The following is a 121,896-nucleotide window of genomic DNA, read 5'->3' on the forward strand; positions in this document are numbered from 1 at the left end:
TTGAATTTAGAATTTTATTGTAAAGTATTAGTTGCAATTTATGTGTAGGGATATATTTTAAATAAGGTAAAGTTATTTTAGTTTAATTATTAGTGGTCATAAAATTTATTTTATTTATTTTTATCAATAGGTATGGTTCTCGAACCGAAGAGCTCGTCTACGGAAGCAATTAAATTCCCAACAACTAAGTGCCTTTAACACAATGTCCTTGCAATCTGCCTTCCCATCGGTTCATCAGCAATACGAACCACCGTCTTCCTTCAATGCTCAATGTGCTTCATGGCAGCAATCATATTCTTCTGCGTTAGGTTCTAGTTCCGTCCTTAATTCTGCATTAGCACCTTCCCTGCACCAATCAGCATTGGCTACTCCTGTATGCCAGTCAGCTCTTACAGCTTCATCCTTGCATCCACCCACTTCAAGCTCATTTGCATCCGGGAACTTGACCCCGTTATCACATTCATCTGAACTACCGACGCCTCTACAAGCATCGTCTGATGCTACTCCTCCTAGTACGAGCCCAACTGCAGCGAGTCCGACTGCAAATCACAGTAGTGGAATTACCTACCAACATCCAACATATGCAAATGGCACCGAGACGGTCTCCCATCCGTACGGATATGGTGACTATGCAAAACAGGAGCACATGGCAGCCCACAATCACTGGACATCGAGACAGCTCAGTGGTCATCATCAAAATAAATTAGCCGAAGTCAGCGCCTGGCCAGAAAATTATAGGTGAGCTTACATTAAACTTATTCAGATACGAGTAATGATGATGAATCTATAAATAAATATTAACTGCCTTTAATATCTCAATAAGCCCTGGCGGCGACCAATTGCCTTTATGAATTATTGATGTTTAGCTACTTATATTCAGTTTTGGATTCAAGAAATGAATACGCAATTATAATAACATGACTTATGAATTTATATTTTAAAATATAATGTTATTAAACGATACTACGCGCTTTACGTTTAATAACATAGAGCATGTGTATGATCAGCTCATTTGTATAGTAGTTACTTAGTTTTCTGACAATAGTCTTTAAGTAGTTAATCCTCCGTACGGTGGCTGCTCGCTGCAAGTATTATCCAGACGTAGATCTCGCGAATTGAGATTCATTTTATTTCTTTTACCTTCCTTTATCATTAGCCGAAGCGGCCGCTAATCAATTAAGAGTGTAAGAAGTCAGCCATTATACGCCGCGCGGGTAGTTATTACAGGCCTCTCTTCGTAATACGCCGATGCGATCGTGAAGGCAATAGGGCTGTGAATTTTATGTATATTTTTGATCGATTACTAATTGGTTTCGAAGTTACGTTCTACGTTGATTTATATTTTAGTGTAGAGAAAAATGTTACCTTCGACTTGTTGCTATTTTAGGTAAATGCTTTCCACGCGTGTGACTATGAATTTGACAAAAAAGAATGCGACAGTTTCATTGTGTCATTGTATGTCGATGAGTACGTCGTTTATCTGTGTTATCGAGACAAAGCAAGTCTATAAACTTCACATTGGACCACACACAATATATTTTGTAGTACAATGAGACACATTCTAGTAATATATGAGTTGACCACGTCTATGGTGATCTCTTCATCTCGTTCCTTAGGCAACCTCGATTGACGTAACGCTCACAAATAACGGAGTAACACGATTTGATAATTTCATTTGAAAATAATATGTTTTTGTTTCTTGAAGCATTTTTTAATGATATGTTTACATTTTTTCATTGTAATATGATTACACATTATCTAGATATATTATAATAATTAGGTTAGTTATCTCAGAAGTATTTCTAATTTTAATTAAATGTAAATTTCACATACAGGAAATCATAATACGATGGAGTTTCAGAAAACACATGACCTCTCATAACTTTGTTTAACAATCGTTCAATTTAGTTTTTTATCATCGCGAACAGCTACAAATCGAAGCAAAGGAAATTGGCACTTAAATAAAAGCAATAAGGATATTTGTTGAATGCATGAAAATATGCATAGAAGGTATTATCGTCGCCTTACATTGCGGAAAACAGATAAACATACGTTGCTTTGTAGCGAGCGCTTGGCAATTAATGGGAGGCCGAACGTGACATTAGTACGATGAACCCGTGCATTAAACCTAACTCAAACCTGGTATTAAAACTTATCTGCAGCTATTTGCATTCAACTTCCTAAACAGCGTGGTTCTGTACCCTTTATTGGACAATATAGCGGACGAACCGTTTGTTCGTTCAAAATGTACGCGTGATTGATGGATGCAGGTGAACGAAAATTGCTTTTCAATTGCTCCTCGATTGAAATACTAGGCTTTCGGTTATGCATACGGTACGGTATCTAAGTCAGAGAGAAACCGATATTGACCTTCGTTTGCTTAAAACCTCATCCGTTACCATTAAATAGTATAAAACAAAGTCGCTCAATACTGTCTGTCCCTATGTATGTTTAGATCTTTAAAATTACGCAACGGTTTTTGATGCGATTTTTTTTATAGATAGAGTGATTCGAGAGGAAGATTTTTGTACAAACAATATAGTAAAGAAACACTGATATATTCAGAGGTTTCTAATGTGATGTCGTAATTAAACTAATAATGTAGTACATTTAGCGTCAGTATTGCACCCGTGTAAAGCCGGGCCGGGACGCCCGGGCACGACGATATTAAGAAAAAATGTAAAGAATTTTAAATTAAATCTATTAAAGTTAAATTAGTTTTCTTTTTTTAAATTAATTTTAAACCGTTGCAGTAATAAATGTCTAATTCGTCAATTAGTTCTGTAAAACAAATTAGGGATTTCACCGGGTTGCGTGCGCTCGCGCCGTTCCACTTACTAGCTGCAGCTTTCCGAAATGATATCTTGTGTATGTTAATTACGATAACTGATTAAATTTCTCTTTCACCTGTTATTTAAACACCGTCATCTCGTAACCATAAAATTGTGTACACGGCTGTTTCAGTAGCGCTTTTAAAGGAAATTATGTGATTGACTGATAACATAAGTAATGTTTTAATTTTTAATCTGTTAAAAGTTAGTTTTCATTTGTTTTTTTTTTTTTAAAGAATCATAAAGTATTATAAATGCATTAATTAATTTATAAAACGAATGGTTTGCCGTTCTCTTTGACTTAATACTTTGTTTTTTTTTTTAGAATCATAAATTATTATAAATGCATTAATTATTATATAAGACGAATTTTTACTTACCTTGTGTATCTCTTAGTACATTTGTATTTCAAAGCTCATATTGGTGTTGCGAAGGTTTTAATCTTTAAGCCTATCCACCTACACGTTACAATAATCTATTATTGTTTATGCGTTACTACGAACATGAATAAGCCTTAATAACGTATTAGCCACTGAATTCAATTGAATATATAATTTTATTGTAAGCTTAGTCACGATTTATTTCCATAAAGCGTCATTTGTATGTGTTTTCTTTCATTTCATTCCGACCACCTAAATTACGCATTCCGGTAGACCGAAAACAGGTAACAATTACAACTGGCATTAGTGACTGCTCTATGATTATAAACTTTTAATATTATACCGATAGATTCAGTCCAACATCAATGTAGATCAATTACTCGTATTTCATACATCATTCACTCATTCGTTCCCACGCTTTAATATCTCGAAATAGAAGTCGATATTAGTTTTATTATCGTTTGCGATTACATTAATTTAGCAAATTGGGTAGTTAGCAAGAATGTTATTTAAATATATATTTTTTATTTAAAACTTAATTATATAATAATTGAAGTATTAAGAGTTTTGTTTGATATGATCCGCTGTGGGTTTTTAAAGTTTGATTAATAAGTATATGATGCAACCTCTTTGAAATGGACCGCCTTGGAAGAACTTCTGCAACACAACTTTTTTTTTAATTTTGTTTTAATATTAAATTTCCTTTGTTACAGTTCCTTCTTCGGTACAAACCACTCACATTATGCGTCCCACGCACATTCTCCTACCGAAGCAAAATCAGGATACCCTTACATTGGGCAACTTGGTGGAATGGACATGGGGAGGGTTCACTAAAGACATACAGACGTTAATTGTACGTCCGGTTATTTAACAAATAATATATCAATGATTATAAGGTGTTCGAAGTAAATGTAACATCAGTGCCTTTATTGTAAAAAAAAAACAAAATATTAAATATTTTCGAACCGTTTTTGACATCTACACAAAATGAACTCTTTTTGAAAAGATAGTAAAATATTATTGTATAGTATTAAAATATTATTTACATAGAACGTAAGTGAAGTAAATTGTTCCTAATAATTACTATACTTCTTACTGATTTAGATGTAATTTATCATTTATTTAGTATTATTATAGTGTTAAGTTGTATTATAATTTATATAAATGTATTTTAAGATAATGTGTTGTATATTTAAAAGAATAACTTTATTGAAGTAGATTTTACACTGTTTAACGAATGCCTTGATGCAATTGTGATTTAACATAAATATTTGTATTTATTTAATAGTTAAGTTATATTTAGAATAGTTTAATGTAATTTTATTAAGCACTTTTCAAAAATGTTTATCCAAAATAAATTTCAATATAATAAAAATAATACGTTTTATTTCATTGAAACTATTAAAAATCAAACAATGTATTTGGTGTCAGGTGCTAAAGATATAGAGTGATCATTGAATGTTTTTAGGGAAAATACTCATCTCCAACAAAAAAAAAAAATAAAAATAAAAAAAACCATAGACTTTTTTCAATTATTTTTACAATTGTCAGTAACTATTAAGAAGAACAAGGCAGAAAGAAGGTAGGTTATTTTTTTGCTAAAAATTATCACGAAAATTTAGGTCATATACTAGTACGGATAAAATTTTTGTTGAATATGAATACACATCGAAAAACATCCAAAATGGTTGGTTGAGTAAACACACATCGGAAATACTCATAATCATAAGTAATTCATACAAATCCATACTTTTAAAAAGCCACAAAAACGATTTCTGGTAACTTAAAAGTAAAACGCTATGTTTGCTATGTACTTTCAAATAACTGATCGATTACAATAACTTCGAAGTAAAAAGATAATTAGAATAGGACTCATTTAGTCAGATGTCTTAAGTCTCCATACATATTTTAAAAGGAATTATGATTAATCTGTCTATACCCATAACGAATGTGTTACTTGAAAATTCTTTAAAAAAATAAGATTCTGTATGCCATTTCATTTTTACCGCAATGGAAGACATGTAGGGTTTGAGTGAAATGCTTCTGAGGCAGATGGCTTCACACTTATCAGTTATCACGTGTACAAAGTTACACGTGCTTTTATTATTTATTCTTTATTTTTATTGGGAATGAAGCCATTTAACTGGCTATTTCAATACGCCGTAGTTGCGAACGTATTATCAGTAAAAAAACATTTTTAAAATTTATAAAAAATGTTGAGTGGAATATCGAGCTTTTTGAGTGAATATCAAGATTAAAGAGTAATGTAAAAAAGGGATTCCTGGAATTGTTATTTCCAGATAAATCTTTATGTTCTTTGAATGGCTCGAAATAAAATGAAATGAAGCAAATGAAAAATCTAGAATAAATATTCATTAAAAATTGTTTTCGTTTATATTTTTCGTAACTTTATTATCATTTTTATAAAAATAATACTAGCTTTTATTAAAGTTTATTAACATTGTAATAAAGAAGATATTGATTTGAAAAAAAAACATAATTAAACATGACATCATTTCTCTGTTTCGCTACTGGCTTAAAGATTGATCATAATCCAACATCAATAGTAATGGACATGTAATTTTTCGTTATTGTATCACAAACAGACGCCTTAACAAGAATAATAGTAATACCCTTCACATTTCGACAATAGCATTCAATGTCTCTGCACAGTATGGGGTGTAATTAGACAGTCAAAGCAGTCAAATACATGTCCATTGCCTGCTATATGCTATACAATGTGCTTATGAAGGACCGCATTCTGTTTTCGACGAAATCTAACGTTGAAACTGCAAATATATTCAAATAGATAGGTTTACAGCGATAAAAGTACCTATTATAACATCATGGAACTGGAGAGTTTGTGTTATGAAATCCTTTTGAGTTTGATTTTCCGTTCTTGGAAAAGAGTTCTCTTCGATCGCAGTAACAGTAGCTCGGCAACAGTGACCAACAGGATAGACAATTATGTAATTGGCAAATTAATGTTTTGGAAATAATGGACACAATTAGTATCTAATGTCTACAAAATATCTTAAATTGAAAGTTATTACAAATGTGATAAATATTCAAAGAAATGTCGATCGCTTTTATTAATTTGCTTTACTTTTTCTAGTCAATTGTGCAATTCGCTACAATTGTTTTTTAAATAAATTCTCAGTAATCAGTATTTACTGAGATTATAAACGTAAAAGGTAATCGGTCTTTCTTCACATTTAAAATGCACCAAATTTTATTTAAATTGGTTAGATAAAAATTGCTGCGGTGATATGTATTTTGAGTCTCAAAACAGGACATAGTCCACTTCTTTTCGATTCACCCAGGGGGTAAAGTTGGGGGCGTGTGTCTGTGTGTAATACGTAGTTTTATAAATTCCGCGCATGCAAAGTCACAGGTACAGCTAGTATTGTATATTATATATATACATACAATTTCCATTGCATTCTAGCAGCTGAAAGGATTTTTATATTTGATGTAGAAGGAAAATAAAAAGGAGGTATGAAATTAAGTAAATTATATTATATATATTATAAATATATGTCATAATTAATACTAATATTATCTATACAAATATTATAAATGCGATAGTAACTCTGTCTGTTACGCTTTTATGGTAAACCTAATTTGATGGATTTTGTAAATAAGCTTAAACCCCAAGGAAGGTCATAGCTTACTATTTTACACCGAGTAAAGCCGCGGGCGACGGCTAGTACATAACAATTAATTATATGCGAAGCGAGCTGGTAGCTCATAATTTGTGTGTAATAAATTCATATTTTTTCATACCAATTTTTACTCCCTAGCTATCGACGATATATAAAACCATGTGTGTCTATTCAGACTTTGAACATTGTAATAAAGATTTACATTTTCAATCTCTATCACCATAGATAGGCTATAAATGTAAAGACTATATACTATTTATAGAACAAGTCAGTTTTTTCGTTTATTGTATTAGAATCACGGAAGGTGTTGAATGAAAAACGTGATTGAATTCGTTTTTTTATTGTAAAAACTGGTGTTTGAGCACAAAAAGTAACCAGTAAGGCACACGCGTGGGAATCAGAGATCACCGTTCGATTCCGTTTCGCTGTAGGTAAAATAAAATAAAATAATCAAGAATTCAAATATATTGAGAAAAACTAAACGTTCACGTCTATTCGTGGAAGATTATTTTTCAAGGATTTACGTTATTTTACAAGAAATAGTATAGTTTGTTTAGCAAAAACCACGTTAGAGGTTTTAATATAATACGCGTGGTAGTAGCTGAGCTTATTGATGACATTATCAAAATAGATTATTTATTCAGAAACTTTAGTGAGGTGTATCAATGGGGAGTATTTTTACTTTTTTGTTTGAAGGGCGACTTAGCTGCTGTGGTAAGAAATAATTTACGTAACATCTAAGAAACCATATATATTCCATTGACAGTGCTAACAGACGTATAACAAAGTTTTAAATAAAAGTATATTTTTAAAGGGTTTTTAGTTCAATGAATAATTCTATTTTTTTTCTGTTATAGTTTGGCGGACTAGCATATGGGCCACCTGACGGTAAGTCGTCACCAACACCCATAGACAATAACGCTGTAAGAAATATTAACTATTCTTTACATCGTCAATGCGCCACCAACCTTGGGAACCAAGATGTTATGTCCATTGTGCCTGTAGTTACACTGGCTCACTCACCCTTCAAACCGGAACACAACAATACTGAGTACTGTTATTTGGCGGTAGAATAACTGATGTGTGGGTGGTACCTACCCAGACGGGCTAGCACAAAGCCCTACCACCATGTAACGTTAAACTATTGTTTCGGTACCTAAGTCAACTGAGATTATGAGTAATTACTTCAAGTGTAACAATGATTAAAATAAGGTGATCTGATTCTTGACGTGTACATCAATGATTCACGTGAAACAATTGTTATAAATTGCTCGCTTGCTCTAAGCCGTTATTAAGGTTATAAACTAAAGTACAGTCATAATAGTAGATTATGTGTACAGTGATGTCATTGTGCAGCTTCACGTTGAGACGCATCACGTTCAGATAACATCGACGTAGCAAGTTATATTAGGTTACCTTATTGGTTATTTTTTATATGTAATGGTTGCACGAAACCAATAGTAGTTTGTGTGAAAAGTCGTGCGTCCATTTTAATTGGTCATGACGAATCGAATTAGTTGGAAAATCAGGGCGGGGACTATTCGCGGAGGCGGATGTGAAGCTTAGACCCCTTTTTATACTTCTTGCTGTACTGTCGTCGCCCGACTAAGATGACATTTTGCTGACACGCGTAGGTATTACGTGTGTGGGTGACATTAGTATAATTAACTTGATGTGTGGCGCTCTTGGCTGTAACTTGTAACATTTGAGTGTTATAACCTATCATTACATAGTATAAAACAAAGTCGCTTACTGCTGTCTGTCCCTATGTAAGCTTAGATCTTTAAAATTACTAAACGGATTTTTATGCGGTTCTTTTTAATAGATAAAGGGATTCCGGAGGTAGGTTTTTGTATATAATAAATGGACAATATAGTACTAACACTGATAATTTTAGAAGTTTCTAATGTGATGCCGTAAATAAACAAATTCTGTAGTATTTTTAATATTAGTTTTGCACCCATGCGAAACCGGTGCGGGTCGTTTTTTGGTAAATAAATGTTATTGCACCTTTATAAAATGTGAGTACTCATTTTCAAACAATTTATTATTACTATATATAACTTTATTTTTTTAAGAGAATTATTTTTATGTTATTTTTGTTTATTGTAACTAGTTTTTGAAAATAGTTTTGAGTTCAAGTACTTGCACTAATTTAGCGCAACACTTTATATATATTAGACTTGAAGAACAGCCGGGCTATACCGAACTCCCTTATTATTTTCCGTGTGGGTGCAATAGCCACAACAAAGATTTGCCCTCGAAAGAAAGGATTGGCCTTTGAGAGAATAATTGAAAACTATATGGAAAGAAAATTTTATCGATCTAGTAAATTGACAAACTGCACTGCATATAAGACTTGGATACATGAAACAAACTGTGAAAGCGCTGTTAATGATAGTAGAGTATTCCATATATCTCTGTGATAAATTTCCACCACTTTCAGAAGCCAAGTAAGTGAGTAATATTTGCTGGTTCATGTTCGTAAACTCATGGAAGACGAAGACTTTGAAACTTAAATTAACTTTGTTTAGGACAACGTATCTTTCAAGAAATTTGCTAATAAAAATCTGGGTCAAAAGAAAAGTTTAGACTACATCAAATTAGTGGGTAACATGTGGGAATTTGAGCTACATCATGACTTTAGAAATCCATACCATATTCTTTATTATACGAATGTATCCTTATCAACCTAGGCATCAGTTTTTTATGGGCGTAATTGAGTTATTTTCTCTTAAAAGGTCCCAATATTCTGTTTTGAACGTGGCTAATGACTGAAATAATCGATGAAACTAATCTCTCGTTTAAATAAACAAAACTAAACGCTTATCATACGAGATACGCGTTTATGAATGAAAAACATTCATATAACAGTCAAATTATTCTATTTCCGTAACGGACAATGGCTCGCTAACGATTAGCGACCATCACTTAAATATCGTGTTCTCACACATCGCATCGTGAGAAAGAAAATCACAACAAATCAAATTACAACTAACTGTTCGGCAATTAATATTCGAAATATCAGCGACAGTTATAGCGGGTTGTATCGATCGCAGGTGGTATCGTGGGTTTCGGATGATATTTCGGGGCGTCGAAAATTAATGTTAATCGGTCATCGACTCTTAGTTTTTCCAAAAAATCGAATTGTTTGATCGATTTTCACAGCGCATAGTGCACGCACGTGTCTGTCTAATGCTATGCCGCTTGGTCACACTATCGATATCGATAGTTTCTGCCTTCAAAATCATGACACTTTGTTTACAAATAGTCTGTCGACAACAGTCATTTTTTGTATACTTTTTATACATGTCTTTAAAAAAAAACGTAGCCATTTTTACGATCACATTTTTATTCACCTAATAAAATGAACCACTTCCTTGACTAGTGTGAAGATCTAGAAAACATCTTATACACGCTAGTCTTATAAAGAACGATTTGTTTATTTCTTCTCTCGTACCTACTCAAACGTACTTTGTATAAGTATAGGTATTATTTGAAATTCTATGTAATTATATTTGCTAACCTATATCACCTTAATGCTTATACTGTATTAATGGCAAGTTAACTTTAGTTAACAATGGCAGACTAATTAAGGATAGCTCTAGAATCTATGTCCTGATTCACAAAAAAATTCGCCAAGAACTCTAATGAAAAATCTGAGATTTAAAATTTTTTTATACTTTTTTCTAAATACTTACTTACTTTTTTTCATAATAAATATATTTAGAATTAAATTATGTTATCCGAATCGAAGCATATATTTAAAGTCAATGTGCCCTATCCCTATATTGGCCAATAACGCCTAAAATATTGCTCGCATGAATTCAGCTAAAATCGTTTGCTCGTCAAACGTTGAAGTAAGTGTGTACGGATTAAATTGACACGAACGAACTGAAATATGCAATCTGGTTTAATCTTCGTGAACGGTCGACGGCTTTCCACGTGCATGCTCTAATGGATGTACAGAGTGAAATTGAAATTCACAAATATATGAAATGTTTGAGTGATATGCAAAATATATTCATCACTTAATACATTTGTATATATGTGGCTCTTGTTTTTATAAGTGATCTTATACTCTGTGATGAAGGAAAATATCGTGAGGAAATCTGCATAAGTAAGAAAAGGCGCTTCAGGAACTACAGACTGTTACTTCATTTTATTACTTATGGTTCCTATAAGGTTAATGAATGTTATTATAAATAAAATAATGTTTTCTAAACCTTTGAATAGTTGCAATTGTCATTGGTAGACATAAGATACTAACATTCTTTTTTTAAAAATAATGTAATAACGATTTTTAAACTAACTAATTATTAATTTTAAACTGACTGCATTTTATAATACTCTATAGATCACTTTCGAAACTAAACGTAATATACGCGTTAATTTATTCAATCAGAATTAGAAGAGACTTCTGGAAGCATTTACATTACTGTACTGGAAACACTTTCGAGTCTAAAATTACGCATTAATTATTCTCAAACCGGACGGGAAGTCTTTAACCATTACTCAGTTGTAGATTTTGACAATTAAGGAACCTTAAAAAATATATAAATACAATGCTAATCAAAAAACCGTCTACATCAAACAAAAATTCCAATGACTGACTCATTCAGCGTGTCGAAGTAACTGGTGATTACTGGATAGGTATAAAACATAACAATTACGGAAACAAATATTGACACAGTTCTCAGGACTTGGAAACTTTCATGTGGATGTTTCACGGAAGATTGTAATGTTCAAAATTGCTTCCGAAAGTCGGCGGCGTAACGAAAGAATTTGCTTGGCAAAAATTAACAATCGTCTAACGATATTTGACCAAAGCACTTGTTGGCATCACGTCAGCTATCATCGGTTCTCACGAGAAATGATTCGTCGGCATTCCGTCTGAATCCACAGTCCATAGATTCTTCAGAAAATGCGAAAGTCGTGCATGTCCGTTGACCAGTCGACCAAAAAATGTTAACTCAACACCCGATCGGCTTTAGGCTTTTTTCGATTCACTAAACAGCATATTTAAGTATAATTCCGTATGAGAAATGCTGAAAGAAATTCTTATCGAAATGACAATTGTAAGCATAATATAAAGAAATGTATTAAGTCCGTGTCAGTGAATCTTTATCGCATACAATTTTTTTAATGACGTATAAGTAGGTAGGTTGGCAAATAGGTGATCGGTAAATAGCCCCTTCTGCCTGTATCATCAATGCGCTACCAATCTTGGAAAATAAGGCATTGAAAATCCATTGAAAAAATGGAAATCAATTGGTACAAATGAACTATGAAGCTTTTGTCACAAGTATTATGACAAGATCAAGAATAGAAAAACGAAACATATCTAAAATCAAGTATATAATAGATAATTAAATTCAAATGTTAATGCTACTTAATATCATAATATAAATCAATCAATCGGATATTCGAATATATGCATATAAATATGTGTGTAATATTTGTTTGTGTGTGTGAGTCAGCTAATAAATATGGTCATCCAATAAAATGAATCTCTAGAACTTTAAATAGCTAATGTAAATTTCCACAATCTCGATTCGAACGAAGTCGTGGGCTAAGTAGCTCTTGGTAAATACGATTGCAAATTCAGCGTTGCGTGAATGATTATGTTTTTTTTTGTTATTAATATTATTCTTTTCATTTCATCGATAAGTTAATCTTTGCTTGAAATGTTGCCAAGTCAGTGTTAACTATAAGGATTGTTATTAGTTCTAGATAAATTATAAAGCATACTTTTCATGGGCTGTAGATATATATGCCGAATATAAATAATATTCCGTATAATAATTTCTAAGCATCGTGGATAATATTCATTTGAATGAATATTCGCTTTGAGTAGAATTTGTGGAGAGCTCAATAATATCCCGCAACTGTCCTATTTCTTCACAAATCCTCTTTGTTACAGAAAGTTGGAACTTATTCCATTATGTTACATTTGTAGACATATAACTAATGTATATGCTGTTTTAATGTTGATAGAAAATCAGACACTGTCTGTGGCTAACAGTAAACACCTTTAACTAAATCATAATAATTATTAAGAGATTTAATTTTGTACAGACCTTTATTTCGTGATAGCTAGATGCAAACTGAAAAGGGATTTGCTTGCAATTTTAACCAGTTCCCTAAAAATGTTATTTTCCTTTATATGTATAAATATGGTCATGTTTGGAAAAGTTGCGATACCTACGATGTTGTTTAGGAACTTTTAACTGTTTATTTGCCACAGTTAGTGCCAATAAAATTATAAGCAGATTCCTTCAAATAGTGACATCACAAAACATGAGAAGCTAGTTTATACTATAATAATCTATCTTATCCCAATATATTATTACGCGGGCAAAGAAAAACTACAAAATGCTAGGCGGCTGGTATGTATTGGCATAAAGGCATTACATGCATAAATTACGCTGAACCCTAAAACAGAATATAGAACAAAAACGTCTCATATCATTTACAATTTGAAGATAAATAGAACATTTAATTTAAAAATAACGGCCTTCATCATCGTTTGCAGTCGTCTTTCAATAGAACGAACATTCGTTCCGAGTTTTTGTCTCACATTGCCTATGAGGAATTGTAATTTTGTAGCAAATAAAAGAAACGAGGGTGTCGACACGCCGTTTTGTTTTCTAATCAACAATGGCACAGACTTTCCTTGCTCAGTTAGACCTCATGCCGTGACCCTTTAAAGCGGAGCGCAGCTTCCCTTGTTTTGAACAAATTATTAGTCTGGTTTCATATAGAAGGACGGACAATCGCTAGTGATTCCTGTAAGTATCGTCTACGAACTTCGATGGAAACAATGATTTATTTATAGAATGTGAGTCATCGGTAGCCATTAGTCGTGCGTATTGTCTTTAGATGTATCTTTAACGCTCGCTGCATGTACACTGCGTCCTCTCTGTTGGATAGCTTTGCTTGTTTACAAACATTTTATTAAAGTGTTATATTTAATGGCTTCTTTAGAAGTTAGGCTTCATTATGCGTTTTGACAATGATTTAGTCTTAACTGTTATTAAGGTGTCTAACTATTTTATTATGACAATTATAATGTAAACAAACATAAAGATTGATTATTATTGAGTATCAACTGGGACATGAATACACGTACTGAACTATCTCATCTTTAATGGTTTTTGAGCATACTAGCTTGAAAACTTATTGCAGAACTCGATAATGAAATGTCATAATCATCATCAAAGCAATATGAGCCATTGAATGTAATAATCATAACATTAAGAGGATACATGCATCTTATTATAGATGTAAATATTTCTCGAATGAGTAACGAAGTTAGTTTTTATGGGATAACACCGCCAGTTCATCAAAATTGGGTTAGTGGGTTTCGCTTTGCAAGCGCCAAAACGATACCTTTTCCTACTTTTTAAAACTTTAACAATGTAATAAATACATAACAATGTAATAGATGAATATTTAAAAATTGCTACGCTACTTCTGGAAAAGAAAATGTCTGTAAATAAGTGTAAATTGATATGTGCAAAACATTAATAAATTAACACATAATAAAGGATCATAATCTTGCTCTAAAAGCATCAAAGATCTAGAGCAAGATTTTTTAATCTAGGATTAAGGCCACATCCAATTCAATATATTAAAAACAACATTATATAAGAGATAAAATAGCTTGAAGTTATTATTTGTCAATATTCATTCGGGATTCATACATTTAATTGTGTATATCATTATTATATGATGATTACACGAATTATGGAAAAGAATATCAACTAAGACTTTTTGCAGGTTCTTCTCGGAATCAAATTACGGATCGGTCGGTGGTTTTATTATAAAATGTACCTATCTTGTAAATTGATTATTTAAAATGATATTATGTTTGAGCATATTTGAATAAAATTTATATCAATTTTATAGTCAAATGGTTTGATTGGCTTGTTGGGTGTTTAAATGGCTGATATATAAGGCCGGATGTCTTGGGTTCAAGACATTTGGCCCAATCTCAGTAGGAACCAATCTGGATGTTGGTTGTTTGTACAATTCCGAGGTATGGGGATGCACACATTTGGAAGTATGCGAAATAAAAATACTTAACTTTGTTAGTACTACGCCTGAATTCCTGTATTACATGTTCGACTCTTTAGCTAGATTTTTTTGACATTGAGAATTACCACCGACGCTAGAATCGGACATCATTCTCACAGACAGAAAATATAATCTTAGGTTTTCTTAATCAAAATCATAACTTTTTGAATTCTCATAATAATTCATATTATTTTTCTCATTCAATGAAGTCAAAGCTATATTTTATTTATAAATTGTATAATGTAAACAATTTTCACTCAACATTTTATATAACAAATATATGCAATTTGTTTTTGTTTAAAATATTGTGTTAAATAAATATCACATGAAAATATAATTTCATGCTCAAATAGGTTACATATTTTATTTATTTTCGTACTGTTATTAAAATCCTACGTTCATACTAATATTATAAATGGAAAATTAACTCTGTATGTCTGTCGCTTTTTTACTATCACACCATTGAACCGAATTTGATGAAATTTGGTGTGAAGCTAATTTACTTTTTTTCCTAACAGTTGACAATTAATACACTTCTTTTTTCGCTAGAAAAACGCATACACTTTTCTCCCACGTAAAAGTGATCTCTATTTTCTAGGAGGGGTTCCCGGAGTACTGAGAACCCTCCTAGTCCCTGCGGCGCATATTGACGCGGGAGGAGAAGAGAAGAGAGGAGCGTCGTATCCTCCTCCCAGGTCTTCTTCGGCGGATCGGGTCTGCAGCAGCGTCTATCTCTCTGACAACACCCTAAAAGTGGGCGAAGACGCGAGCGACAACTTGTATATTATAAACACGAAAGCAACTGTCAGACTTGCATTGCTGGTCAGAAGGCAACATAATATTAAATAACTTTTTTCTAATAGACCCATATGTAAAAACTAGATATCATTATTATACATAAATTCAATTAAATATGAGCATACTTTTAATGTTAGTGGAAATAAAAAAAAGTCTATTCCACAATACTAATTATGATTTATATATATTAGGTTAGGAGGCTACTTGGTATTATTACACATTTAAAATAATACACAAACTCTTGGATTTAATATATAAGTATGATATTCTAAAATAAAAATTATTTATTACATTACTTGAAAACATATTCTGCGAATTGGATTCGAAATTCGATATTGCATAATATACTTTTTCATTTTTTTTTAATAGAATAAACACGCGCGGTTCGACTACGGATAAGCGGATGTATTGTTCAACTTCATTTAAAATTCGAAACAAAAGAAGCGAGCCCATCGAAGGTCCTACAAAGAGAGTAACAGTACACAGATTTATTGTTTTACTGCTCAGCTCCCGTGGCAGGAGGCACTACGTAAAATAATGTGTAAAAACGTTTTAAAAGCGGTGGCAATTAAATAGATTTACAACTCCGTCGTTCCCGGAATGGCGACGATATTGTACCTATTTAGCGCTTTTCAATCTGCATTCAGCGTCCGGCTTTGTAAATATTTGTCACTTATTACAAATCATCTCCACCGATGTTTCTATTCGAAATTTATCTTTGTTTTATTATCAGTTTCGAAATGAAGCGTGTTATTTTGTTATTGTATAGTTTTTTCGAATTATTTACTCGTAAGTGTTCGATTATTTTACATGCAGGCTCCTCGGTAGCATCTACATTTCGAACCGGTAGTAGTTTTACTTTTTATATATATAGTTATATTATGTGTTTAAAGAAAAACTCTCCGAGGGATAATGTGCGGAGATCGAAGAGAAAATATTATTTATTTATACATATATAAAAAAAGGTTACATATTTATGATATGTACACGTTATTTTCGTTATTAAAAATGTTATTTATAAAAATAAAATCTTAAAACAATCTCATATACTATTATAGAAAGAAATAATGTACTCAGGCAAAATATAAAACTGTTTCTTACTTAAGAACTTAGACAGTTATAGTAAAGCAGGATATAAACATATAAAATACGTTGTGTAATTTAAATGTGTTATATATAATAAGTTAAATGTTAAAATAAGTTAAAAGTTAAATATAATATAGTATTTTTTCTTAAAAAAATATTCGAATGTACGTGATGTTATTTGATTTGTGATATTTTTCTTCATTCAGTAAAAGTAAAAATAAATGTAGAATCCCTTAATTTCATGTTTAGACGGCTAGCTCGAGGATATGACAAAAATAAACTTTCTGTTTAACCAAGCTTAAAATATAAAGTTATAAAAAAATACACTTTCTTGTCTTTTTAATAAGCATTGATTGTGTTGATGTTGATCAATTATGTACCTTTCTACAAATTCTACTGACATTTCATAAAATGAAATTCGCATTGAATACAAACCAACATAACTAATGAGAAATTGCCGAACATTTATTACTTGTCATTTACGCTTGTAATAAATAGTTGAAAAAGTATTTAAAACGTTATTTATGATAGGCTCATATTTTATTATTATTCATTAAGCGTCTACTTATCGCTTTTTATTATTAATTTGTATACGAATCAAATAAAATATTGAAACGATTTTATTGTTTTTACGTAAACATGTCTGCAATTTAATTTAATTAGTTAAGTAGAAACTTTATCCAAGGAGGTTTTTACCAGTACGTTCAGATTGTTAATTTTATTTCTAATGTCGATTCTATTGAGAAGAAACGACTAGAAATTTAGTAGTTACTGTATAACCGAGGTAAGTAATTATACTTGTATCAACTACTTATACTATTAATCTTTATATTTATTGATTTTGGTGCGATTTTTTCAACAAATAGATTGATTCAAGAGGAAGGTTTATATGTATAATACATGCACCAATAGTAGAGAAACACTGATTATCATTTAAGAGTTTGCTAAAGAGATATCTTAAATAAACACATTTTTTTATTGTCTAATGATAAAATATCATGAACATTGTATATGATGATATCGTGTAGTATATTTAGTACCAGCATTGCAATCGTGCAAAGTCGGGGCGGATCATGCATGTAACTGAAGTGGGGGGAGCGATCAAACTCCTGTGAAACTCACCGGTATCTAGAACGCTTGTTGCACTCTTGCATACCGGAATACTCAATAAAAACTGCGGTACCGACTTTCTTCAGGAGATACTACTATGTAGGTATATACTTAAATCAACGAAACAATACTTAATTATCCTTTATATCTATCATAAAATAATCTTGTAAATATAATATAACATTGTTTATTAATTATTTATTGGCAATAGTTTGCCTTTAATGTAAATAAGATACTTAGCTAATGTAAAAGTGTAAACCGGATTTTATTTTAGAACCGACTACATTGCCTCAGGAAGGTTGCATTAACTTTAGGAAAATGAGTTCCTGCTGTTTCAAACCTATAATTAATAATACTAAAATTTATATCTCGTGTTTCTGAAATGAGTATTAATTATTCTATTACAATAACCAATATGTTAATTTCAATAAGCTTATTATAATTATTATTAATATTAAGACTGTAATTATGAGACACGGTTGTAATATTCCGAAAAGGTTTTACTGTTGAGTAAAGGACAATGCAGAAGTTTTAAATTTATTTTATGACACAGCAACAATAACATCAGCCTGTAAATTTCCCATTGCTGGGCTAAGGCCTCCTCTCCCTTTGAGGAGAATGTTTGGAACATATTCCACCACGCTGTTCCAATGCGTTTTACTGGAATATATGATACAAGGCACAATTTTACAGATGCAGGTTTCCTGGCTTTATCATGAGGTGAAATTATTTTGAAACACAAATCCAGAAAATTCAAGTGCTGAGAATGTATAATTGAGTTTGAATCTGTATTCTTCGAATAAGATCCACTTATTCTTTGCATTAAAGCATTTCGGCTCTTCAACCCCCATAAAACCTAGAACAATAGTCATTAAAGTAACAATAAAACTTTGAGCGTACATGTTGAGCTCTTAGTATTTTATGAATTTGACGTTAGCGCGAATTCCGTGTTATTGAAGCAATTTTCGCTTTTACGGTTGATACATTCTAAAGCGAATTTGTATTTAATATTTATTTATTTAGTAATCAAAGTAATACATTAAAAAGTTATTCATAATAACATTTATATTTATAATAGGTATGATTAAAACATAAAAGTATAATCAATCAAATGAAAGAAAATCATAGTTTATTTTCTGTCTCAGTGCTTCCCACATAGCGTGTGTATTCCTCCCACATATTCTTATATATACAATGAGTATATATACACAATATAAATACAGATGTGTATTGCTTAAAACCGTTTATGTTAATAACGACTTAGACATATGTACTTACTATATTAATATATAGGAAATTATTAACTTTACTTCATACAATTTTAATAATTCTCACAACTTCGACGTTTTGTTTTTAACTTCTCAGAATTTTTAAAACAAATCGTCATGCCGTACCTAATTCTGTGGTTATAAACGCTTCGTTAATGTATGGGTAACCGCATTTTGGACCTCATGTTGGCTGTAGAACAAAAGGAAAAGGCCTACTGACCAGTAGCAATGTGCGACCCCCGCGACGCTTGCTTGTTGAATCTAAACCACAAACAACTCTATTGAAGTCCTCGTCTAAGTTTTATTGTCTCGCAACGAAAGTACGCTATAATAGAGTATATTGTTGTTAACCAATCTATAATGCTACCGGTGGGTGGTTATCCTTTCAGTATTCGCTTACCTGATGACAGTTTTGCGACTTGTAATTGATTGCTTCCTCATTTCAAAGTTGCAGAGAACAATTTGATTTTAGAACAGAAGTATTCATTTAAATCTTTTTTTTTGTTACACACCAGTACTCCGTGCGCTGCGGTTTCAGATTTTTAATTCAGAACTTGCATTAAGTCATAGTTTAAGGACATTGTTACGTCATCAGTTCAAGTTTTTAGTTACTGTTAAGGGTAAGAAAGGTGTTAATTCTGCTATAATAAATGGAATATATAACGTAAATATAATTATTCAAATCAGATTATTATTTCAATTTTAAAAAGTGATCGACATAGCGGGTATATGACTTAACAGGTCTAAATAGTCGTCACAATAAAACAGTAAGCATGAATCATGTGTAATATTTAGGACAGCAAGGGTTAAAGAAGGCACTTATTAGTCTGATTAGTTCTAGAAAAATAATCTTTAACTAGCCAGATATTAAACTAAATATTACAGTCATTTGGTAATTTTAAGTTTATTTAAAATCATTAGAAAAGTCAAATATTAAAAGAACTTTTAATCTTTTTGTTTTATGATACGTAACTTCTCCATTTTATTATCTATCGGGCAAATTCTTTCCCGTTTTGATTTTCGAACCACCCAAGATCTACCACACAAGTTCTGGGCGTTCCTACTTTGTCAGTCATTGAATGCAGCACAGATATATTTTGCGGGTATAAAAGGCAGGCCGACTAATTCGTCGCTAATGCATCAAATACTGGCAGAAAAGAAATAAAATGAAGATCGTTCGATTTATGAAAGAGCCGCCATATTGACGTTTATGTTGCTGTCTTTGTAGTGGCGTCAAAGCCATGAATGGAAGCGGGTGTAACGTAATAGGTGTGAAGTGTTGTACCATTGTTATCAGTTTACATGTCAGGTATTGGAGTGAAACCCGGAGGTCTGCAAATGATATAGGGACGTGTGATATTTTATACGAGAATGGCTTGCGAGTGCTTGTTCGGGCTTTTGTCTGTGTAAATAGGGATGAATGAAATATTTAAATACAACACTGATATGTTATATGTAATAAGGTCATTACTTACACATATCACTCATACACGCACATATATCTTAAATTTATTTATTACGAGACTTTTTTAATGTTTAGAAGTTGATTGAATGTAAAAAAAGTGTAGTTAAAAAATTTAATAGTTTGTCATATTCGAGAGTGTTAAATTTATTTTTATTCATGACCTAAATTTTCAATCATAGCGTTTCAACGAATATTATATACGCATAAAACTGAATATGAATAAGTAGCCAGATTATTCGATTGTGTCTATAATTATGTCTATGTTATTTTGCGATTACTCTCTTGTCTTGTAATCATTCAAACTTGTTACTTTAAACTAATCGCACCGGTTAACGTTTGCATAATAAGATTACCATGATAATCTCTTTTCTTTCGATAGTTATTCTTTTGTTTCTTTTTTCTTTATTTTTTAAAACCTTGTTTCTTAATTCGATAGTCCTTAAAAAAGGATTACCTATGATTATTCGAACAATCTGTAAACAACACAAGACACTAAATATTTACGTGTATTAAAATATAATTTGGAGTCACAAAATTAATATATTTATTTTGTAATCCGGTAGAATAAATATAAGTTTACTTTACATAAGTGAAATTATAAAATTATTATGTACATTTTGATTATACGAACGATCGGAAATTTTAAGTAATTAATAATAAATAACTTGGGATTAATTTTGCTTTTTGCAAGGAAAATTTTACCCCTTTATAAAGTTTGTCTAGAAATAATAACAAATTGCGTAAAACTTAGAACGAAAAACAGTTCTGGCAATTTTGGGTCACATTGAGTAGTTATAACAAAAGGTGCAATAGAATTATTAGTACGATAAGCATAGGTTATAATAAAATAACTTTATTATATCGATAACCTAGTAATAATATGGACAATATTTGTATGGGAATAACTTTGTTGGAAATCGGTATATTATATTTTTATATACATTTAAGTTACATCAAAATACATACTTGGTAGGTACTGTATAAGCCCGTCGGGGTATTGGGTAGGTACGAATGGTAGTTAAGTTGTGTTCCGGTCTAAAGGCTGAGTGAGGTTGGCTGTGCATTGGCTTGGCACTCAATTATATGCAAACCAATCTCGACTCAAATTATATAAATAGATTATCAACGTAATGAACCAATATTATTAGTATTTCACCAATAACATAAAGCGTATTAAATTCCTTAGTAGTATGTATGTATATGTACTTTAAATACAGAGCATTATCTAAATAACTCTTCTTAGGTGGTGTTTTGCTATATTCTCTGGAGACTATATGTTTTTCAAGTCTGTTTAACACAGATAAAAGTAAATGGCAAGGCTTAGAACAACGGAATATTCGGCTTTTAGCTCCGTACTGGAATGTTTCCGACGCATAACGTTTCTGTTCATTTATTTATTTTAACATTATCTTTATGATTAACCTTCTTTTAATTTTTTTTTTTATTTATCCCGTTCGTGGAACTTAATTAAGTGCTTAAATACTTAATAATCGTTACACTTTTCGAGTTTTTTTTTTTAACTATGTTTGGCAATTAAGAAATAAATCTGAGGTTATAATATTTTAATGGTGTTCGATTTTCGAATAATACGAAAATATTAAAAAAATTGACTATAAAATTTGTTATATTAAAAAAATAACATATTTATTGCCGTCAACATTAAAATCTAACTATCTCAGATATTACTTAATATAATATATAGGTATTACTAATTTTGTTATATAATACATGATCACAATAGCATTTACCACGAGCTGTTGATACTCGTGGTCCGCTTGAAATATAATGAAACTGTAATCGTGATGTTGTTCTAATGTGATGCAATTATTTTGTAAATTTTATAGAATTATATTTTAGTCATAAAGTGCAATTCAAAATAAAATCAATTGTTTGGCCGTTTATAAGTAATTTTTTTTTTAATTAAATCCTTTTATATACTTCACTAATAAAGGAACAGAAGAATTAGAAGAAATTTTGTTATAATATAGGAGACATAACGGTTGTGTTTTTGAATTAAAACGCTGGAAAAATCTTTTCGGTATCAGCTTCTTCTCTTTATATCTAGGAAACTAAATGTTATTATAGAATAATGAAGTTATTTCCCATAAATAATAACCGCGAACAGAAACGCAGCCTAGCGTAGCATAGCAACTTAAAAATGTAAAGGTCTTAAAATTCTGATAAGATAACATTTTTAATTGGACATTTTTTTCAGTGTTTTTATTTATTGTAAATGTTTTGTATAACATATATAACATTGCCTTATTAAGTATTTTATAATAACATAAAAGGGTCAGGTTCGAATCCTGAACTTGATTTTAAGTTGTCACTAACGCTTATATAAATTGGTGACCTAACAAGCAACTTTGAGTATAACCGACAATGTTGAGAATGAATGTTTCTTTTATAGTTGAAACTGGACTACAACAATACGAAGTATATTTGTTTGGCGGTAAGTGATGAGTGGTACCCAGGTTGCACAAAGCTGTACCACCAAGAATTATTCATTTTTAATATTCGATTAAATCGCTTCTGCTTATGCATCATAGTAACTTTCTATTTAACTCGTCCTCTATTTAACACGGAAGGGCACAATACCCTACAGTCATCATGTATGATATAGTATGTGTCTAAAGATATACGTATATGTTTCGTATTTACATATATATACATGTTGTAGAAACGGAACAGATGTTTGGAGTTAGGGAATTAATAGTATTACATTCTCGTGTCTTGGTCATATCTCTTCAGTCGTGTCGTGTTGCTATTCTGCTGGGCTATTAAAGCGAATTGCACCCGTATTGTAGACTATAATATATCCTACGAAGCTAGATATTGCAATGTATGTAAAAGTTGTTACGATTAGACATTGAAAATCGGTTAATTGCGAGTGAAACTTGATCACAGAGTAGCGCACAATTATGATTATGATTTTCGAAGTGCATTCACGGAGATTTTTTATGTACTACAGACTACATTCGGAAATAGATTAAAAAAAAATAACCCAAACTTAACTTAATGACTCGTTAGAAACTGCCGATTTTTAATCTGTATTGAATTAGGTATACATAATTTAATTCAAAGATTTCTTGCAGTATTGTTTGTTCATACCCTTGCCCAATAGACAGTTCAGTAGGAAGACAAGGGCGCATCGATCTCCCCGTGTAATGGTGTCAATGTCAAGAAGGGCGTCGTTAAGGAAAATGGTCGAGGAAGAATTAGATCCCATTAAAACGTTCTTACTGCGAAAATGTCACTTTATTAGAAAAAATATTACCAGTAGCAACGCTTTACTAGAATTTAAATTTGTGTAAGCTCAGGTTTTAACATTTGAATCATAAATGATTCTATATTTAAATATTTCGAATGCAATTTATTATGTACAAACTATAATTCCCTCTTTCAAATAAAGAACACAAAGCAATATTTCAAACTGGCCATAATTTTTGTAGTGGCAATAAAAAATAAAAATCAAAATGGCGTTCCCGCGTCATGTCAGGGGCAAACAAATAATCAGGGCAGTAATGGCAGCGTTCTATTTACTTTTGGCGATTTATATTAACGCGGGGTGAGAATTTATTTAGTGGGGATTGTAATGGCAACGCTATTCAGTTACGCCTCGTTGTAAGGGGTATAGCTTAGGGGCTGACTTTTATAGAATTGCCTGGGGAATATCGGAATAATGGTTTGAAATTTACAGTCTAATTTTCACATCTGTTCGCTTAAGTCACTGAAATTAATTACAGTTTTATTAGATAAGTAAATAATTTATAAATTAACATAAATTAATCACGTTATATAAGTATATTTATTTCATATACAGTCAGCCATACAAGCCAAGAAATATATAAACATTACAAGCAGAACATTACTTGTATTGTGGAAAAATATTGAAATGAAACATGGAAACAGATTACACCTGGTACCACAGAGAGATTGTACATGTTTGAAATAAATCGTTTTTCATATAAAAGTATCCTTTGTGGATTTAAATTTACCTAAGAATAATATTAAATAAAAATCTTCTAGTATTTTTGTATGCAAATATGCATATATTTATAAGACTTTTGTACGCAAATAGAATATCGTTGGAAAGAAAAGAAATTGACGAAGATTCATTAAAAAAATTAATTTTCAATATATGAACTGTATTTATTCTTGAATGCAATATATTTTGCCGAGTATAATTAATTACAAGTTGTAAAATTTCTCATTAAACTTTTCTTACATAGAAACACGAACTCGACGATTAATTTGATTTGCATAATTTAGCCGCTATATTGACGTTTATGTTGCTGTCTTTGTAGTGGCGTCAAAGCCATGAATGGAAGCGGGTGTAACGTAATAGGTGTGAAGTGTTGTACCATTGTTATCAGTTTACATGTCAGGTATTGGAGTGAAACCCGGAGGTCTGCAAATGATATAGGGACGTGTGATATTTTATACGAGAATGGCTTGCGAGTGCTTGTTCGGGCTTTTGTCTGTGTAAATAGGGATGAATGAAATATTTAAACACAACACTGATATGTTATATGTAATAAGGTCATTACTTACACATATCACTCATACACGCACATATATCTTAAATTTATTTATTACGAGACTTTTTTAATGTTTAGAAGTTGATTGAATGTAAAAAAAGTGTAGTTAAAAAATTTAATAGTTTGTCATATTCGAGAGTGTTAAATTTATTTTTATTCATAACCTAAATTTTCAATCATAGCGTTTCAACGAATATTATATACGCATAAAACTGAATATGAATAAGTAGCCAGATTATTCGATTGTGTCTATAATTATGTCTATGTTATTTTGCGATTACTCTCTTGTCTTGTAATCATTCAAACTTGTTACTTTAAACTAATCGCAACGTTAAACTAATCGCAACGTTTGCATAATAAGATTACCATGATAGTTTTTTTTTTTTTCGATAGTTATTCTTTTGTTTCTTTTTTCTTTATTTTTTAAAACCTTGTTTCTTAATTCGATAGTCCTTAAAAAAGGATTACCTATGATTATTCGAACAATCTGTAAACAACACAAGACACTAAATATTTACGTGTATTAAAATATAATTTGGAGTCACAAAATTAATATATTTATTTTGTAATCCGGTAGAATAAATATAAGTTTACTTTACATAAGTGAAATTATAAAATTATTATGTACATTTTGATTATACGAACGATCGGAAATTTTAAGTAATTAATAATAAATAACTTGGGATTAATTTTGCTTTTTGCAAGGAAAATTTTACCCCTTTATAAAGTTTGTGTAGAAATAATAACAAATTGCGTAAAACTTAGAACGAAAAACAGTTCTGGCAATTTTGGGTCACATTGAGTAGTTATAACAAAAGGTGCAATAGAATTATTAGTACGATAAGCATAGGTTATAATAAAATAACTTTATTATATCGATAACCTAGTAATAATATGAACAATATTTGTATGGGAATAACTTTGTTGGAAATTGGTATATTATATTTTTATATACATTTAAGTTACATCAAAATACATACTTGGTAGGTACTGTATAAGCCCGTCGGGGTATTGGGTAGGTACGAATGGTAGTTAAGTTGTGTTCCGGTCTAAAGGCTGAGTGAGGTTGGCTGTGCATTGGCTTGGCACTCAATTATATGCAAACCAATCTCGACTCAAATTACATAAATAGATTATCAACGTAATGAACCAATATTATTAGTATTTCACCAATAACATAAAGCGTATTAAATTCCTTAGTAGTATGTATGTATATGTACTTTAAATACAGAGCATTATCTAAATAACTTTTCTTAGGTGGTGTTTTGCTATATTCTCTGGAGACTATATGTTTTTCAAGTCTGTTTAACACAGATAAAAGTAAATGGCAAGGCTTAGAACAACGGAATATTCGGCTTTTAGCTCCGTACTGGAATGTTTCCGACGCATAACGTTTCTGCTCATTTATTTATTTTAACATTATCTTTATGATTAACCTTCTTTTAGTTTTTTTTTTATTTATCCCGTTCGTGGAACTTAATTAAGTGCTTAAATACTTAATAATCGTTACACTTTTCGAGGTTTTTTTTTTAACTATGTTTGGCAATTAAGAAATAAATCTGAGGTTATAATATTTTAATGGTGTTCGATTTTCGAATAATACGAAAATATTAAAAAAATTGACTATATAATTTGTTATATTAAAAAAATAACATATTTATTGCCGTCAACATTAAAATCTAACTATCTCACATATTACTTAATATAATATACAGGTATTACTAATTTTGTTATATAATACATGATCACAATAGCATTTACCACGAGCTGTTGATACTCGTGGTCCGCTTGAAATATAATGAAACTGTAATCGTGATGTTGTTCTAATGTTATGCAATTATTTTGTAAATTTTATAGAATTATATTTTAGTCATAAAGTGCAATTCAAAATAAAATCAATTGTTTGGCCGTTTATAAGTAATTATTTTTTTTTTGTAATTAAATCCTTTTATATACTTCACAGGAACAGAAGAATTAGAAGAAATTTTGTTATAATATAGGAGACATAACGGTTGTCTTTTTGAATTAAAACGCTGGAAAAATCTTTTCGGATATCAGCTTCTTCTCTTTATATCTAGGAAACTAAATGTTATTATAGAATAATGAAGTTATTTCCCATAAATAATAACCGCGAACAGAAACGCAGCCTAGCGTAGCATAGCAACTTAAAAATGTAAAGGTCTTAAAATTCTGATAAGATAACATTTTTAATTGGACATTTTTTTCAGTGTTTTTATTTATTGTAAATGTTTTGTATAACATATATAACATTGCCTTATTAAGTATTTTATAATAACATAAAAGGCTCAGGTTCGAATCCTGAACTTGATTTTAAGTTGTCACTAACGCCTATATAAATTGGTGACCTAACAAGCAACTTTGAGTATAACCGACAATGTTTAGAATGAATGTTTCTTTTATAGTTGAAACTGGACTACAACAATACGAAGTATATTTGTTTGGCGGTAAGTGTTGAGTGGTACCCAGGTTGCACAAAGCTGTGCCACCAAGAATTATTCATTTTTAATATTCGATTAAATCGCTTCTGCTTATGCATCATAGTAACTTTCTATTTAACTCGTCCTCTATTTAACACGGAAGGGCACAATACCCTACAGTCATCATGTATGATATAGTATGTGTCTAAAGATATACGTATATGTTTCGTATTTACATATATATACATGTTGTAGAAACGGAACAGATGTTTGGAGTTAGGGAATTAATAGTATTACATTCTCGTGTCTTGGTGATATCTCTTCAGTCGTGTCGTGTTGCTATTCTGCTGGGCTATTAAAGCGAATTGCACCCGTATTGTAGACTATAATATATCCTACAAAGCTATATATTGCAATGTATGTAAAAGTTGTTACGATTAGACATTGAAAATCGGTTAATTGCGAGTGAAACTTGATCACAGAGTAGCGCACAATTATGATTATGATTTTCGAAGTGCATTCACGGAGATTTTTTATGTACTACAGACTACATTCGGAAATAGATTAAAAAAAAAATAACCCAAACTTAACTTAAAGACTCGTTAGAAACTGCCGATTTTTAATCTGTATTGAATTAGGTATACATAATTTAATTCAAAGATTTCTTGCAGTATTGTTTGTTCATACCCTTGCCCAATAGACAGTTCAGTAGGAAGACAAGGGCGCATCGATCTCCCCGTGTAATGGTGCCAATGTCAAGAAGGGCGTCGTTAAGGAAAATGGTCGAGGAAGAATTAGATCCCATTAAAACGTTCTTACTGCGAAAATGTCACTTTATTAGAAAAAATATTACCAATAAAGCAACGCTTTACTAGAATTTAAATTTGTGTAAGCTCAGGTTTTAACATTTGAATCATAAATGATTCTATATTCAAATATTTCGAATGCAATTTATTATGTACAAACTATAATACCCTCTTTCAAATAAAGAACACAAAGCAATATTTCAAACTGGCCATAATTTTTGTAGTGGCAATAAAAAATAAAAATCAAAATGGCGTTCCCGCGTCATGTCAGGGGCAAACAAATAATCAGGGCAGTAATGGCAGTGTTCTATTTACTTTTGGCGATTTATATTAACGCGGGGTGAGAATTTATTTAGTGGGGATTGTAATGGCAACGCTATTCAGTTACGCCTCGTTGTAAGGGGTATAGCTTAGGGGCTGACTTTTATAGAATTGCCTGGGGAATATCGGAATAATGGTTTGAAATTTACAGTCTAATTTTCACATCTGTTTGCTTAAGTCACTGAAATTAATTACAGTTTTATTAGATAAGTAAATAATTTATAAATTAACATAAATTAATCACGTTATATAAGTATATTTATTTCATATACAGTCAGCCATACAAGCCAAGAAATATATAAATATTACAAGCAGAACATTACTTGTATTGTGGAAAAATATTGAAATGAAACATGGAAACAGATTACACCTGGTACCACAGAGAGATTGTACATGTTTGAAATAAATCGTTTTTCATATAAAAGTATCCTTTGTGGATTTAAATTTACCTAAGAATAATATTAAATAAAAATCTTCTAGTATTTTTGTATGCAAATATGCATATATTTATAAGACTTTTGTACGCAAATAGAATATCGTTGGAAAGAAAAGAAATTGACGAAGATTCTTTAAAAAATTAATTTTCAATATATGAACTGTATTTATTCTTGAATGCTATATATTTTGCCGAGTCTAATTAATTACAAGTTGTAAAATTTCTCATTAAACTTTTCTTACATAGAAACACGAACTCGACGATTAATTTGATTTGCATAATTTAGTATGCTTCTAAGGCCCGTACTCGACTTACAATTGAAACATGAAAGCAACCAGAACGGGTCACCCGTAAAATCGTTCATATAACGCTAAGATACGTGTAAAATTAAGTGTTAAAAATGAGTGTAGAAATGTTGATTAGATCCAGGTATTTAACGGCAGTGTACGATTGAGCGGTCACATCTTCTCCATACAGCGCTCGACACGCGTCTGATACGCCGTCATATCAAAATTCTATGGTTCGTTTGTTCCATTATGATAGGCGGTGAATTCGTGTCATATGCCTAATTATATCACACTAATTTCAACTGTGCTCAATCGATAGTCTCGCCTCTAATTCTGTAAATAACAAAATTCAGTCGAAGTAGTTTAGGTAATCAATCGATTTTTTTCTTAACTGTTTTGTTATGCGACCTCGCTCGGACAATGATGGATCTCGGAGCGCTGTCACTCATTATTTCGAGCGAAAAGGCTCTCCACTATGTTGAAAGACTACTAGTATTACACATGGGAATCACCAATCAAAGTTTGACGTTTCTGAGATGTCGGAGCGGTTGTAATCAGTCTTTCTACGTTTTAGAGCGCTCGATGCATTGTTGAGTCGTCAATCAAGTGCCGGCGAGGTTTATTTCTGATACCTGGTATTACGCTTCTTTTACTTTTTGTATTTAGATAATATTGAATTTAATTAAAATTCCTTAGATTGAGATCGAGTAGTTTGAGATTAATCAGAATAAGTCCACTATAAGGCTCGTAGGTAATATAAATGCGAGTTGATTATTTATTAGCACGCAATAAAATGTTAGTCTAGATTACAATTATTAATTAAAATGTAGCTCGAGTTAGTATCAAAAGTAAATCTCTGATTAATTAATATTTTAAGTTATAATTAAGATTAAAAAATTGGAGGTTTATTAATTATGATAAATATTCTTTCTTCCATTTCATATTTTTAATTAAAATGATTTAATTTTTAAATAAAAATACATACCTAATGAAGCTTTATATTCAATGTAAACTTCTAAGATTATTTTCAAATAAAAATGCTAAAATAAAATAATCGTGATTCGTGTATATGGTTATAAAAAGTGGTTTAAATATGTGTTTATTAGTTAGCTAACGTCTTCCTGTTATGTTATACTGTTAAATACTGCTATTAAGCATCATCAATTTCACGACAACAATAAAGAAGTGAACGTAAAAATTAATTATTCGCCATCCGCACGCTATTCTAATAATCATAAATAACGACTGCAATCGGATCAAACGCGGTAGGTCCGTCACCCACCAACAATGTGCGAAACATTAAAAATATCAACAAAGGAACTTTTGACGTTCATAGTACATACAGTGAAACAAAATTATTTTACCTCTTTAAAAAATAAACGAATGCCAATTTGAGCCTTATTACTTTGAAATAAAGTTGACTTTATTTATGTCGGAGCAAAGCTTCATTAGTTTATAGTTGCCGCTCGCGCCAGCTGGCGTAGCGTGGAAAATCGATTTTCACGTGGGCCCGACGGATGTCGCATCTGCGCGAGACTGTACTGCCGCTTGTCTGCATCCAAAATAATCGTCAGAGAACACATACAGTGTACGGTGTACCTAAGTGTAACATATGATCAAACATTAAAATGATATATTTCGAATTAGGTAAACATTTTTACAATATAGATTTAGACATATTTTATTAAATTAGTGAGGGTACCTAATAACTCCGCTTATCACTTATTCTACCGCTGCAATACTACTAGTATTGTTGTTATCTAATTTGATACCTGACTCAGCCAGTATAACCAATTTGATATTTACTTCTTTTCCAACCTTGCATAAATTACATAAAGAATTTTAAATATATCGTACAGAGCTATTCTATATGAGTAAGTTACCACGTTTCACTAGATGGCCCACTTGCCAAATGACTACCAAACAAAAAAAAGTGTTGATCTAATAATGACATTGACACATTAATTGTTACTAATCGAACCCATGTCAGACAACTAACCATAATATTAATAAAACAATATAATTTAAACCACACCAGACCACACAGAAGCCGGCAAAATTCAGAAAGCTATCACCGTTTCAAATCGTTTCAACGCAAACATATAATCGCTTGTGAGCCGTACTATTTGTTTTAAGCCAGCCGTAACCGGGATATTGTATAAAAACATCAAAGGGGGTGTAAGTAAAACCGAAGGAGTAATTATAATTTGTCTCGGTTAACCGGAAATAGTTTGTGTAGCTATTAATTGTGGACGTATTCTCGGCGACGCCCTCGCGGAGACGGTGTACGCGCCAGACATGATGGCATTTACAGCTGGTGCACAAAAGCTTTAAAAAAAAAACAAATCAATTGATCACAGACCTCGTTGAGGCTTAATTTAAATAAAAACACTAAGAAATTGTAATACTAAATAATTTAACCGAAATATCGTTGCAACCTATAAACGACAAGATTTCATGTGTATTTTGTATAAATATGTATGAATGTTATTAAAATTTTATGATAAACAAATTGTTATATAATTATAATAATGATATATAAAATCATATGAGCTTTAGTTTATATTTTTTATCGAATAACTATTCTTTAATAAGTAATTATTCTGTTTTGGCTTCTTGGAACTTTTATTGCAATGCAAAATAATCTTCTGTTTTGCAAATTAGATATGAAATAATTTCTTCAATAAATAATATCTTAAGGCGTGCCTACGTCCTCTCGGCTATTATTAGTTTCGTTGATCTGAAAATAGCTCACTACCTTATTGGATCATTAGCAATTATTCTGAAATCTTCCTGCCGACATTGGGTTCAGCAGTATTTCACTCATCTTCTGTGTATCTCTACTCTACTTTCACAAACACAGTGTCACGTGGTCATAGAGTTCATATTCCGCTTTCATGCAAAACATGAGTTTTGCACCACAAATAATAATATTAAGGTAGGTATATATTTCAAATTATTCTATAACAACAACTGCGAGTTTGGGATTCCATTTGGGTTGGATTGAACTTAGTTTTCGTAAATTAGATTTGTTGCTCCCAGCTTCCATTGAAAATTACCCAAATTGAAACAGCGCCAGATTTGCTGAGTGCGATTCTGTACGCGAATAACTAAACAACATAAAACAACATCAGCAATAGTCAAATGCAATTGCTGTTTTATATGTCCATTTAGAATCAATTTTATGTCCCTTTCACCGAGACTGTCGATCCATAAAACGTTGAAATAAAAATGAAACTATAGGAAACCGATTTTCGAATGGTTTTTCTCAAAGCTTTTATGTATGTACCTGCACTCGATCGTTCTACATGGGCACTTTGTTTGGGACATGACTATTTACTTGTCAACGTCAAAATAGTTCATGCAGAATCGAGATAGCCCAGTGGCTGTAACGTAGATTCTTAACCAAAGACTGCAGGTTGAAGCTCGAGCAAGTGCCTTTTCTAAGTGTATTTAATTTTCATATAAAATGTTTGCAAAACGTAACTTATGTTGGGTAGCTTATTTTACTAATTACTTGAAATTCAATTGGATGTACAATTGAAATAATTCAAAACATAATGCGCTATAATATATTTATTTTTGGACATTTTATTTTCATAGAAACTACATCCTAATTTATGTATATTAAATCTCATTAAAGTTAAAATTAAATTTCGTTTTAGGAACGATGTTTCGATCGTTTTAAAAAAATCTTGAACCGATTGGGTTTTTAAAATGTAAATATATTTTCTGAGTACTTTTATTCCGTTCAATGTTATTGCTACGCTTCATTGGGTCTTATATATGTAGTGTTTGTTACATATAATTTTACGGTGAATATTGTAGTTAATATGCATTATGCATGTACGTATATCGTATTTATTGTGATGGTACTTTTTCATGTCGAATAAAAAATTCAGTATTGTGTGTACCAGTCCGAATGGTGAGATAGCCAGTGTAACTACAGGCATGAAGGACATAGCATCTTAACATAAACGGATTTATCTAGGTATTGTAATTTTACTTACAGCCCAAATGTCAATAGTGAATGGTGATTTGTGGGTGCTAACTATGATAAATAAAAAAATTCTTCCAAATCTGGCCTGTTACAAAGTAAAACATATCTTAAAATTCTAATATTAAATAAATATTTATTAATTATATTTACAAAAATGTATATAGCTCGGATGTAATTAAAGGCTCAGTATAAAGTTTATATTGCTAGAATATTTTTTTTGTATAATATAACTTTACATGAGAAACGTGTCATAGAAGGGCGGCTGCACCCGTCGGGAACACCGTGACGCATCGCGATTTCCACGCATCCATCCCCGCGGACCGGCCTTTGTCACAAAGGAAATTAACTAGTTGCGCTGCAATGTGTGTACTGTGCGCACAAAGCGTGCCTTCATATGTTGTACGGAATACCAGCCATGTATTAAATTTTATATAGGCTTTATGAAAGTTTTTAATCAGATCAAACGAAAGAAAACTGTGTTTAAATATTTCAAAAATGACTTTAAAATATTTTCAACATATTTAATTACGTATATGTAATTTATCTTTAATTTTTTAAACGAAATGTCCCTCTTTAATAATATTAAATTAAAGTAATGATTAGCCACAAAAATCATTAAAAAAATAAATATATATGTATATACGTTTTGTGGTATGTTTCTGCTGACCTTACTTATAATCAACCGTCAGTATGCCAATGAAGGAAGAACTATTGTTACACTGTTGAATGAAAAGTTCTATTTGAGTAGATTTTTTGTGTGTTTTAAAGTAATTTTCAGCAGATGTTCCCATCCGATCGATCAGTCATTGGTCAAAATGAGGTTTTTATTTTTTTAAACCGTGAAATTATTGACTTCTTTTTAAAAATTTTTACTTAAACATAATACAAACGCTTTTTTATTATAACATCCGATTATAAGTAGCTTATAAAATTAGTCTATGAAAAGTATTAATTGCTAATTATAATGAACAACGGTACGATCTTAAAGGTAATTGTTCAAATGATAATCATTATTTGTACTTTAAATTAAAGTTTAAATCAACTTCAAACTGTAGTGGTGCTAATTAAGTTATTTAAAATAAGATTAAATTCGTGGGAAAAAATGTAAATGGATTTTTTCAATTTATTTTAACATTGTCAACAAAGTTTTTCCCAAATTATTGTTGCGCTCTACGGCGCAATCTGTTCTGCGATTCACGACGATCTCGATACAAAAACTTAATTTCGTATATCCTAGCTAAGTAGGGCACATCGATTGAGAAATTCAATTGCATTATCAAACTGAAGATACATTTTCATAACAATATTCCAACATTAAACTGAAACTAAACATTTTTAACTTTATTTCCACGATGTTTTACAAATTGTTTCCTAATTTTAGACTACATAATTTTGTTTGTTTTTGTTTTAGATTAATCAATATGGATTGACTTAGTACCTCATTCATTTTGAAAATGAGTTTAATAAATTAAGGGACAAAAGATGGGTCTCTTATAATCATCTGATGAGTTTGACGATATTTACTAAAATAAATATTATTATCGTTGCTACTTTGTGGGGTAAATACTGTTACATAATATATATTTTTTGTGAAGTTCTTATTCTCTATTTGTGATGAAAATCGAGTTGTTGAAGATTACAAGAAAAAAAGAAGATATACTTTACCTACTTTCCCTTAAATACAGCTATGAAGTTGCCATTGCCATTAATCTATACTAATATTATAAATGTAAAAGTAACTTGTTTGTCTATCTAAACCAACCAAGCGGCTTTGATGAAATTTGGTGTCAAACAAACTTGAACTCCAACGAAGGACATTGGTTAAAACGCGAGCGACGCCGCGGGCAATGACTCACGAATCAAAATCAAAATAAACTTTATTTTACAAACACTTTTGAATCGTCATTTAACAATTAAGCTACCACCGGTTCGGAAAGTAGATTCTACCTAGAAGAACCGGCAAGAATCTCAGTAGTTACTCTTTTTCAACATTTAAAGATCACAATCATATTAGTTAAATACAATTATATATGTATGTAATGTATCCTGCCTGGAAGTCAACAGGTATTATAGATATAAGTATATCATTTGATTTTTTTTCCGTCTTAATATAATTGATATTTATTTCATATAACCTTATCCACCATACTAGGTTGCTCTAACGAGCCTATCGATATAAATATTGAGATTTTAAATTGTAATTTTTAAGCGATTATTTATTTATTTTCAATTCCACTACTTTTCTTGTACTATAATAGCATAGACATATTATAAATATACCAGTATTGTACATTCAAAAGTGGTTTAATTAAAATTTCTAATTCTTTCAAAGTAGCGGCTTATCAATAAAGGTTTTTTTGACGCATATCCTTAATAAATCGTAATGTTTATGCCTTGGCCAGGTGGTCTGACAAGACGATGTACCTTTTCAAACTTGCCCAAAGTAAGTCGCGAATAGGTGAAACAAATTTCGAAGCGATTTCTCAACGCGTTATGAGGTACTGTTCGCGAAAGCAACTCTGAGATGGCAACAATACACCGATAAAACTTACAGTCGTATACCACTTTGTATGTGTTTGTGTTTTAAGAATACGTTTTGAATATTCTTTGCATGATTTACACTTTATAAATATTCCAGAAATTGTTGCTTAAAATTTTAGAATTTTAAAGAGTGTTGAGTGCTTTGTATTGAATACATGGAATAACGATATAAGTAATGAGATTATTAGCATAATACTAAAAGTGTTTAGGTGAAATTTTTAATGATAAGCAATAGTCCAGTGGTTAAACAGCGAATCTTAAGCCATTAGTGCGGGTTCAAACCGACTCAATCCACCATAGATTTTTATGAGCTTAATTTGTGTTTATAATTTAGCTTAACTTTATCTACCGACCCGTTATGGAATAGGGTGGGTAGTAGAATAAGCTTCAAACAGAAAAGGAGGCCTCCGGTCTCAGCAATGTGTTATATACAGGCTGTTTCCATTTCTCAATTTATTACTTTAATGTAAGTAATATCTTCGTTATTAATTTATTAATGTACTCAATACCAAGTAAATATATTATTTATCAAAAATAAAAATATTACTGTACTTTTAGTATAATTTAAAACAATTTTATATTTTAATTTTCGGAACCAATACTTTTTTACTATGGAACGCTAAAAGAACATCAGAGAGACCGACGTTTGTGTCATATCTTATAATCGGGAAGTAGGATAAGGGGCGATTGTCCTAAACTGTCTAATCGCTTAAATAAATCTTTCGTGAACCAAGATTTTGACGTTTTATTAATTTGACCTGCTATATATCAATTGAAATTAACTCTAGTATTTATTAATAGTGCGTTTCTGAATGTTATAAACATGTTTGCAATTTTAACGGTAAATTAAATAGGATTAATTTGAATATGGAATATTGCATTAATAATTAAACGTTGAAATTCATGTGGACGCAGACCCAGAGAAATACAAAGTTCGGTACTTATTAATATTAAAAATATTTGAAATGCTCTATTTTCTGTAGACAGTGTAAAATAAATAGTCTTTTGTATTAAAAATTACAATGAATTGTTTTTAATTACTTCATATAACTCGTTGAAAATCTTTTGATCTCGATTTTATAAAATCCTAAATAAATTAGACTTAAGCATGATTTTTTTCTCATCCATCGCCTATCCAGTATTTACTATCTGTATATTCGTATACAATGAGTTGTTATCTTTTTGTGTCAATATTCTTCAGACTATGATTGCTCCATTTAAATAATATACTGAGGAAATAAAAATGGAAAATATTTGAATATAAAATGTACACAACCAAAATACCTAAGTATAAAAAAGTCGTCATTTGTTTTCACAGTCTAATCACACATTTGACACGGAATCTACTAGAATAAATAATTCGTGAATAAAAGTTTCTAGCATAATTTATAAGTAAGAAGATCTAAAGTAAAAAAAATCATACTGTCAAAAGTGAATGTGACGAATGATCAAAAAGTCAAAGAGTTAGGTGACTTGCATATTCGCTATTCGTATAACAAGAGACACTAGGGTTAACACATTTAATGATTGTCGCCTATTACGAGTTGTTAGCGAACGTAGCAACGAACCGTCTGCTAATCGCATTTGCTGCGCTGCGTTTTCGTTACGATATCGATTTGTGTGAATAAATATGTTACATATGACAGATACGGGATAAATTGATGACATTACGTATAAGGGCACTTAATGTGTAACGTAATATTATATGAGGACTTACTAATAAGCAGATATCGGTATATTTTTGAGAGCGACAAAACTTAAACTAGTAAAGTAAAGTAACAGCGTGTAAATTTCCCACTGCTGAGATAAGGCCTCGTTTTCTATTAAGGAGAGGGTTTGGAACATATTACACCACGCTGTTCCAATGCGGGTTGGTGGAAAGCACATGTGGCAGAATTTCGATGAAATTAGACACATGCAGGTTTCCTCACGATGTTTTCCTTCACCGCCGAGCACGAGATGAATTATAAACACTAATTAAGCACATATATATAGCGGTGCTTGCCAGGGTTTGAACCCGCAATCATCGGTTAAGATGCACGCGTTCTAACCACTGGGCCATCTCAGTTCAAACTTAAACTGTTATATGAAAATGAAATATATAAATTATTGAAATATATACAACTAAAAACATGTATAAACTAGTCGTCATTTGTTTTCATACTTTACAACAGTTCACTGGATTCATGAATATTTATTTTTTTGAACCTTGAATATGTATTCCAAAAGTTTGCTTATAGTTGAGCTGTATAGTGCATTACTCAATTTGTGATGAATAATTTAATTATTTTTTCATTTTACTCAAAAAGATATGATAGGTAACAGCTGAGTCTACGTTCAAATAGGTATTTTATTTGCAAATCCACGTATATATGCATCACCAATAACATTGCATCAATTCGATTTAAAGTGCAGTGAATCTTTTTTATAATATTATTTCACTGTTAAGTAATATTTATTTATATATTTATGTTCATCTCTGCTTTGTATAAGCCTTACTTCTTTTTACCTCTGTCTCTTACCTCTATCTTAAGAGAGCCGGGAAGAGATTGCTGTTTTAGCGATAAGCCTGCCTCTTGTGCATCCTTGAATGTGACTTATGTATGTGATTATTGGTTGAATAATAAAGAGTGTTTTGATTTGGTTTGATTTGAATCTTTGCTCTGTGTTTGGGATAGGCTATAGAAGCTGTTGTAATAACTGCTAAATGTAACTTATGCGATAAAAACAAGAATTTTATGTGAGGGCCGTTATTGAAATATCAAGAGTATGAGTTATTTCAAAATTATGTTAAAATATATTTTTATACTAAGCTCAGGAATTTGAATACATAATAGCAGCAGCGGGTATTTATCTTATCATCTTTTTAATCTTTCATCTTTTATTTAAGAATATCACAAAAGCCTTCGGTATCAATTTTCCATTTTCTCCGATAGTCCTCGGTTTCTCCGTCAAAATGATTAATTGCTTTCGCTTAGTCGGATATTAATTTTGCCAATACGTTTTTTATTGATTGTCTTTCTAATGTTTTTAATTTTTTCTTAATTAAAGTATACTAGAAATAAAATTTACAAACGAATAATCAATAATAGCCCTAATCCTTCATTACCATCCATATAAAGAAACTAATTAATTAACCCCGAGCTGAACGCAGCTATATTTCACGAGCTGACAAATGCGTGCGTTCCATCACACCGGATAAAATATTATTAAAACAAACAAATGGACAAAAAAGATATCTTTTCGAATGAGCCGAAATCAATGTGCGAGCTCCGGTACATTGCTGGATACGATAGAAACTACAAGCGTCACAAATGCACCGAAGCTGTCAAAAGAAATTAAATTTTAATTTAATGGGAATAGAGTTTTCATTAGGTTGGGCTTGTTTAAGACAATAAGTACTTGGAGTCGATCAATTTCGTAGCAGTAATTTAATGTAACAGTTAATATGACAGCAGGCATGAGCATGCCAGCGGGTCGTCTGTATATTATATTTATGCACTCACACCTGGAGGTCTACCGCTCAAAGGTATTTTATTTTGAGTTGCTGCCCGATGTTATAGTTAGTATTTATGTTGATACCGATAAATACGGGCTATTAATTACTGATTGTGTTACACTTCTGTTAATTCCGCGTGATTAATTGTTAGTTTCTTCGAGTTTTGTTCGACTTGCTTAGTGAAAGTTTTGTTGTTATTGTTTTGACTGCTACTAATATACGCCATCTGTTCTTATTATTCGTGTATCGTTTAATATGTATGAAATTTAATTTGTAACTAATTTGATAATATTTGAATCATGTTGTTTGAAAGTTAATTAATTGAATATGTTCTATATAATATTCACTATGTATTGAATTATATTATATATGTATTTAGACATTTGTTAATCTGGTATACATCATGATCTTACTTTCTATTTTGCTTGACATTAAACGAGATTAAAATAAATATCAATATAAATATGTATACTTGAAACCTAACTCTAGATAGTAGGTTCAAATCTGCTTAGGAACTATCACTTGGTATCACATTTTTGTCAGAATTAGGGACATTAGAATTCAAGCAACAGATTTGGCGCGTTTTCGCGGACCAGTGGAGGAGAACGAAAGTCGACCTCTGACCACCAGTTCTCACTGGTCTACATTTTGCAGGCTTTCTCTGTAATTTTTTTTCACAGAAACTGAGGTTGGAACGTACCCATTACGAAAAACAATATAAATTATATTGAATAAAATTAAAATTGGTCCAAATCTAGCTATATAGACTATTTATGAATTACACATTATAACATAATATGTATCATAAAATATCAGAGTTGAAATGTAGCGCAAATAACTGAGAAAGTATAATAATAATAAATATATGACAACATCACATACATTACTGTGATCCCAATGTAAGTAGCTAAAGCACTTGTGTTATGGAAAAGCAGACGTAACGACGGAACCAGAAACACTCAGACCCAAGACAACATAGACTAATGATAATTTACATCGACTCAGCCGGGAATCGAACCCGGGACTTCAGAGTAGCGTACCCATGAAAATGTACACACCGCTCGACGAAATATATACAATGGTCTAATAGTATCTACATTTTGAACATCACTACAATTTAGTTGATATGTATATAGACATCCCGCGCTGAGTCTGTTTTTTTGTTTGAGGTCGAGAAACTCAGAAACTGTCGAACGGATTCTCATGAGGTTTTTAACACTAAAAGAAGTGGTTCATGGTTTGGACTTATTATATAATTCATTTAGGCTTTGGCTTATTTGCCTAAAATATGACTGGGAGCATCACTGGTGTGCGTCGTGTAAACCAATACAGTTAGACTATTATGAAAGTTGTGATATAACGATCTTATGATAGTTATAGTATATTTTATGTAGATCCTTATTATATTTGTAGAAGTTTCCTCGGGATGTTTTTATTCACCGTCGAACACGAGATTAATTAGAAACAAATTCAAATCACTGATGCTTGCTGAGGGTGAAACTATCATCAGTCAAGATGCACGCGGTCTAACTGCTGGGCCATCTCGGCTCTAATATTTGATTACATAGCAATGATTAAATGAAATTAGTTAAATACAACAACAACAACAGCCTGTAAATTCCCACTGGAGGCTAAAGGCCTCCTCTCCCTTAGAGGAGAAGGTTTGGAACATATTCCACCACGCTGTTCCAATGCGGGTTGGTGGAATACACATGTGGCAGAATTTCTATGAAATTTGTCACATGCAGGTTTCCTCACGATGCTTTCCTTCACCGCCGAGTACGAGATGAATTATAAAGACAAATTAAGCACATTTCTAATATGTTTTATATAATAGATGTCACTGTACCGAAATTAAATCGCGCTAACGTTTGGTATCGTTGTAAATATTAATGTTCGAAAAATGTTTGTGTATTCAGTACAAAATTAATATTGTATACGTGAAGAATAAAGTATCAGTGTAAAAAGCGAAGAGTTTTACTGCGTTGTTCCTGAAGTAAGCTTATGTACGACTGTGCGGGTTGTACAGAGGGACATAGACGTTTTCTGCCTAACACATGACAACCAACAGCCTAAAACTCCAGCGAATCCACGGGCGACTACTAGTATTTCATAATTCTGGATGGAGTAACGTTGCAAGATAAAGTATTCTATCTCAATGAGGAAAGGGGTATAAAAAATGATGTGGAAATAAAAAATTACATAAAATGGTACAGTGCTGATCTGTCATCTGACCTCAGCGAAACGCTTGCCCAATTGGTTATTCACAGACGAAATTAAACGCGGGATCAAATGTTAAAACCCATTGAAATCGTGACGATGAAATTTCTGTTTTCCCTTCTATTTCAACTGTAAACTTTCTTTCGGTGCTTTATGAGAATGGACCATATTGTTATATATAGACTAGCGCTTATATATAGACTAGCGCCCCAGCTTCTCACGGGTACTTTATATGTATCGTTTTATTATGACCAAATCACATAAAATCATTATACGAGTAAATTGCAGCCTATGGGCTATTCTGATATATGTAATCATATATTTCAGCTTTCCATACTTTCACATAAAACAGGATACCTTGGCTTTTAATATGTAATGTCTTATAAGTTATTTTTGTGTCATGTAAAAAGTTACTATTACCTACAAGAACACAAATTTTACAAAATAAAACCGACGGGGTATTCCACCTATATACATAAGTATGATCATTTAATAAAATTCAAATATGGAACTAATCTATAAAGTTCCCTTCTACTCATATTATATTAATTCTCTACAGAACCTTCTGTTTTTGACGTCATTTGCATAACAATTTTAATATTGCAAGCTTCGAATATGTGTATAAAAGTTGACTTACCCATATTACTATGTGTAATATGTAGGTCACGTACATGCATAACGTAGGTGTTTCATATTAATAAATACATTTTACCTTACACCCACATCGAGCACCTTTTATAAAGATACTCTTAAAATTCAAAGACGTTCATTTTGTATTTCAGTGAAATATTATCACTGTGAAGATGAAGTCATCTTAGTTTTGCGATATTAATTATTCAACGAAGCAGATTATGTTCTTTGCCTAAAATAGAATAATTGTGACGGTTAGATAAGATCTATTTATAACTTTATTTCCTCATTAGGCAATGAGGAAAAAAATATTTGAAATATTACATAACGATTTAGATCAAGGCTTTTTAGCATGAAATTATGCTAAAAAAATTATACAATTATAAGTGTCGTATCTATTTTTTTTTACCCAAAAAAGAGATGGATTTGGGTTTCGGAAAGGTACTTTTCGTAATTTTTGTTGTCTCGAGTTTCTGGGACTTTCGGGTCGAGACTCGAGACGAGACTTGAATGTCGAAATTGTTGTTGAAATTGATATCTGTTGAAAACGAAAGAGTGTTTCCTAGTCCAGAAGCATTATAACAAAAATCAGAAATTGATTTTCGGACAAAGCTGTTGACGCTCCGATTTAGCCTATTTTATTAAATAGTCAAAGAAGTATATTTGATCTGTGTCTGTTCTATTATTTATATTTAGATTATTTAATTATAAAACAACTCTGTGATTATGAGGATTAACAACAACAATGATTATAAGCTAGAATTACTTAATTATAGTAAATTTATTTCCTGTTTAATAAATTCCCAGTAATGCCCGAGACTATGATTGGGATTTTATAATATTTATATATTTTATAATAAAATTAAAAATAGTATTTACAAAAATCTTTAATTATATAGGCAAAAGCTCCTTACAACCTTTTGAAATCGATGTAATAGATATAATATGTAAATCGCTGTTGATTTTCGCATCCTTAGTGTTTGTGTTTGTAATTCATCTCGTGCTAGACGATGAGGGAAAACGTGAGGAGACATGCACGTGATGGATGAAAATCTGGCGCATGTGTATCTATCTACATTACATCTACATGTTGAACTAAGCTGTAACTCTTCTCCTCAAAATTACGAAGGATTTCCTCTTTAAGAACCAGTGAGAAGCAAATCTTTGAAAGCAGAGAAAGGAACCTTTGTAAACAAGAAAAAATAAAACAAATAAAAATAAGTGCAAATAAGAACAAGTCAAAATTTTATTATTAAGATATTATTATGAGAATATACAACCTTGTCGAATAAAGCAAGTGACTAAGTTCGATTTATTTTGAAAGTTTAATATGTTCTTATTTTAGGAATAGCCCGTGGCGTATTTCGTGGAACGTCAGCATTTCGTATACGAAGCTTCGAACAAAACGTACAAAAGTTAGCATTAAACGTGTCCGTTTGTGAGTAAACACGTGTAATTTGAGATGAAATGTGAACCGATTGATGTCTTTGTTCGACTTCGGAAACATTTTATGCTCGGCCAAGAGCCTGTTGACTAAACCTTGATGTTGCATTGTTCTGATAAGGAATTTATATTTCGAGTGACGTTAGCTTTAGAGGAGCAGAAATTTACTGTTTGTGTTGTTTTATTAAATTATTTCTAACACAATTTTACTCTACTCTTTATTATAAGATATTACTTAATATTTTTGTTTATTAAGTTATTTAGAACGTCTTATGTTATTTGCCCCAGTTTTGTCCCAATTTCATATCTACGATCTCTAAAGAGGGATCAAAATAGTGGCTATGTATGTGTGTTTGCAATGGTATGATAGTTTTGTTGTGTTTAATTAACGTTTGTACATATTTATTTGTTTCTGACTTGCTTATTGCCGAGTTCAGAAAATATTATCAACGCAACATAGATCAAGTGACGACATCTATCGGACCACACGACAATTCTTCCGCGCCTGTTTATTTACTAGTCTAAAAGAACTCATGCCCACTGACCTTAAAATATTTTTTTTTGCACGTAATACGTTTTGACTATATAATGTATAATTTTACTGACAATTAACAATACAAAATCCGAGATAGCCTACCGCTTGCAATCATGTCTGATCATTTCACTGAACGAGTGTTATAAATTTGTTTTCAAACTATATACGAATTTTATTTCATATACATAAGAGCAAGAAAATACTTAATTTTTAAAATGTATTATTAAACTAATGTATTATTCAAATGTTATATACTAAAAATCTCTTCCACTTTAAATTCTATGAACAATAAAATAAATATGTATTTTTAAAATAAGATAATAATTGACAATTTCTCATATTATAAGTATATATTTTTTTCTTTAAATAGGAGATGTTTGAAGTATGGATTTTTGCGTAATAAAATATGTAAGAGGAGCTTAGGATAAAAGCGAGCGTCCATAATCCAGTTTTGACATTGCAAACATGTATAAATTATTCCCGAGAATTCATTTTACGTACATTAAGTAATATTTAGGTATTTAAATAAATTTCGGTATGAATTATGGTAATATAAAATTTGAATCTATTATTACTAATCTTTTGAAACGTTTGACGACGGCGATAAGCGGATAAAATTATATTTGTATAAGTTTACAAGTTTTAATTAGAACATGGATTAAATAATAGTATTTGTAACTTAAACCTAATCTATTTTTATTCATATTGCTACTAGCTGTTATCCGCTTCATTGCTCGTGTAGAAAATATGAATATAATTACAATTAACTATAAAGGTAAACCTATGGTTTTTTTATTAACATAAGAATTAACAACATTAAATGCTTAAATGTATATATATACAAATATGAACTAAAACTAGTTACTGTATAAATCTTGACCGCGTGGAATGGTGGCAAGAATGCTAGCAGAATTTCCTCGTTGAATCGCTATTCCGATCCTCTGGGCAAAAAACGAACCAGCCCTCCTGTCACCAGTGGAGGCAATGAGGCGAGGTGTTATATTTTTGATGAAGCTTTTTGCACCACTACTTAAAATATTACAATTATGTAAAACCTCTTTGTTTACAACACAATTAAGTAGTCCAATTAAGTAGTCTATGACCATTCTCAGGCTCGAGACTGTTTGAGTACCAAATTTAATTTAAATCGGTCGAGAAGTTTTTACGTGAAATCGAGACAAACAGACATAGTTACTTTCGCATTTATAATACTAGTAGTAATTCTTAGATTATTTATAAGTATTTCTAGATAGAGTATATTGGTAGTAATTCTTTGATTATTTATATGTATTTCTAGACAGAGTATTGCAATTCAAAAGAAAACAAATGGGCATCGCTTGACAATTGCCAAACGTAATATTACTTGATTAGTGTGTGTGTGTGTGTGTGTAATTGTAGTAGTAATTGTTGTAGCAATAGTTGGCCACTACTTTAATTGATATGGTTTCAGCTTTGACAGTCTATCTAGGTACATATATAAAGGTTCTGTGAATTAAATAATACTACATTACTATATATTTATACGCATTACAAAATGTCTATGAAGTTACTTGTAGGTTTCACTTAGTTGAATCTACAATCTAATTCGCTTACTTTTTCTTTACTTGAAGTTGAAGTTTAATGTAATCTTATAAAATGCGAGTTAAAAGTTCTTGTAAAAGTATACTTGAGAATAGTAGAAGCACAGAAGTATTTAAGTAACCATTCTATTTATGAAATACTAATAGAAATCTGTTTTTGAATAAAATCTTACTCTCAAATTTTCAGAGATATAGCAATGAAGTGTTGAAAATTCAGTTTTTCTCTAAATATGACCTTATTTTACGATCATAGGCTTATAGGATCCAATCAATAACGTTCCCACAGGACTTAATAAGGTGCCAAAACAAGTCCTATGGACGCGTGAAGATCATCAATTCCTGGGCAATTAACTCAATTAATACCTAGACAAGCGTCAATAGGATCAATAGACGACCCGCCTTCGATCGGCTATAAAGAAATCAATCTGCCGATTAGGTATTTCAAATCAATAAAATCTGAAAAGGTGATTATTATCGGATTGTTATAACGACGTAGAAGGTCTGGAAGAGCCGTGATGGATTTTTGTTTAATATATTTTAAAACGTGATTTACTTTTGCCGCCTCTTGACTTTGCTTAGCTACAATGTTATTATTGGTGTACAAAGTATAAAGAAAAACGTTGTGTATATATCAAGTCATACAAAAAAATCTTTGAAGGTTTAATTTAATCAACAATTTGCTTTGTCGCCATTTAATTGGTACAGTGTGGTTTTTTGTCTTTAGTCGATCTTTTAAATTATATTTAATAGTGGTTACATACAAAATATTTATTATGATTATATTTTGAATGAATGGGGGTAAATTGCGGAAGCTCCGTGTGTTAAGTGGTGGTACTTGGTGGTTTTTCTCCATAGAACCTACAGTACGAACCGCTTAGCTTCACTTAATATAACTGTTAATTGAAGTGAAAGAAGATTGACTGAGTGACTACTTTCAGTTTGTACAAAAAAAAAATCATCAGACGTTTAAATGCAGATCTCACATTGATGTTTTATACATATAAAAATATCTACATTAGAGTCTTATGCTATACATCAGAGCCACATCTAGTTGATGATTATTATCATTGATGGTTTTTTTGGTTCTCATGGGAGTGTATCATGAGGCGGCTCGTGTGATAGAGCAGTGGGGGCGGCGCTTTTGATGCTGGCCACAGGTGTGATGCGAACGCGATGTGCACGATTACGGTTATACCGAACTATTAATCTGTAGTTAACTTTACTTAAACTTTATATGTAGCTAAATTAACTTCACTTAATTTACGTATGAGTCTTTGCATATTCATGTATCACAACCTATGATTATTTTAATATTAGTGTGTTTTGTATGTCGTTAAATTCAATTATTTGTAAGACTTAATGTATCTAAGAAAATAACATTGACTTTAAATAATTGAGATGAAAATGATCTCAAAGTACAAAAGAACACGTTGCGATTTATTTAAAATGTTATTTATTTTAGAAATTTTGTCTCCTTATTAAATACCTAGCACATTGGTAATTCAATTTTTTTATTACAGAAAATTAACCACTCTTGGAATAAAAATTATAAATTTTATCTAATTATTATAAGATAGTTTTAAATTATTTTTTATCTGTGTTACATGTGTATTGCGTTATTAAAATAAAATTAAAGTCTAGTTTCTCTTAAACTAATTCGGTGTAACTGACCTCCTTGAGTTCACGAGGTCAGTTAATTATAATACTGAGCGTTATCCTGTTGCTATACCCCTATAAACTTATCGTTAACATATTGACATATATCAACTTTGAAATTGATACAAATAATAATTAATTAACTAAATGATTTAAATAATGAAAAGTTAAAGTTCATAATTATTATTAATTTCCTTTATATTTTTTGTTTCAATAATTTACAATACCAATATTAGAATTAATTATAATATTATGTAATTATAAGTAGTAATGAATAAGACTGTAAGTCGAATTGTCTTATATATAACTGTTTTTTATATATAAGACAATTCGACGGGTTTTTTCTAATACAAAAAATTTCGACTAGCTATGTTTATAATTTTTTAGTCAAGTCATATATTTTTAGACATTACTAAACTTATTAGCAAAGACTATAAGTATAAAAGTAAATAAATATATTATAAATTAGACTTTGTTTTACACGACACACTGACTGTAATGATTTGTGGGTTCATGTATGTATGTATAAATGTGTGTAAGTATGTATATCTTTAGCATTCTAGAATCTACAATCGTGATCCCGTGCGACCTTGTATATAAATCAATTTATTCATGTTTTTAATTTAAATTATCTTATTTCGTTGATTTGAGATTCTGTTTATCATTCACAATTATATTTGTATTGAGATAATTTTAAAGTTTTAAATAAATATTCAATTTTTAGCTAGCTAGCTTTCACCTACGATTGTTGGGTGGAATTAGAAAAAAAATTTTAATAACTGTAGATTACTTACTTTTATATATACATACTTTTTATTGCAATTTGTTTCTCCAGGGTATATAATCCAAAACCATTTACTTATGAGACAGACAGATTCATTTTTATATTTATATAGCCATGAATATATAGCTTAGTTTTAGTTTTTGGGTTTGATATATAATTTTGTGTATAGAGTATTTAAATAGTACAAATTGTGACTCTGATTTCAATCAGAAAAGCGGCAATTATATAACCATTTGCTAGAAATAATTAATATAAATAAGTGCATTTATGAATTATTTTATTTGTAAATTATATAGCAATTTAGTATTTTCTTTACAAAATTCTATGATCAGAACTATCAACTAGATTTCTAAAAGTTTGATTAAAAGATGTATATGTTTTTGCAGTTGCATTTAATGTGAGTGGCTTAAACGAGTTTTAGAGTGGTCTTTTGGTAACATCGTTCTAGTTAAGAAAATATCTCTCTGCGAAACTCGTTAGAATTTGACAGCTGTGATTGGTTTACAGGCGAGAAATATTAACTATTCTATTCCTGTTTTTTGTGCGCTATAGAATACGCGATTATATTCTTTATAATAGTTAATTTGAGATGTAAACGACTCGGAATTGTTATGGTCATATAGCACGAAAGCGGGATATGAAGATTTGACGGTTTCCCGTTCATTTTACGAGTGTTCGTAATGTGCGGTCGACACGATTGAATTCTTTAAGTGAGTTTGATTGTGGACTACAAAAGTTCCGATCGATACAAAAATTTATATTATCTTTTTTTTTGTATTGTAAATCAATTTCGATGTAACTTTTTCACAGTAACGTCTTCTATTTGTATAAAAAATATAAATCGATGCCTTGGCACTTTAAAATATTAGTACATTTTAATGACTGCCTGACATATAAGACACAATATACGCCAATGTGAATAGGATAACATTTTGCAGGAGTTTCTTATGAATTATAGGCAGTAAGGAAGGCTTTGCTCAAAATTCATCACCTAAAGAGGTTCTATAAATTCGTCTTATCTCTTAGAAATATGATAGCTTCTGTTAATAAATAAAACATAACTTACATGTAAATAATTTTTTATGTTACTTATATAAAAATAGGTTTTAAGGCATTGTATATGTAAAAGGCAGTATATAGGTAGCATCGGTTTTAAAAGTTCTTTTTGTAACGCAATCAAATAGAGTACGAAAAAGGTTGATGTGTTTATCAGGTCATAAAAAGAGCACACGAGTGTTAAAATATTTTTGAAAATTTATCCCTTCATAGGATTGGTCATGAAAATATGAACTACGTCATTTTTTTAATTAAGAGAAATTAATCTATTAGGCAACGCAATCAGAAAACTCTATTACTCATGATACTCTTATACTTGACATTCTAGGTCTGAGGAAAGTTTGTCATAGCATATCCTACATTGCTCTTAGTGACATAAATTTATATAAGGAATCACTCCTCGACCGAATCAAAATTTTATGTAATTGAATGAAAAAAACTTAATCTATCTCAGTGCTCCCTACGGTTCGTCGGCTATGTAATATTTATAAGTCTATATTCGCTCTTGTATTACTTTCGGAATTGTAAAGCGTTTTAGTAGCCCAATGCATTCATTGGGCTCTTACGATTATTTTACATAGTGACTTCGTCCTTATATCCATACATTTATATGGATCTTAGATTGATAAACAAACATAAAATGAAAAATTCATGTTTTTTCTGGTTGGGAAAGTACATCTTTATTAACATAAGAATTAATAACATTAAATGCTTAAATACATACAAATATGTACTAAAAATTGTTACTGTACAAATCTTGACAGAGTGGAATGGTGGCAAGAATGCTAGAAGTATTTCCCCGTTGAATCGCAATTCCGATTCTCTGGGCAAAAAAACGAACCAGCCCTCTTTTCACCAGTGGAGGCAATGAGGTGAGGTGATATATAACGTGATCTATTATACATATAAACCTTTCTTTTGAATCAATCAATCTATCAGACAGCGTTATGCGACTTTGTTTTATACTATGTAATGGTAAACCCTACTCTTGAATCACTATAATTATTAATGAAAACCGCACTATGATCCCTTGCGTTGGTAGTTCAAAAGATCTAAGCGTCCAGATGGCGAAAAGCGACTTTGTTTTATAATATGTCGAGATCACATCATAATCCCTATTAAAAGCTGAATAATATTTGCAAGATGAAATAAATTTATATTTATATGATAAAAATAGAAATTTATAATATTAAAGTAAGCGATATCATTTTATAATAACTTAATCAGTAACCTTTCTGACACACCTTAATGATATTATTTTGTACGTTAGGTAAGTTAGCGATACCGTTTAATTTTCGTAATTTTATAGTCGTTCGAATTTTATCAAAGGTTACGATTTAATGTCTATTATTAAAGTCGGCTATAATGAAAGCAATGCAAGATAATATTGTGAATGCAATTGTTTTTGGATAAATTTCAGTTTGGAATACAAATGTCGACTAACCAATATGAAGAAGTCTATGCAAATAGACAATATTATAGTATTATATAATATTATTTCTTAATATTTTATCATTTTAATACGAACATTAATTAATCTATTTATTTTTGTTAATAGTAGCTGTAATCACTACCACTGAAAATTAATGTTATGTGTTACATAGCTTGCATAGTCCGTATATAGATAATAAAATCAATTTAATGATTATAATGAATTTATTGGCGCAAAAGATAACTTAAAAAAAAATTATGAGATTAATAATTATGCAATAAAATTAAACATTATTAATTTTAGTTTATTTATTAAATGTATTTAATTTTCTAGAATGCATAATATAATACTTTTATTGAGTTATAATACTCATTTTTTTATTATTTAAAATTAAGATTGAGTTATGTCGCTTTACAAGTACCTATTTTAATTTATAGTATGTGCTGTGAATAAAACACAAACATGTGTTTTTTATTTTGTTTATTTTCATTGTAATATCCTTTAAGTTAATTACTAAATTGGTCCAATCAATTTTCGTATCGGATCAAATTATACAAAGCATTGCTGTTTCGTGGTAGAAGTTAATTTGTCAGTGGGCGGTACTGTAGCCTGCAATCAGTCTTACGACTAGTAATAGATTGTTATTGAAGAAACTGTAGAGCCTATATGCATTTTATAATGTACTGCGCACTGAGACTGATACATACCTACTACTAGTTCGACGGATAAATGTATTTTTTTTAATATATAATTTTATTTTTTCTTAGAAGCAACTACTGTAGCTGTAACTAACTAGCTAAAAACTGCGGCTTTACCTGCGCAAAGTATATAAAACTCAAACCTTCAATACAAGTTTTACCCTCACATGTAGTTGTAAAAAAATGTTAGTGGATGTCTAGGAACTGTAGGGATTCTTCCTGCCAAATTTCAAGTCTTTAGGTTTTCGAGTTTCTGAGATTCAGTGAATAATCAATGCGTCGGATTTCGCTTTTTACAACTTTTTTTTGTATGTTATATTATTGTTATTTATTAAATGTTTTTTCTTTGTTATCAATTTTCTATTTATATACTCAATCCTTTAGTCCTTATGTACATGAGCTCCTCTTAAATAGTTGCACCGATTTCGATAACTTTTTTATTTGCATTTGAGTGGGACCACGAGTGGTTTACATTGGACGCGTTTGCAATGTTATCGGGAAGTAAATATTTTTTTATTTCGTACTCAGTCGAGTCTGACAAATAGTATATTTACAATACTTAAATACTACAGTAAATTTGTTTTGGCATACGACGTAAATGAAAATTTTAATTTATGATCCTAACGTTACGTAAACTTGAAGACATGACAACAAGATTAATATTTATTTGTTCTTATAGACAGTCTTGCTCTTCTCCAAAAGTTATCATAAAACATAGCTCAGCTCGTCTCTTTCGAAGGTTGCTTGGAGGAGATCGCTGTTTTAGTGATAAGGCCGCATCTTGCCCCTTATCCAACTGTATACGTTCCTTTAATTTGTTTATCTGCATAAATACGAATATAATTTTTTATATCAATTACGCAATTGTACATATATAACATATAATAAACATGCCGCTTAAGATAAAGTAAAATACACATTTTTCTTATTTCAGTAGCAAATCAAACATCGAAGAGAAATATGTATATGATAGTTAGCTAGGTATCTGTTATATCGTCGCTCTTTGTAATATTAAAAAATAAACACATTAATAAAAATTAACTCATAGCCGATAAACATCTATCGTGAATAATATAAAGCATTTATACACAAGGGCCATAATAGTTACTAGAGGCTAGGAATGCATGTAATTTATTGTGTTTAAACTGCCCATAAAGTACATAATCTGATAGATGAAACATTCGCTTAAAATGAATTAAAATTCCAGATGTTTTCTTAATAGTTTAGCCTCTATTTTCTTGAAAAATGAACTTTTTATTTTAGTTCTACGTCTCTTTCTACGTATTCCTACTTCTCTATTCAACTAAATTAAACCGATGTTAAGAATTAGTACAAAATAGGCAAAAGTAACAAAATCAAACTTGCGACTAAACTAGTGGTAAAGATACGATTTTATTAATAAAAGTATGTGATATGTAATGAACAGTAATTACTTGTAAGAGTACCGAAAAAGCTGTCATATATTTCTTAACAAAGGAATACTTAATCTAATTTGCTATTCTACAAAATATAAATCATAGACAATATAAACATTTTATTTACACAAAAATATTCTAATAATCCAATGTAAGAGTACTCAAGTTTATTCAAGTGAAAGCTACGTTCGAAAACAAAACAAATCTATTGTAAGAAACTGTTAATACCATAAAAGAAAGAGCGAAGCACCCTGTTGACATTCAATTTTCCTTTTTACCACCTCGAACACAAAGGAATATTAACGCAATGAGGAAACGAAGATACGACCACCAGTTGTGGTGCGAAATTGACAAAATATTTTGGAGATTGTCCATTTGTTGTCACTCGAGTTAATCTCATTTCTTAAGATGCCCTTAAGGAGGATTAACAGTACTTTCCCTTATTTTGACGTCTCTGTTCTCTGATAGACCACAAAAAGTAAGGGAGAGTGCGGTTGGTCGAAGTCGGTCTGTTTTGTATTATTTGATTATAGATTGATATTTGGATTTTGGTTATGGTTTTTTGTTTATAAAATTTGCTAAGGTATTAAATTTACTAAGTGTAATAAAATAAATTTAATAAAAAAATATAATTTATAATTTTATTTCATTTATCTAACACATTCGTAAGGCGATTCTTATCCAAGTAATGTGATAAGGATTACGTAAAAGGTAATTATTACCTTTAAAACCAAGTCGTAATAAAAAATATAAATAAGTGTCACATTTCAAACATTACTTACAATTTCGACGTTGAAATTATACACTAATTGTGTCAGTATAAAATTCATCAGGAAATCTAATCGAGTCAATCTAGAACATTGAACTGTATAAACAAGTGATCGATCAAAAAAAGCCACGCAAACGAGAATCTCGTTATTCCAGACATAACATGGAAAAGTGCAGGGTTCAATGCGAGCTCATGTCCAACGGGAATAATTAATACACGCTCATCGGTAAAGTGTCGGGCGAAACGGGCGTCGAAAACAAATACATGAATATTAAACGAGGCATAACTCTCCGTCAGTCTTATACACTGTCATTTGCATTGAAACAACATATTTAACTGTGCGTTTAATTGCATTTGTTATAAAACCTATTACATGTTCAAATATGTGATGAGCCATTGGCTGGAGCAGGTGAATTTGAATGGAAGATTGCGGGTTCAAATCCGGGCAATTACGACTTTTCGTTTGTAATTCACCTCGTGTTCTGCTTTGAGCGAGGACTTCGGGAGAATATTTGCATTCAATATTTTTTACATTCAAGCAGCAATCTTTTCCTTGAGGAATAATAAATATGATTTTCTGTTTATACAAACTGTTTACACAAATTTTGTTTAAGATAAAATTTAATGACCTCAAGAAGCCCAGTAGTTATTACTTACCTTGTTATGTATGCTTATTATATGTCTTACATATGTTTTAATTAAATTAGGTATAAAACTAGAACTGTGTATTTTTATTCAAAACTTAGTTCGGTAAATAAGCATGTATATACATAGGTTGTATGCCTATGTATATCATAAAAAATCTATTTAAACGATTTTAGTTAGATTTGTCTAAAACATTAAAAAACAGATGTAAAATTAATCAAAAGTATCCCGAGTAAATCTCAATTTCTTTGATAAATTTCATCCGAGTTTATTAGTGATTTTACAAGCAAGTAGCAACATAATATCGGGCCTCGGGCGTTCATTTTTTGCGGGAGCCGAATCAACCACCTTGGCTCCAACAAATGTGTGGGCAATCCGGTAATTTATTTTTTTAGGCCAATAAATTACTCATACGTCAAAAGTTTGGACGTGCGGTGGAACACAACGAGTGATATATTGGCGCTTGTCACAGCATCGTACCTTTTTCTACCGATTTTAATATGTTCTTCGATTAATTAATCGCTCGATGTGGTAGAAACGTTTATCCTAATGAGGCGTCCTATTTTGTGAATAGTTTGAGAAGGATCTGTACGTTTAAGTAGGCAGTTTTAATTATATATTTTATTGTAATCAGAAACTATATATAATTGTAATATTTTTTAACGTAAGAGAATAAAATAATAAGAATGTAACATTAATTTTATTGAAGGCAGTAAGGCGAAATTTTTTACTTTTGAAGCGCCTAATTTTAAGGCAATACTCTAAATTACTTATATTATAACTAATTCTTTTAAAAACATGAAATTGTAATTGTTTACCTGTAGATGTGAACTTATTAGAAATGTTAAAAAAGGTTTGGTATTACAATATCATGGTCAAAATGTTCGTTTCTAATTAGTTAAATTTTTTAAAAGGTTGGTTACATTTACACTATCTCCGGTTAGGAGCGACTAGACTAGCAACAAAAAGTACTATACACTGTTTACCTCATCTGTAATGACCCATCGACTTTCCTTATCGTATGAGAATGATTCTTTTGATGGCATGACCTGGGTGATAAAGAGGTTAGTATCGATTGGTTTTTGGTATAAATATGTTGGTTCAAAGAGAAATTTCACAAACGAACATGGCGCGGTTTGTGTTTGTCGTGCTCGCGCTCCTGGTAGCGCAGGCGGTTTCAGATGTTGTAGAATACAATGTCAGGCCGACGAAAATCGGTAAGTTCGAATTTGGTCGTTTTATAAAATGAAAGTTATAAAATTAAGACATCCGATATTGAACGAATTGTTTGTTTTATAGCCGACAAGACGTTCCTGCAACGGCAGATGGAACTGTCTTCCTTATTCTACCACGTAAATGAGCCAATCTACGATCCAGCATTAAAGACCGTAGTCGAGACTTTCGACATCGAGAAGAATGTTGAACAATTCAAAGTAAGTTTAAAAAGAAGGTTTTCTTTGTTCAAGATATTTAAATTTCATTTAAAAGTAAATGTTATGTTAAAAAATATATTTTTACTATTTTAGAATGTAACGGCTCTGAAGATGTTTTTGAAATTAAAAGAATACAACATGCTTCTGCCCAAATCTGTTCCCTTCAACATTTTAGAGCAGACTCAAAAGTTCGAGACAGTTACATTGTTCAACTTGTTGTATTCAGCTAAGGACTACAGTACCTTCTTTAAAACTGCCGTCTACTTAAGAGAGCGCATAAACGAGGGACTATTTGTGTATGTGCTGTCCGTAGCCATTATGCATTACCCTGAAACTCAAGGAATTCTCATCCCACCAATTTACGACATTTTCCCGTCGTACTTCCACAACGGAAAAATAATGAGCATCGCTCAAAGAATTAACACACATGGAAAGAATTACGTAAGCTACTACCCACAAACATACGTTTGGGACGAAAATGTTGTGATCAGGTGGAACTCTACAGTTTGGCCATACGTTGAAGGTGACCATATCCCTATGGCGTACTACTTGAACGACTACGCATTAAATGCTCTTTACTACAACAACTACATCACTTTCCCATACTGGTTAACTGGTACCGCTAAGCCTCTGATGAAATACAAACGTGGTGAATTCTTCTGGTACTCCCTCAAGACCCTCGTGACTCGTTACTACATGGAGAGGTTATCAAACGGCCTCGGTGAAATTCCTGAACTGGGCTTGGACGTTGTTCAAGGAGGATATTCTAGTGGATTAGTATACGAAGGTGTACCGCTCGCCTCTAGACCAAACCACTTCAATATGGATCAACCCAAATTTATTTCATATGTTGAAAGAATCACAGAACTAGAAAGCCGTATTCGTGACGCCATCGAAGTCGGTTACCTCATTAGCGTAAGTAATATTATTTATTATTACTTCTTTTTTTAAGTAATTTATTTTAATAAATATGAGTTAATAATTTTGTTTTTGTACTTGTAGGCCAGCGGTGAGAAGATTAACCTAAGAACACCAGAAGCCATCGACGTACTTGGAAAGGTTATAGAAGGAAACGTAGAATCTCCTAACCTAAACTATTATGGAAGTATCTTTAGCGCATGGAAACAATTACTTGGTAACTCCATCGAGTCTCACAAGATGTACTGGAACGGGTAAGCATTGTTAGATTTACTATTGAAATATTTTTCATCAGGCTATATGTTAATTTATTATTTTTATTTCCCAGACAAGTACCACTCACTGTGCCATCGACATTGGAAATTTACCAAACAGCCCTCCGCGACCCAGCGTTCTATATGATTTCGAAGCGCATTCTTAAACTGTTCACATTATGGCAATCATACCTTCCTCACTACAAACCAGAAGAACTATCTTATCCCGCAGTCACCATTCAAAAAGTAGAGGTTGACAAACTCGTTACGTACTTCGAGAACACCTACCTTAATGTGACAAATGCTATGCCCATGAACGAAAATGAAAGTAAGCCATTTGAAATAAAAAAACTATTTTCTTAAATATGTGTTGGAGCCCTTTATCTTAAGTCTTTATTTATTTTCAGTTAAGACCGGTGCAGATCACGTTAGTGTGTTGGTTCAGCGTCCACAACTAAATCACAAAGTATTCAAAGTTCGCGTAAACGTCAAGAGCGATGTCGCCAAGACTGTCACTGTCAAATTCTTCTTAGCACCCAAGTATGATAGCCAGGGCTTCGAAATTCCCCTCCACCTCAACACCGAGAACTTCTTCGATTTGGACACATTCACATATGAATGTAAGTTAAGTTTATGTTTATTGAAAACAATTATTGTTGTAAGAATAAATTTCCTAGTTATTATACCTAATTATTAAATGAAGATTGGAACTAAGATGAAATTCAAATGTTTAATTTTAGTGCCACAAGGAGAGTCGGTCATCAAACGTGATTCTACCGACAATATGTACATGGTTGACAAATGGATGTCCGGCTTTGAAGTATATAACAAGGCATTCAAGGCTTTGAATGGAGATGGACAATTTGTTATTGAAAACGAAAACTACTTCCATGGCTTCCCACGTCGTCTTCAGCTTCCTAAAGGTAAGTTTTTGTGATACTAACAAAAAGGTAAATTCATTAAACTGAATTTAAAAAAAAAATATATTGAAAATAAAAGTATTATAATAGAATTTTATTATTAATTCTGTTAAATATTTTCCAGGTCGCATTGGTGGTATGCCATTCCACTTCCTAGTCTACATTCAGGAGTACCACGAGCCAAAGGCACCAGTCGGCAAAGGAGTAAACCCTGAAGGTACCTTCGGTTACGGTACGGGCGCTAACCGCATGACTGCCTACCCTCTTGGCTTCCCATTAGACAGGCCGTTGTACGATTGGCAGATCAAGTCGCTCACCAATCTTTTCATTCAAGAAGTTCAAATCTTCCACAAGCCGGTACCTGAAATATTTGTACCCAACACTGTATATGCTTAAAGCCGTCCTATAGATTGAAAATTGTTATAAATACCAAAGGGATAAACTCATGTAGTTTATACACCAAACGTCTGTGTCATTTTGTATACTTATTTATTTATTTAATTAATATAATAGTATATTATTATTTATGTTATATGATAAATGTATCTATTGTATTTGATACCAAAGACTATACAGGACATCGTTTTCGTGCAGTAGACTTTTATTATATTGTTTTTATTTTTCAATAGCTTAACAGTTTAGTTTAATATACAAGACATCACTATCACATCAATCAGCTCCATAGATCTCACAGTTTTCAAAGGTCTTTAGTATGTATGTACTATAGGTATATTCATATGTATGTATTTATGTATATATAACTTATATAATATTTTAATTTTATAATTGTATGTATTTTTCTACAAAATAAATAACTTATTAATTAATTAATTTCTTTTTTTTATACTCCTACCTAGACACTCTTCAAAGTCGAATAATCACTAATTTCGCTAAAACTATAAATAAATAAGAAATACAATACTTAATATTAAATATTTACACGTGCCAACTATGCTTATTTTTTAATGTCAAACAAATATTGGCATATTCCTTTTAAAAGACAGAAAAAACAGAGAGATACAAACTCACCAATTAGAACCTACAGAACATTTAGATACCTTTAAAAACATCTATATTCGAAAAGCTATGCCTAATAGATAGTACAAGTTATGTCTGCGTTTTGCACCACGCGTTCATTGGACGTAGACATACGTTTATTTACACAGCAAGCAAACATAGCTCATACTCTCCTAAAACACTCTTCCTTTAAGTAAAACTTATGTGGCAGTTGCACTTATAGATAATAGGTTAGGGAAAAAGCTTCTTCGTATTTTATATGAAAATTCAAAAAGTTTTTTTTATAGTTTATTTACATTTGACTAAAGTATGTAGGTGCCATTTTGTTCCATAACTTTTTGCCATCTTGTTGGTAGTGACATGATCCCATTGCTATAAAAATTTTGGGGCTTCTGATCGAAAAACTGCGACAAGTGGTTTTGGCAGTCCTCTCGTGATGTTAACCTGACACTGCCTAAGGAATTCTGCAGAGATCGAAACAGATGAAAATCTGAAGGTGCAAGGTCAGGACTATACGGCGGATGCATTGATACCTCCCAGCCAAACTCTCGTAATTTTTGTTGAGTGGCTAAAGATGTGTGAGGTCTAGCGTTGTCATCGTGAAAAACCACACCCCTTCTGTTGATCAATTCTGGCCGCTTTCTCTCAATTACTTGCTTCAATCTCATCAATTGTTCGCAATACAGTTCTGAATCGATGGTCCTGCCGGGCGGTAACAGCTCATAATGAATGATGCCCTTCCAATCCCACCATAAGTTAATCCGTTGCGAGTTAATCCGAGTTTTGCCACAGTCTGTGAAGCTTCGCACGTTCTTGTCGTATGTGATCCACTTTTCATCACCAGTTATCAGCTTCTTCAAAAATGGTTCGGTTTCATTACGTCGTAATTAAGAATCACAAATGAGTACACGGTTCATTAGGTTTCTTTCAGTGAGTTAATGAGGCACCCATATATCGAGCTTTTTTGTGTACCCAGCTTTATTCAAATGAGTCAAAACCGTTTTGTGGTCAATTGCCAGTTCTTCAGCTACATCGTAACTACTAATATGCCGATCTTCCTCCACTTTTTCTAAAATGGCATCAATTTTGTCCGTAACAGGGCGACCAGAGCGAGATGCATCTTTGATATCAAAATTTCCGGCTTGAAAACGCTTAAACCAAACTTGCGCTACTCTCACAGATACTACATTAGGTCCATAAACATCACAATTTTTTTTTGCGGCTTGAGTTGCATTTTTACCTTTTTTATAGTAAAATTTTAAAATGTATCGAATTTCTTCTTTAGATTCACTCATTTTAACAACAACAAAAACAAATGAAAATCACACAAATTCCTAATTTGAATTTGGAAGTGCCTTCTTTAAAATTAAAACTTTTTAATGATACCAAAACCAGCCAGATGCAAATGGTATAGCAAAAGAGATTTTATTACAAGTTCATATATACTATATGCGAAAAGACTTTTTCCCCAACCTAATATTTCCATTTGAGTACCAAGTTGCATCAATTGTTTCACGTAGTGAGTATCCTACAGTATTCCTGATTATTTATTTGACGTTTATGTTGACAGTTTCTCTATTTAAGGTCATAGCGTAAATAGGTAGTAAAGGTCAATATTTACACAAATATCCACAAGGATGAACTCGACCATCGAACCAAAATATACTTCGGTAGAAGAACAAACAACATCTGATACTATTCCTATGTAAATGTTCATTTCGAAAAACAAATATTTAGTAAAGGAAGAGATAAAGATCTATATATATTATCATGTTATGTAGACTATTCTTGGAACGTACAGGATCAAGATAATCTTTTCAATATTCCTTTTAATTTTATTTCTGTACAGTGATAATACTGACCCTACTATATAAGAAACAAGGCCTATATAAAATATTTGAGAGTTATCCATTATTTAGCCCAATGCGTTTCCCTGAGCGTTCATTTGATTATATATAGTTATTGATGTGTGTGCTCAGCTCTAATAAAATATAACATTTTTTATAAATACTAAACAAGAACTTTTGTTAAATTTAAATGCTGCTAGCGTTCTTATCACCATCCCATTCATGATTTCTACTGTAAATATTTTTATTGATATTTGTATTTATACAAGAACTTAACATTAACAATTGTTACACCAAATGTTAATTTTAAATTGAGTCAAATTGCAAAGTACTGTTTTTTATATAGTACAATTTTATACTAGAATCTTCTTCAAAAAGCGCCGCTTCTTTGTTTTAAGTTTTTAATATGTTAAGTTATTTATATATTATTTTTATTATATTGAACAAGACAAAAAAATAATACTTAACTAATTTGACTTAATGTAAAATTTCAATAAATATGCATTTTTTGACGTGGTAGTCACGGCCTATTTTTATTTTACGTTTTATACTAATATGTAATACAAGATAATCCGATTAGTAGAGTTATCCCAGATCATGATGAGAATATCCCTTTACAATATTATTACACTTACGCCAATATTATCGGGATAGTACAAAAAACAATATCAAAAGGAATATGATTGAAAAATATATAGCTCCATAAAAAGGTTTTTCTATTTTAAAATAACTTTTATAACTTTACTAATATTAAGCGAAAGTAACTGACCCAGACCTTTTCACGATTAATTTTTCGCTGAACAGATATAGATGGCATTTGGTATGGAGATAGTTTGAGTCTGGGGAAAAGATATAAGTTAAATTTTTTATGTTCGCTTTTCGAGGGGGTAAAATGAGGGGTGATGGTTTGACGGTTTGTATTCTATTAGAAAAGGTCTTATATATTTCGCGCGGGTAAAGCCGTCAGCTAAACATTTTGCATGCTTGTTAACTGTTCATTTTTAATAGAATTCAAAATTTTATAAAACCTCACTTGATATAAAATGACAGATGAATGTATTTATTATAATTATAAAGTTGATTTTGTTTTATTTGTGTTATCATTTTTTTGTAACAACACTTATTTTGAATGTAAGTAAAAAGTTTATAATTTGACACCTTTTTCCGAGTATCATTATCGAACCCGGGATTAACTAAACGAAACAGTCAACGTAATTATAATCACAATTTGTATTGTATTATATCTTAAATGATTGGCAATGTTATAATATTTATAGAAATAGTTTATTAAGATACATTCAATGATACTCAGGTACCCTAAACCAAACGGGCACCTTAGTGCATTATTATCTCTATGGTGCTGACGTCTAAGTTAACCACTTACCAGCAGGTGGCTATTTGCAAGTCCGCTTCCTAAAATAAAAAAAAGAAGTCATGACCACCCAAGCGTTTAGGTATAATTTGCATAATTGCCAATTATGAACTGGTACACTATAACGAATCAATTATCATGATCTAAAGATTGGTCTAAGCACATGTTTTCATGTACAAATTTAAACAATATTAGTATTATATCAAAGCTTATAAGAAAAGAGTTAGGACTTCAAAATAAAGGTATGGTATTATAAGTAATATAATGGGTTGTTAGTGATTATTATATTTGAGGTACAAACATCCTGTTAAGTTGACGCAAGGCCGTCTCGGGTCTGAGGGTTTTCTTTTCGATTAGCTGTTAACTTTTTAGCAATGAAAAAGCAAATGCAACTCTATTATTTGAAATAAAAAAATGTGGCACTTTTGTTATCACTAAAATGATGTAATCATATCTATAAAGCCGAAACATAATTTCCATCTGTGTAAAAAAATGGATTGTGATTTTAAAAAAAAATTAGCAATATTCAGTACTCCGAATATCACGTGATTGAATTTACTCTTGTTTGTTTTGAGTATATCTGCGTAGTTATCTTTTTACATTAACTACTAGTTAATATATATAACACACGTTAATAGACATGCCCCATTGTCAGTAAAGTTATTTAATTCCCCTTTCTAAGTTATAAATCATACCTTCACTATGATGATTTTACGTTATTGAGCATTTATATTTTTATAAAATAACATCGCCAGCAAAGCAAACATACTTGACATGCTTTGAGGCTTATCCATAAAAATATTTCTATATACATGCTGCCATCTTTTAGCAGTTTTAGGTTTCAAAACAGTTTTACAGCGACATCTAGGTCACTTTGTAAGTACTTTTATAGAAAGTAAGTCCACGATCACTCGAACTTGGAGCTTCCAGTGATAGAAACGTGCAATTTAATGTCGCTGGTGCTTTTTCTTTAGTTGTTGATTTTTTCATGATTTTTCAAGGGATTTTAATTTATTTGTAACAAGATTCATAAACTTACATTTTTCACTTCATATAGTTCATAATTTTTAAACAACGTTAAGAAATTCTTGTCAATTTCTCTTAAAAACGCTTGTTTACATTTGTTGGTTATAATCATCCATTAGTTTATCTTTATCTCGTACTAGAGAAAAAAAACATAAGTATGCTTCATAATAATTTCAAATCAAGAAATAGTTGTTTTTTGTTTAATTTTTTATTTGACCACGATATGGTGCGCTAACGAGGAAATGACATACCTCGTTAGAAGATGCTTAAATCAGCTAATGATTGGTGTAATATAACTTGTTGCTTAGTTATGGTAAGATCGTTTGCTAATATAAGCAAAAAAATAAAAAAAATATATTGGGAATATAACATTGGATAAAGCCCGGATTGCCTCGGTTTTGAATAAACTATGTTAGAGATGTATTTTTCGTTAGCACTCTTCATTAAAAACACTCTCTCAAGCACGAATATGGTGAACGTGTTTCGTCTTGCACATAAATTTAGTAGGGTTTTTATTTTAATTGTTGAATTTAGTAAGCCTAACTGAACGAACTAGCAATAAGGATATAAGGATATCGCGTATAAATCATTGAAATAAACAAGGAAGTGTAGTGGACCAAAAATTGATCCCTGTGAGACTTCCAAATTTAATAGGGACCCAAGAGATGCCTATCTGCTTATTAGTTTCTTCTTTCTAGACGTAGCTTCTGTGTCAAGTAGTAAGCAAGTGTCAAGTAATCAATTTAAATATTGTATACCTACCTACCTAAGTCTAAAATGATTTGTGTGCCGAAAAAATAATGAGTCGATAAATTATATTGAATTAGAATGAAATGAGTCTTTAAAAGAATATTTTTTTATGATATGATTCGGTTATAAAACAGAACACAAAAAAGACGATATTATTTGTTTATCGCGGTTCATCACGCTCGGAGTATAGTTTTTTTTATGGAATAGGTTGGCGGACGAGTATATAAGCCACCTGATGGTAAGTGGTCACCATCAGCCATAGACCACGCCACTAACCTTGGGAACTAAGATGCTATGTCCCTTGTGCCTGTAGTTACACTGGCTAACCGGAAGACAACAATACTGCGTTGTTTTGCGGTAGAATATCTGATGAGTTGGAGCTACCTTCCCAGGCGTGCTTGAACAAAGCCCTACCACCAAGAAAATCAATTACAATGTTGCAATAGACATAAAATCAATTGAACTCACAACTTGGAAATATTATGTTTGACATAACAAATTTTATTGTACTGAATGAAAAATAAGTCTATATCATTCCCATATACTTGAACTATCTCTATAAAAAGCTTTGCACACTTTTGCTATTTTCAATATTAGTATAGATTTTGTTTTACTTTTATTTCGACACCTGAAGCATAAATTAAATAACTGCTTGATTAAAAATTAAAAATTTAATATAATGTTAAAAAAATATTGAAATTAAATTAAATTTTAAAATTATTATTTATATATATTATATTATTGATAAATATTATAAAAAAATTATAAAAAAATTATTTATTATTGTATTGTATTTTAATATTTGTAAAGTTAAAAAAATGTTTTACAAACACTATAAAGGCTAGTCCTGGAATAAAAAGTTTTATTATTATTGTTATAATACTCTTTTATACAGTTTAGTAAAAACACTTACATAGAAAAAATATAATTAAATAAGAATATTATGCGTAGAATGAAATAAGTTTGAAAATATACTGTCTTTAATTGAACTGTTGATCATTTTGCACATAATAAGGCTTGGCATTTGCTCTCTTTATCATTAATATTTTTTATTTTGAACTTGACTTTGACTTTGGCAAGCAATTACGGTTTTAATGGGGGTCGCTCGAAAACTAATGCATTATTTAGCAATATCAATATGATATATAGTAGTACTATTTATTCACCCAAATATGTATATGTCCATATATATGATTGTGCTTTGCTTAGTTGCTATAATTATAACTGTTTCCCACACAATCAACAGCTTTGGAAGATAAATCACAGAATGAGTACGCAAATAGAATTTTGTGTTTTGAGCATGCAACGTGCTCGAGATATGTATAGCATGTACATTTATACATATATTTGATAAATATAATTTGCCTTTACTAGAAAGAAAATATAAATTTGTTTAATATAAAGTAAATATAAAGTTGTTTTTTAATTAAATTATTGGCACTAAAAATTTGTATACATTTAATATTAATATTAAACAAATGAATGTTTGTAATACAAATAAATATAATTTGAATATTTGTTATATGTTTTATTTTATAAAGAAAATTAATATCTATCTACTTAATTTTTAAAATATTAACCTTCATTTTTTATGTTTGTCTTAAACGAAGTAGAAAAATATATTTATTCAGTTGCATCATTACGATGAATTAACAATTATATTGATTATACTCATAGATACAGTAGCAATTATTGTACGAGAAATAAAGATAAACTTATAACACCAAGTTCCAGACTCTACAAGACGTTTTACATTTGTCAATTAAAAGTCAAGTCGTGTTATTTTAAACATGATTACATAACTGATAAAAAATCGTAAAAGGATTTATCCATATTTTTGGTACCAATGCTTAAACTAAATTATACTAAAGAATTAAACAAATGTTGCGTGAATGCAACAGGCGGCCCTTTCGTCATCACAGCGTTGTAATCTAATTTCGGAAGGGATACAATAAAATTACTTTGATGAAGCACATAATGTACGAGGTTTGTTCAAAAGAAAAGGTGAATTTTGAAATTTCGCGGGCTGTATGTATTCAATCGTCGATTTTTTCTTTTTGTTATGTTAGTACATATATGGTTCACAAATGTAGATATTATCAGCCATTTTGAATTTGTAGTTTTCTTTTGACAACTGAAAAAGAAAAGGCGTTTTTGTATGTTCTTCGATTTTTTATTTCTGAACAAAATGGATCAAAGAATCTGTATTAAATTTTGCGTTAAAAATGGAATAAAGTGTTCCAACGCTTTTAAAATGTTGACTGTGGCATTCGGCGCGTCTACTTTATCTCAAAAAAGTGTTTATAAGTGGTATAACCGCTTTACAAACGACCGAGAAGATTTTGAAGACGATGAGCGTCCTGGAGTTGCAATCACGTCAACATGCGAAGAAAACATCGAAGCAGCAAAGAAAATAGTTTTGGAAAATCGTCGAGTCACTATAAGGGAAGTTGCAGAGGATGTTGGCATATCAATTGGCTCATGCCATACAATTTTTTCCGATATTTTGGGCATGAAACGTGTAGCAGCGAAGTTTGTACCGAAATTGCTAAATTTTTAGCAAAAGCAACGACTAATTAGTATCGCTCAGGAGTTGTTGAATGATGTTAACAACGATCCAGATTTGCTCAAAAGGGTCATAATTGGTGACGAAACCTGGGTGTATGGCTATGACGTCGAAACCATGGCTCAATCATCCGAATGGAAGCGACCAGATGAACCGAGACCGAAAAAAGCACGTCAAGCTCGATCAATAGTGAAGGTTTTGCTCACTGTTTTCTTCGATTACAATGGCGTCGTACATCATGAGTTCTTGCCAACAGGTCGTACGGTCAATAAAGAGTATTACAAGGAAGTAATGCAACGTTTACGTGAAGCAATACGGCTCAAACGATCGGAATTGTGGAAAAACAAATCATGGATTCTGTATCACGATAATGCACCAGCTCACACATCAATGCTTGTTCGTGAATTTTTGGCTAAAAACAACACCATAATCATGTCTCAGCCACCTTATTCACCAGATTTGGCTCCCTGCGACTTCTTTCTATTCCCTAATCTAAAGAAAACAATGAAAGGAAAGCGTTTTGCCACTATTAACGAGGTAAAGTCGAAATCGAAGTACGAGCTAATGGCCATACCGAAAATCGCATTTCAGAAGTGCTTCGAAGATTGGAAGAAGCGCTGGTATAAGTGCTGTATATCTGAGGGGGATTACTTTGAAGGGGACAAAATTAATATTGACGAATAAATGAATACTTTTAAAAAAAAATCAAAATTCACCTTTCCTTTTGAACAAACCTCGTATATAAAGTATAACCATCATTACATTACGAAACAAAAGTTCGCTTATCGCTGTCTGTCCCTTTCTATGCTTAGATCATTAAAATCACGCAACGGATTTTGATGCGGTTTTTTTTATTAGATAGAGGGATTTAAGAGAAATTTGCTTTATATATAATACATGGAGAAATTATTAAAAAAACACTGATAATACTAAAAGTTCCTACAGTGATGTCGTATGATAGCACCCGTGTGAAGCCAGTGCGGGTTTCTAGTAATTCATAATACACACATAACTATAATGATTAATAAAACATAAATAGATAACTAGGTCTAATATATGTAAACTTATTTAAATATAATACATACAAACACCAATATTGTATGGTAAAATTTTTTATGCTATTTATGGCTGACGAGCATATTATGGACCACCTGATGTTAAGTGGTCACCACCGCTCATAGACAATGACTTTCTATGAAACATTAACCATTCCTTTCATCGCTCATGTGCCACCAACCTTGGGAAATAAGGTGTTATGTCCATTGTGCCTGTAGTTACACTGGCTCACTCAACCTTTAAATCGGAACACAACAATACCAAGTACTGTTGTTTGGCGGTAGAATATCTGATTTGCACAAAGCCCTACCACTTAGTCATAAACTAAAATAAAAAAAGACAAAGGAACAATACCAGCAATGGCTGGTTGATTAAAGAGTCACATAAAAAAAAATTAATCATACTTTTAAAAATAGCTAATGATATATAATATATTATAAATGTAATTATTTTATGCATTTTAAATAAATATTTAAAATCTATTTTGATTCAAATTGTTGTTTTTTTATTGCTAAATTAAATGTAATGTCATTTGCATAAAGTGCAGAATTCATAAAATTTCTCCGATAAAAATAAAGATAAATGAATGTCACTTTCGATATAAAAATATCCTTGAACTTAGAATCGGATATGGATATGTAAATAAATATTTAATTATAATTCGAATTAAACGCAATGAAATGAAAAAACTTTAGAGTTCTCGTAATGAGATAACGCGGGTTATCAATAATATGCATTTTATAAAGATCCAATAGGTAAAAACGCATGACTTAATCATTCTGCACTAGCCGGGACTCCTGGCTTTTTTCGATATGTTTTCACGATATGTTTTTTTCTTAGATTATTCGTTTTATAAAAAAATGATGGAATCACTTTATAAGTAAACTGAATATTCCAATTGATATCGAATGCATTATAAACAACTCAAGGTAGATGCAGATTGCAGACTGTAGTAATACAATATTAAAGTTGGTAGTGGTGGCGGACTTAATCCAATTTATTTTACCTTTAAAAAACACAACGCAGTTTTGATATCGATTTCAGTGAGTCAGTATAGCCATGTAACTTCATGAGATACCAAGTTCAAGAATTCCCAGGTATATTAGGAATGATTATATTTCATACAGTACATATTTCAATCAGAATATATAGCATTACAAAAATTAATAATAAAACATTCAATTTTACATCTAAAAAATTATGCAAGCAGCAGATGAATGATCTGTAGCTGTTAATCATAATTATATAAGCGAAGTGTAAAACAAAATCAATAAATTGAAAAAAAACAACGATTTGTTTTTTTTTTTCTGGTAAAGAATCCAAATATTTCTATTAAAAGATTTTTGTTGGAATATTTTAACTTGACATTTTTAGTTGTTACTAAATTCATATATTTAATATTATATTTATTTACAAACAACCGTTTAAAAAATAATAGTTATATTAGTTGAGATAAGTTAAAAGTCAATTGATAAGATGGAAGCGCTCGGAAGATTACTGAAAAAATGTTCATAATATAAGCAATACTGTTTGTAATTAAAGTCAAAAATAAATAATTAAAATTATCTTTATCAAATACCTATGCTAAGTTTTTTTTGTTATGTAAACATATCGTTTGTAAATATACTAATCACTTTGTGACTGTTAGATGATGATAAGAGATGTCTGTATGTTTTTTTTTTACATTTGTTTTGACAGGCAGACGAAGAAATTGGCCATTTGATGGTAATGACCTTTGACAAGGACAATATCATACGCACCTTCAGTTGTTAATTTTACTGACCTGCTCCTCTTTTATACCAGAATATAATAATAGAGAATAATAGAGTTTAGTGGTAGAATAATTACCTATTTGTTGGTATCGGCCTATCCACATCATCAACAGTCTGTAAATTTCCCACTGCTGGGCCACCTCTCACTTTGAGGAGTAAGTTAAGGTTTTGGAACGTATTCCATTCCACGCTGTTCCAATGCGCATTGGTGAAATACACATGTGGCAGAATTTCTATGAAATTAGACAAATGCAGGTTTCGTCACGATGTTTTCCTTCAACGCCGAGATTCCATCGACACTGGCATGTAAATTCAGAGTGTAATGGTTACTTGTCATCATATTTATTTTATTAAATTGATGTAGGTACTCGTATGTAATATATTGGAGTATGATTAATGATTGTGGTAACGCCTTCGTGTATTTTTTAATGGCCAGAGACTTGACTGGTTGTGGATGACTTGAATCGCCGAGAATTAAGTCAGTTCATACAAATTTGGTAAATCAAGCCTTTTAAATAAATCAAAATATACGATGTATTTATAAAATAATAAAGCAGACAGGTAAATAAGAACATAAGTAAATCACAATATTTTAAAAGTTTTATTGTGAGACTTTTTCCGTTAATACGCTTATGATCATAAGCGTATTAAAAACATTTTCGAAACTTATAATTTTATACTTTTACTAAATAAAATTTAAAGGCAGGAATACCAACAAGAATTTGATAAAAAATGAGAAGTGATCTTGAGGCATAAACCAAGTTAAGTTCGGGCAGTCAGACTAACAAATGGTAATATAATGCGAACCAATAGATTTATAAAGTTGTATACTGAGATCTTCACTTTTGACCATTTGAATAAGATCAGAAGAAGGCAATTGGTAACATCAAAGTTTTCTTATGAGTTTCGACACCCTTTAATTTTATATGAACTTGATTAAAAAAAACAATCTACTATTTTCAGTCATTCTAAGATTAATAAAAAAAATGGAATATCAATTTGTTCAGAAAACTATTATTAAAAAAAAGTTTAATTTCTGAAAAAGTTCCACGTGTTAATACGGAACATTTTTTAACAAAATCTTTTACTACTAGTACAAACTTACGTTAATATTTAGGAAAAGGATTAGCGTTTTAAGACAGATTACAAGTAATTATTTATCATGACATATATGTAATTAATGAATTCGTAAATTAAGGCAAATCCTTTAAATGTGTATGGGTTAAAAAACTGATCGAGTTAATATTTTCTGTTAAGACTCGACGACAATGCTTGTACTGTTACTATTTATAACTATTATTCTTTATGTAAAAGGATAATGCTATCTGTGAATTAATGAGGCTTTGTTCTCAGAGTTCATTGCATTTTGAAAAATTTATTTAATTATGATAAAAAAAAAATTTCATGCAATTCGATGCAATTCGAGTCCCGAGATATTACAGTGGAGATGAAATGTAAATATCAAACGATTCATTTTCGATTCTAATTCGAATTACGTAAACTTAAGCGATTTTATAAATATTAAAATCTTGTACACCTCAGATTAAATTCTGTAACATAATTTGTATCCTTCTAATTTGATTTCATATGATTTGTAGTTATAGAATGTATATACTTTATCATACATATTATTTTTTGTTCAAAAATAATATATATATTTTTTAAATGTAAGTATGTAATTTGTCAAAATTGTGCATTCATTATTATTTAAAATAAATTGAATATCATGTTATTTTAAAATTTCGTTTTGCCAAACCTAGGATACAAAATGAACTATTTTTATTATGCATAATCCAAACACTCAGCGTTAGTTTTAAATATACAATTAAAACAGTATTACCGACAAAACTTTGCTAAGTAATGTGAAATAATCTTTAGCCAAAAACGGATTAGTAATATTGAAATATTACTAACTCGTTTTTGCTATTTAAGTACAATGATTTTTTTTTTTTAATAAAATCTTGAGTTGTGGTTTCTCGAATATTTGTCGAAGTGTATAGGTGAGTATGATATCATATTAAAGTGAAATATTATTTGTCCCCCAAAACGTATGAGGTCAAGAAGTGGCCTATACGATAAAGAGAAATCGTCTTATTGTTACTAAGGAATAGATACGCTCGTATAAGATAAGATGCATGAAATTAGTATAAAAACTGCAGCAAGCGAGTGATGAGGCACAGTTGTCTTCCGAACTGATCAAGATGAAGACTGTCGTGGTATTAGCATGCCTGGCCTTAGCGCTGGCCGAAGCCAGCATGATCCCTCCGAAGTTCGTCTACAAAACCAAGCCTGGTAAGTTTTCTTGTATATTATTTCAGTATTTCAAAAATCTCTAATTATAATGAAAATTTAATAAGAATGTACTAAATAACTAGATTAAAATTAAATAATATCTAAGTTATAACTATAACACAATTTCACAGTCGAGGCTGACTTTGTGACGAAGCAAGAGAAGATCCTCAAGCTGTTCGTTCATCCGGAACAAGTTGACGTAGAAGCTGACTACTACAAGATTGGAAAGGATTACGACATCGAAGCTCACGTTGAAGACTACACCGTAAGGACTTATTTCAATATCATACTATAATTATTCTTTATGTAATTAATATTTAGTATTTTTTTCTACATTATTGTCTGATTGTTGTTTTAGAACAAGAAAGCTGTCGAAGAGTTCTGGGGACTATGGAAGACTGGTTTCCTACCCAAGAACGTTCCTTTCTCAATCTTCTACGAAAGGCAAAGAGAGGAAGCTGTTGCTCTTTTCCACGTCTTCTACTACGCCAAGGACTTCGAGACCTTCTACAAGACCGCTGCCTTCGCTCGTGTTTACATAAACGAGGGACAGTTCCTCTATGCTTACTACATTGCTCTGATCCACCGCGCTGACACCAAGGGAGTAGTCGTCCCAGCACCTTACGAAGTTTACCCCGAACTGTTCACAAACTCAAATGTATGGTACAAGATCTTCCGTACCAAGATGCAGAATGGAGTTTTTACCCCAGACTTCGGAACTGAGCACGGTGTTGTACAAGAGGGAGACCGTTGGGTTGTCTACTCAAACTACTCCGACTTCCTTACTTACCCCAATGATGAATACAAAATTTCCTACTTCACTGAAGACATTGGCCTTAACGCTTACTACTACTACTTCCACTCCTACTTCCCATTCTGGATGGACGGTGATCTCTACCCCGGAATGAAGGAACGTCGTGGTGAAGTTTACTACTATTTCTACCAACAACTCTTGGCTCGTTACTACTTGGAGAGACTTTCCAATGGATTAGGAGAAATCCCAGACTTCTCTTGGTGGCACCCAATCAGAACTGGCTACAGCCCTTACATCAACTACTTCACGTCGTTCGTTCAGAGGCCATCGTTCTACAACATTCCCTATGAAAAGAACTATGAAGAACTCCAACTTCTTGACACTTACGAAAAAACTTTCATTCAGTATCTTGAACAAGGACACTTCAAGGCTGTAAGTTTTTATTGTTTTTATTCAAATTATTTAAAAATAAATCTAAACTTTTGGTATAAAAACTATTGCTTCATATATAAATAATATACTTAAATTTCAGTTCAACCAGGATGTTGACCTACGCAACAGCAAATCGGTTAACTTTGTTGGAAACTTCTGGCAAGCTAATGCTGACTGGCACGGCAAGGTTGCACGCAAAGACAACCACAACTCCTACGAAGTGACTGCTCGTCGTATTCTTGGTGCTGCTCCTGAACCCGTTGACAAGTAAATATCACAAATACTTATAAAAACATTAAACATTTGTTAACAACTTTTAAGAATTGTACGATAACTTGTTTTTTTTTTTTGTTTACAGGTACACTTTCGTCCCAACCGCTCTTGACTTCTACCAGACATCTCTTCGTGACCCCATCTTCTACCAGATGTACAGCAAGATTTTGAAATACTTCATTGAATACAAGAAGTTCCTTACACCATACACCCAAGATGTTCTACACTACGTCGGTGTTAAGATTAACGATGTTAAGGTTGACAAGCTCGTTACCTTCTTCGACTACTATGACTTCGATGTAACCAACAATGTATTCTTCACTAAAGAAGAACTTAAGACTAAGCAATTCCCGTACTACGTGGTCCGTCAACCCCGTATCAACCACAAGCCATTCACCGTTACCGTTGACGTTAAGTCTGACGTTGAAGGAGACGCCGTATTCAAAATCTTCATGGGACCTAAATACGACAGCAAGGGATACCCCATTAACATTGAAGACAACTGGCAGAACTTTGTTGAGTTGGACTGGTTTGTACACAAACTCACCAAGGGACAAAACAAGGTTGACCGTCTCTCTACTGACTTCTTCTACTACAAGGAAGACTCTGTACCCATGCGCGATATCTTCAAGCTACTCCCTGAAGGCAAAGTGCCAACTGACATGTCTACCGAATCTGGTGCATTCCCCAAGAGGTTGGTGCTCCCCAAGGGTACCAAGGGTGGTTTCCCGTACCAGTTCTTCGTGATTGTTTACCCATACACTCCCGCTGAAAAGAAATTCGATGCTATCAAGACATTCGAGTGGGACAGCAAGCCTTTCGGTTATCCATTCGACCGCCCCGCCCATGAAGTATACTTCAAGCAGCCTAACATGTTCTTCGAAGATGTTGTAGTATACCACGAGGGAGAGGAATACACCTACAAATACAACACCCCTTACTACACAGTCCACCACAACGAAGTGACCAAACACTAAGAGGAGAGAGAAATAAATCCAACTATCATGACATTTATGTAAGCGTTATACTGTAATACCTTACTTACAATTACAAATAAAAACACCTTATAAATAACATTTTCTTTTATTTAATTTTATTATCTAATTAACATATACATCTAATTCCACTAGTTTAAATGAGGAGAAAAGTATCCATTTGCGTGTTTTGAGTTTTCTTTATGGTAAACAGTAATATTATAAAATTTATAATTATTAAAATCAGCAAAGTTGCTAATTGAAGCTTGTCTATGGAAGGGGAATCCTAAGGGAATTGAGAGAGTATCAAGATCACTCTCATCATTGACTGGAGTAATCAAAATAAATAATGTGAAATTGAGACCTTGTTCTAAACCTTTGGGTATAATCATATTTTCTGGAAATTTAAACAAACAAAATTTATTTTTTCTTGACGATTTCAGCTCAATATTAAAGTAGTCATCAAATGAATACTTCAATGTTGTTTCTGGTGACCATTTTAAAATATTCAAACCTTCGTTAACTTCATATATGAAAGAATCTAGTTCAAAAAATTTAGCAAATTCGTCAAAACAAGTGATTTCGTTGCACTCTGGGCCTAAAAATAACTTAACTAAAGTTGTTTTATTATATTTAGAGTCAATTGTAAAAGATAAACTAAACGGGGTGTGTTTAAGCCTTTTTTGTCTAGCAGTAAAAGTCAAAGGAGTACTTCTTAAATCGCTATTATCGTTGCTGAAAATTTTACCGAGATTAAATTGATAAAATTCATAATATGTGGTGATTTTTGTGAAACTATTATCAATTATATTAAATTCGTCATTTTGATATTTGGAAAAATCATAAGGATCCAGTGTAGTTGAAAAATCATCAAAATATTTCAACAAACTTTGGATCATATACCAATATATCGGATCACGCAATGAAGTTTGAGGATGATGTAACACTGAGGGAGCGGGATTGTATCTAAAAGAAAAAGCAAAATTTTAATAAGAAATAATAAAAAAAATACAAATTAATGTTAAATCTACAATAATATAAATTAGAAAATTACCTGTCAGATGGAAACGCGTCACTTCCGTAACCAAACAAGGACCTTAAAGTTTTTGCTACTTGCACGCTTTCAAAGTTAGCTCTGATTAGCTTTGCAAGTAAGTCGACAAAATTGTCTTCAGTCAGATCAATTTTCGTCCCATTTTCCTAAAACATATAGATTATATTTCTATTAATATAATTATGATACATGTATCTATGGTGACAAAAGTATGTAAGTATCAGTTTACCATGAATATTACACTTCTCGTAATGCATTCTTTAATTGCAATATCAACTGATTTTATACGGGCATAGTCGTCACTCCATTCCCTACGAATACTAGATCTCGATGGAAAGGGAAGACCATTATCATAAGTTAGATATGGCATGTAATCATCGTAGCATTTAGTTGCATCTGAGATATTAAGGTATTTAAGATGTTCTTTTTCTAAATTATATCTTGCCATGAGCTGTTGATGGATGTAGTAATATTTTTCAGCATATTTTGGATCAGTGCCAGTTAGCTCTTCGCTATTCATCCAAAACGGGTAGAGAAAATGAACGCCATAATAATAGCTATTTAAACCTATGTCTTCTCTGAAATAATCCAAATTGTCCTTACATTCTTTATTCCATAAGTTCCAACTAGAATAATTTGTGTTTATGGATATAACATCGTTTGTTCTGTAAAATTGCTGCACTTGTGCTTCTTGGGGATTAAACTTTCCATTGTTAAGCTTAAGTTTAAAAGCTTTCTTAATCGTTTCACTGTTAACGAAATAATTAGGCTTTGTAATGAATGGAGGTTCATGACCTTTCAGTGCGTCGACTCTAAACAATGACGTCATTATCAAAGCATAGTCTAGTAAATCATTATTAATGTTTACGGAAGCCCATTCTCTTATACTATCGATTTTATCATCTTGAGCGAATTGCAAAAGGCGAAATAAAGCAATAGCGGCTTCTCTCATGTTGTCATCATATATACTGAATGTTAAGCCTTTCATAATGTGACCAGCTTCTACATGGTCATTTAAAATTTTATAATATTCATTGTCCTGAAAGAATAAATCATCCTTTTATACTATGTTAGACCGATTTATGCAAATTATTAACTTACCTTATTTACGAAGTCTCTTAAAAGATGTCTTGTTTGTTTTTGAATTTTGTGTGGAGAATAACCAGATGGTACAATGTATTTAACGTATGCGTCATCAGTTACCTCGAGTTCTGAAAAATAATGTAATGCTTATGTTAGTAAGTCCCTCTCTCCTTTTGAGGAGAATCTTTTGAATTGTTTTTTTATCACCCCGCTCAAATGGAAATCGTATGTGCATGTGCGTTAGATTTCTTTGTACTCATGTTATTTTCTTTGCCATCAAGCGTGAGACTATTTAATCGTTTGTTTTGTCTTAATATTAAAGTCACTGCAGTTCAAGAATGACTTGATGAAATTTGATTCTGAATTGGCTGCTTTAGCACATTACGTATATCGTATTATGATTACTAAAATTCTGTTTAAAGTCTATTAAATATCTCAATATCATTGAACTTCATAATTGCGATGGCAAACATAAGATTGAATTAAAGTGGTGGTAAACATTTATTATTTAATTTAATTGTTTAAAATTCTTCTTAATAACATAAATTATTTAAATTTGAATTGCATGATATAATAATATAGGATAAACTGTAAAAGATAAATTCGATCATTAAACAAAATATGGTTAAATCAAGCAACACGAAATATTCGCGTAAACGGGTTAGACTAGAATATGGTTCAAGACTCTTTAAAAATTAATTAATATTATTTACTCTTTAATTATATCCAAATATAAAAAATATTTTTAATTACGAAATTAAAAAACGTCACAATTTGTTTCGCATACGAATATTTGAATTATCATTAGATAATTCAAATATTCGTAATCTGTTTATCACCTTCCGATTCAGAAACTTCTTATACTAACAAATACACAAACAAACAAATTGCTGAATAATGACATAGATCATTTTACTATCTTTAGATAATTCTACTATCTTTATATCTGTGAGCGGATCAAATTGTTTCTTTATTTAAATAACTTAATAAGGCCGATTGATTTCTTACCTCCTTCATGAACAAAACTACGGAATTCATCGCTCGGTGCACAAGATGCAGTCCCCAATAAATATAACCATAACAGTATCATATTCATAGAATATTTTAGAAACATAGCTGATGCACTTCTAACACAGACTAAATAATGTAAATAGAATTAAAACATCTTATATGCACCTCCCTGCCGCTATTTCTGTGTCCTCAATTGAAATCCTGGGGTCGCTTAAACGGCAACAATTTTCAAGGTACAGTTATTAACAAATTTTACACTACAACATGTATGAACAAAAACACTGTTTTAGTGTTCTCACCTTTTATATTTATGTAAAGGTAACGTTTAATTATCTTTACCGAATGCATTCATTGTCAAACTGCTCTTTCTAATTTCAAGTATAGTCTGTATATAAACTATACATAAGCATAATAAGAATTGTATATACTCTATAGAGGTAAATCACATTAAAGTATAATACAAGAGCGAAAGTTTTAAAATTATTGGTAATAGTTTATGAATATTAAATGTAAACTGTTCTGAAAATATCAATGGTACTTGAATTTTACCGATTCCAATTGGGCAGGATTTTAATATATTTTTTTTGTAAAATGTATTTTCTACCCAACTGTACAAAAATGTATATTCTTCAGGATGCTAAATGCAATTGGACAATTTTCCAATTGGAACCATGGCACCAGTCTAATTTGGTACTGGAGAGGTAACTCGTTGTTAACAAGTGCTATTACACCTCTTATGACAAACAGAGTAATCTTCAATAGACTTGTTTTGATCTTAAGGAAATTATATAATATATAAAATCAAGATAGTTTCTATGGCCACAGGACATGATTTAACTAAACATTGCTCAGTGTTGTTAAAGTCATAAGTTCAATTGTGTTCAATTAAACCCCTGCCGTACTTAAACATTTTTTTATTATACGACTGGATGAGAAGGCGAAAAAGAAGAGAAGATGAGTTATGGAATTCGTTCATCCGTTCATTCATGTTCATTCGTTCGCCCGTGGTCCTGGTCTTAATTATTAGTTACTCTGCTACTAAAAAGAGGACAATTAAAAAAAAATTAAAAGTTTTTTTGGTTTAAACGTGAAATTAGTCAGTGTATTTACATACACAAGGGGATATCACTCAGATGCCGTTGATATATTTCCAATTGATGGAAGATGTTAGAAGTTTAATATTATTTACAGTGTCGGTATGTATGGTGGCGATGTCGAACGTTGAATGGTTCGGGTGTCATCTTCATAATTTGAAGTAAAAAGGTTTTATTGATTTTAGTGTTTTAATACTTACGCATATTATGTAACTGTTTATTTCAATAGATTTACCAAACGTTTGATATTAAACAATAAAAAAAATCTGTGTCATAATTATACCACGTTAGTTCATTGATTTTAAAATTTCAATATTTATGCAAATATGTAACAGTACATTCCAATAGACTTACCAAATGTGTATCAAGCGTTTTCAAATGAACGATTTAAAAAACCTAAGCGTCATAATTATACTACGTTAGTACAAATTACGCAATAAGGCAAATTTAAAATGATGTAATGTTCGTTCGTCCATTGAAGCTTTACAGACGCGTGTTTTTTCTCTTACCAATTAATTCTGTTTGGCGATTCATGTCCGTTAGTAAACAACGTTAACACATGCGAAGTCATAATTTCTGACAGCATCCATCATTGTATTTCTAAAAAATAAATAAACTCATCGACTAGAAGTGTATGACTTATTAAAAAAAAATAAACTACCTGACTTTAAAAAAACAATTGTCAATAAATAATACGTCAAAATCCGAAGCATTCAAACTTCGCGCCAAAAAGTAAACCCGACCGTCTGTGACAGTTGACGGCGTGTTTTTTTAATGCTGTACGCCACAAGGTAATGATCTATTAGGCGATAGGAATATAATATTCGCATAAACTTTTTCTTGTAATATTTTATTAATTGTATATATAAATATTTAAATAAACATAGATAACAAAAATTTTTCAGTATTTTTTTCATATTTAATAACCTATAGGGTTACCTTTTAAAATTTATTAAATATATAAGAGCAGTAAGTAATATTCCAAACAATCTACCAATTATGTTTTACTCAAATTTTTAATAATGATTTTGTGTAAACTTGTTTAATAAATAAAAAATATGAATAATCCTCCCAATATAATTTTATTGTATGATTTTTTTTATATAATTTATAAAAACTAAAAATGATTCAATTTAATTTTGATTGAATCTGCATGCTTCCATATTGCTAGCTTATTACTTTTAGGGACTTGACAGAATTATAAAAAAAACAACTAGAGCAGATGCTCCAATAATTAGTACCTTATATGTTTATAATTATGTTAAATTTGTTTTTTTTTTTAATTTCTTTTTATAAAGAATAAGGAAATTATTATAAGATAAATAAAATAACTTTTAATGCGTTATAAATATTAGCATATAATTGTCAATATGTATCAAATCCGTTACATTTAAATTATTATAAAAATAATTAATTGGAACGAATACTTATAAATTTATTTACCTATCTATAAGATAGATTTAACGAGCATAGTAAGGCTTTCCATGCATGCTATGCTAATACCGCATTGGTTTGTACTAATGAAGTCTTACATTTCAAAAGAGTACAATATAAAAAACTAAGTATAGTAAGTAATACTATGAATAGTATAAGACTTAGTCGCCGGTCATCATCTCCATGAATTCTGAAACAAATTGATATCAATTATAAAGATGAAATCAAATAAAAACAGAACAACATAATATTTGAAAATTTCAAATTGATTGGTAATCATTTGTCAAATAAAATAGTTATAGAACCATATTATATGATTCGTATTTGCTTCTTAACTTTACATGCATTTTTTTATCAAATGACCCTTAAAACTATCTCGCATTATAATATAAATCCACATGTTCATTATAAAAAAAAATTGAGAACAAAAAGAGGTGAAAAAAGGTTATATCTTAATATCTTTCAAGTAATAATCCGTTCAAAAAAAAGAAAATTAGAAAGTTCAAAATCAAAAGGGAAGTAGCGTGATCATCTCTCATTATTTCAGTTTCATTTTAGATACTTATATAATTTTAATGAATACTGACCATCGAAATCAACGGTTCCAGAGCCGTCAGTGTCAATTTCTGCAATAATGCCGTCCAGGTCAGCGTTACTGAGTTTGTCATCAAGAGCCGCGAGGATCTCCTTCAGGGTGGATGTAGTGATGTAACCGTTGCCTTCACGGTCATACAATCTGAAATTTAAATGAATAAGATTAAAGTTCATTGATCACTTCGAATAATAAGAAATTATCTGATATAAAGTTCCATGTACAGTATTACATGTTTTAAATTTACAACTGGATATTATTTTTCTTTCAAAAATACCTACTTCATACTTTACGCATAATTAATATTGTTTGTAAAATTAGATAATGTAATTACACTATAATTTCTTGTCACAAAATACCAACTCTAATAATATCAGATATAATTGTAAACAGATTACCGACTTAAAAGTTTGATATCATGAAAGGTGAAATACAGTATTCAAAATGGATTAATTTACTCTTATAGAAAACAAATTCTAATGTTGAGTCGGGCTAAGAAAAGGTTCGTCACCTTAAGATCAATTTTTGTGTGCACAGTATGAGCGATAATCTGCTTTACCGATTAAGAATGATATATTGCGCCGCAATCATTTGATGTTTATATTCAAAAGGCACTAAGAGTTAAAGACTTGATAAGGGATTAATTTGAAAACTGACGAAGGTTTTCTTACTCTTACTTCCGACTGTATGTTTGTTACTTATTTTATTTTAAATGTAAACGTTAAAAATGTAACAGTCTATAAATGTTCTAACACATGCAAGTTTTCTCACGATGTTTTCCGTCACAGCAGGACACAGGATTAATTGGTATTATTCGGGACTAATACTCGCACCAGTCCATTCAGACTTACGTGTTCTTACAACTGTGCTGGGTCACATCTCTTTAAAGTATTATTCAATAATACTTATATACAAATAGACTGTCAATATTCATAATATACCTGAAAGCTTCTTTCAGTTCCTGCTGCATGGCTTCAGCATCCTCTTCTTCTAAGAAGTGGGATGCAATATTGCAAAAACCATCGAAGTTGATTTTGCCAGTACCTGTGAATGAATATATTATGTTTGAAATTTATAAGAAGAAGACAGTTGAGAGTCAGAATATTGTTGTATAAAAATCCACTTAATTAAGAAAAGTGTAAGTGATGTTGAGTAAATGGCTATTCGTATTTTGCATTCTATATTAAATATGTCTACGTATGGGTAATATACATAATATGTACTCATACAATTATAAGGAACCAATCAGGAAATCGAATACCTTTCTTTCGAATCAACTCGTCATAGGTTAGTACGTCATATGTTTTCGTTTCTTTGATTTAATTTATTTTACTAATATCATGTGTAAAACAATCAGATAAATGATTGCATCTATGTGTTATATATAATATAGGCATTTTCCAATTACTAATATGTCTATGTAAAAATATCATAAAGCGAAATTCAAAAATAAAATTGCGTTAAAAAAGTAATAATTTAGTATCAAGGAAGTACACTATAAATTTTAATTCTAGCTGAATTGTTATCAAGATAACCTAATAACTGTTTTTTTTAAAGTTGGTAGTTAGCCAAGAAACAAATCTAAGCAAGGGAATTTGTCGTTCAAATAGTTTAAAATCGAAAACAAAATCTTTCGGATTAATCCAGAATATCAACATATTAATATTGCCAAAGAAAAAATTTAAATCTACTAATGAGCTTAATTAAGAAAAAATATTTCATAACATTTGATGATTCCATGTTGCGGAATTTTGTATTGCAACCACAAGCACATGCACTGTTATTGCATGCATGTAATAAATGGATAACAATAAGTGTTGGGACTTATTCTTTTAAATTATATTGACGTATAAATGGACGCAGTGCTGACACTAAAACATTTAATTTAAAACAATAAATCATCAAATGAAACATTTAAATGAGCACTTAACATTTGGCCTCTGTCATTTCCGACTACATAATTTAATAAAAAATAATAAATTATGTATCATTATTAATAATTGTCGAAATCATAACTCTAAAATTAAAAAATGTAAATCATTGCAATAGAATGTCTAAATATTTGCGTGAATTTCAAAGGTAATGAAATCTTGAGACAGTCGCAACTAAAATAGACTCATTATAACGACCGCGTGTAAAAATATTCCTGTATCTTTGAAGATGTCGTCGCGTTACGACGGCTTGTTCAGATTTAATGATTAATGCCTCTTGTTATTTTTACGAGGTTATTAAACTACGTAATGTTCCATGTCGCGATTTTAAAGTGTCAGGTAATTTTATGAGGGGCCGTTATGAGATATTATCATGTAAAAAATTTTTAATTCAGTTTTAAGGTTATTACTTTTTTGTTAAACCAGACTTAAGAATATTTAAATAGCTAAAGCATGAAGAGCTACATTTCAACTATAAATATTCCAAGATTATTTCTCATTTCTAAAACGCTTTAAGTTTTCTTAGAAAATATTGTTCATGCAAATATTTTTTAGAAATATTACCTTCAGGGTCATTTTCATCGATAAGAGCCTGTAATTCAGAGTCATCAAAGAGTTGACCCATTGTGTTAAGGATGGTCGAGATCTTTAGGACATCAATGTATCCCGACTTGGTGGTGTCGAACATTTGGAAGGCCTTGCGGAGCATGGCCATCTTTTGGTCATCGTCAGTGTCCTACAAATAGGAGATGAGCTTATTAAATATGTTTATAATAACATGATACAAGTGAATAATCATAGCAGCAATGATAATTGTGATAGTCAAGAAATAAAATAATTAACATGATCTCAATAAAAATATCATATATTGCAGAAGAACTGTTGACAACATCATTTAAACCAAAAATCACTTTTTATAAATAATAAGCACTTTTCCACTTTAACACCATTGAAAACGCAACACTAAGATTATAATCCTCACCATATTGATTTAGAAGTGTTAGCAGTTGCAACAAGAACCGAATTCGAGTGCGAGTGTTGTTACACTGAATTTTACATTCATGTGCCACCCTTATTTATAGACCATTCCTCCGGCGAAGGAATACAAAAATAAGTAAAAACCAGCTAATGTCTTCTCTCGTAGTGCGTCGATGACGTTTCTCGTTCGTCGTCAGTATTAATACGTAAGCCGATGAAAATATTGCAGGAAATGATAGCATTTGTTTTACTTTAATTACTGACACCTTGTTTAAATTTGTCTGCTCCAATTTTTGTATCAGTCGATTTTTTTTTTAAATTACTGCGTACTGTATCTTCTGATTCAAGATTCAAACGAAACTTTGTTCTACATCACAATAAAATATTCCTTGTGTATTTTAATTGTTTAAATTATTGGTATTCTACGCTGAAATTTGAATACGTTACTGAAATATTCCTGTGAACATATGTAGCTGTTTATAAGTGTAGATGTTTGCTCGACTTTCTCGTGAACGTAAATACTGATTGCAGGAACAAAATGTTTAATTCATTGCTCATCGAGTGTGATGAATGGCTACCGATATCCTTGATCGGACATGGAGATTGATCTCATACATCCAGATTAAAACGTTCCAGAAACCAAAAGGTATGCGCTTATTAAGCAATTTCCCGATTAAGAACAGGAAATTCCTTAGAAGCAGCCGTCGATTCACAACAATCCAATGAAAATATTACGCATGGCAACGTCACAGATGGCTGGAAGGACAGACTCAAGGCGCCAGATGTCTCAAACTATTTTAAACAGATTTCGGTTATATTTGGATTTATATATATTAATTATAATGACGTCAATTTATACACAACAGATATAAAATTATAAAGTGAACCCCATTCTTTATTTATTGGTCCCGATATATCATTTATTGTATTATTTAAAATATATTTCCGAAATATGTTTCGAATTTTTGTTCTTAAATTAATATAATGATTATAAAACAGTTGGAAAAGTTTGGACATTCGTTTTGTTATGAACCATTAATGTGCGACCACTGGCACGAGCAACGGGTTATACGCGGCGTTCGCTCAGATATAGAATGTCGGTGATCGACTATAATTTTTGTTTTCACATACGAGCGGTACAATAAGAACGTTTATGTGTGATTATCGCCCACGTGGACTTCCCTCTTCACAATGAAACAAAGAGATTAAAAAACTGTATTGACGTACGTATTTAAATGTAGATGAAAGCAGTTACATTTAGTATCAATTTACGATTAAATCTGCTTAAACTTTTTTTTTGTATCAGCAACGCAAATACATGAATCATTATTACGTATTTATTTAAATATTTTAATCTATCTAGTTTTTCAGTTTTATTTCGGATGTATAAATAGGCCACTTTATAGTAAGTGGTCATCATCGCTCGTTTATATTCGCATTGTAGGTAAAATAAACTAGTTCCTACATCGTCAATATGCTGATAACCTTGGAATCTAAGATGTTATGTCCGTTGCGATTTAATAACACGTGCTCATTGACCCTCGAAACCGGAATAACAATACAAAGTATTGATGATGACAGCTAGTCTTGCACAAAGCTGTAATAATCGAAGAAGAGTGGGTATTTCGGCCTTGTTGATGTAGTCTAGCTAGATTCTGCAATGTAGGCTAGCAAAGATTACAAACAGTCCAGCTATATCGGCTTTTGGTATTCTTTCTTTGTTGGTTCTTGTAATCCCTTTTATTCATATCGTGGTCCGTGGAAAACCTTTTCATAAGTATTCTTGAGTGCATAGTGCAAAGTGCAATACTACAAATAAGATTTTTTTTTTATACTATCACTCTCCTCTTTAGAAATATTAATTTCTCGGTACTTTTAGTAGTTTTTTAACTCAAATAAACAAATGAAGTTTTCATTTTGAGATTGTTTTATGTTTTGCCGCCTGCTTCAGAAACTTTGATGATATGGCTTTATTTATGTATTAACATAAAATTTTCAACAAATTCGAAACTATGTTCAGAATAGTTCGAATTATTATTCTACCTTCGTATCTTATATTGTGGGTGCAACTCTTTATTACAAATAGTTTTAAATTGTATAAAATTGATTCTATTTTAGATTCGTCGATGTTACCGCTGGTTTGTAAGCCACCTAAGTCAATTTACAAATAGAAGAGATATGCGGAATAACTTGGCTTCTCACATCCTCCAACTATTTCTGATTTATATTCGTGATGTTGAGATACACTTTATTTATATCGAACCAAACGTCAATATAACTGTTTGTGGGCGGCTATTAGTCGGACTATCGCTTTCAGTTCCATTCAGTGTTTCTATTTCCTTGGCATACTGACTTTGTTATAAATATAGAGACTTGGATATGACAAATAAAACGATCCATTAGCCGCGTACTGTAATTCCATCGCAATGACACGCATTGTTCTTCCGTTACTATGTATATAACTCATTCTCCTCCTTAACAGGAGATGTGGGACTTGTTCGGTGAAGGTGCATTTACCGACTGTTATTTTTCATTTGAAATATACGTGATATTGGGTATACAATCACTTGATTCTTGATGACGACTCGAATACAAATTCGAGTTTCAACATCAAGATGTAGAAAATGTGAATTTTCCTAAAAGTTCAAGATTTAATCTTATGGTTTTTTCCATGTACTACGAATTTATCTTTCTAAAAGGAATATCAGTGTCAATTACAGTAATTTCAATAATATGATTGTGTAGTAAATCTTATTCATATAATTAAATTAGTACATTGCTTAAGTAAACGAATTTCCTATAAATTTGTAAACGAAATTTTCGACCTTACCGTTGAAGATGAAATGAAAATTAATCTTAATCATGTAAAGAATGTTTTTCAAGGCAATAAATGACACTTAAAAAGAAACAAATTAAAAATCTATTTTAAAAATGACCATGCAAAATATGTCTAAAGTGCTAGCAGCATGTGAGTGACGGTTAAATCAATCGTTAATGAATTGTATACAAATGAGACAGATCAGCCGTTGCGGATCAAAGGAAAGTAATTAAGTACGTAGCTATTAAACTCTGCTCTAATACACAAATGTTTAGACAATTTAACACTTTCTGGTATAGTGGACGTCTATAGAACTCACAAGGCATTACTTTCATGTTAAGTTTACTATCCCTTAATGTGATTATAATGTTTGATTTAAAGGAATATATTAAATAACGATATAGCATTATGTAATTATTTATAAAAGCATTTTAATGATTTGTTTAAAAATGTTTTCTTGGTGCGGTCCTAAAATGTGCAGTGTTGGCAGCAACAATTTAGTAATTCGTCACAAAGTAATCCTTAATATCATAATTTAACGTCGTGGGATGTTTATGATAAACAGTGATTCAATGTTTTCCTACTTTATTCAAGGTAACCTACAAAGAGACACATTGCAGTTGATGTGATGTCTAAAATATACCAGGAGACGACTCTCAGCATTAAATCTACTATACGATGCATAACCGACATGTGAGTTATTTATTTCAAATTCTTACCCAAAAATAATTGGACCTTATCGTCAGAAGTAAGCATTGGACAGTTTGCTTCTGGTATATGATTCATCGATGTCAATGAAGTGGAAAATATAACTTCATTTTGGCACCGAACATACCATTTTCCTTGCTGCATTCATTTGTGGAATACGTATGCCAAATGTACCTGAATAATTCTTTAAATAGGTTCCATGATGGATGGTACCCGGTACAAGTTTCTTTGGTATTCAAAATAAGTATATGCTGTGATAATTAATTATGAATTATTATTGCATATTACTATAACATCATTACAGATTTAATCAGGACAAGTGTTGGACATGGCAATGGGACAAGACGCCTAATGAGTATTACGATGATAGTTATATCTTCAAATGAATATTTCATTAATAACGAGGTGTCTGTAGTTGATATTATCTTTGGTTGGTCTGATTGTATCATGGGATCTTTATTACTAATGACATTATCGTAAATCATGCATTCACATTAATAGTCTGGCGAGATGCAGACTTTAAATGTCTACCCGTTTATCATATGCCTGAAGAATGTAATATGTATCTGTGTTACATTTTTGAATATCAAATAGTAAACAATATATATATAGCATTATTTTTGCGTCAAAAGGAAGTATACATACATTTAGTTGGTGGTAACTGTTTTTGCAAGCACGTTTTTGTGGGTTAGATTAGGTTACAGCCCACTTACCAAATATGCTACTCCAAAAATTGTACACTTTTTGGAATTGTTGCTTTCCGGTCTGAAGGATGCAAAGCCGTCTGGTATCACCTACTCCTCATATATTAAACCGGTAAATTTAATTGGTTTAAAGAATGAGTTAGTCTAGCTAAAGTATACAATGGATATAGCCTCTTGGTCTTTAAGATTGGTGGCGTTGCAAGGAATCGTTAATATTTCTTCTATTAAATAGCCTATTTGACTGTCTGCCTAACAATTTGCATAACATATAAATGAGTAAAGTATTTTAATTATTTATGAATGAAAGTTATAAAAAGGGTATATTTTAATATGCTTGTAAACAATCAATATTATTTTGTTTGCAAAAATACTCTCTCACATATTTTCTTCGTAGTTAGAAAATTAAATGTGTTTGTTGTGAGGTCTTACTTTACCTTTCCTATATATTTGTTTATAATACTTATTTATATAACATTTTATACTTATTTCATATTACAAACGGTTTAAATTAATTCACAAAAGTTCTTATAAAAATATTAATATTCAATTTTGTAAAAAGCTAAAATACACAATTTTTTATTACTCTGATATTTAAATGAAATTTATTACACAAAGCTAAATAATCTCCTACTGCGTTATTTGCTGTTCGTTCATTTTTAAATAGTTTTATTCGTAATTAAATACAACAGTTGTGTTTGATTACCAAAGCGAGCAGGGTTATTTGAGAAGGAATGAATTTGTGAATACGTCGAAATATAAATAAACCTTCATTTTTATTACACGTGCAAATGAAAACTGTACTAATAATCTGTTTTAAAGCTTGTTATAACGGCTTTCATTTGCTTTTAGCTTTTGATTCAGACATATATTACAAAATTTTTATTTGATAATATAAATTTAATTTGATTTTGTTCTAGATATTTAAATATAAATTTATTTTAATTCAGATTAAAAAAAACCGGTTTTGAGGTTTATGGTAAGAGTTACAAAAAATGATTTTAATTGTAAATTAAAATATTATATTCTTATGTGACAATATAACAATAATAAATATCACTAGACAAACCATACTGTATTTATAATGAAATAATTATATAAATAAAATTTGTATCTTACAATGAAATAGTGGAATTTAGAAAATAATTAAACAAATCGGTCGCAATGCGTTAATATGGACTTTAGATACATTTCATGCATAAGGAAACCTTGTAATCAACTGTAAAATATTTCTGTTTGTATTCTAGCCGTTGTCACATTGGTGACCGATGGTTTTTAAATTTTCCGCGATGAAAATAGGGAAAGCGTAACGTCGTTGTAAAGTATTTGGATCTGGTCCAGAAATAATGATAGAAAATCGAGAAATAGTAATAAGTATTCAACTTCTTTTGTGTCCCAAATAATGTTAGCCAATTCATACTAACGTTCACAACATATAATTAAATTATTTTATTAAAACGTTTACCTGTGATATAAGCAGCAGAATATAAGAACGAATACAATGTGGACGATATTGTAAAGGTTAAATAAAATTTGTGCCAGATAAAATTAACGTAGCATTTTATTAATTTAATATCGGTAAAAATAAAATAACATAACAAACCATTGAATATTATAATCTAGTAAGGGAGTGTATAATTGATAAATCGTTTTTTCGGCATTTTAAGTAATGGACGCGGTTTTATATTATAATCAGTATCAGTAAATTTATCAAAATTGCTTGTATCTTTCAGATCTGAAGGAGTGAAATAAACATCTTCTGTATCATAAATATCAAAAGGTGAGATTTTATAATACATGTTATTTTTATCTATTTTATCTTCAGTTGATTTGTCGTGTCCAAATTCTGGGGTGATGTAAATATTGTTAATAACTTCTATATTATCAGGGCCTGTTTCATCACTTAATTTTGTTGATGTTTCATCTTCGGTAATCAAATCTTTCGTTTTCCTATCTTCAATAATTTCATCTTTCTTCAAATAATCATTTTTTTTACCATACTGATTCTTTTTTGATTTATAATCAAATGTTTTTTTAAATGCAGGTCGTGCTGACAAAGCCAGTGGTTTATTAGGACGATTAAATTCTACATCGCTCGATTGCCATATATTATCGTTATTACCAGAATTGTAAGCGTTAGTTGCTTTATTAAAACTACTTTCAGTTTTATGGGTTATGACTATGTCTTTAACCAAAGCATTTGGCAGGTTGAATAGTTGCTGGATTTCAACACTTAAATCAAGAGGATAACCAGGCGATAGAATCGCGTCCGAATTTAAATCTAAAGTATTTCTCGTTCCACCTAAAGTAGCCTTTACGTATGGTGCTACAAACACAAATAGATGCATAGGTAAACCTTCAGGGGTACCCTTTGGAAGGATTAAGCGAGAGGGAAATCTTGTTTGTAACCATACAGATTTTGAACGCAAAGTATCGAGTCCAAATTCAGCATCTAATACTTTTTTGTGCAATGTTTCTAGAGAAGTAAAATCATCGGACAAGATCATCATATCATTTGAAGTCCTCGTCACCACGTTACTTCCAATCTTGAGGTTGAATTCAAATCGATCTAATAGCATGAACATATTCTTCTTCTCAACGAGCTCACCGGGCATTACTTTGGGCCCCAAATACAATTTTATTAAAGCTTTCTGTGCTACTTGGGATGATACAGTGATTTTGAAGGTAAAAGGTTTGTGATTTAATCTAGGTTGATTGATCTTAACTTGGAATTTTACATCTTCACCTTCGCTTTTCAACGCATTAGTTACGTCAAATTCGAAATTGTCAAATGATGACATAATTTTCTTTACTTCTACGTTTTGTACAACGACTCCGGGGAAATAGAGCTGACTTCTAGTATAACTGGGTAAAACTTGCAGTGCCTTGTCAACTATGTCAACTATCTTTTTGTTCAATTTCCAAAATATAGGATCTCTAATAGTAGTCATGTAATGTTCTAACGCAGAAGGTACCCTGGAAAAATATTATAATCATTTTTAAATATTTATTTAATATATATATATTTTTTCTTAGATCACAGCCATCGGAAATGGTCAAAAATAAATGAACATTAAAACAATATCTTGGGGCAATTGTTGAGATGTATTGGTGCTAAATAATAGTTGGCTCACTACGAGTATAGTAGACACAGCTTATTGCTATACTACTGTGATATATTTAAATGTTGTATAGTTTAAATTTACGTTTGAAGAAAGATAAGCCGTTAACTTATAATAACGTTATCTTTAATTGTATTTTTGTATATATGTAAGGTCGAATTTATATAATTCTGTTATAGAAAGTAATGCGTCTTACCTTGAAACTGCTTTGTCAACGCCAAGGAATTGTAGAGCTAAGTTTTCGTAGCTCTTTTCACCAGTCACAAGGATCTCCATTAAATGGTTAATAATTTCAGATTTATTATATCCACCGTCCCTCTGCAAATATTTGTACTTAAATAAATTATAAACATTAATTTAAAAAATAATTAAATAACACATACTAAACAAATGTACATAAATGTTAAAGAAAAACTAAATTTACCATATGAACAACGACTGCTGGTAGACCGTTTTCAATATTTTTTAGCATCATTAGAATTTCACTATCGTAATTGCCTCTTTTTCTTTGACTAAACTCATTGCCATTGGAATATATGAGCATCGGATCATACGAATACTCATCAATGTAATCCCAATCAATTCCTTCAAGTTCAAATAAGCCGTTCGAATATCTTTCTAAATCATACCTAGCCATCATTTGTTTCATCGAATGATAAATATGTTCCCCGCAATTATTCCTTTGTAAATTACGCAAATCAGTAATCCACGGTAATATTTTCAATCTATTTAAATAGTAATAGGAGTTTAATCCTATATCTTCATGGAAATAGGCTAATTTATCGTCGCTGTCGTCATAGTAATTAGTTGTGTAATTAACGTCCAATATATATGCGTTACCTTCATTGCGAACCCATTCAGGTAGAGTAAACGTTTCTCCTCTGATTAATGACGATGCTTTTATAATAAAATCTTTTCGTATAAAATAATTGGGCAAAACTTCATATGGAGCTGGTATTGAGATTTTTTCTGTGTCACGTCTGTTTAATATCGCCAAGTATATCGCGTCGACAAATAAACCACAATTGACATTTTGACGAGCCCAGCATGCAGCTTTGTAAAAGGTATCAAAGTCTTTTGCATAGTATAACACATCGTAAACAATTTTGAGTTCATTCAAATGATCTGCATCATACTCTGTAAATATCTCTCCTTTTGCTAACATTCCTTTGTTCGCTTTTAGGTTTTGCAAGTTTTCAATAACATCTGGTTTCTAAAAAAATAATAGAATTAATTAACATACATTTGACAACCTTCATGATCGAGTAGTGTGTACACCGGTTTTCACGGGTAACGCCACTACGAGGTCCCGAGTTCGATTCCTGACGTTTCAAGTCGACGTAGAAAAAGGTCATTAGTTTTAATTGTAAAGTCGTTACTTCTGGTTTTCCATAACACAAATGCTTTAGCTATTTACTAGTATAGTATCATGAGATGTTATATTTATTTATTATTCTTAAATATGAACATGCTTATATTTTTTGTGTTGTTTTTACCATGTAAAATCCATGCGAAGGATCTAGTTTAAATTCTTCATTTAGCCGCACGACGATAGGATCTGTGCTTTCCTCGCAAACATTTTCGAATAATGGCATTAGTAGCTTCTGAATATGAACCCATCCCACTGAAGCTGAAATATAATAAGTACGTTAAATTATAATGTAAGTCGTAATAAATAAAATTATGAATAATAATTGGAAACAAAATATTCTTTAATTCAAATATGAGGTACTAAATATTTTAAACATTTATGCCTATATTTATTATTTAATTAATGAGTTTACATTTAATTTAATAATACAGCTTAATTTCAATAAAATGTTACAACATAATAAAACCTAATTTAATAGATTTGTAAAATTTGACCAACATTTATTTTAATAGCATTCGACTTCGGTTCGAAAGAAATATTACTAAAAATTATAAAAAGAGGTTTTCTAACATGCTACTTTAAATTAAACAATGATGGTACGTATTTTCGTGCTAATAGAAAATAAGCCATTGACATTGACATACGCACTCTGAGAAATATAAACAAGTCAATGTCAAGAATAGGGTTTTTAAGATACACAGAATTTCTGACTCAAATCAACATCAAAAGAGATTAATTGATCGGTGGATGACAAGCCACTGTGTAAAATTAAATATATATCCATAATTAATTAAATAATGAAACTCACTTGTTTTTATATTTGTCGTTTCCGTAGGCACTTGGATAACGTACCCTTCAGTCCACAAGAATAGGACCGAAGTCAGCAATAATGTTAATTTCTTCATTTTCTATGTGACACTGGACACATCAAACTATTTCGTTTTCATTTATACTCCGACTTTAAAGTTCGTAGACATTATTTGTTTCAATTATGTGTCGATAAGTAGTTGAATGTACTAATAATTTTTATGACACAACTATTACATTGGAATGACAAAAGTTTATTCGGTCAATAATCCTAATATTTTTATTGCGCAATGTTTAAACATTTTAATAAACAAATAATGCGCGTTGTAACTATTTTGTATTATGCTATAAGATAATTAATATTCATATTTTCAATTATTGCAACGAATCAATATCATAAGTGATGGGTGAGGTATGTTTACGTTGGTTGATTAAATTATTACATTAACGGTATATAATCATTATTGTATAATATTCAATTCGCCGAATCGATACGGCTAAGGCTACAGGGTTGATAGTGGCGGATTTACCAATCTGCCGCTGGTAGGTTAGAAGGCTATTCAATTTTTGACGCCCCTACTTTTTTTGTAACATTAATGATTTGTGTTCTTTCGTCCTCATTACGTCGGTTTTTTCCCATTATTAGTATGATTATAAACTAGGTGATATTTCTGTCAGTTACTAGATTATTTTTCCAACCCGATATGTAGTGACGAGTATACGGATTACGGACATTTTGTGTATACACATAAGTATCAGTTTTTATTTTTATTTTTGTAAGATAATAACAAATTTGGGCTAAATTTGCCGCCCCCCTAAACCTGCCGCCCCAGGCTACAGCCTGCTTAGCCTTTTGGTATATCCGCCACTGGCGTTGATCTGAACATAAGGTTGCGGTTTCAAATCAATGTTAAATGTCGATGTACCGAATGTATTGAATTTTTATGTGTTTCATTTTTCAGTAAAACATGTGTAGGATAAAATTTAGCAACCGTCTTTGGTAGCGAGTAGCCGGAGAAAGACCACAGTGGCGTGCACTGGGAGTGGCCTATGTATAGCAGTGGACAAAAATAGGCTGATGATGATGATGATGATGATGAACCGTCTTTGGTGCGGAGTGATGGAATAAGTTTCAAGTTTGTTTTTGACGAGAGGAATACTATGCCTAGGACTTAAACATTTACGGCTACTATTCAATTGATACATATAGATCAAATTAATGTCCTGAATATTAATTACATTTCATTAATATAATTTTAGAAGCAGAAAAACAAAGTCAATACGTCGATACAAGCTGTTTGAAACTTATTCCTAAGTTCCTTTAGTTACACTAGGTCCCTTATCTTTCAAACCAGAACGTAATTAAATAAATATAGCTTTTGGGTGGTTGATATGTGACATGTGATAAGCAAATTACAAAAAAAAGGCAATTAAATAATTATTTAGTTTCGTAAGTAATAGAAATTCATTTCTTTTGCTTTTACGATTTTGAACACTTTTATTTTGCGCAATATGTATCATACAGAATATCCTTTTAAATAATACAATTTGTATGTGTAATATATAATACAGTTAACCTATTTTAGATTCAATTGATACGTTGTACAGAAGAATATTTTCGTGAAAGTTTTGTAAGTATTATTATCAACGTACAAGAATAGGTAGTGCGTGGTACTTAAGTTCTATCGGAAAATATTTACAGATACTAAAAAGGCTTATAATCATAGCGAAGACATAATTCTAACCGAATCAAATAATAAAATTGTACGAGAACAATACCAAAAGGTTCAAGTTTTATAGAATACAATCTCTACATAATATATTTTAAGTGCCATCTAGTGGTGTACTTACGCACTATAATCCATATTTGGTATTATGTATAGCAATCGTGTGGCTAGTTAGTGCGTACAATGTATCGGTAGATGGCAGTATCAATTAGATTATTTTGTACAACTTTTCTCTTTTTTTTTGTTTTTTGATGCAAAGCGGACACAGCAGTTTGATTCTAAAAAAAATCATTTTATATATCTCTCTTGAAATGTTGACAACTTATAGTGATCCTCCATTTTGATACGTGTATCGTATAAATTTTATAATTTAAATAAAACTAATTATAACGGATGAATCGCGTATATTAATTATTTTTAAACATCCCGACGTTTCGAGCACTTTGCAGTGTTCGTGGTCACGGGTAGACCGTCTACCCGTGACCACGAATACGCGATTCATCCGTTATAATTAGTTTTATTTAAATGTGTAATAATCGCGAAAATTTAAGACAACATTAAATTTTATAATTATTACAGACGGTTTCATAAATCTGATATTACACCGAGTGTCAAATCTCTTCTGTGGTGAGATTTGATTTTCTTCTTGCAGAATAGTGCTACAGTGTAGTTTACAAATATCATGTAGAACGTTATTTATTTAGTAAAAATAGATATAGAAAGCAATATATACCAAAATCATGCAAGTAACGAAAGAAGAAAAATTAACTTAATATGTTTCTGTTCTTTTTACTAAATCCTCCTAAGTTCCAAATTAATCACTGAGTGATTAACCGGACAACTTAGAATGACAGATAGCTCCTTCTCGAAAATTATAATGGAGATTTGATAAAGTGTTATGTGCGAATATATCATATTCATATATTTACTTTTTTTTCAGATCCAAAGGTCGTCTGCTGGAGACGGCCCCTAGGGCGTTAAGCCCATTTTATAAATTACATTTATTCTTTAAAGTTTACATAGATATATAAAATATAGATAATTTATTAAAATGGATATACTGAATATGTCCATGTTTGATAGTTTTACTACAAGGCATTCTAGAGTTCTGTCACCTGTGAGCTCCATCATTGCTACGTTATGGTATTGTTATCGGTTCTTGACCAGTTTACAGTTTCAATTTAATATGACGTTCTGAACAGGATAAAAACCGGTTCATAGATTCTTTGATTTCATCCAAGGGTAAAAAAGCTAGTGTTATATTTTTGTTTTAAAATTTTATGTTATGTTTTTGTTTATAAGACATTTAGGGTTATTTATGTTAATTTGGAACAATCTAATCATTACCATAAAGGTAAACCATAAAATCATAAAGGGTTTATTATATGATCCGATTACTTTGTCCATCAAAGTTCGTGACATGGCATATTTATGCAGTACATTTTAATTGAATTACTTCTTAATTAATTAAATACCGTCTTCAAATTATCTGTTATGAAAAAATAATTCGTTACAAATTTGGGAAGAATATCAGAGAGCAACAAACAATTTTGGACGTTGTAAGTTAATATTATCCAAATTTGCCTAAGATAGCATATTTTGATTGATGTTTCGTAATAACATAGTTTGTCATATTTCTTAATAATTTTATACTCATAAAAAACTAGTTGTGCCCGCGACCTTGTACGCGTTTAAATTTAACAAAACACAATTATTGCAGCCTAAGTTACTCCCTATTACATTAGTTATTGTAAAAATGTTATTTTGGTATATGTACCGTGTATACATAAATATATACATATGCATTGAATATAAAAAGGGCTATTTTAATATTACAAACAGACACTCCAATTTTATTTTATGTAAGTATAGATAATTAATTATATATTCTCTTGAATAATTCTTCATATAAATATTCGTAAATAAATCGTAAGTGAAGCCGGGGCGGTTCGATAGTTACTAATATGAAGTAAGAATAATAAATATTCAATAGGATATGGGGAACACGAACTAAATTTAATCCAAATTGGATCACCGATAAGAAGCTTAGTAGGTATCAATGTTCCTATTACAGTTTAGCATAAATATTGTACTAAAGACGTGTAACCAAGTAGCCTAAATCTGTAGTACAAAATCTACCTACATATTTAGTTTTACACAAATTATTTAAATATTCACACTTGACTGTATGGTTAAACATCCACACGAAAAGTTTTTAGTAAAGTATTAGGCATGTTTTTTCCATTTGTCAACCGACTTCAAAAAGGAGGAGGTTATCAATTCGTCTGGTTTTTTTTTTTTAAGTTGTACAATGCTTATAAAAATCTGTATCACTCAGTAATACGATTGCATTAACGTGATCTATAGATAAAATAAAATTGGAGTGACTGTTTGTAATATTAAAATAGCCCTTTTTATATTCAATGCATATGTATGTACACGGTACATATACCAGAATAACATATTTTATAATTTTTGTCTTTCTGTCTGTTCGTTTCGGCTAATTTCTGGAACGGCTGGACCAATTTTGTTTTCACTGGCAGGTAACTGACATAATGAGGAGTAACTTCGGCTACGATAATATATTTTTTGTTAAAATTAAACGCGTATAAGGTCGCGGGCACAACTAATATTAACTAAAGAATTATTATGAAACGATAATTTTCGGGTTTGGCATTAAACAGAATATATTCTTTTTTTATCTCAGAAAAATAATTTCAAGTTCAAAGACTTACATATCGAATTTCATTGAAATCCGTTGATCTGCTTAGCATGGATAGTTCATTACATAATGCTACATATCTAAACGAAATAAATCATACACTTTGCGTTGGAAAATGTTATATGCAAAAATAGCTTTGATCCATCCATGAAAAGAAGGGCAAACCAACAACAACTTTGCGTTAAAAATATTTTATTCAAAGAATATTGTGCTGATCTCGAGAAAAACATTGTATTCACTATCATGTTTAAGTGAGTCTATTATGATATAGGCTATAGAAACACATTTTTTTTATATTCATGAGAGCATTTCTACTTACCAACGTGTGGCTCGCTTATGTAATAATCAATAAAAGGTATCAAAATTAAGATTAACTTCATATACTTGGGTGTGTACTGTAACTATAGGTAAAAGGGATATCCAATATTAACACCCAAGGCAAATGGCGATGGAAGGTTATCCAGGGCGGTAGTGATCACTTACAAAAGACTGACCCACCTACCCGCTAAATAAAATAAAATAACAAAACACACAAATTATACTTTATTTTGATTTTTATTTACTTGGTGGTAGGGCTTTCAGGGTAGGTATCACCCACTCATCCGATATTCTACCGCCAAACAACAGTAGATACTTGGTGTTGTTGCGTTCCGGTTTGAATGGTGAGTGAGTCAGTGTACCTACAGCATACTATTCGATACAAGATTTTGTAGATGATAAAAAAGCGTGGAGTTAATACCTGTTGACTTCCAAGCAGGATACATTAATTAAAATAATTGTATTTAATTAACATGACGCTGTATTTTTTAAATGTTAAAAAAGAGTAACTACTGAGTTTCTTGCCGGTTCTTCTCGGTAGAATCTACTTTCCGAACCGGTGGTAGCTTCACTTAATTGTAAAATGACGATTCAAAAGTGCTTATAAAAGCCTACTTGAATAAAGTTTATTTTGATTTTGATTTTTGATTTTACAGGCCCAAGGGACATAACATCTTAGTTCCTATGGTTGGTGGCGCATTGGAGATGAAAGGAATGGTTAATTTTTCTAATAGCGTCGTTGTCTACGGGGTGTGGTGACCACTTACCATCAGATGGCCCATATGCTTATATTCGTCTGCCAACGAATAGCATAAAAAATATATTATTTTATATAACATCAATGACTATAGCTTTGATATCAGATGTAACGCGTATATGTTAATATGTGTTCAGGTAAATGTGTTAAGTGTCGTAACAGCTTTTGACAACATTTGCGGTGAATATTCGTTATCAGAATAACATAATAATGTCACGGATTTTGTAGATAAATTATTTATAACAGCTTTAGCGACGACATTTGTAATATGGATATATTGGAAACCAATATACACGAAGAAGCACTTTTGAATCATTATATAACCCATATACCTACAATTAAATGTATTTGTACGTAGTTGCCTTGCCTTATGAAACTGCGACCTTCTTAATTCTCAGATTAAGAACTTATTCGCATAATTTTTGCAGAGCTTAAGAGTTTTAATGAATAGCTAAGTGAAAAATTTAACAGGAAATTACAAAATGGAACCATTGAAAGTAAAATGCAAGCAAGATGGCCGAATAAAGTTTTGTATCGAAAAAGCAACCTTATAAGTATGATAAATTGTGTGGTACTATTTTCATCTTTATGTCATTAATTTAGAGTGGGAATCTTATAGATGTGTCAAGAGGGCCCATTGGCTAGAACGCATGTATCATAATGGTTGATTGCGAAATCCATTCAATGAAATTCTACCAAATAATACGCAATGATGTAGTTATAGCGTTTGAAACTGGCATTCATCACCACCAACTCAGACTAACTCACTGCTTATTTAAATCCACAAGTAATTAAGTAAGGATTCAAGAGATATATCTATTTATGATTGTTTATTATAAAAATGATAAATTCAATAAGTTTTGTATACAGTTATGTTATAAAATTGATGTATACTAGTTGTATTTCACTGTTATATTAATCTATTATTACTGTAAGAGTATTGTGGCAAAAAATTGAGATTAGTGCTTATAACATTTGATCCTTTTTTCTTGACATAGGATGGTCCAATATGTAAATTGCATGCGTTGGCATTCACGGAATGGACCGTTTGTTTGTTTCTAGGGAATCACTGTCAATCCAACAGGTCATGCTCTCTTTACTATTATTAAAATTGATTTCCTAGGATTCAATTAAATATGGCTGAGGTGGCAAGTGTTGCATGTTTTGTGTAATTTCCAAACGACAAAAAGGAAATAACTTTGACTCCTTGCTTAAATGCTACCTTCAACCCTTTGTTATTCCACATAAGTTATTTCAAGCAAAGGCTGTACTGAAAATATATTTTGCTTATATTAAAGATTCTTACTTGAAAAATTCCTCGCACTGACCCCAGCGCATCGCTTGGATATAAATTTCTAAATTCATCCATAGATAAGTTTAGAATTTTCTTTAAAGATCACGTCGATTTTTACAGTCAGGTCAGGAATATTTAATTTTGGCTCACACTGTATAGATTATACGAGTACAATGATTTTAGAATAAAATGACAAAGTATTCTGGATATTATAAACCTATGTGAGAATTTAAGATGATCCCAAAGATGATAAGAAATTTTGGGACTCGGTAAGATAAGTTAAAATATTGAAACAAAACGATAGTAGCTGATTAAAGCATCAATATCAAAGGTGTACTAAATATTTATCGAAATTACTTTACATATATATTTAATTATTTATTTTTAACATAATAATAAATTGACAGTTTTAAACAAATGACATTTTGATACATTTTAATTTTGGTTTATCGTCCACACAATGACCTGGTCTGTTATTTCGTTAACATCTTCTTTGTCTCGTTTCGAAGTCTTTCATTTAGATTTAAAATTTCATATTCTGTTACGGATATATGGAGGCAAATAGTTTCACAAAAAAGCAATATCATTATTTAGTCCACGCAAGGTTTACCTATTTTAATTAATATGTACATATTATAAGCATCCTTTTAACAATTTGCAAAACTTTGGCCAACAAAATTGGCCAAGCAGTTAAACGGCTTTTTCGACACTCAAAACTTTATTTGTTTATTAAACTAATTTAGTAGTATCTCCGTTACGCTAATTTAGATGCAAAATGTTGAGAAGTTGTCTTAATTGTTTTTAGCCATCTAAATTACCCCGATTGTATTTAGATAGACTTTTGACTTCTTTCACTGGAATTTTGTACCAAAATAATTTTGTGCTTAAAATAGGATGTTATGTATATTTCAGTTATCAATATTATTTTATATTTTATGTTGATGGTTTTGGATAGTTGTACCATAGAAAATTATAAACTGACATTATATGTTGTCTATTGTGTTTTGATATGAAATATATAGTCTAAATATACTCTCGTTTTTGCTTGCTATGTAAAAACAGAATTATAATGAAGTAGTAATAAATAGCTTTTGAAATAGTATTTTAGCAAAAGTTTTAATTGGGTATGTAGAGGGTAAAAAAACATATTTAATATTAGCATATCATTTATTCAGTAAATTCTCCATTTCCTAAGTTTGCAACTTTTGTTTCCTACATGTCATAAATATTGACGTTGCGGTCAAACTTCATGTTGATGTCGACATCCGTGTCCATGTAGTTACCGAAAACTGTCTTGTCTACTAAGTTGTAGTTCCTCAGAACGTATCTATCCCAACGAGTCTTCATGTCACATACTTGTTCTTTGTGGTAGATAAAGATGTCTAAGAATTTCATGTTGGAAGTAAAGAATTTGGTAAGATCAATTGGACGATCAAGGGGGAAACCAAGAGGCATCTTGTCAAGCAGAACAGTGGATCTGAAGTCTACTGTTAAGTCTTTGCGGGTAGTATCGAACATAGTTACGTCAACGTTGTCGACTAACTTCAGGGGTGTAACAATAACGTACAGAACCATCTGCATACCACCAACGCGACCTTTAGGAAGCAGCAGCCTGATTGGGAAACCAGTGTGGTAGTTTCTCAGATCCTTGATCAGGAGATCCCTCATGTCGGTGACAGTGTCAATCTTCTTCCAGAGATCACGGGTCATGATGCGGTCGCGGACAAGGTTGTGCATGTCAATGGAGTTTCTGACAATTGTGTTCTTACCAGTGTTAAGCTTGTACAGGAAAGAGTCAAGTTCAACAAAGTTAAGGCGGTTCACGTTGAGGTCGATTACGCGTCCCAAGTGGTCTACTTTGGGTCCTAAGAACATCCTGACAACACAGTCAACAGCTTTGTCAGACTGAATGTCAACTACTACTTTGAATGGTTGATGATTGAGGCGGCGTTTGCGGACATAGAAGATCATGTCAGATGTAGTCTTTTTAACTTCATCTTGGGTAAGTGTGACTGCGTTAGTCATATCCATTAAGTAGTCATCGAAGTACGTGACAAGTTTGTCGACTACAATGTTGTCAATCTTGACTCCAGGGAATGAGAGATCTTCGTGAGTGTAGCTAGGAAGACGCATTTTGAAGAGTATTAGGAAGTAGCACAAACGTTTTTGCAGTTGGTAGAATACGGGGTCACGTAGAGCCGTTTGGTAGCTGTCGAGAACGCTGGGTACAACGAAGTATCTAAAAATTATAGAAAAAAGTTAATTTAATTATATTTTCCGTTTTTAAGATACATCAATCAAACAGAAGTATAAGAGACCATTTAATTATTTAGGACTTACTTGTCAGTGTTAATCGTGTTCAGGCCAACAACAGCTTTCATTAAAATGAGCAAGTAGCGGTAAGCGTCTACTTGATTTTTAGTGATGTTAACTTTGTCAATAGTGCCGTAGATAAGTTTTCCTAACATTTCAATATCTTCAGTCTTAGTCAGCTCTAATCTTAATCCATTGATCTAAAAAAAACACATTTAAAATTAGTATAACTTGAAGAGATACATTAAACTTAATCTAAATATTGCAATTTATACGTACTTCAACGTAACCTTTAATTATAGCTTCGTTTATAATCTTTTCGTAGTTCTGAACAAGGTTCAATACTCCAATGTTCTTATTGTCTGTCATTACATAGTTGTTGAACCTGACTGGGAACTGAACGCCATTGTGAAGCATCATCCAGGGCCAGTAACCCTTACGAATAGTTTTGTGCCACGAAAGCGTAGGAATATCACCAAGACCGTTGGACAAACGCTCTAAGTAGTATCTAGCAAGAATTTGTTGGTACATGTATAGCGTTAATTCCCAGCGTCTGAACATAAATTTGTTTGTCATAACATCATCTTTCATCCAGAATGGATAGTCGACGTGGAAGTAGTAGTAGTATGTGTTAAGGTCAATGTCTTCAGTAAAGTATCTGAGCCTGTCTTCATCGTTCAAGTAGAAACGACGATCATATACGTTTTCGTCTATAATATAGATATCTTTGTCGGTTTTTTTGATTCCGTAAAAGTCGCACAGCTTAGTGTCAAGAAGACCCTTCTTCATCTTGAGAAGGTAAGCCTTTTGAATGACGTCAGCACGAACGAAGTAGTAAGGATAGATTTCATAAGGTGGTGGGAGAATGATACCCTTGCAATCCTCACGATGTCTGACGGCTACAGTTAGAGCATAAACGAACATGCCTTCGTTAAGGTACAGACGCATCCAGCACGCGGTCTTAATGAAGGTAGCGAAGTCCTTGGCGTAGTACAACATGTGGAACATGGTGACGACCTCTTTAAGTTGACGGTCAACATGAATGGTGAATATTTCACCACGAGGCAGAAAACCGAACTTCAGGTTGTTAAGGAATACTTTGACAACATCTTGTCTCTGTAACAAATAAGAATAGAAATTTTAATAAAATATAAAAGAAGTCCAACAAATTAGATTAATAATATTCAAATTTGCTTTCTTACCGTGTATAGATCAACGTTAGTTTCTATTTTGAAGTCTTTACCGATGTCTTCGATTTCCTTGTACACGACTGGTTCCATAACATGGTTCAGTAGCTTCAAAATGAACATTTGACGTTCCTTTATATCCAGGTTAACTGAAAATTAAAAAGTTTCATATTACGATCTATATAAAAATGAACTTAAAAATAAAAACCAATAATAGCCAAATTGCGAGGTTGCCTCTTGTAATATTTATTTGAGGGATCTTATTCAACCAGGATATTACACGGCTAAGCTAGAGTCAGTATACAGAATATGAATCAAAGAGCAATCAGTGTTATTGCGATCTTTGCGTGGGTGAGCCATTGTAACTATAGAAACAAGAGATATAAAATGTCAACTGCCAAGAAACAATTAAGATTTCAGGAAGCGCCTCTTTCTATTTTTTTTAAATGTGGTAGGATTTATTCCTTCAGGATGTGAGATGGTGCTTTGCCCGAGTTTGAATACGCTCTTCTATATTTTGTTAAGATAAACGAGAAAATAGAATGCATTTAAAATATTATGTTTATGTGAGTTTTATTTTAATTCAATACTTTTTTATCAGAATAATTATGTTATCTTACCGATCGTCTGATCGTTGTAAACCACATGACCAGCGGCCATAGCCGCTAGGCCAAAGACTAAGCACACAATCGCCTTCATGGCTGGTATTCAGACACCAACTGACGATTGCATAGAATGCATCTCTATTTATATTAAAATATTATTGATATCATTGACCTCTATGTTGCATTGTTTGTTACAATTGTAACATTTGTTTTTAATTTTGTAATTACTATAGGTGAAAAGCTATCGCGTATTGTAAAGAAAGTCGAGAACGCTTGGAAGATAAAACATAAGGTTTATTTATAAAACATTTTATCATTCTGTTTTTATATTAGATCAATTTAGATGACAGACCATGCTCCTCCTGATGATAAGTGGTCATATTCACATATAGGCATAGGAAGTGAGAGGCATTTCGGATCCTAAAATTGAGTGATATTAGGTGTATATGTGTTTCTGATGGGTCACTCATCTTTCAAACCGCAAAATATCGTTATAGAATACTATTAAATGTTATGTACTGATAGTTTTATATACTGATAGCGTGGGTGGTACCATTTCCATAGTAATAAGTTGTTGTGTTTCTTATTAATATAATTTTTTTCATTATAAAGTTAAATATAATAATGCATTGTACTTCTAATGTCCTTATCAAGCGTGGGAGTTAATCTGAATTTCAGTAACGAGTGTCTAACTTTAAAGGTTACGGTATTTCTGTGTGTTTCAAATAAATGTTTATCTATATTAATGTAGCGGTTTATTTTATGCATGCCTCATTTATTTTAACATATTAATGTTTCTCTTATATTATTAATTTATTTTAAAGTAATATTGTTCAAAAACGCTAGACGTTTCATAGAAGTACTACTATAATACTATACCGTTACAAAGATTACATATATTTTACACCCATTTACTTAATAATTAAACTTACTCATTTTATTTAACAATATTAGTAAGTATTGATAAATATATAAAGGTAGAATTCTATTCTACTTCTAAATTAAATAGTTTAAGTGGATCCAAATATTGGAGGTATTTGCTTTTTTATAGAATTTATTTTATAAATGGGTTTTAATAAATAATTGTAAAATGATTATTTTTATAAGTAGACAAATATATAATAAATAATTAAATTTAAATAAAAATAAAAAATGTATTTAACGTGTTGAAGATCATTTGAAACTGGATCTATAAATTAGTAAGGAAAATAAAAATATTGGTCTTCGAAATTGTGCATCGGTATTTTATGATAAAATGTTTGATTATTTTCTTAAATAATAAAAACATGTCTCACAAAAACTTTACTTTTAAATACATAGGGCATAGCGTTTCACTTTATTTTTTTCAGTTATGTGAATTAATAAGTTTAAATTATTTTACTTTCTTCATTATCCTAAAAGAAGAAATATTGAAAAGGCAAATACGCCCGCCCACACACGTGTTTTCTCCCACTATACTGCTTTATGTACACATAAAATAATTAAAAGAAGGCAAATGTTATTTGTGAACAGCCAAATTTTGGCGTTGCCTATTGTTATGCAAATACTGTAAAACTTTTTCATACTATAATATATTAATTCATAAAATAATAAATTGAATAGGGATGGATTTTCAGTTATAAATTTTATAAGAATTATGTGTATTGAAATCGAGACACTAGAAAGAGTGTTATGATGTAATAATAATAATAAAGCTTTATTTCTTTCCACAAAACTTACATAACAGAGACATATGAATTCTCATAACTAAAAAATCTTATATACCTTCTAGGTCGGAGAGTAGACTAAGCTTCGATTTATGGTTAAGAAAAAGGGGTTGTTGAATGTGAATACGACGATTCGTCTATTTATTTTATTTCCTTCCACAGCTTAGAGGCATGAATGGCATTCAGCGATGTTTGTGAAGCAGATCTATTCATGCAATTAATTTAGTTTCCAAAGTTACTTTAAGAAACGCATTTTAATAAATTAGAATATTGGAAATAGCTTCTTAATGTATTACATAATAATGTGATATATTATATCGTATTATTAAAAATATAAAATACTTTTGTACAAAGTATAAAATGCTTATCAATAATACTAATATAGTATGTGCATATTAATGTTACAAATAGAGTAATTTTTTAAATAGATATTGTGGTAGGGCTTTGTGCAAGCAAACAACAGTACTCAGTATCGTTGTGTTCCGGTTTGAAGGGTGAGTGAGCCAGTGTAACTACAGGCACGAGGGACATAAAATCTTAGTTCCCACGGTTGGTGGCACATTGACGATGTAAGGAATACTTAATATTTCTTACAGCGTGATTGTCTATGGGTAATGGTGACCACTAACCATCAGGTGGCCCATATGTTCGTCCGCCAAACTATTCCATAAAAAAAACCCGATACACGTTTGCAAAATATACGATTTTACAACAAAATGACAGAATACGTTTATAATGATTTAATCTAAATAAAAAAGAAAGTTAAATAACGTTTATTAAAAAATAAAATAATACTAATGACTTTCTAGATGATAATACGCCTTGGGAATGAAACGATCGTTTGCAGGGTGTGTCAAATAGAAACATGAATAATTGCTTTGCAAATACTATCGTTCAAAGAAAAAATATAAAAGTAAAGGAAAGTTCCGCTGAGTTTATTTCGCTGGTTCATCTTAGGTTGGACGTATTTATTTCCAGTTGTAAGTCATTGTGATACAGTTGTGAGTCCCGAGCCAACGATGGTTTGTTGAAAAAAAAAAAAAACATTTTTAATGTTCGTTATGGAATTGAATTGCTACTTTATTTGATTCCTATTTGTACACGTTACATGAATGATTACTTAAATCCTTATATTGGGAATTGATACAATATATTTAAAAAACAATTAATTTAATGAAAAAGTAAGCGACTTCCAATAAAATTTTATAGGATAATGTGGAATGTAAGCTTTCCCTATTTTCGCTTAAGAAATCAGAAGCAATTTGAAACTGAGCCTTGGGGCTTTATATATAAATAATGTATTTTTATTTATGCTCGAAGAATGAACGAAATTCGATTATTCGCGGGTCTCTGGCATTCTGGATTTCTAATAAAATTAAGCTTTGAAATAGATATTAAAAAAAAAAGAAATATTATTATAAATATATCACAACTAGTTGTTGCCTGTGGCTTTGCTTGCGTTTTCGGGGTTGTCTATGTCCTTGCTTGGACTTCGAGTTTGTTGCATACCAAATTTCATCAAATTCGTTTCGTTGGATTAGCAGCGAAATAGCGACAGACAGATAGACAGGTAGAGATACTTTCACATTTATAATATTAGTAGCAAATACATTTATTAACATAAAAATTAATAACATTAAATGCTTAAATATATACGAATGTGAACTAAAACTAGTTGCTGTATAAATCTTGACCGCGTGGAATGGTGGCAAGAATGCTAGCAGCATTTCCCCGTTGAATCGCAATTCCGATACTCTGGGCAAAAACAAACTAGCCAAAAATAAATAAAAAGAAAACCAGGCAAAAAACCAAAAAAAAATAATAGTATAGATATACAAATTGAATTATCGCTGAAAAATCTTTTCGTCTAATTTCTGTATGTGTATTTTTTTTCGCTAAGCCTAAGTATAGGAGTTAAATTTTCATTACACAGTCGAGCTAGTTTTCATTTGTTTAATGAAAGTCTTGTTTTTCTTATTCGAGTTGTATATAATTTAGAAAACTTATTACATAGAATTATTTTTTTGTAACTAAATTGTTCTAAATGAAAGTACCTATGTTTCTTTTTAATTTACGATTCTACTAACAAAAATATTAAACTGTATTATTGTAGGTAGTTCAATTTACAATGAAATATTTAATCTTTGTTATCAAACCTATTCTATATTTATCATGTAATAAGTAGACAATTTACATATACATAAGTTTTCATCGAATACATAGTGATGTCTGTGTTAATATGAAATTGGTCAGAGGATAGCTGGTACTGTAAGTCACTTTATTTTAATATAATCCTTACTATAATAATATATACAAAAACAGCTATATTAAACACACGTATTGGTGTTTAAAAGTCCTTCGGATAGGTTGTCATTTTATTTATATTTACTGCATCATCTTTACTAATCGTAACAGTAATAGTAACAGCCTGAAAGTTTCCCACTACTGGGCCTCCTCTCCCATTAAGGAGATGGTTTCAAACATAATCCACCACGATGTTCCAATGTTGGTTGGTTGGTTGGTTGGTGGAATACAAACGTGGCAGAATTTCGATGAAATTTGACACATGTAGGTTTCCTCACGATCACGAATTATAAACACAAATAAAGCACATACATATATACATATATATATATATATATATAGTGAGATGCACGCATTCAAACCACTGGGCCATCTCAGCACACATCTTTACATAGATTGATAAATATTCTGACCTCATGTAATTTCTATATTTAATCTTAATCGATGCATTGACCTCGCTTTTTACAATGTATCGATACATTGTAAAAAGCGAGGTCTAAAATATTTTTGGTAGAAATGTTATCAAAGTACATTTTTTATCTGTGTTGATATAAATATTTATTATTATGAAATAATAATATTTTTGCATAGTTAACGTTTGGTGCTGGTTGCTTTGTTTATCTTAAAGAATGTTAATTTAAAAGTAATTTTATGGTTCAATTGACAAAAAAGTTTGGTTTTTATTTTATACTAGCTGTGCCCGCAACCTTTTGGTTGTGTTGTGTGTGTGGCGTGTGGTTTTGCTTTTGATTTAACAAAAAAAATTGTAGCCTAAGTTACTCCTTATTATATCAGTTATAAATATATACGAATGTGAACTAAAACTAGTTGCTGTATAAATCTTGACCGCGTGGAATGGTGGCAAGAATGCTAGCAGCATTTCCCCGTTGAATCGCAATTCCGATCCTCTGGGCAAAAAACGAACCAGCCCTCCTGTCACCAGTGGAGGCAATGAGGCGAGGTGTTATACTTTTGATGAAGCTTTTTGCACCACTACTCCAAGGGCCAAGCGTTTCGACAGCAAATGGAACAAAAAAGTAATTAGACATAATACACGAATATTTAGTTATTTTTTTGGCTTCAGCTTTTTCCGCAGCGGCACCGGCTCTTAACATTGTTTCTCGGATATGAGATGGGGCCAACGTGTCAACACATGTAGCGTCCCACACAAGGGCCCGACCTCTTTTAATTGATTTACCATCTCACCGGATCATACGCGGGAGAGAAAAATAGAGCATCTCTTTTTATTCAATATTAATGATGGAAAGTAAAGTAAAATATGGGGATCTACTACAAAGACTAACATTAAAAAAATACAAATCGTTCAAAATAAACTTATTAAAGCCCTATTTCGTTACAACTACCTTACACCAACTACAGAGTTGTATAAAAAAACTATTTTATTTTTCAATATTAAACAATTATTCACATTCAAGACATGCATTCTAGTAAAAAAAAATACTGAAAAAACACATACATACTAATATAACATTAACACAGCGCACCTTCAGTCACAGTCTAAGGAATAAATACAAAATTTATGTTCGTCATCCACTAACAAAAACATCTGGAAAGAACAATATACTTTTTGAGGGAGCTCAGCTTTTTAACAATTTGCCACATACTATAAAAGAAATGGAAAATATAAATGTATTTTAAAAAAAAAAAAACTAAAGCTGTATATTAAAGAAAAAATCCTATAATAATAAAATTGTAAGTTTGTTTATACTTTGTTTAAAATAATTTTATAAAATATGTATTTAAATTTCTTCTTTGTTTAGTTATATCTGTGTGATGCATGCTTCCAAGATACGAGAACTCTAAATTTTGTAATCTAGTATATAATATTCTGTAATCTCATTTAAGTGAATTGTAAATTCTTATGAGAAATAAAGTTCTTTAACCACAAATAACAGCCTGTAAATTTCTCAGTGCTGGGTTAAGACCTCCTCTCCCATTGAGAAGATGGCTTGGAACATATTCCATCACGCTGTTCCATTGCGGGTTGGTGGAATAAACATGTGGAAGCATTTTAATGAAATTAGACACATGCCGGTTTCATCACGATGTTTTCCTATGCCGCCGAGCACGAGATGAATTATAAACACAAATTAAGCACATATATATAGTAGTGCTTGTCTGGGTTTGAATCTGAAATCATCGGTTAAGATGCAAGAGTTCTAACCAATGGTCCAGCTCGGCTCTCAAGATGGAAGTCCTATAATAATAGTAACAGAATCATCTCAAAACGAATTTACGTAATCAAATAAGAACCGATCCTTTAAATATGATCGCTAAAGCCAATTCAATTGCAATTATTACATTTATGGAATAAATATAGTTTGGTATCACTATATTTCGTACAACTATTTGTACCCAGTCAGTTATTTATACAATAAAATATTTTTTAAAAAAAATAGCACCGACTTCAAAGTGATCAGTAAAAAAGTAATAAAATAATTTGATTTTGATGATTGAAGACTCCTTATTTGAAGTCGCTTAAAAATAACGTGATAATAATCTATTCTATAACCATAAATTAAATTAAATAGTCATTGTTTGAACACACTAATCTCAGGATGGATCTGAGAAGCAATTTCATTGTAACGATTATGAAGCGTTCCCGATTCTGTTCCAATCAAACTTCGACTATTCCTTATGAGAATAAAGGTATATTCCTTAGGAAAATAAACCTCAGTTGAATCGTTATCGATATGAATAAATAAATTGGTTACGTACTCGTATCGGCTATGATTTGATACCAATATTATATTAGATCAAACTTCGACAGATCCGGATTTTCTTATTCTACTAACACAACTTGATTGTTGTGTTTAGTAGAATAAGAAAAAGGTTCGCTTCGATTAATTGGCGACTTGATGGTAGAATAGGAATTCTTATTGACGTGAGAAATGTAATACATGAAGATTTAAACTTATAAAGAAAGGTATACAATATACATTATATAAAATCATGATCATGCACGATCATCCAAGCTGTAACTTATAATGTTAGGTGAAGCTAGTAAAATTTTCTTAATACTTTTTGAAAGGACTGACTGACATAGAACCCTAAATTTTGTATCTAATAAAATAAAAATTATTTATAGAGTAATTCGTAATAGCTGCTGTGAATATGGAAATCGTTATTAAAAGGCCATTCATTACTTTAGAGGACTTCATCAAATTAGAATGAATATTTGGATGAAAATTGGTATTTTAGTAAGGTAGACTTTGTCCGTTTAATCTGCCCACCTATGACCATCTCACAAATGTCAGGCTGTTATTGATATTATTTGATAGAAAAAAAAAGAAAACAAAAACATTTGGTCTGATCTGATATTTGAATTCGAGAGCTCTGTATATGAAACCTTATAATACGAATATGATGTATAGATTTCTGTGTGGTATATTATAAAAGTTTACATCACCCTAACCTTCGAAAAATATTCTATTTGATATAATTTTACCTGGTGAATGACTGATCAATACATAAAACAGCTGGTTTTAAGAGTGGTATAGGAGATTAAAGTTTATATAGAGATTTTCCATTTCTGATGTAATAAATAGAATTTGGTATTAAGGCCTATGTATTGGCGTATTTGTCAAAATAAACTTATATATATTATTTGAAAATTTTGAAAATTTATCAACATATTGGAGAAACATTTATTAAATATAATAATAATAATTGCAATGACATGATACTATAACCTTTTACACAAGAAGTGAGATTCGAACGGATTTGAAATTCAATCCATAGCCATCTCGGCTGTATGATAAAAATAATATTTAAATACTTTTTTCAATTTAATTACTAAAGATGATGATTACAATGATTATAATTACGTTTTTTGTATGTAATTAAATAAGGCAAATAATGTAATGATATGAGAAAAAAGAAGAGAGTTTTGTTATGAGAGTTGTCACATAAGATGGAAAATACTTGTAAAGGTTTTATATTTTAGTTATAAATAAGAGGTTACTCTTTCACTTATGAATTTTAGAAAGGCATAATAAAACATCTAAAATAATAAATAATTCATTTTATTTATAATATACATACATTGCTTTTAAGTTATAGGGAGTATCGTCGTATTTTAGGCAGATTTCTTTGGATTTACATATCGAAGTATTTGACGTCTCTGTCAACTTTAGTGTTGATATCAACATCAGTGTAGTAGTCGTTCACCAATGGAGTCATGCCAACTAAGTCGTAGTTTTTCAATACATAACGATCCCAACGGGTCTTCATATCACAAACCTGTGGCTTGTGGAAGATGATGACATCTAAGAACTTCATGTTTGGTGTGAAGAATTTAGTAAAGTCGATCTGGCGGTCGAATGGGAAACCAAGTGGCATTTTGTCTAGAAGTACAGTGGATCTGAAGTCGACAAAGAGATCTTTACGGGTTGTGTCAAGGATGGAAATATCGATGTTGTCAACTAACTTCAAGGGAGTTACAATGACGTATAACATCATTTTTAAACCACCAATGCGACCTTTAGGCAAGAGGAGCCTTGTGGGGAAACCAGTGTGGTAGTTCCTGAGATCCTTGATCAAAAGGTCTCTCATGTCAGTAATAGTATCCAGCTTCTTCCAGAGGTCACGGGTCATGATGCGGTCACGGACAAGGTTGTGCATGTCAATAGAGTTCCTCATAATTGTGTTCTTGCCTGTGTTGAGTTTGTACATGAAAGAGTCCAGTTCAACGAAGTTAAGGCGGTTAACGTTGAGATCGATCAAGCGGCCAAGGTGGTCTTCCTTGGGTCCTAAGAACAACCTTACTACACAATCGACTGTCTTGTCGGACAAAATGTCGAAGGTAACTTTGAATGGCTGGTGATTAAGGCGGCGTTTGCGTACAAAGAATACCATATCAGATGTGGTCTTTTTGAGTTCCTCGTCGTTGTAAGTAACTGCATTGGTCATGTCCATTAGGTAGTCATCGAAGTAAGTAACAAGCTTGTCAACCACTACGTTGTCGATTTTAACACCTGGGAAGTACAATTCTTCGTAGGTGTAGCTAGGTAGGCGCCTCTTGAAGAGAATCAACAAGTTGCAAAGACGTTTCTGCAGTTGGTAGAATACTGGGTCGCGGAGAGCAGTTTGGTAATTGTCTAAGACAGAGGGTACGACGAAGTATCTGAAAAAATAATGGTCAATTAAAACAAACAAATATGTATGTAATAAAGATACTTTCTATACAAACTTTAATAACTAAAACACTATTTAATTTATTTTTTATGATTATAACTTACTGGTCGTTAGTCCAGGTGTTAAGGCCAATCACTGCCTTGATTAAGATGAGAAGGTAGCGGTAGGAGTCCACCTGAAGTTTAGTCAAGTCAGTCTTCTCAATTGTACCGTAAATGAGCTTGCCAAGTACTTCTACATCTTCGGGTTTGGTCAGGTCAAGCCTGATGCCATTAATCTGTAACAAAATTTTCAATTTATATATGTATATATTTACTAAACTATATAAAAAGATATACATGTGTTTGAAACATAAGTTACCTCAATGTATCCTTTGATGATTGCTTCGGTAATGATTCTTTCATAATCCTCCAAAAGTTTCGTAACGCCAATATCTTTGTCACCAACAATCAATTGGTTGTTAAACCTAACAGGCATCTGAACACCATTGTGGAAAAGCATCCAAGGCCAGTATCCCTTTCTGATTGGCTTGTACCAAGACAGATTCATGATATCACCGAGACCGTTGGAAAGACGTTCCAAATAGTATCTAGCAAGAATTTGCTGGTAGACATACATAGTGAGCTCCCAACGCCTCATCATGAATTTGTTCGTGATAAAATCATCCTTCATCCAGAATGGATAGTCAACATGGAAGTAGTAGTAGTATGTGTTAAGATCAATGTCTTCAGTGAAGTATCTGAGCCTGTCTTCGTCATTCAGGTAGACGCGAGAGTCGTACACGTTTTCATCAATAATGTAAATGTCTTTGTCGGTTTTCTTGATTCCGTAGAAATCGCACAGTTTGTTATCGAGAAGACCCTTTTTCATTTTAAGCATATATGCTTTCTGAATAACGTCGGCACGGACGAAGAAGTATGGGTAGATCTCGTAAGGTGGGGGAAGGATGATGCCTCTGCAGTCTTCACGATGTCTGACAGCCACAGTGAGGGCATACACAAACATACCTTCGTTCAGGTAAAGACGCATCCAGCATGCAGTCTTAATGAAGGTGGTAAAATCTTTAGCGTAGTACAGCATGTGGAACATAGTGACAACCTCTTTGAGTTGACGGTCAACGTGGAGAGTGAAAATTTCACCACGGGGTAAGAATCCCATATTCCAGTTGTTGAGGAATACTTTGACTACATTTTGTTTCTGAAATTAAAAAATAAATTACTATTAAAAATAGGCCAAACAAAATGTAATAAAAAAGCCGTTTAATATTAACAAATAGACTTTTTAAAAAGATACAGATTAAACGGAGTCTTTGTTATTTATTATTAGACTTATAACTTACAGTGTACATGTCCATGTTGTCTTCGATTTTGAAGTTCTTGCCGATGTCTTCAATGTCCTTGTACATAACAGGTCCCATAACGTTATTCAGCAGCTTCAGGATGAAGAACTGCTTCTGTTTAACGTCCATGGTAACTGCAAGTGGAATATCATTTTTATTTTTTAATTTATTTTTTTAATTCAATATATTTTGTTCTGAATTGTACTTGTATGCTATTAACGTTGTTATAAATTGTAAATCTTACCCAAAGTTTGGTCACCGCCGACATCGGGACGGGCTGCGGCGAGAGCCGCGAGACCTAGCACGAAGCACGCTACCACCTTCATGGTTGTGCCGACTAACTGTGCTGATTGCTCGGCGTAGCACTATTTTATACTGGTGCTGTATCGTATGTAACTGACCTATACACTATTATTTTTTGATAACTTTTAAGACGTCATTATAATTATTCCATTGGAGCGTTGATAGCTTATCACCTGGGAGAAAATAATTTCATTCTGGAGATAAACACTATTATTTACTTTTACAGTAGAAACAAATAATGTTATATTAAAAAGTATATATATTAATTAGAACCTTATTATAATTACTAATACATTTTATTAAAGATTTTTTGTTTCAAAACGTCACTTAACTACTGTTGTTAAATATTTAAAAAAAATCTTGTTAAGAAATTTAATGCTGGAAGGATTTTTTCCATGTTCGAAAAATAAAAGAGTTTGTTAAAAAATTAGACTTATTCATCATCATTACATAATATAAAACAATTCGCTTACTGCTTCAGTCTGTCTTTATGTATGCTTGGATCTTTGAAATTGCACAACGGATTTTGATGCGGTTTTTTAATAGATAGAGTGATTCGAGAAGAAGGTTTTTGTATATAAATACATGGCCAATATACTAAAGAAGCACTAATAATTTTCTAATGTGACGTCGTAAGTAAACAAATCTATACTTATAATAAATCTGTAGGGAAGTCAATTCTGTACATGAAATATTTTTCCAAAATAACTATCAGGGGTCGATACTAATGGCAAAAATACAATCAGTAAAATTTTTGTCTGTCTGTCTGTCTGTCCGTATAACCGTTATAGAAACAAAAACTACTCGACGGATTTTAAAGAAACTTGGTACAATTATTTTTCATACTCCTGAGCTGGTTATAGTATACTTTTCATCTCGCTAAAATCAATAGGAGCCTGGATGTTGAGAAAACGGTAGAACATACTCCCTATTTTAAGCGTCCGTTACGTGTACAGCCTTAATGGTTAATGGTACACAGAAATCATGTATTACGGAAATGTTCTCCTTAAAATTATATAAAATATTACCCACGACAGCCTATGTCTATCTTTTACGGTTGACTCACAATAACACGTGACACTCCCAATAGCTTAGTAGTTCGAAGCTTTTTGATTATATTTGTCTATTACTACGTTTTTAACACTCTCAATCATCCCAAATTAAAAAAGTTAACAGTATTTACTATTCCATATTAAAGAATTATAGAAATCGGTATAGAAACATCAAAGTTATACATGAAATACGCTAATAATAAGGCTATCGCCCGTTAATACTAAATCTATACTACTATATAAAACTCTAGAGTCTTTCTGTACGCTTATTTTTGTCGTAATTCGTCATAAGTATTCTTTTTATGATTGACTGACGTAATTTTTGTCTGTCTGTCTGTATATTCTGCTTAAACTCGAGAATTTTTATAAAGATCGGTGCAGCTGGCACCGATCTTTATAAAAATTGGTATACAGGAAAAACATGTGCTTGCGCAAATCATAGGCTATCTATATATACAAAAGTGGATGTAATGGTATTATGAAAATTGGTATTTATATCTACTGTTTTATGATGTCCCCATCGATGTAACTCACCACCAGGTGGCACTGCGATATAAAAATTTCTACACCGTTCAACCGATTGTCATGAAAATAATAAACGTAAGTACAAGTATTTTTTTATGGAGAAAGTGATTATTTCATCCGTAACATAAAAAATAACCAACAGATGGCACTTACGTGTATCACGATGCACTTCTATAATTATGAAATATTAAAAAAAGTAATGAAATTAAATATATTGAAAAAGCATACAAACTAACTTAATTTCCGTCATATGTCAATAAACATAAAATGATCACAACTATAATATTGTTTGCCATTTTCATTTTAAAATAATTATAAATTACATATACGAAAAGAAGTGATCAGCTGTTTTGATTATAAGAAAGTAAACAATAATCATAACTGGTAAGTATACTCATAGCTCCAATAACAATTAATCTTTAGTATAAAATGTAAACGTAAGACAAGTAACCAAAAAAAACTACTTACTTATATAAATAGAAACCACCATGCCATTGAAGAAACAAAAGATCGGAACATCAACAAATGTATGCGCAGCGTCATCCAAAAGAGCTACGGAAACAACACACCAACAAGAAATAGGTATAGAAGCAAATAGAATCCAAATTTCCACTTTGAGAGCTGCCAAAACAGTTGGTCAACGTAATGATCAAGTTTCAGATCTCCGAACAAGCATCTTCATCAAGAGATATTGAAAAACCTGACGAGCGAGCCCAACGACTGGATGATCAACGATTAAAATAGACTAAGTCAAGAACTAGACCTAATCTCAATAAATCAGCCTTCAATTACGATATAGGTTATGATAACAAAATGCATCCCGATGTGATCATTGGTTCAATGAATATAGTATGCCCATTGTTACGCTATGATGTTTAAAATAACCTGCTGGTATGTGCTACTCCACTGGCAAAGTGTATTTACCACAACTGGTTGAACCATTAAAATATTTTCTTATCTACGTTATTGGAACTGCTAAGGAGTCTCAATATTTTCTTCAGTATATTACAATTCATGCTTTCAAATGACATCGTTTGGAGCAACAAATATTGTACAATACAATAATTTCGCGTCTGCGTTTAAAGTGTATCATAGATTGGTTCACTTCTGCCAGTATCTAAATAAAATTTCCCCCAGTTTCTGGACATTTATTTAATGGACAATGTAGAAAAAGATTGATCTTCGATGCATGTTCAGTACCACAACTAATCGAGAAATCATCGCTAAATTTAGGATTATGCTTTAAGAAAATAATTGTTTAGTTAAAGATTTTAAAACTGTTCTAGAAGGTGAAACAACAAATGATTCAAAGTCATTATCAATGCAGAGCATGAAAGGCATTTTAATGCTCCCATAGCCCCTGAACTCACAGTTGTAATTGTCGGTACAGAAATTACAAAACGAGGTAATGTTATCACTACGCGACACAAAAACAATCAAGGTGTCGCTGAAACACATCAATCGTATGACAATTATTACGATTATACAATTCTGTTTCTGCGAGCAGAAGATGGATATGCTCTCGGACTGTATCAAAATAATCTCACGAGGCTCTTCGTACAGATCTTCGTACAGTGGAAGTCCAAAACATATGAACGAATATGCTCAGGATACTTTGACATACGTTCGAAAGTATTGAGAAGGTGGTAAATGTGAGAGGATGTGTTGGTGTGACGCAAACCTTTACAGACTATAGAAATTTAATTAAAATTTTCATCGTACCAACTTTACATCGAGATTATACCATCAAAAATATTTTCATAAATCATATCTGTTTCCGGATTCAACAAAAAGAAGATGTGATCTTGACAAATAAATTTATGGGTGTTATGACCTATCTGCAGCCTATCGAGAACATCATTGAAGAAGATGAAATAGATGACGAATATTAAATGAATTAGATCTCGCATGTTACTTGAGTTGTTTCTTTATTATTTGTTCATTGTTGATGATCAGAAATTAATTACGAAATTAAAAATGTATTTTTCTGCGACTAATGCCCAGCGAAGCGGGCGGGTATAGCTAGTTCTTTAATATATTGAGTATCATATATGTACAATCAGCATTGCACCCGTGCGGAGCCGGGTCGGGTCGCTAGTTTGAAATATAGTTATTATTTGTTAGATAAGTTTAATTCTTGAAAAATAATATCAAAGACATTTTAATGACAAATTAATTTATGCCACAAACGCGAGGAAAGTACCATTTTTTACACTAAAAGACTCTAAATGTTCCACTAATGGTTGAGATCTTCCTCACTGCTTATTCCACCACAATGCTCTAATGTGGGTTGGTGGATTAACATTTACAGAACCGCCCGACATGTTTCCCGACAATGTTTTCCTTAACATTAATAATAAACACAAATTAAGATAATTAAGTTCGGGGCCGTCTGTTACAAGTCATTAGGCTCTGCTAGGTGCAGACCTCTTTGGTGATACTTTTTCCTATTGCCTTAGTATCTTGGGACAATACAGACAGACTTTTGAAACTTAGTGTTGATTCTCTTCGTGGAAGTTTTCAATTACGAACATTTCATTTAGATTTCCTTATTTTTCTACGATAGCCGCAGAATGAGATAAAGTTGTGATTTGCTGGAAACGATACTGCAATTATAAAATATGATACATACATTAAAATTATGTTATTGTACTACTTTAAAGTGGATTAATGGATGAGTTATACTTTACACTTCAATAGTTTTAAAGATTTTTTTTTAATATATACCGATATGCTAAAAGCTTTTCAGATTATATATAAAATCTCAAGTACCACTTCTATGCGTCTAAGTCGACTTTAAACGACCCAACTGAGACAAAAAAATTAAGTAACTCTACGAGAAATTAATGGTTGTCGTTTTTGTTTTTTTTTTCTGTTGGAGGATGGGCCGATGATCCTGATGGTCACCACCAACAATAAACATTTATGCCGTAAGAATTTCGCTAATGTTTGGTATAAATTAGTAGAAATTCAACTAATAATAAAACATTTTACAATGCCAAAATATTGCTGATTATTTACTATATGGTTCTTTTTAAAAGAAATGACATAATTATAGTCCGAGAGCCAGTGATCGGCAGACTTACGTTATAGCATTCTATCCCTAAAGGGGTGAAATAAGGTTTGAAAGTTTGTATGGTAAGTCTGCTGATCATTGGCTCTTAATCTATTAGGACAATACGAAAAATCAGAGTGACAACTTTTGTTTTTATATTTAGTTAGTGAATGTTTATTAAAATAGTTCAGATCATTGTTATCATATATTTTTATCTTCTCGTATTCAGAGGTAAAGAAATATATCGGCAGCAAATCCACGTATATCGCATGATACTCTGTCAAATAAATCTATATTCTATATAAGATAATCTGTGTAAAAGTAGAGACCGAATAATTATCAAACTTCCTTCTTAAGATAAGCCCCAGAATCATCATTTACTTATATTTCTTATTTACTCTATATTTTTGTGTACAAAAACTGTGAAAGGAATTGACAGTAATATTCGATTTTTTAAAAATCGATTTTAGCGATGTTATATATTATTTGGAGATAATGTTATTAATTATTCAAATTTAAATTAAATATTACACAAGGTACTTAACGCCTTTTAAAGACTGCTAATTTATTTTAACCTAAGTTTAAATACGACGTGGTTCTATGTAATGATTTTTAAAACATATGCAATTCAAAATTAATAATGAGGTACAAAGCAAAAATGTTAGCGTCATTTAGCCGGTGTATTTTTATAGTAAATTTACGAGTACTTATTATGAAATAATATCTCAACCAAATTGGTAAAGGTTGACTCGACGATTAAAAAATACCTAATATATTCTTAAGTACAACAATACTGATGTATATTATCTTGCAACAAAGTAAGTTGTTTGTTCCTCGTATTTATATAATAATAATGTTTTGATAACGAGGGAAAGTTTTTCTGCAAAACAAATAAATTATAATAAAAATAAAAGTCTAACAACATAGGACGGAGATGGACCAGTAGTTAGAACGCGTGCATTTTGACCGGAGATTGTGGGTTCATAACAAGCTAAGCGCCACTTAATTTTCATGTACTTAATTTTACAGGCTTCTATTTACTTGTATAATATATGTTTATTTTATATTTACAATTTTACTTACAGTAGGTATATTATAAAATAAGTAATAGTTGACTACACATATGTATAATTCCAGATTGATTTTCTTTAATTTAAGTATTTATATAGCTTTTTTTTAATTTAAATATTAGTGTTTTTTTAATGATATATATAAACCAACGAAATACCATAAAAACTTTTTAGTTATTAGGTAACATACGTTCTTTTTTTAAACCAATATCGTGAAAAACGAAGTTTTTAATACTATTTCATTCGGTCTAACAATCTAAATGACACGATGATGTGGTGAATTGATAGTAAAACGTTAATGTATTTTTATACAATAAAGTATTCAATACAGAAATGGAGTTCGACTAATGAACCGTTGTATACATAAAATCATATAATACTATGTGGCATTCAATTTATAAAAGGTGTATCTTTTGATAGTATTTCTGAATGATCTGAAAACGAAACGTTTATTGAAAGAAACCTTCTATTTTAGTAGGCCATTATAAATATAAAGATATTTAGGTTAATATTTGTGGGTTTTTATAACATTTCATGTCTAATTTAATTTACTTCGACCCTTATATGTTTGAAATTTGTGTATAATATTAGACTAGTTTAAAGCAATGTTCACGTTGTAGAGTGCAAAATTAATTAATTTAATTGTATATTGACTCAGCTTTGCCAGATCAACTAAGTATATATTACTTCACTTTTATTCTCCTACTAAATTGGATTATCTAGTTGTATTCCAGCTTTTAGAAGTTGTGTTATTGCAGACTCGAGGGACATAACTTCTTAGTACCAAAGATTGGTGGTGCATTGGTGATACAAGAAATGATTGATATTACAGTGACAATATAAAAGTAACAGCCTGTATATTTCCCACGGCTGATTAGGAGCATGTTCCACCACGCTGCTATAAGGCTCACACATTTCAGAATTTCGTATATACAGTGCCAATGTATAGAAGCCATCATATGGTCCATTTGAAAGCCCGTCGACCTATTAGAAATATGTATATTTTCTATATGAAGAATAATGTATTAACTCATTTGAATTGATGTACGAGTGCTCTGCTTGGGAAAAAAGTATACCCTTTGTAATAAGCTTATTGTATTCCTAAAAATAATGGAATAAGTAGTTAAGATATACCTAATTATGTTTTCATTTCCTTTGTTTTTGTTTTGCCCTATATTACTCATGAATAACTTAGTAAGCATTATCAATACGTAGGTTGTCGTAGGTTGGATAAAATATAATATACACATTGCTTTTCCTGTTCGATTCTATGAGGATATTTTATGTGAAGCGATACAGATGTTACTTGAGGATTATCTTAAATGTTTTTATATTTTAATGCATTGCTATTAATTATTTCGATTTTCAATACAAACTTTTTTACTTTTTATATTATTATATTTTACTTAGAACAAAATTAATACGTTGCATTAAACGTCTCAAAAATATCTTCCTAATCACACCTACGAATGTTTATTTTGGGCTTATAATAAAAATGGGATCACGCTATTTACCTAAAGGGATTAGGTATAGGGTCGTTGTAAGTACGAAAATAATGAACACATTTGTCACAAAATGGAGTTGATAACGATCTCTATAGCGATTTAAATATTTATATGTATTCCAATAATATAAATGCGATTATAACTCTGTTATAAAATTTGATATTTGAACCCGAAGAATTCCT

General features: G+C 31.2%; 8 protein-coding genes across 10 annotated transcripts in view; 3 read left to right on the top strand and 5 right to left on the bottom strand.

The window, feature by feature from the left end:
• The window catches only part of LOC124537083 (protein gooseberry), a 15,653-nt gene extending 11,527 nt beyond the window's left edge, over positions 1-4,126 (top strand). For both annotated transcript variants that reach the window (XM_047113798.1, XM_047113799.1), the window contains exons 5-6: positions 131-738; positions 3,925-4,126. In XM_047113798.1, coding sequence (XP_046969754.1) covers positions 131-738; positions 3,925-4,045 — 729 coding nt within the window. In that variant the 3' untranslated portion in view covers positions 4,046-4,126. The remainder of the gene's footprint in view (positions 1-130; positions 739-3,924) is intronic.
• Positions 4,127-55,519: 51,393 nt separating this feature from the next.
• Positions 55,520-58,551, top strand: LOC124537122 (acidic juvenile hormone-suppressible protein 1-like). Its single transcript, XM_047113856.1, has 8 exons — positions 55,520-55,631; positions 55,714-55,847; positions 55,941-56,762; positions 56,850-57,019; positions 57,094-57,347; positions 57,427-57,639; positions 57,760-57,942; positions 58,064-58,551. Exons 1-8 carry the CDS (start codon positions 55,541-55,543, stop codon positions 58,333-58,335), a joined length of 2,139 nt encoding a protein of 712 aa, XP_046969812.1. The 5' UTR covers positions 55,520-55,540; the 3' UTR covers positions 58,336-58,551.
• A 12,948-nt stretch (positions 58,552-71,499) lies between these two features.
• Positions 71,500-74,170, top strand: LOC124537123 (arylphorin subunit alpha-like). The gene is made up of 5 exons (XM_047113857.1): positions 71,500-71,637; positions 71,769-71,902; positions 71,996-72,823; positions 72,924-73,090; positions 73,182-74,170. The coding sequence occupies exons 1-5, from the start codon at positions 71,547-71,549 to the stop codon at positions 74,071-74,073; spliced, it is 2,112 nt and encodes a 703-aa protein (XP_046969813.1). The 5' UTR covers positions 71,500-71,546; the 3' UTR covers positions 74,074-74,170.
• LOC124537124 (arylphorin subunit beta-like) lies at positions 73,847-77,435 on the bottom strand. Of its 2 annotated transcripts, none has more exons than XM_047113859.1 (5): positions 77,216-77,435; positions 76,226-76,335; positions 75,354-76,163; positions 75,125-75,270; positions 73,847-75,036 (listed from the first exon to the last, which is right to left on the bottom strand). In XM_047113859.1, the coding sequence occupies exons 1-5, from the start codon at positions 77,319-77,321 to the stop codon at positions 74,223-74,225; spliced, it is 1,986 nt and encodes a 661-aa protein (XP_046969815.1). In that variant the 5' UTR covers positions 77,322-77,435; the 3' UTR covers positions 73,847-74,222. The 2 variants fall into 2 exon arrangements, with proteins under 2 accessions (XP_046969815.1, XP_046969814.1); XM_047113858.1 differs by having other exon boundaries at positions 75,354-76,181.
• Positions 77,436-79,650: 2,215 nt separating this feature from the next.
• Positions 79,651-83,479, bottom strand: LOC124537006 (troponin C). The gene is made up of 5 exons (XM_047113711.1): positions 83,252-83,479; positions 82,834-83,005; positions 81,280-81,382; positions 80,334-80,482; positions 79,651-79,936 (listed from the first exon to the last, which is right to left on the bottom strand). The coding sequence occupies exons 1-5, from the start codon at positions 83,252-83,254 to the stop codon at positions 79,908-79,910; spliced, it is 456 nt and encodes a 151-aa protein (XP_046969667.1). The 5' UTR covers positions 83,255-83,479; the 3' UTR covers positions 79,651-79,907.
• Positions 83,480-89,019: 5,540 nt separating this feature from the next.
• On the bottom strand, positions 89,020-93,001 carry LOC124537120 (hexamerin-like). Its single transcript, XM_047113853.1, has 5 exons — positions 92,777-93,001; positions 92,093-92,226; positions 91,021-91,809; positions 90,793-90,914; positions 89,020-90,450 (listed from the first exon to the last, which is right to left on the bottom strand). Exons 1-5 carry the CDS (start codon positions 92,871-92,873, stop codon positions 89,094-89,096), a joined length of 2,499 nt encoding a protein of 832 aa, XP_046969809.1. The 5' UTR covers positions 92,874-93,001; the 3' UTR covers positions 89,020-89,093.
• A 7,740-nt stretch (positions 93,002-100,741) lies between these two features.
• LOC124536936 (basic juvenile hormone-suppressible protein 2-like) lies at positions 100,742-103,813 on the bottom strand. Its single transcript, XM_047113605.1, has 5 exons — positions 103,714-103,813; positions 103,109-103,242; positions 102,186-103,022; positions 101,934-102,106; positions 100,742-101,832 (listed from the first exon to the last, which is right to left on the bottom strand). The coding sequence occupies exons 1-5, from the start codon at positions 103,790-103,792 to the stop codon at positions 100,806-100,808; spliced, it is 2,250 nt and encodes a 749-aa protein (XP_046969561.1). The 5' UTR covers positions 103,793-103,813; the 3' UTR covers positions 100,742-100,805.
• A 7,925-nt stretch (positions 103,814-111,738) lies between these two features.
• Positions 111,739-114,561, bottom strand: LOC124536961 (basic juvenile hormone-suppressible protein 2-like). Its single transcript, XM_047113648.1, has 5 exons — positions 114,449-114,561; positions 114,205-114,338; positions 113,226-114,062; positions 112,970-113,142; positions 111,739-112,854 (listed from the first exon to the last, which is right to left on the bottom strand). The coding sequence occupies exons 1-5, from the start codon at positions 114,528-114,530 to the stop codon at positions 111,828-111,830; spliced, it is 2,253 nt and encodes a 750-aa protein (XP_046969604.1). The 5' UTR covers positions 114,531-114,561; the 3' UTR covers positions 111,739-111,827.
• Between the last annotated feature and the right edge of the window lie 7,335 nt (positions 114,562-121,896).

This window comes from Vanessa cardui, chromosome 17, assembly GCF_905220365.1.
Source record: "Vanessa cardui chromosome 17, ilVanCard2.1, whole genome shotgun sequence".
Classification (NCBI taxonomy): Eukaryota; Metazoa; Arthropoda; class Insecta; order Lepidoptera; family Nymphalidae; genus Vanessa; species Vanessa cardui.

Coding starts and splice junctions, on each gene's coding strand:
- LOC124537122 (XM_047113856.1), top strand. CDS start 55,541: ATGGCGCGGTTTGTGTTTGTCGTGCTCGCGCTCCTGGTAGCGCAGGCG. Junction 55,632..55,713: donor TGTCAGGCCGACGAAAATCG/GTAAGTTCGAAT, acceptor TTTGTTTTATAG/CCGACAAGACGTTCCTGCAA. Junction 57,348..57,426: donor GCCCATGAACGAAAATGAAA/GTAAGCCATTTG, acceptor ATTTATTTTCAG/TTAAGACCGGTGCAGATCAC.
- LOC124537123 (XM_047113857.1), top strand. CDS start 71,547: ATGAAGACTGTCGTGGTATTAGCATGCCTGGCCTTAGCGCTGGCCGAA. Junction 72,824..72,923: donor AACAAGGACACTTCAAGGCT/GTAAGTTTTTAT, acceptor CTTAAATTTCAG/TTCAACCAGGATGTTGACCT. Junction 73,091..73,181: donor GCTCCTGAACCCGTTGACAA/GTAAATATCACA, acceptor TTTTGTTTACAG/GTACACTTTCGTCCCAACCG.
- LOC124537124 (XM_047113858.1), bottom strand. CDS start 77,321: ATGTTTCTAAAATATTCTATGAATATGATACTGTTATGGTTATATTTA. Junction 76,336..77,215: donor TAGTTTTGTTCATGAAGGAG/GTAAGAAATCAA, acceptor ATTATTTTTCAG/AACTCGAGGTAACTGATGAC. Junction 75,271..75,353: donor CGAGAAGTGTAATATTCATG/GTAAACTGATAC, acceptor TATATGTTTTAG/GAAAATGGGACGAAAATTGA.
- LOC124537006 (XM_047113711.1), bottom strand. Junction 80,483..81,279: donor GAACTGAAAGAAGCTTTCAG/GTATATTATGAA, acceptor TTTAAATTTCAG/ATTGTATGACCGTGAAGGCA. Junction 79,937..80,333: donor TGGAACCGTTGATTTCGATG/GTCAGTATTCAT, acceptor AATTTGTTTCAG/AATTCATGGAGATGATGACC.
- LOC124537120 (XM_047113853.1), bottom strand. CDS start 92,873: ATGAAGAAATTAACATTATTGCTGACTTCGGTCCTATTCTTGTGGACT. Junction 92,227..92,776: donor AACGACAAATATAAAAACAA/GTGAGTTTCATT, acceptor ATTATATTTCAG/CTTCAGTGGGATGGGTTCAT. Junction 90,915..91,020: donor CAGCAGTCGTTGTTCATATG/GTAAATTTAGTT, acceptor AAATATTTGCAG/AGGGACGGTGGATATAATAA.
- LOC124536936 (XM_047113605.1), bottom strand. CDS start 103,792: ATGAAGGCGATTGTGTGCTTAGTCTTTGGCCTAGCGGCTATGGCCGCT. Junction 103,023..103,108: donor CTAACGTTGATCTATACACG/GTAAGAAAGCAA, acceptor TATTTGTTACAG/AGACAAGATGTTGTCAAAGT. Junction 101,833..101,933: donor AACACGATTAACACTGACAA/GTAAGTCCTAAA, acceptor TATAATTTTTAG/ATACTTCGTTGTACCCAGCG.
- LOC124536961 (XM_047113648.1), bottom strand. CDS start 114,530: ATGAAGGTGGTAGCGTGCTTCGTGCTAGGTCTCGCGGCTCTCGCCGCA. Junction 113,143..113,225: donor TCATCAAAGGATACATTGAG/GTAACTTATGTT, acceptor ATTTTGTTACAG/ATTAATGGCATCAGGCTTGA. Junction 112,855..112,969: donor AACACCTGGACTAACGACCA/GTAAGTTATAAT, acceptor TTATTTTTTCAG/ATACTTCGTCGTACCCTCTG.